Source organism: Humulus lupulus, chromosome 7 (assembly GCF_963169125.1).
Source record: "Humulus lupulus chromosome 7, drHumLupu1.1, whole genome shotgun sequence".
Lineage (NCBI taxonomy): Eukaryota > Viridiplantae > Streptophyta > Magnoliopsida > Rosales > Cannabaceae > Humulus > Humulus lupulus.
In genome coordinates this window covers 9,398,189-9,542,367 of record NC_084799.1, presented here as the reverse complement: position 1 = coordinate 9,542,367, position 144,179 = coordinate 9,398,189, and the positions used below count along the sequence as shown (strand labels likewise).

The following is a 144,179-nucleotide window of genomic DNA, read 5'->3' as shown; positions in this document are numbered from 1 at the left end:
GTGGACAGCTTTACTCCAGCTCGAGTGTTCACCTTGACGCAGGTGAAGGCTGAGGCTAGTCCATCGGTAGTGATAGGTCAGCTTTCTAGCGTTGGCTCTCATTTTACTGTATTGATTGACTCTGGTGCTACACATTCTTTTGTTTCTAGTAAGGTGATTGATATACTATGTAGACCTAGTGAGTATTGTACTTTAGGGTTTGGGACTATTTTGCCTACAAGAGAACTGATAGTGTCTAGGAGGTGGATTAGAGCACTGCCAGTGATAGTTGGAGCTACTATTGACTGCAGGAAGAAGATGGTGACCTTTGAGCCGGAAGGAGATGAACCCTTTGTGTTTTGTGGGAGCGGTGCATGGACCTCGCGTACCCAGGATATCGACGCTGAGAGCCAGGGATCTATTACAAGGAGGGTGTATAGGTTTTCTGGCAAGTGTGGTGGAAACCACCAGGCTTTTGCCAACAAGACCGGAGGAGCCCAGATTGGTTTGCGAGTTCTTGGATGTGTTTCCAAAGGATTTACCTGGGTTTCCGCCGCGTAGGGAAATTCAGTTTGTCATTGAGTTGGCGCCAGGGACAGAGCCGGTGTCAAGGGCACCATATAGGATTGCACCGACAGAACTGAAAGAATTGAAGATACAGTTGCAGGAGCTTCTGGATTTGGGGTTCATCAGGCCTAGTTACTCACCATGTGAAAAAGAATGATGGGCACTATGAGTTTCTGGTCATGTCATTTGGTTTGACCAATGCCCCAACAGCCTTTATGGACTTAATGAATAGGGTGTTCAAGGACATTTTGGATCAGTTCGTTATTGTCTTCATCGACGACATCTTAGTGTACTTCAGTTCAGAGGCAGAGTACGAGCTTCATCTTCGACAGGTTCTGCAGAGATTGAGGGAGCATCACTTGTATGCCAAGTATAAGAAATGTGAATTTTGGTTACTAGAAGTGACATTCCTTGGACATATTGTGGGGGCAGATGGGATTAAGGTGAATCCATCTAAGGTAGAGGTAGTCAGGGATTGGCCGAGGCCAAGGAACGCCTCGGAGGTGCGGAGTTTTCTCGGTCTAGCGGGTTACTATAGACGGTTTTTCCAAGGCTTCTCGAAGATAGCGGCACTGATGACATAATTGACACGAAATAATTTGAAGTTTATTTTGTCAGAAAAATGTGAGAACAGTTTCCAAGAGTTGAAGGGACGACTTATTTCCGCACCTGTGTTGAGTCTTCCTTCGAGGGAAGGGAAGTTTTTTTTCTACTGCGATGCATCGAGGTTGGGTTTAGGCTGTGTGCTGATGCAGAATGAAAAGGTTATAGCTTATGCATCGCAATAGCTGTAGGAGTATGAGCAAAGGTATTCTACCCTTGACTTGGAGCTAGCAGCGGTGGTATTCGCACTAAAGGTTTGGCGACATTATTTGTATGGGGAGAAGTGCGAGATATACACCGACCAAAAGAGTCTGAAGTATTTCTTTACACAGAAGGACTTGAACATGAGATAAAGGCATTGGCTAGAGTTGGTAAAAGATTATGATTATGATTATGATATTCTTTACCATCCGGGGAAAGCCAATGTAGTGGCGGATGCATTGAGACGGAGAGGCCCAAGTCAGTTATATAGCTCCACCCAGATCTCGAGAGAGTTAGCTGATGAGATGGTCAGAGCGGGGATTGAATTGGTGGTAGGCTGATTAGCCAATATTACTCTACAGTAGACCCTGCTAGAGTGGATTAGAGATGGGAAATTGGTATACGCTTAACTACAAGAGGTTAGAGAGAATGTCTTAGTGGGAGTAGCTAAGGACTATTCTATCTTTGAGGTTGGTTTGCTTCGTATCAAGGATAGATTTGTATTCCGAATGATGAGGGGATCAGACGAGAGATATTGGATGAGTCTCAGACGACGTCGTACTCACTTCATCTGGGTACCACGAAGATGTACTAGGATCTACGGGCGTTATATTGGTGGCCCGGGATGAAGAAGGATGTGGTGGAGTACGTAGCCAGATGTTTAACCTGTCAGCAGGTGAAAGCTGAACATCAACGACTAGCAGGGTTGCTTTAGCCTTTGGGTATTCCCAAGTGGAAATGGGAAGATGTTGCGGTGGATTTTGTGGGAGGTTTACCCAGAACCATAGGGCTTCATGACTCGGTGTGGGTGATAGTGGACAGATACACCAAGTTAGCCCATTTTCTTCCAGTGAGGTAGACATATACTGTGGATCAGTATGCAGAGTTGTATGTGAGGGAGATCGTACGTCTCCATGGGTTTCCTAAGTCTATAGTGTCAGATAGGGATCCTATCTTTACCTCCAAGTTTTGAGGTGGTTTGTAGAAGGCTATGGGGACTCAGTTGAAGTTCAGCACAGCCTTTCATCCTCAGAATGATGGACAGTCTGAGAGGACGATTCAGGTATTGGAGGATATGCTTAGAGCGTGTGTGTTCGACTTTGAGGCATCATGGAGTAAGTATCTCCTGTTGATTGAATTTTCGTATAACAATAGTTACCAATCAACGATTGGGGTGGCTCCCTGCGAGATGTTATATGGAAAGAAGTGTAGATCACCCATTCATTGGGATGAGATGGGTGAGAGGAAGTATTTGGGGCCAGATATGGTTCAGAGGACAAGTGAAGCTATAGAGAAGATCCGAGCTAGGATGCTCGCCTCACAGAGTAGACAAAAAAGCTACCCTGATCCCAAGCGTAGGGACATGGAGTTCCAGGTTGGGGACCACGTGTTTCTCCGAGTTTCACCGTTGTGAGGGGTGAGGAGATTCGGAAAGAAGGGCAAGCTAAGCCCTAGGTTCATCGGACCTTTTGAGATCCTAGAAAGGATCGGTCATGTGGCTTACAGGTTAGCCTTGCCACCATCATTGTCAGGAGTCCATGACGTGTTCCATGTTTCTATGCTCCGGAAGTACATCTCAGATGCGACACATGTGTTGAGGTTTGAAGACTTGGAATTGCAGACGGATCTAGCCTATGAGGAGCAACCGGTTCAGATTTTGGATCGGAAAGATAAAGTACTACAGAATAAGATGATTCCTCTTGTTAAGGTATTATGGATGAATAGTAGGTTCGAGGAGGCGACTTGGGAGCTTGAGACAGCAATGCGGGATCAGTATCCCGAATTATTCAGGTAAATTTCAAGGACGAAATTCTCATTAGGAGGGGATAGTTGTAACGACCCAAATTTACTAATAAGGCTTAAGGGCCTTGATTAGTGTGCTGGGAGGGCATAACTGGATTATATGTGATTTAAAGATTAAAAGCACGTTATAAGATTATTTCAATATCTGTGATGCATGACTATGTATATTAGTATGCATGTAGGCCCTGATTAGGTTAGAAGGGCATATTCGTAATTTTAGCCGTTGAGCGCATAAATGTAAATAATTGTAATAAATTGTTGAGACCACATTATTATGTGGATATATTTGTAATCTGTGACTCGAGGCGATCCTAGTGAGCGGTTCAGCGAAAAATTCATGGCGGGGATTTATACCCAGCTCGAGTCAAGCTTGGGGGTATTTCTAGGAATTTAGAGAATATATTGGAGTTTATTTTGATATTGAGGAATATAATTGGGGCTTCCCGAGGGCTTGGGATTGGTCCCGAGGCTAGGTTTTAAATTGAAGTTTGGAGTTGGTTCTAACTTGTTTCCGTGACTAGGTGTACGATAGGGCTCAGACAAGATCGTGCTTGAGGATCAAATTGAACAAAGCTAGAGAAATCTAAAGGTAAGAAAACTGCACACGGTTATGTGATTGTGTTGGGGCTAAGTGCTCCCTATATTTGTGTAATGTCATAGATGGTATTATGCCATGGTACATGTGATAAACAGCCTAAGAGTGTTGTAATCAATATTTGTACACAGGGCGCGGCTCGGCCACTGGTACCTGAGGACAACTTAATATTCATTGAGCTCGGTTTAATCGGGCCGGAGTCAGTGGGATAAATAGAGGGTGCATCCTAAAGGCGTTAACCCTGGTTATCATATGTTAATTGTTTATTGATATGAAATGATATACTTGGTATGATGAATACTTGAATAACATGAATGCTTAGACTGTTGAGTACATGTTTATGCTGTATGGGTTATCTGGTTGTTTGCTTGGTGATTATGCTCTGTTATTGTATTTTCTTGTTGGGCCTTGGCTCACGGGTGCTACGTGGTACAGGTAAAGGCAAGGTCAAGTTGGACCAGTCCTGAGATGGAGAGCTTCAGGGATGAATGTACATAAACAGTTGATCGGCCACCACGTCCGAGGTGTTATACAGGACGAGAAAAGCCAAACTGTCTGTTTTGCCTTAGAATGGCTAGTAACTTTACTTTGATCCTGAGGCTTTGTAAATTGTCTTTTAACTTTACTACTTTTGGGATCCAATGTAAAAATGTTTGATTATAAGAAATGAAACTTTTGAGACCAAAACTTTTAATGCCCCACGTCACTATGACCGCTTCTTGGAATGACGACTGGCCCTGCAAACCTACATGAGTGTTTCCAACGTGCTTTGTCCTCACTAGCACGCTTCTTGGGAAAACTTCCTAGGAGGTCACCCATCATAAGATTACTCTAGGTCAAGCAATCTTAACTTTGGAGTTCTCAAGTGATGGGCTACCGAAAAGAAGATGCATCTTGTTGATATGTGTAGTACCCATCAATCCATTTAAGTCCTCTTCAACTGTGTAGTCCCATAACTATATAGTCTTAGAATCATCACACTTGACCTTCCCCAGACAATGTGGGATTGCAAAACTTTGCCTGGTCTTTCCCCCTACGGATCACGGGATACTGACTGTCACACGGTGCATCTTCATTACGATCAAGCTGATTAAATTTTGTTTCAACACCTTTGTAATACATTGAACAAAATGTCAAAGCCTCATCTGCAACATATCCTTCAGGATGAACTTTATTCCTGACATAATTTTTTAAGTTTTTCATGTATCTTTCAAAATGATACATCCACCTCATAAATACGGGTCCTCCCAATATAGCTTCATCAGGCTAGTGCAAAACCAGATGGATCATTATGTCAAAGAATGTTGGAGGGAAAATAAACTCCATCTTGTATAAAATAATAATCAAGTCATCTTTATCTTTCCATATCAGAAACGTTCAGTGTCCTAGAGCACAATTGTTTGAAGAAATTACACAATTCAGTAGTGGTAGTGGCTATAGATTCTGATAAAAACTTGCGAACACCTTTGGCACTAGAAAGCTTAGCTAAGGCATTAGCATTGGCATTTTGCTCCCTCGAGACTTGTATAATTGAGTATTTCTTGAACTGCGCCAACAAGTCCTTCACCTTGTTCAGGTATTGCACCATCCTAAGTTCCTTGGCTTGATACTCCCCCAGTACCTGGTATACCACTAGCTGAGAATTGCTTAATATCTCCAGGGATTGTGCATGCACATCCCAAGACAAGCGTAATTTTGCTAATAATGCCTCATACTCAACATCATTGTTTGAAGCGTTGAATCCAAATCTGAGAGCGCAATGGATTCAGTGATTCTCTAGAGTGATCAGTATGATTCCTGTGCTTGAGTTTTGTTCATTGGATGCTCCATAAACATATAACTTCCATATAGGAGTATCTCTTTCCTTCTCGGTATCTCTATTCTCCGATTGGTAAGAAGGGTCTTCAAGGTTGGTGCCTTCGACTATGAAGTCTGCCAATGCTTGTCCTTTTATCGCCGTCCTCGAACAATAAGTGTTATCAAACTGTCCTAGTTCTACTGCCCATTTGAGTAATCATCCCGAGGCCTCCGGTTTTTGAAGAACTTGTCTCAGCGGTTGATCAGTCAGGACTTGGATCGAGTGAGCTTGGAAATATGGACGTAGCTTTCGAGAGGCGATTACTAAATAGTAGGCTAGCTTTTCAAGAGGGGGATACCTAGACTCCTGACTTACTAGCCTTTTACTGATATAGTACACAAAGTGTTGTACCCTGTTCTCTTCTGTTACCAAAGCAGCGCTGATTGCATGCTCGATGATTGCCAAATAGATGAATAGTACTTCACCATATATTTGCTTCTCTAGGAAGGGAGGTTGAGCGAGATGCTCCTTCAAGGCTTGGAAAGTTTCTTCACATTCCTCGGTCCATTGGATTTTCTTGTTGCCCCTCAGTTAGTTAAAGAAAGGGACACACTTGTCCGTAGACTTTGATATGAACCTACTGAGGGAAGCTACTCTCCTGGTTAAGCTTTGCACTTCTTTGATTGTGGTAGGTGACTTCATGTCGATCAATGCTTTGATCTTCTTGGGATTAGCCTCGATTCCACGTGAATTGACTATGTATCCGAGAAACTTACTAGAACCAACTCCAAACGAGCACTTAAGAGGGTTCATCTTCATGTTATACTTTCTAAGTATTGCAAAGCATTCTTCCAAGTCTCAAACATACCCTCTAGCTTCTTTGGACTTGACCAACATGTCATCGACATATACCTCCATATTTTTGCTGATCAAGTCTCAAAACATGTCATTCACTTAACGCTGGTAGGTGGCTCTTGCATTCTTCAAGCCGAATGGCATCACCTTATAACAGTATAATCTCTTGTCTGTCCGGAAGCTGGTATGCTCCTCATCGGGAAGGTGCATACTTATTTGATTATACCCAAAATACGCATCCATGAATGAGATTATTTCATGTCCTGCAGTTGCATCGACCAGTTGGTCTATTCTGGGTAGTGGGAAGCAGTCTTTGGGGCAGGCCTTGTTCAGATCTATGAAGTCCACGCAGGTTCTCCACTTCCCATTTTGATTTGGGATTAGCACGGGGTTCGATACCCAATTTGGGTAGTAGGCCTTCCTTATAAAACTGTTTTCCTTTAGCAGCTCGACCTCCTCCTTCAGGGCTTGAGATCGGTCTTTGTTAAGCAGTCTCCTCTTTTGTTGCATTGGTGGGTAGTTCTTGTCCATATTGAGGACATGGCTTATCACGGATGGAGAAATTCCAACCATGTCCTTATGTGACTAGGCAAAGACATCCTGGTTCTTCTTCAAAAATTCTACCAATCGTGCTTTAATATACTCATCCAACTCGCCCTCCTTTCTCCTCTCCCTCATGATCGTGGCTTTCTCATTCCCCTTGCCCATCATACATACCCAAATGCCATATTTTCTTTAAACTTGATCACACCGCTACTGCTTGCTACCATAGAACCAATCTTCAATTTCAACCAAAACCTTCACCACCACAAGCACGTCCCTTCAATGCCTTCCTCACTCATCACAGCCCCTCACCTTCTCTGCTACATGCACCAACCACATCCACAAGTGTAACTGGCCCAGTCTTGTATATGGATGCAGGGGCCTCTCATCACTTCACTTCGGATCTCAACTTGCTGGAATCTTCTCAACAATTTCATGGTGGTGATAAGATCACTATGGGCAATGGTAAGTAAATTTCTATTTCTCATGTTGGCTATGAATCATTACCTACTCTTACCTCTACTCTTAAACTTTGTCAAGTTTACCACTCTCCCTTTTTGTCCAAAAATCTGCTTAGTGTGTCCAAATTATGCCAAGATAATCATTCTTATGTTGAGTTTCACCCTTCCTTTTTCTTTGTCAAGCACCAGGACAACCATCACATTCTCCTTAGTGTCCTACTTAATAAGGGCATCTATTGAGTCTTTGCTCCATCCTCCTCATCATTCGTTGTCTTCTCGCCGCCTCAACTGTTGTTGTCCACAAAATCATATGTTGATCTCTGGCATTCCCGTTTAGGTCACCCGTCTCGTGATATTGTGTCCATTGTTGTTTCTCTTTGTAATATTTCTTTTTCCAAGAATGAATGTATTTCTTTTTGCTCATCCTGTCAACTTGGAAAGTCACATAGATTGGCTTTTCCGAACTCTATATCCCGGGCCTCACAACCCTTTGAATTAATACATTATGATCTTTGGGGCGCTTCCCTCGTTACCAACATTATTGATGTTCGTTATTTTGCTTTGTTCATTGATGGTTATTCTCGTTTTACTTGGCTGTATTTACTCATAACTAAAGATGAAATTTGCCAAGCTTTTCTCACCTTTAAAATGATGGTTTCTACTTAATTTAATTCTCACATCAAAACTGTTTGCTCTGATTGGAGTGGAAAATTACGCTCTCTTTCCACCTTTTTCAAACAAAATGGAATTCTCCATGAGCTCTATTGTCCTCTCACACCTCAGCAAAATGGTCGGGTTGAACGTAAAAATCATCATGTCGTTGAAACAGGTCTCACCCTTTTAGCACATGCTCATATGCCACTTCATTTATGGCATTATGCTTTCTCCATGACTGTCTATTTGATTAATCGTCTTCCCACTTGTGTCTTACAATCTCGTAGCCCTTACCAATTGTTGTATAATAAAACCTCCAATTACTCTATCTTCTGTGTCTTTGGTTGTGAATGTTTTCCTTTCCTTTGCCCTTATAATGCTCATAAATTGGAATTTCGATCTTCTTCTTGTGTGTTTCTCGGCTATAGCAGCCAATATAAAGGGTATCTTTGCCTACAACCCACCTCGGGTCGTGTTTATGTCACTCGCCATGTTGTCCCTTTCTCCACGCTCCTCCCGCTTCCACCTCCATCACAGCCCTGCATACTATTATAAACTCTCTTCCCTTTCCACAGCTATTGTTTCTCCTCCTTCTACTACACCTATACCGCCCTCTTCCCCACCTCAACGTCCCCCTTCTCTTTCGACACCTGGTTCGTCCTCTCCTATTTATTCATCTTCTTCACCTTGTTCTTCCTCTACCACACCTATGGGTTCTGCCTATTCTTCTCAACTTTCTCCACCCACAATTCCCTTAGTAGTTGATTTGCATGGTCCTCATAAGCATACTATTGCCAGAGACGATTTAGGAATTTAAACAAAAAATGGAAAAATCAGCTCACAATGTTGAGGAGCTGTTCATTTCATTAAATAGCAAACAGAGGGATTACAATAGCCAAAACAATGTTGACACGTATAAAGTAAATGCATAACAGAATTTGGTTACAACGGTATGATTCAATACTATCTTTCTTGGGATTCTCTCATTCTTCCGTACACTGACTCTGCCAGCTCATATGTTGCAATTAACCTTCTAATTCCATTTCTCTAACACCACCCCTCAAACGATATGGTGACTGCTTCACATTGAGTTTGTTAATGAGGAAATGGAAGCGTGTTGGAGTGAGCTCCTTGGTTAAGCAGTCTGCAACTTGGTTTGGTTGTGAGATGGCCCATACTTGATTTCAAGTTTCTTTTCCAAGACTTTATCTCTTACGAAGTGAACATCGATTTCGATGTGTTTTGTTCTTGCGTGATACATGGGATTGGACGCCAAGGAGCTGGCACTTAAGTTATCATACCATATGATAGGAATTGATGAGCATTTGACTCTTAATTCGTTCAACAGTTCTTGCAGCCCTGTCAGTTCGGCTGCCAAGTGAGCCAAGGCTCTGTATTCGGACTCTGTACTAAAGCGTGACACTACACTTTGCTTCTGTGATGCCCAGGAGATCAAAGAGTCACCCAAGAAAACACAGTACCTTGCTATTGATTTCCTATCATCTGGGCAACACGCCCAATCCGCATCAGAGAAACCTATTAGTGTCAAATTGGTGCTTGGAGTTATGTGTAACCTGTGATACATTGTACCCTTTAAATACCTGAGTATTCTCTTAGCAGCTCCCCAGTGAACATCAGTAGGCTGTTTGAAAAATTGACTCAATTTGTTGACAACAAACGATATGTCAGGTCTTGTGTGACTATGATATTGAAGAGCTCCAATAATGCTTCTGTACATACTGGGTTGATTCAATGGTTGTCCATCTATTATGGACAAAGGTTTCCCAGCAGTCATTGGGGTGACACTCGGTTTTGTATTTTCCATTTGTACCTTTTGTAAGAGTTCAACAACGTATTTGCCTTGTGACAAGTAAATCCATGTATTGTCTCTGAACACCTCTATTCCCAGGAAGTAGTGGAGTTGTCCCAGATCTTTAAGTGAGAATGAAGTGTTCATTTTTGTAATGAACAAGTTGAGCTCCATGGAGTTATTTCCTGTTACAATAATATCGTCTACATAGATTAGAACCATCAAAACAAACTTGGTCTGCTTGAGCATAAAAAATCATGAATTTGCCTTTGAATTTTCGAAGCCCCAGAGAATTAAGGTTGCACAAAGTTAGTCATACCAGGCCCTGGGGGCCTGTTTAAGTCCATAAAGAGACTTATGTAGCTTGCATACATGATGAGGTCTATGAGGATCTTCAAAGCCAGGTGGTTGTATCATGAAAACATCTTCATCAATGACTCCATTAAGGAATGAATTGTTGATATCGATTTGACGAACTTCCCAGTCATATGTTACAGCCAATGTTAAAACAACTCGAATTGTAGCTGTCTTCACAACCGGACTAAAGGTCTCACCAAAGTCTAAGCCGGGTCTTTGGTGAAAGCCTTTGGCAACCAAGCGAGCCTTGTATCGTTAAAAGCTACCATCTGCATTATACTTGATTTTAAAGACCCATTTGCACCCTACAACATTGAAGCATAGGAAATAGGCACAAATGTCTAGGTTCGATTTTGAGTAAGAGCATTGATTTCTTCCTTCATAGCTAATGTCCACCCCTCATGCTGAAGGGAAATGTCCACTGAAGAAGGAATACGATCGAGTGGAGAAAAGGCAGCTTATCCAAGAAAGGTGCGAGGTTTAAAAATGTCAGCTTTGCCTCGAGTAATCATTGGATGAGATGGTTGAGCAGGACTTGGAGGAAGAGGAGTAGCGGTAGTACTAATAGCAGGGGAAGCAAAGGTATCAATAAGATCATCAATATCGGCAGTGGCAAAAGGAATAGGTGAGTCGACAACAGGGTGAGGATCACTTACAGATGATTGAGAAGCTGAAGCTGGAGTAACAGGAGAAGTGGATGCTGCAAGAACACTTGCTGAAGTAGGTGCAGGGTCATGAACTAGGGAGGTAGTAACTGTTGGAAGTGTGAACCAAGAGTGAGGGTTCTGCAATGTGACAAACTGTTCTGGTTGACGAGTGTTAAAGAAACCAGAGGCACATGGAAATTCAGATTCATTAAAAATCACATTGCGAGTGATATAGATGCGACCATGTGGGCTGAGGCATTTATACCCCTTGTGGACTTCACTGTAACCTAGATTAATGCATTTAAGAGAATGAAATTCAAGCTTGTGGCTCTGGTATGGCCAAATACATGGAAAGCAGGAGGCACCAAAGACTTTAAGGAATTTATAATCTGGAGTTTTGGAGTATAGAACTTCAAATGGAGACTTTCCTTTAAGGACATGGGTGGGAAGTCGATTGATCAGATACATTGTAGTTTGAAATGCATCTGACCAATACTTGAGGGGCATGTGAGCTTGTGCAAGGAGTGTGAGGCATGTCTTGACAGTGTGTCGATGTTTACATTCAGCCCTACCATTCTGTTCCGAAGTATGAGGGCAAAAGTGATGAAAGAATATGCCATTTTCATTAACTAATTGGCTGAAAGCTTGGAACTCTCCACCCCAATCTGTTCTAAGTTGTTTGATTTTTCTATCAAATTGATTTTCAACAAGTCTTTTGAATTGTATAAAGGCAGCCAAAGCATCTGATTTCTGTTTTAAAGGGAACAACCAAGTGAATCTAGTGTGATCATCTAAGAAGTGAATGTAATATCTGAAATTAGTATGAGATGCAATTGGGGAAGGTCCCCACAAATCAGTATGTATTAAATCTAAAACATGAGAGGCATGACTATCTGATTTTTTAAATGGAAGTGAGTGAGCTTTGCCAAACTGGCAAGCATCACAGAAACTTTGATTTTCATTGATATTAATTTTTACATGAGATAGTTTCAAGACTTAATTCAAAACATGACTGGAGGGATGACCAAGATGTCTATGCCAGGTATCCTTTAGGGAATTCAAAGATGATACACTAGATTTTGTAGAGGACTGAGTTGAGACACGAGAAAAGAGAGTTGTTGTGACTGTTGGACTATGATTATGAGCTGGAATGGGACCAAGTTGGTAGAGACCTTCTTTAATTGTTCCGTGCAGCACTTCCTTCCCTGTTATTAGTTCCTTCACACAACAAAAGTCAGGAAAGAATTCAATAGAGACATTATTGTCACTTGTTAGCTTTGAGACACTAATAAGATTCTTTGCAATGGAAGGTACATGTAATAGCTCACTTAGCATTAAAGGATCAGCACCTAAAGTTTGCACAACACCAGTACCAACATGTTTAATAGAAAGTTTTCTTCCATCACCAACGACCATTTATTCCTTACCATTATATTCCACCTTGTTGTTTACTTTGTCTGCTATAGGGGTAAGATGATTCACTACAAGAAAATGGGGTCTTTAACTACCAATTGTAAGTGTAGGTAAAACTAGTCTAATGGTGGGTAATATGGTTTACCTACCAATATTGAATTGGTAGAGATTGGTAGGTAAAGGTTAGTGGGGAAAGAGTCTTTACCTACACTTATTAATACTGGTAGGTAAAAGAATCAGTGGACCCCACTAAGTTATATATCAATTGATGAGTCAGCAGATGACGTGTTTGATGATGTGGCATCCTACATGTCTGCTGACATGGTGTCCATAGTTTATTGTCTGATGACGAGGCATACATCAAAACTGCCACTTGGCATCTTGTGGTTGCTCCACGTGTCAGACAATAATTTGTCCACGTGCTACGAGAAATTCAAATGATTGTGTTACTTATCCCCTTTTTATCGGTTATGTGGCACTAAATGATTGGTCCACGTGACATGTTGTAGGATACTTATTTTTACCTACACTTATTTATTTGTGAGTAAATATAATATTTCTATGTAGGTAATTTTAATTATATATAAATTTTATTTAATATAAATAATAAATGAAAGTAATTAATTTGAAAAATATTTAACATTATTAATCAAATAAATTATTTAACTTTAATAAAAAAAATAAGCAAACATATATTATACAATATTCATTGTTTATTAAGAAGCACATTTCATAAAAAAAAATATCTATACATTATTTTTAGGTCATTGAAAACTCAGTAATGTCATTTTTCTTGACATTCTTCCTATTCTTCACTTTGGGATCATTGCATGAGAGCATCCTTTTCTCTGACTGAACTTATTGTGAATGTCGATGATGACTTTGGGAGGTGGACACCGACAATGGCCGGAGGTGGGGTTCAAATTGGCGCTAGTGAGAAGGACTTTATAATTAATTTCAGCAAAATAAATATCCCTAATTTAATGTGAACTGGCTAAAAACTATTCCTTTTGCATAACCATCCTTCTCAATCATGAATCTGATTTCTTCCCTCTGGATCAACATACTTAACTTAGTAACAGGTAAATATTACAAGAACAGCGTGCATACAAGAGATAACAGAAGAAGATAAAGGCCTTCTAGTCATAGTTCTCCAGTAACATCAAATGAATAAAAAACAGACTAGTACACGTAATGCCTGTTATCAGCAAAAAGATTGCTCACTAAATTTTTTACACAAGATGGTGTACGCTAACAATTTTTCCACTGTAATCATGTCACCAACTTTGTCTCTAAACATATTCCAAAAATAAATGATGATAAAACCACGTTATCTGAAAACAATTAAAATCGTAAAGCGATTACAAGTAATGAAATGCAATTAACACCAGCCAAACGGCTAAAGTCGATAATTGGAAACTATCTGTGTTCCTCTCTATATTCATTTAAATAAATATATACATCTAATTTCATTGTCAGTATCAAATATGACAAGTTTTTTTCTAAAAAAAGAAACCAAATATTTTAATCTTTTACTTTTTTTTTTCTTTTTCTTCTTTTTTATACAATGGGAATTTGATCCCCTCCCCTTCCCATACAAATATTTTGGGCAGCATCATAACTAAATTAACAGGATGACAAAAACTATGGCAAGTATTTTTAAAAGAGACTATATACATGAATACTTGTCAAATCACGTAGCAGCATGCCTATTAGGTATACATAGAACATGGTCACATGAACTAAAGAATTCAAAGACAATACATGATTTATTAAAATTATACATACCAAAGCCTCAATTTTTGTGCTTGTTTGAAAATTGTCAAGTTGAACTCTATTTAGAATACTTGATGCCCTGAAGCCCTTTATTATAGTCTTACTGGTCTGATTCCCATTATCTGCAATTGTTGTCAAATCAACAGTAAGCAGTGTCGAGCAAGAAGGGCATGAGACTTGTCCCAAGGAAGCAGCATAATTAATCAAACAAGCTTTGCAAAAAGCATGTTCACAAGAGGTAACCTGAAAAGAGAGGAAAATCCAAGCAAAACTCAGTAAAACTAAAAAGCAAACATTTAAAAGAAAAATATACACTACTCCAGGACTTATGAAAGAAATCAACAAATAAACATTTAATTTATTTTCAGAAAATAATCTGTTACAACCATTCCTTGGTTGCCAAAGCACTTTAACATTTCAAACCAAAAAACAGAGATTTCAGCTAAAATTAACCATAAAAATGAATCGAGATCCATACGTACCCCAATCTTTATCTCAATCCATGGGGATACCCATAGAAATTATCTTTGAATTAATCTAAATTATCCTTTATCCAGACAGAAAATGTCTCTGTGAGAGTCTATGCCATCTATATATGTTTTTGCCTCGTCCATTTCTACTCCAAAGAAGAAGGTTTAGTTCTTTGACTTCTTTCAACCTAAAATGTAACTTAACTACTGTTAATTTCAACTTTAAAAGCCATAGCTATGCATCACTTAGCATCGTACTTGATCGGACACAGTGATTGGAAAATGTTTAGTCTCATATCTAGAGTTGAATATTTGAAAATTGAAACAGTAAACAAAAGGGAGGATTTGTTGTAAATAGAAAACAAGGAACTGACCACATGATTTTCTGCTGGCTAATGACAAATGCCACATATGCGCTCTTCATTATCGATTTCCACCTTGTTTGTGTTTCTCATTGCTGAAGTTGTAGAATATACCACAAGGTAAGGATGGTCAACTGCCTGCAATAAACAAAGAGAGTAATTAGAACCAACAATATGAATGATAAACGGCAAAATGCAGAATGCAGACAAGGATGATATAAGAGTTCTTTTTGCTTTGCACATACGATACAAAATCATACTTAAAAAATGTGAAGTTTGAAACATGGCAACCAGATCTTTTACTAATACAATCATTATTTTAACTGCTCACCTGACGCAAACGTGTGAGAAGGTCAAAAATGTGACCATAGTTATGCATAATTGTTCCTGCTTCAACATATCTGGAAGTAATAAAACATATTAAATAACCATAAAAAGATTCGTGCACTATATTTTAGTATTACTGAGAAGCAACCACAAGAAATGAATTTTACAGAACAAGTTGCAAGTTCCAATCTCTAGCAAATTCTATTACAGAGAATTAAAGAAAACACTTATATTTAGCGCATTAAAAGAAAACAAAGAAGGGATAGATCATATACATGTTAAACTGTGCCTGACTCTCATTGTACAATGACTCGTAATAATCCTGCTCCCTGATATCCAGTACGTCCCTCCTCAATGATACCTGTGGTAGAATCAAGATAAGCATTAGAACATTAAGAAAATTTAACACATCATCAAGTGCAACAGGCAACATAAGCCATAATTCTAGAACTTACAATTCGTGGAGGAAGACCAAGATCAGCAGCCCACCCTCTTTTAGTTCTTCTCAGCACTACCTTCTTTAAAATTTTGTGTTTTAGCAACATCATCGCCCTTTTCCCAGGGTCTTGATTCGCATATGTTTGTATAGGTGTAGCAATAAACTTGCAAGAGTAAGATCTCACATTAGCACATAAGAATACCTTGCCACAAAAACAACTGTGAGATAATAGAAGAATATAAATTGGATACTCACTTTATTCCACCAACAAAAATGTCTAACAGATTTATGAGGGCAATTTGGACATTGTGATGAGGAACTGCAGAAAAGAATTGGAGTAGAGAAAACACACACATATATAAATCGTGAAATATGATACCAAGTTATTGAAATTTTTTTCATCTTTAAAGGCATGCACAACGTAAATGACTATATCCTCTTAAATCATACCTATGATCAAGAGCTCTGCAATCACAGTCCTTACAGAAGTAATAGGAATATGGAACAATTTGTAGAAAGCGTAGCTGTTCATAATAACTAATATAAGTGAGAAAAAAGGAAGGCCACTAAGCTTAACCAACATTTGTAAACATAGAGTAAACTTACCAAAGAGTAAAGTTCTCCAACACGTTTTTGAAGAGGAGTACCACTTAAAGCCCATTTGTATGAGGACTCTAAAGAAAGAATAGCTCTGGCGGTACTACATCGTCTAGATTTAATATAATGAGCCTACGATTGAAAGACAAGGTCCGCATAGTTACAAAAGTATTTATATTTTTAGCAGGTGGTAGACAAATTTTATCATCTGAGATTTGAAACTAAATGAAATCATCTGTAAGAAAAAAAAAAGTACTATAAATACAAGCAATGATGCAAACAGAGGTTAGAGAAGGAGCCCATGAAAAAGCAAGCATAGAAAAATTTCACTTATTTAACTCAAAACCACTACACTGTAATTGCATTATGCCAAATCACCTCATCCAAAATAATGCTTGAATAACTAAAAGCTCTGAAAATGAAACGAGATAGAAAGCAAACCTTGCGATTTGACGTCTTCAGATTTAAGAGCTTTCATAATTACCCAGATTCTTTGTTGGCTTTTCATCCTCTTGGTGTCCGGAGCACAACCATTCCCTTGGAATCTAGTTTGGACGACGGTGGAGGTCCGAAAAAGCTTCGAAACCCACAACTGCGGTGCAACTTCCGAGCTCCTCCTGCGGTGATCTCTGGTGCGTCAGGTGGCGGGGTCACAGGGAGAGAGGTTTCAACAAACTCTGAAGCCGTTCGTGTTGTTCGCCGAGCATGAGGGAGAGGGAGTTGAGAGAGTGAGTGTTGCGGCTGAGAAGTGAGAAAGATAGAGAGATAGGGTTTAGGGGAAAAGAAAAAAACGTGGGTAGGTAGAATTTTTAATTTTAATTTTAATTTTAAATACAAATTTATTATAAATATATTTTATTTATATTTTTTCCAACTATGTACACATGTGGCATGCCACATGTTATACAATGTGTACACATCATATTATTTACTACACATAAGCTTCCAAATAAGCATTTATAATAATAAAATAATATAATGAAAATAAAAAATGGGGAGAAAATTGAGCGAGAATGGTTAAAAAATTTCCCTCCATAATATACGTAGGTAAATATCATTACCTACTGATATTATTGGTAGGTAAATCTATGTTCTGAAATATAATATAATGGACTAGCATTTACCTACTGATATTATCTACCAATAAATATTGGTAGGCAAAACATTACTTTCCCTACCAATATATATTGGTAGGTAAAATATTGGTAGGTAAAGATCAGATTTCTTGTAGTGATTGGTTGCTCCACTATCGGCATACCAGCTGTCATCGTTTAAGGTCTGTGGAGTTGCAACCATAGCTGTCATCTGTCATTGCTTCTCAGTATGCTGCTGATGATCATTTGGAGGTGGTTGTCCCATGTAACCCTCATTGTATCTGTTATAATAGATAGTAGCAGAATGCCCTTATTTCCCACATACTTGACAGGTGGGTCTCGAGTTGTCTCTACCATATCTTCCTCTTCCTCTATTGTTGTTTCCACCCTTGGATTGATTTCCTTAATATCCTCCTGCATTGTTGTTGTAGCTTCGACCAAAGTTGTTGCTAAACCCAATGCCTCAGCCTGAATACCCTCCTCTCGAGTTTGGGTTAAAAAGCTTCTGAGGCATATTAGCAGAAGGGTTACTCAGAGTCTTGCTAGTGGGAGAGACGGCTCCAAGTCTCTCAAGCTTGTTGTCGAAGCTGAGGAGAGACCCTTGTAGTTCTTTCCATGAAAGATCTGTTCTCTGCTAAAGCAGAAGAACGATTGAGAGATATTCCATGTCTAAACCAGACAAAACATTGGCTATAAGGTGTCTCTCTGGATAGGGATCTCCAGCCAAAGCCAAAAATTATGCCCATATTCTCTTCATCTTGAGATACTCTATCATGGATTGAGCTCCTTTGCGAACCATTTGAAGTTTGGTGCGGAGATCATCCATGTTGGCATTCGAGTGTGCTCCATACAACTCCTCCAAAGTTGTCCAAAGAGCTGATGCAGATCTGCATCCCATTACCTCTGAGGCAATGTTTTCTGACATTGAACCATATAGCCAGTCCATTAATAGCTGGTCATGAACAATCCAAGCTTCGTATTCTGGATTCATTTGTAGCTTAGTAACAACATCTTCGTTTTCATCTGTCTTCTCCACTGAAATAAATTCAGGTGGACATGGTCTTTGACCATTGAGGTAACCTTCCAATCTATGGCCCCTGATTATTGTGATAACCATGGTTTTCCACAAAGGAAAATTGTTTCTGTCGAGCTTGGTTGAGAATGGCTGACTCAAAGTATTGCTGAAAGGAGTTGCCAACGTGATTGGGGTAGCAGCCATTGATGAACTCGACTGTACCATGGAGCTTCCTTGTGAGTTTCCTGCACCAGGTTTTTTTGGTGATGTTTGAGTGGCTCGACTTTGTTCGGTCGACATCGGCGGCGGTAGGAACCTGGCTCTGATACCAAGAGACGATTTAGGAATTTAGACAAAAATGGAAAACTCATCTCACAATGCTGATGAGCTGTTCATTTCATTAAATAACAAATGGAGGGATTACAATAGCCAAAACAATGTTGACTCGTATAAAGTAAATGCATAGAAAGTAATGCATAATAGAATTTGGTTACAACGGTATGATTCAATACTGTCTTTCTTGGGATTCTCTCATTCTTCCGTACACTGACTCTGCCAGCTCATATGCTGCAATTAACATTCTAATTCCATTTCTCTAACATTGCCCCTTTGAACTTGCACCCCATGGTTACTCGTGCTAAAGCTGGTATACACAAGCCGCGACTGTTCTATTATATGTTACTACTGGTACTCCGGTGGAACCCTCCTCTTTTAAGGAGGCTAGTTTTTGTGTGGAATGGAAAGCGGCCATGCAAAAGGAATTTGATGCCCTTCAATCTCAACACACTTGGAATCTTGTCCCTCCACCTCCTCAAGCACAAATCATTGGCTGCAAATGGGTTTTTCGCATTAAGCTTAATGCAAATGGCTCAATGGATAGATACAAAGCCCATCTCATTGCTAAAGGGTATCATTAAACCCCTAGTCTTAATTTCCATGAGACATTCAACTCGGTTATTAAGCCCAACACCAATCGGCTGGTCTTAGCTCTTGCTATCTCTTCTACTTGACCTATCACTCAGCTAGACATTCAAAATGTCTTTCTCCATGGTGACTTGACCGAAACTGTTTATATGTCACAACCCCAAGGTTTTGTTGATCCTTCCTCCCCACATCATATTTGTAAGCTCTCGAAGTCTCCTTATGGCCTCAAACAATCACCTCGTTCTTGGTTTCTTAAGCTTATCCATGCTCTTCTTGACTGAGATTTTGTCGCTTCGGAAGCTGATTGTTCCATGTTCACTTATTGGTCTACCACAACCTTGATTATCTTGTTTGTTTATGTTGACGAGATCATTGTTATAGGCTCTTGTGCTACTACTATTGCTGCTCTTCTTCGACACTTAAACACTAAATTTGCGGTCAAATATTTGTGCCCCCATTACTTTTTCCATGGCACTTAGGTACTTCGTACTCCCTCCGATCTTCATCTTTCTCAAACGAACTATATTCGCGATTTACTCACTAATATTGGTCTCTTAGACTCCAAAATGGTCACTACGCCCCTTGCTCTTGTTCCACTTTATCTTTATGATGGAGATCTTTTATCTGATGCTACGAAGTATCGATGTTTGGTGGGTGCCTTTCAGTATTGCACCTTCACTCAGCCTGACATCTCATTTTCTGTCAACAAGTTGTGTCAGTTTATGCATGCTCCCACTTCCGTTCATCTTCAGGCAGCTAAGCATGTCTTACGCTATCTTTTAGGTACTGCTAATCTTGGTCTCTTTATTCAACCGTACAACTCTTTTCAATTACATTACTTTACTGATGCTGATTGGGCTTCGTGTCTGGATGATCATCGAAGTACTAGAGTTTATTGTATTTTCCTTGGTCTCAACCTCATTTTGTGGTCTTCCTCCAAGCAAAAAGTTGTCTCTCGCTCTAGTACCGAATCTGAGTATCGCGCTCTTGCTAACGGAGCTTCTGAAATCTCTTGGCTTGTGTCTCTTATTAGGGTACTTGGTTTTCGCTTCCAAGCAGCCCCCAATATGCACTGTGATAATATAAGCACTCTTCATCTTGCTTCCAACCCGATTCTTCATGCTCGCACTAAACATGTTGAGATCGATTATCATTTTTTTCGTGAACATGTCAATCGTCATACCTTGTCTCTCTCATATACTCCTTCAGCAGATCAAGTTGCTGACTGCCTCACTAAGCCGCTGGTTGCCTCTCGCTTTCAAGAGCTCCGCACCAAACTCACCGTTCTTCCTTGCCCACGGAGTTTGAGGGGAAATGTTAAACAATAATTAAATATACTATTACTTTTCCTTATTTTGTGGCTTTACTCGATGTGTATTGGACAACTGTCAATATATTGCTTTTTCCTCCTTTTGGGTATAAAGCTTGTACCGTGTATTACACAAATCAGAGAGAATATTACATTGAAGGGATTCCTCTGACATATAGTGAGTAGGGTGAAAGAGCTTGGAGGCTATGTTTCGGCAATTGGAAAATACATTTGAGTGTGGCACGTGTTAGAATTTTATATGGACTAATATAATTACAAACATAATTCTATTATCACAATCATTTTCTAGAGTGCCTACGAATAGTTAAAGACCATAATGGGATGGTTAATATTAATCTAATTGCAATTGAGGCATATGGTAGCACCCTAAAGACTATAGGTTGGCCCATTAAATCATAGTCCACCATATCTGATAATATAAGTCCAATAGGCCCAATATACCCCTTAGGGTAAGAAGGCATATGATACATATATATTGAACATATATGTTGTTGGGAAAAACACCATGGCATATGGTTTTGTAAGGGTTGCTCTCCATAAGATCTCTCTTGTATTGTTTTTTTAATATTGTCTTGTGTAGATCGTGAGAGATTCAAGGATGAACATTGGAGACTCAATGTCAGGTATGTTTCATCTCTATATATTCAATTCAATGCTCTAAATAAAAAGTATTCCTGGATTATTGTATGAGCATGCTATGTTGATTTGAATCTGATTTATGAATTTATGCTCATAATATAATTTATATTTAACAATTGGTATCAAGAGCCAGGTCTTTTGATTTTAGAGCTTATTGTCAAATACCCCAATTTTTTGTCAGTTTTTTTTTACAATGAAATTTTGAATTAGGCTATGAAGAAAATTAGTATATTAATCATCAATGGGTTCAGACAATTTTTTTTTTACAAAATTTTGGGGAAATTTTTTGAGTGTTTTCGGCCATGGATACCAATTTTTTCCAAAAATTTTCATAGATAAAAGTATATATAATTGTTGATTTTGAGAGTTTTTTAACCCAAATGGAGGCCGGAAATTGATAGAGGATGAGATGTGGAGCAAAACCCCTAAAAAAGAGTCGGATTTGGTGGCCGGAGATGGTCTATACGACCGGGTCACGAACCGGGTCGCGTAGACCCGAGATGCAGACCCACGGGTCAAAACTGGGTGACAGGGACGATAAAAACGACATGTCGTTTTGCCTCTGTCAGGCAAAAACGACATGTCGTTCGTACGGAAACGACACGTCGTTTGACGTCTGAGGGGTCGAATTTTTTATTAAAAACGACACGTCGTTTTGAGGTGTGAAGGTCGATTCTTATAGTGACAAACGACAAGTCGTTTTTGGTAAACTACAAGTCGTTTTTGGTAAACTACATGTCGTTTTTGTTAAACTACATGTCGTTTTTTGAAAAAAAAAATTTAAAAATAAAAAATAAATAAAAAATTTTGGGGCGCGTGAGGTGTCCTTTTTTGGCCAAATTTTTACCATTTCACTCCTATTCTTACACCCTATTTTATATATGTTTATGCACAAGATTAACCCATGAATTCTATTCATAATTGTATTTGTATTTAATCTTTTGTGGCATAAATCTTATTATATATTGTCAACAATTATTGTTTATTTTCTTGCCTGTCATAAGAATAAGCATGTGAATTGTTTGGTAATGAGGAACATTTAAATATTAATTTATTTAAATTTTGTATCATCCTCCAAATTTGCATTAAGATCCATACAAGTAATTACTTATCCTATCGATAATAATTGCTTGCTAAGGATGCTTAATATGGTGAAGAAAATTTATTAAATATTATGAATCACAATTTATCTATCATTTCGATAGTAAATTAATGTATTTGATTATAATGTTTAATAGATTGTCCGTGTATGAGTTCTATTTTGTGTGTTTGTCTAAGAACTCTAGCATACATAATGATCATTTGTTATTTTGCGATCATATATTGATGAGAAAAGAGCACAAATGACATGGTTTATCATAACATGTATTTAATAGTTATTGCTCTTGTTTCTCATTCAGCTGTAAGCATTCCTAGATCTCCTGCCGTCTTGACGCTGAATGCAACCAACCACAAGCAGTGGATTGAAAATATCACGATGAACTTGACCTTCATGAAAGTGGACTTGGCCTTGAGAATTGATGCACCATCTAAGCCTGCTGATGATGCTACTGAGAAGGATAAGAAATCTTACGAGAACTGGGAACACTCCAATCGTTGTTGCTTGATGCTCATGAGATATCACATGGACGAATCCATTCGTGATAGTATTCCCAAGTCTGAGAATGCAAAGGATTTTCTTGCTGCCATTAAGGAAAAGTATAAGAAATTCTCAAAGAATGAGAAGAATGAACACTTGAACATGCTGCATCACACTGTTTACGATGGTTCGGGTGACATCAGGGCTCACATTGACAAGCTCATGGGCCACTATCATAAACTTAAGGCCATGGATATGGACCTTGGTGAGGATTACATGGTGTGGTTAGTGATGGAGAATATTCCATCTCAGTTTGATTCAATCAGATCAAGCTACAATGCTCAGAAGGAGCAATGGACTGTTGGGGAGATGTCTGCTATTCTTGCCAAGGAAGAGGAGGACATGAGAAAAGGTAGGGCAAGAAGTATCTCCATGGTGACGAACCCAAACAATCCTCACAAGAGAAAGTTCACTTCCAACAACTCTAGTGACCAAAAGCATCCTAAGAAGAAAGCCAACCATCCTAAGGGAAATGGGCAAGCTAGCTCATCTTCAACTGGTCATAAGAATGAGTTTTTCAAAGGGAAGTGCAACTTTTGTCAATGCTTTGGGCATAAGAAAGCTGATTGTCGAAAGCTCAAAGCTCACTTAGAGAAGAAAGGTAATTGTCTTGTGATGGTTTGTTTAGATTCCAATATTATTGATGTGCCCTCAAACACTTGGTGGTTAGATACTGGAGCTACAATTCATGTTACTAATTCCTTGCAGGCAGTGACAAACCGAAGAAGACCGAGTAGGTTGGAGGAGCATGTATACATGGGAGACGATACTAAAGTCAGAGTTGAATTTTTTGGGACTGTCAGACTGCAGCTAAATACTGGGCATTTTTTGGAGTTGCATGATGTTGCTTATTTACCCTCTATTAGGAGGAATTTGATTTCTGTATCTATTTTGGATAGACTAGGTTATAGTCTTCATTTTGGATCTGGAAAACTGACTTTGTATTGTGACTCTATGTTGGTTGGAAATGGAACTTTATGTGGAAACTTATATAAGCTTGATTTACATGATGTTGTTCCCGTTACTTCTACTTCTTCTTGTTCTTCTTCTCTTAATGCTATTGTTGGGTCAAAACGTGCAAGATCGGATTTGAAATCTTCTATGCTTTGGCATAAACGTTTAGGCCATATTTCTAGAGATAGAATGGAGAGATTGGTGAAGGATGGTGTACTTCAGGATCTTGATTTCTCTGATTTCACTGCCTGTGTTGATTGTATAAAAGGAAAGTTGACTGCCAAGGTTAGAAAGAGCAAGTCAGACAGGTGCACAGATGTATTGGACACTATTCATACTGATATTTGTGGGCCTTTTGTTCCACCTGCTATGGGTGGTTATAGATACTTTATCACCTTCATTGATGATTTTTCCCGGTATGGTCATGTTGAGCTCATTCGTGAAAAATCTGAATCTTTGGATGCTTTTAAGATTTTCAAGACGAATGTTGAGCTTCAAAAGGGAAAGAAGATTAAAATTTTCAACTCTGATAGAGGTGGAGAGTATTATGGAAGTTATGATGAAACTGGAAGGAACCCCGGGCCTTTTTCCAAATACTTGCAGGAATGTGGTATTAATGCAAGATATACAATGCCAGGGACACCCCAACAGAATGGAATTGCTGAAAGGAGAAATCGCATTCTTCTTGACGTGGTGCGATGTATGTTGATTCATTCTAGCTTGCCAGATTTTTTATGGGGTGAGGCATTAAAAACTGCAGCTTATATCTTGAATCAAGTGCCTAGCAAGTCTGTCCCAAAGACGCCTTATGAGCTATGGTCAAGTAAGAAACCAAGCTTGCGTCATTTTCATGTTTGGGGTTGCAAAGCAGAAGTGAGGCCCTATAATCCACAATCGAAGAAACTTAATCTGAAGACCATTAGTGGATATTTTGTGGGCTACACCATTGGATCAAGGGGTTCCAGATTTTATTGCCCATCTCACACCACCAGGGTTATAGAATCAGATAGGGCTGTCTATTTTGAGGATGAATTTGGTTCAAGTCAAGGGTCAAGAGAAATTGTTTTCAGGGAAGAACGTATTTTTGTCCCTATACCTGTCGCTTCCGCTCCTATTGATGACCCTGTGATTGAACAGATTCCGGCAGAAACTCATGATGAACCTCAAAATCAAGAACAAGGTGAAAATCTTGATATTGGGGATGATGAAGCTATGATGAGAATATCACAGAGAACCCGCAGGTCTGCTATTCCTAATGACTACCTTGTCTATTTACAGGAACATGAGTTTGATGTCGGAGACACTTTTGAGCCAGTCACCTATCAAGAAGCTATGAATAGTCCTCAATCTGTGTTGTGGATGGATGCAATGAAAGATGAGTTGAATTCTATGTCACAAAATGAAGTTTGGGAGTTGGTTGAATTACCCAAAGGTTGCAGACCCATTGGATGCAAATGGGTGTATAAGATCAAACGTGACTCCAATGGGCAAGTGGAAAGGTATAAGGCTAGACTTGTGGCTAAGGGCTATAGCCAGAGAGAAGGTATTGATTTCAAAGAAACATTTTCACCTGTTTCCACCAAAGATTCGTTGCGAATCATTATGGCTATAGTTGCTTATTTTGATCTAGAACTCAATCAAATGGATGTGAGGACTGCCTTCTTGAATGGAGATTTATTTGAAGATGTTTACATGACTCAACCTATTGGTTTTGAGAAGTCTGGCAAAGAACACATGGTTTGCAAGCTCAAAAAGTCTATCTATGGGCTTAAACAAGCATCAAGGCAGTGGTATCTCAAGTTCGATATGATTGTCTCTGCAAATGGCTTCAAGGAGAATGTAGTAGATCAATGTATATACATGAAGGTCAGTGGGAGCAGCTATATTTTTCTAGTATTGTATGTTGATGACATCCTGCTTGCATCTAATAATTCTGATCTGTTGTCTGAGACAAAACAACTTTTGTCTAGCCATTTTGATATGAAGGATCTTGGCGAGGCTTCCTATGTGCTTGGGATTCAGATTCTTCGAGATAGGGCTAATGGTATTCTTCGTTTGTCTCAGAAGACTTACATTGATCGGATCTTGAAAAGATTCAATATGCATACATGTTCTCCTGGGAAGGCACCGATAGTGAAGGGTGATAAGTTCTCAAAGGCCCAATGTCCACAAAATGATAAAGAGAGAGATGAAATGAAAGTCATTCCTTATGCGTCATTGGTTGGTAGCTTGATGTATGCTCAAGTATGCACACGCCCTGATATTGCTTTTGTTGTCAGCGTGTTGGGTAGATACTTGAGTGATCCTGGTCTTAGCCATTGGAAAGCGGCTAAGAAAGTCATGAGGTATCTTCAGGGTACAAAGGATCATATGTTGACTTATCGGCGAGCTGACACTCTTGATATAGTTGGGTTCAGTGACGCCGATTATGCAGGATGCGTGGATGATAAAAAGTCCACTTCAGGCTACATTTATATGATGGTAGGAGGAGCTGTTTCATGGAAAAGTGTCAAGCAGACACTCACAGCTTCTTCTACGATGGAGGCAGAATATATGGCGTGTTATGAGGCTACTTGCAAGCAATATGGCTGCGGAATTTCATTTCAGCTTTGAATGTTGTAGACTCTATTTCGAGGCCGCTGAAATTGTATTGTGACAACTCCGCAGCAGTAGCTTTCTCTAAGAACACTAGGAGTACTTCTCGCTCAAAGCATATTGATATAAAGTAATATTTTGTTAAAGAGAAAGTCGCTGAGTCCCTCATTTCTATTGAGTACACGCCTACCACTAGCATGTTGGCAGACCCACTAACGAAAGGCTTACCCATATGTGTATTTCTGGAGCATGTTGCTCGGATGGGATTGTTAGGAGCCTAGCTTGTTGAGCTCAGTGGGAGTTTTGTTATTATGTATCAAACATGCTAGTATTTTGTATGGATTGCTTATAGCTTGCGTTTTGTTATGAACATGCATAATGATAATTGAAGTCACTTCTTATTGTTGCTGTTACGTATATATGTTTATATAAGTATATACTATTGTTCACCGAAGTGACAGGTACAAAAGGAGATGAATGCGCATAGTCTCAAATTAATGTACCACATGCATGTTTGGTTTAATGATTGTTATTGTTTTTTAATGTCCTCAAGACCGAATCATAAATAATATATGTATCCTATCGATATGATATTATATATGATTTATTAGACTGTCTTTTGTGATGGACAACATTATGGTGGTTTGATTATATTGTCCAAGTGGGAGAATGTTAAAATTTTATATGGACTAATATAATTACAAACATAATTCTATTATCACAATCATTTTCTAGAGTGCCTACGAATAGTTAAAGACCATAATGGGATGGTTAATATTAATCTAATTGCAATTGAGGCACATGGTAGCACCCTAAAGACTACAGGTTGGCCCATTAAATCATAGTCCACCATGTCTGATAATATAAGTCCAATAGGCCCAATATACCCCTTAGGATAAGAAGGCATATGATACATATATATTGAACATATATGTTGTTGGGAAAAACACCGTGGCATATGGTTTTGTAAGGGTTGCTCTCCATAAGATCTCTCTTGTATTGTTTTTTTAATATTGTCTTGTGTAGATCGTGAGAGATTCAAGGATGAACATTGGAGACTCAATGTCAGGTATGTTTCATCTCTATATATTCAATTCAATGCTCTAAATAAAAAGTATTCCTGGATTATTGTATGAGCATGCTATGTTGATTTGAATCTGATTTGTGAATTTATGCTCATAATATAATTTATATTTAACAGCACGCGCATATGTCGACATTGGCAATGGTTGGTGGTGCTCAACCATTGTGGAAAAACTTAAGAAGAAGAAGAAGAAGAAGAAACAAAGTGTTGTGTGAAAGAGAAAAGAAAAAGAAGAGGGAAGAAGGAAACCCGAAAATATTTTACAAACAAAATAGTTAAAAAAAAATTAAAATCATTTTGGGGTCGGTTTTGTATATTTTCCATCAAACTATCCAAATGGTTAATATATTTTTAATTGCTTTTTGAACATAATTAATTCTATTTTGTTCCTAAAATTTAGTGTCTCAAACTTGGCTCTGAATTATATGTTCCTGTATTAAAATCTCAATTAATTATTACGTTAACATATTGTGTTTTTTACAAATATATTGTCACCGATCCCTAATTTATATAGTAGATATGGTACAATTAGAAAGTAAGGGATCAAAATGAAATGTATATCAATTGTTAGACCCCCTAGAATAATCTCAAACGATGAAGTAAAGTGTTGGGGGGTTTGGAGACTCTTCTAAAGCCAATTTGATTTTAGTAAATGTAGATTTACCAATAAACAAAAGTCACAAATACAGTAAAGAGAAAAATTGCATAAATAAAAAAGCACAAAGAAAGATTATACGAAGTTCGACCTACATAAACAAATTTACTCCTTAATATACTCTCCCTCGAATATTTTTACTACCCATTTTGATCAAAATATAATACTATGATAGATAGTAACACAATAAACCTCGGCCTTTAAAAAAATTGCATTGAAAAAAAAAAAGCACAAAGAAAAATACACATATGAAGTTGGACCACCATAAACAATTTGTAATTCCACATTGACCCATAATATGAAAATAGAATCGGCAAGGACAGATAAATTAACCTTATCTATATTTCATTTCTCAACCATATATAGTTAATGAATATAAAACTGTCAATTAATTGGTGCATTAATTATTCTATGATATATCAAGTAGTAATTTGAAGGGTATACGTACTTAAGTTGAATAGCTATCTAATGTTATTATTATAAATTTCCCATCAAAGACGACCATAAATTGGTTTTCATTTGGAAATATCAGGACTTGAATAATATTTCTGATTATTATTATTTAACTACACAACGGGAAGATTAAAAAAAAGATATTAATGATGACGTTTTCGATTTAGACAATTTCCTTAATTATGCATACAATATTTTATTAACAAGAGTATGATTAATTCAAAATTTACCAAGTCTCTTTCTATAAGCAAATAACAAAAAAATAAAAAAACCGAGTCATTTGTCAGCCACTACATATCTTGTATTATGTGATGGACTAATAATTCAGACTACTACATCTATATAAATGTGTAATCTAGAGCAAAATCCACAACCCTTATACTCAAATACCATACAAAAGATCATTTGAAGAGATAATTAACATATATTTATATATAGCGCAGTACTATTTATAAAGCATATTCATAGAAATGAAAGGTGTCTGTTTCCTTCTCACTCTTGTTGTTTTGGCTTTGGCAACTTCCATTGCCACTGCTTATGATCCAAGCCCTCTCCAAGACTTTTGTGTGGCTGTTGATGAACCCCACAAAGCTTGTAAGTTCATATTTTTCTTACTTTTATTTGGATCTTTATTAGTATGTACTTGATAATTGACACTAGCAAAACTTATTTTGGATCATCAGTGTTTGTGAATGGGAAGTTTTGCAAGGATCCCAAACTTGTCAAGGCTGATGATTTCTTCTTTTCTGGCCTCAACACTCCAAGAGACACAAACAACCCAGTTGGATCTAATGTAACACAATTTAATGTGGACAAGATTCCTGGACTCAACACTCTTGGAATATCATTGGCTCGCATTGACTATGCACCGTATGGCCAAAACCCACCTCACATTCACCCTCGTGGCACTGAAATCCTAATGGTCGTCAAAGGAACTCTCTATGTGGGTTTTGTGTCATCCAACCAAGATGGAAACCGTCTGTTTACAAAAATTCTGAAAGAGGGAGATGTGTTTGTATTCCCAATAGGTATGATTCACTTCCAGTTTAATCCAGAACACACTCCAGCAGTTGCCTTTGCCAGTCTCAGTAGCCAAAATGTAGGAGCGATCACCATTGCAAACACTGTGTTTGGATCAAATCCCGCCATCAACCCTGATATCCTGGCTAGAGCCTTCCAAGTGGACAAGAATGTTATCAACTATCTCCAGAAACCACACTACAAAAAAACTTGACTTTTAGTCATAAAAAAAGTTGTGACTAAAGGTTTAAAATGTTGTGACTAAAAGTTTTAGTCACTAAAAATTATTATCACCACGTTATTACTAAAAATTTCATGGCTAAAAGTTTTAGCCACGCTAAAAATATCGTTGTGACTAAAAGTCATTTTTAGTGACAATAATTATTTGTAACTAATAGTCATCACAATTAAAATTATCACTAATATTTCTTTAGTGACAACAAAAAAATATCACTAATACTTTTTTAGTGATAATTTGTTGTTGTCACTAATAGCCCTTTAATCACAAAAATAATTCATGAATATATTTAATTAAAATGGATAAAATGATGACCAATCAATGCAATCTTTTACACAACTAGAGAAAAAACCTGAATATAATAGCAAGTAGCTACATTCATTTGCATCAGGAAAGTTACCATATTGATATACCACTAATATCTAAAGTATAACAGTCAAATCAAGTATGAGACTAGTTGAGAAAAGCTAGCAAACAAGCTGAGAAAATCTAGCCAACAAGCTGAGAGTTCAACCAAAGATAATGTCTTTTACTGGGAACCAAAAAAATATTAAAATCCACAAACATCAAAGCCCATTAATAAAAAGAAAAACAGAATCCATTGGACTAGTCATCCTTCTCTTGAGCTTCCTCTCATCTTCATCACCCTTCTTCTTTAACTGCAACATCCTAGTATTGTTATACTTAGAAACAAAATAGTTCATATTACATTTTGCCTGCAATAATTCATGATTGATTATCAATGAACAACATTTGCAGGCACAGAAATAAAGAATACAGGCGTATATACACATATATGCACAAAAACGTGCACAAAAACAATCCCTAAATAAGTAAAAATATAGAGATATGCCTACGTTGAGAGATATGCCTACGTTGAGAGACTCTAACGAGTTGAGTGCATATATGTAAGGCTTGGTAAGAAACAATGCTCAATGATTCTAAAAACTCACTATCTTGGTATGCAGAAGCTCTTAGATTGATCCATGTGTCACAAAAACAGAGATACAAACACAAAAACATATATCAGTGAATTGCTAAACATCAAATACAAGAACAGAGGAAACACTAATCCCAAAATTATTTAAGGAATAGTTTCAATTCAAATCTACCCTGAATGTCATCATATTGCTCCCTATTTGACAGGGATATATATATATAGATATTTAATTAGTACAAAATATATGGTCTTACATTTTACTTATATTCCATCCAATTTAATGATGGATAAGTCTTAGAAACCTTAATCAAATACCATCCAGTTTCCATATATCTAATGTAATCCAATACTAATTTTCTTTGTTGTCACTTTCATTATTTAGTAAGAACTTCCAAGATATATGTTTCAATTAGTTCCTTTTCTTGTACATACAAAAATGCATACACATTTAAATTAGTACAATATATATCATATATGGCCTTAATGAGCAATTTTGGCAAACATCTTGCTTTCTTCCTTAACACAAAACTTTTTCATAATAAGTCTAGCAAAATTAGTTTTCCCATTTATTTTTGTTTCTTTCCTTAAATCCAAAGCTCAATGTAAATTCCTTCATATTCTTTACTAACTACTTGAGATTAATCTAGTGAGTAGATGAGAAATACAATAATGCTATGATACTAAAAATATACACTAAAATGATGACATCTCTTTTACTCCTAAAGATAGTGACAACAGTCAGCAAGAAAAATGATGCGTGGTGTCATTATATTTAAAAAAACACGTATGGGATGAGAATAAAGAAAGAATGAGTTACAGAAGTGAGCACTATGAATAACCCTTTTTCATGCTTCTTTTCATGAACCCAACAAAATTGGTAAGGAGAGATCTCAATGTTTATATTGACCAAATTCCAATGGGGAAAATGAGAGGGTGAAGTAAAGCGTAAATTGAATTCAAACTTTCAAATCCAAATTAGGAGATATACACATGGTACTAATCCCAAACAGCATTAATTAAATTAGAAACGCTTAGATCAGAAATTGAAAATAGCAACCATGATGACTCAGGTGGGGTTTTTAGAACAAAATAAAAATAAAAATGAGGCTGGTGGGGTTATTTTCTTCAGAAGAAAAAAAGGGCTCAAGTGGGGTTAAAGAGTGACCATGCCCTGCTTCATTTGTCCCCAACCCATATCAATGCAAATGCCTATAATTAAATTTCTAAATGGGGTTCCAGTCAATGTTGGAACATATCTAAGAACCGCTGATTTTTACCTTGTTAGATGGGTAGACTTTTTCCTTGTACCAAGCAGGCCTGTCTTGCAGATCAAGGGGAACCAGTTCTATCTTTTCCTGCAATCCCTGTACCCAAAAATGGATTGAGGAACAATGTGTGTGAGATTTCTGTCCCACAGCAACCTTCATTGATACAACAAAATACAACAAACATATCAGAGTTGAGACAAAAATAATGATAGTAACACAAAATCTTGAAAATGATATAGAAAAACAGTCATAGAGAATTGGAATCCTACAATAACTCAATAGTGTAAACTCTTGACAAGTAAGAGTTGGAAAATCAAATTACGAACCCTAATTTGAACACCCAAACAAAAATATATTGAAGGTGAGACAAAAAATTAGGTTATATAAAAGAAAACAAACCTTTAGAAGCGGCTGAAATAGGCCAAGTGATGATGATCTTAGAAGCAACTTCGGTCATTGTTCGTAATCCTTGCGAAAGCCTCTGTTGATGGGAAAACACAAAAGATAGAAGACAAAAATCTGTGTTGTAACTGAGATTGAAGAGAGATTTGATCAGAAAGAGATTTGATCGGCAATGAATTCAGCCAACAAGAAGATTTTGAGAGTCGGAAAGATCGAATATGGAGTTGACAAAGCGCGAAGGAGAGAGAGAGAGCGAGAAGGAGAGAAGACGATAAAGAGTATTCTGTGCGTACTGTTTTAATTAATAATTTAGAAATAGTTTTTAAATTTTAGTTTTGGATATTATTTTAGTCACAGATAAAGTTATAGTTGGCACTAAAAATCAATTATTAGTGACAACAAATTATGGTTATAACTAAATATGAATTAGTGACATATTTTAGTCATAAACGTTTATTAGTTGTCACTAAATCACTATTAGTTTCAATAGTTTATCGTGGCCTTCTAAAATTTATAAAATTAAAAACTTAAATATTGTCACAAAAAATTTGTTGTCACTAAAATATTTTTTGCCACAAATTATGACCAAAAAATACATTTAGTCACATATCATTTTTGTTGTCACTAAATGGTTGTGTCTAAAAATTAAGTTTGTTGTAGTGAACAATTCTGGTATGATAACAACTAATAATAGCAAAGAATCCATCAATAATAGGTAGCCTATTTTATTTTAACATTAATGTATTCTTTTTTAATAAATAGAAATGGTTATGTAGTGAATGTACCGTTTCTCGATTAATTCTTTGTAATTCTGGTTATGCTGAATTATTAATAAAAAATTGATATGCACTCTCAATCTTGCTCAAACTCCTAAATAATTAGCTCTAAGGAATAAATCGAACGTTTAGCGTTTTTCCATTTTTTTTTATTTTTCATATTATACATTCAATTCCTCAACTGGTTTAAAGAAATCATCAAACATGGAAAAGTCTCCATTAAACGACTACTATAAATATATATTACCCTAATTTTAAAAGTCTCTCAATTTACATGCGTTTCATTTTAATTACTGTCTTTGAAACATATAGGTACGTAGTATTAATTAAAAGAAGTCTGGCGTCCAAATATAATATTTTTCACCATATTTATATACCATATTGTTGGACCCAAAATGTTCGGCCCGAAAACACTTGCCTCATTTATCAAATATTCAAAACGGAGCGTTTTGACAAAGAGAGATTCCGAAGGCAGAAGCTGTGGGTCAGAGGCAATCCGCGCCTCTGACCCCTAAGCGAGACATTTTTAAAGTCGGTATTTTTGGAGGGAAATTTAGTTATTCTCCTTCCCCTTTTCAGGGTTCACTTGAACCAACTAACTCCTTTGGATATTTCATCCTATAAATATGAGATTTTGAGAAGAGAGAGGGATCGAACTTTGAACTGACTTAAGCATCGGAGTGTCTTTCTTGCAGGTGATCCCGACGAGTCAAAGACAGATTTCATCACCGGAGTAGAAGCAAGTTATTGTTCACCGTTGGGTTTCTACTTCCCGATACAGAAAGACAAATTGTTGCCCCAACAATTGGCGCCGTCTGTGGGAACGACAAACATATCGACCTTAGCCACGTTGTCGAACCAAGAAATCAAGATCCACTATAAACCCAGAAATCATGCCACCAAAAGGCAATGGAGTTTTGGCCCCAGTTGCACAGAGCGTCCCTCCGACGGACATGAGCGACCAGATCGAAAGGATGTGTCGTCTATTGGAGGCGAGCCAACAGCGGTCCGACGAAGCAATCAAGACGTTGACCGAAGCCCAAGCTAGGCTCGAAGCGGAGATTGCTGAGCTGCGCAGGTCCGCTGACACGACTCGCAACGCCCAAGCCCACGAGAATCTTGATTCTAGCAGATCTGACATTCTAATCGACCGCATTAATTCCCCACATCAAAACATGAACCCAGGTAACGGGCAATCCCAAGGCATCCCGCCATCCTCCGGGGCCGACGAGCGACAAGCCCCAACCTCTGACACGCATGGGCGGGCAAAAGCAGAACCCACTGGACCCGCTCAGCCAGCAGCCAAAGTCCGGCCTCAACGCACCACACCTCAAGTCGCACACGATTCTCCCTCTGAAGGTCGCGTTCCCTCGATCTGTTTCTTGGACAGCTGGAAAGAAGACATGATGAGGGAAATGATGCAGAAGTTCTCAGATGGGTGATCCACCTACGCCACCGAACATTTGGATCTAGTATCAAGAACCATTGAGAAATCGCCTTTATCAGAATGGATTCAGAATGAACCAAATCCTCGGGACTTCTTCATCCCTTCCCTGCCTGCGTTCAATGGAAAGGGAGACCCTCTAAACCACCTATTTCAATTTCAACAAAAGATGGCATTAGAAACTAATAACGAAGCCATACAATGCAAAGTCTTTTCCACAACTTTCTCCGGGCCAGCTCTGTTATGGTTCCGACAATTAAAGCCCGGGTCACTCAACAGTTTTAGTGATCTCCGACGGTCCTTCTTACAGCAGTACAGCGCGAACCGAGAGGCGCCCAGAACAATGGCCGATCTCTATCGGATTGAACAGGGGGAGAATGAACATCCAAAATCATACTTACAGCATTTCATTGACCTCGTACATCAAATCCACGACGTCGATCCACTCACCGCAGCAAATCTCTTCGTCAAAAGCTTGAAGGTGGGGTCACTCTTGCATGAGAATCTCACTATGACACCACCATACGACATGGCAGACGTGCAGACCCGAGCCGAGGGCGTCTTCAGGGTATTAGAATTTCGAGAGCGCGCACAGAAGAAGACTGCACTCATCTCTGCTCCCCCAACAAATAATCCACCACCACCTGCCAGGGATGACAAGAGGAAACGGAACCAAACAGATCATACGAAGGAAGGAAAAAGGCCAAGACAGGATCGACAGCCATCACGATACCCATCCTTCGAATACACCGTCCCGCAAGAAGTCATTTATGAAGAAAATAAAGATAGACCTATCTGGCGAGAGCCCTACAAAATTACCACTCCATCTGACAGAAGGGATAAAAGCAGGTACTGTCTCTTCCACAAAGATCACGGTCATACGATCGCTGAATGCCACAATTTGAACAATCAGATCCAACCTCTCATGAGGAGTGGGCGGCTTACCCAATACATCAAGGAGACAGGCAAACCAGGCGCCTCGCAGCAGAACCCAGCTTCTGCCCCCGCTCCGCAGGCGTCAGACCCCGTGCACACAGCCTCTGACAGCACCCTGGAGCCTCTTAAGCAAGTCCCTATGATCCACGGGATCGTGGAGCCCACTGATAATCAAGAGCATGCAACTAAAATCCATAAAAGGATGGAAGAACGAGTGAAGCGATACAAATCATTAGGCCACATGGTCAATCTCGTCACTTCAGAAGACAGAAGCTACCCAGCCTCTGCTATCACCTTCACTGGTGATGACCTGAAGGGCGTCCACCTGCCTCATGATGATCCACTCGTCATTTCCCTACAAGTTGACCACTGCCAGCTGGGCAGAGTTCTGATCGACAGGGGCAGTGGGGTCGACATCCTCTTCTGGGAAGCCTTCCAGAAGATGGGGCTGGAGGAGAATCAGATCTGACCCTCCACCATGCCCATTTTGGCATTCAATAGCCAAAGAGTCTATCCAAAGGGCGTCGTTCGGTTAACTGTGGTAGCTGCAGAACGCGCCATGCCAGTAGACTTCCTCATTATAGACTCCATCACAAGCTACAACGCCATCATGGGGAGAAGTTGGATCCACCGGATGCAGGGGGTAGTCTCAACTCTACATCAGGTGATGCGGTGTCAATCACTCAACGGGCAATACATCGTCAACATCAAAGGTTGCCAGAAGCAGGCCAAAAAGTGCTTCCTTACCTTAAAAGAAATAAATAGCTCTGCCTCTACCTCCCATGACAACTCTCTTGACAAATAGTAATTACATCAGGAACTACCAGCGTGCCTAAAAGGAATCAATCTGGAAGAAGACCAAGAAAAACCCCAAGTTACACTAGATACCTTAGAACAAGTGGGTCTAGACGACGCAGAGCCTTCTAAAACGGTCCTGGTAAGTACCAAGCTCTCTGAAGATGAGAGGCAGACCCTCGTACGATTTCTCAAAACCAGAATGAGAACTTTTGCCTGGACTCCACATGACATGCCCGGAATAGACCCTTCTGTCATGAGTCACAGTCTAAATATCTCCAACAACTTCCCACCCGTCAAACAAAAGCAGAGGAGGTTCGCTCCAGAGGTGAATCAAGTCATACAAGAGGAAGTCCAACGACTCCTGAGCACAGGGGCAATCGAAGAATGCTTATACCCCAGTTGGCTTGCCAACCCCGTCATGGTCCCAAAGAAGAATGGGAAAAAGAGAGTATGCATAGACTACACAAATCTAAACAAAGCGTGTCCCAAGGATAGCTACCCTCTACCAAAGATCGATCAGATGATAGACGCCACGGCAGGATATGAAAGGATGAGCTTCCTTGATGCCTACTCTGGATACAATCAGATCCCCATGAAATCAGAGGATCAGATTCATACGGCTTTCATAACAGAAGGTGGTTTATATTGCTACAAAGTTATGCCCTTCGGTCTAAAGAATGCAGACGCAACATACCAGAGGCTGATGCACAAGCTGTTTTCCTCATTACTTGGGAGAAATATGGAGGTTTATATTGACGATATGGTCATCAAGTCCAAACAAAGCTCTTCGCATATAAACGACTTGACCGAATGTTTCGACATCCTTGATGCTTATAAAATGAAATTAAACCCCTCAAAATGTGTCTTTGGGGTGTCCTCTGGACAGTTCTTAGACTACGTCGTCAGTCAAAGGGGCATCGAGGCGAATCCAACACAGATTGCATCCCTCTCAGAAGTTAAAGAGCCCCGAACCATCCGTGACATACAGGCTCTGACCGGCAAGATAGTAGCGTTAAATCGATTCATATCACGAATGTCTGACCGTTGCCAACCCTTCTTACAAAGCATAAAGAAATCTGCCAACACCACCTGGGGACCAGAACAGAGAAAAGCATTGGAAGAGCTGAAGACTTATTTGAGCTCTCCTCCTATATTGAGCTCTCCCATTGCTAATGAAGATTTATTCTTATATTTGTCTGTCTCACAATTCGCTGTAAGTTCTGTTTTCTTTCGAGAAGAAGCCAATCGTCAGAGGCCAGTGTTCTACTGTAGCAAGATGTTGTTAGACGCTGAAACCCGATACAGTATGATGGAAAAATTGGCACTCGCACTCCTCACGGCCAAGAAGAAGTTACGACAATACTTTGAAAGCCACACCATCGTCGTATATACGGACTATCCATTAAAGTAAGTATTGAGTAAGCCCGACCTTTCTGGAAGGTTATCTAAATGGGCCATTGAACTGGGGACGTACGATATTCAGTTTTCGCCACGAAAAGCTAAAAAAGGACAGGTACTCGCCGACTTCCTGGTTGAAATTCAGTCGTTCACCCCTGACGCTCTGCCATAATTGTTAGAATCAGAAGATCAATGGCTATGGACGATGTACACTGACGGAGCATCCAATTCCCAAGGGGCTGGTATTGGTGTCATATTAGAAGCTCCCTCGGGCCTCAAAATCGAAGAAGCCATTCGTTTAGAGCAATCCACGACGAACAATGAAGCAGAATATGAGGCACTAATCTATGGTTTAGAACTCGCACGAGAAATAGGCATCCAACGTCTGAATGTCAGAGGCGACTCGCAGCTTATGATAGAGCAAGTGGCTGGAAATTTTGATACCAAAGCACCCCATCTGGCTAGCCTTCTACAAAAGGTAACTAACTTACGATCACATTTTTGCCAGTTCGAACTCATACAAGTACCTAGGGAGCAAAATCAGAAGGCCGATGCCCTTGCCAAATTAGCTTCTGTGGGAGGATGCACACGCCAGTCCTCCATATCTATAAGTCGATCAAGCAGAGACATGGAAGTCTATTCAACCTCATCAGAACCTGAATGCTGGATAGATCCGATCATACAATACTTGACCACCTCCGAGCTCCCACCTAATTCGAAAGATGCAAAGCTTCTGCGCCTTCGGGCACAACGCTATTCCATGATTAATGGGACGTTGTACCGAAAATCCTTCAACGGCCTATACCTACGGTGTTTGCGTCCATCAGAAGCTAAAAAATTATTAGAGGAAATACATGAGGGGACATGTGGAAATCACACAGGGGGACGGAGCTTGGCACACAAGCAGGGTATTACTGACCATACATGATGACAGAAGCGCGGGATTATGCCAAAAAATGCGAAAAATGCCAACGATTTGCACCCACCATCCATCAACCTGCTCAAACCCTACACTTCATCGTTGCACCTTGGCCTTTTGCAAAATGGGGTATGGATGTAGTAGGTGAACTACCTAAGGCTGCTGGTGGAAGACGGTATGCTCTTGTAGCCACTGATTACTTCACAAAATGGGTTGCGGCAGAGGCGTACGTCACGGTCAGCAAAACAGACACTATGTCCTTCACCTGGAAGCATATTATATGTCAATTTGGAATACCCTGGGAGATAGTCGTGGACAATGGAACTCTATTCCAAAATGCAAAGGTACAAGAACTATGCGACATGTACAAGACCAAGCTAAGCTTCGCCTCTGTCAATTACCCACAGGGCAATGGTCAAGCAGAGGCTTCCAACAAAGTCATCTTTGCCAACATTAAGAAGAATTTGGAAGACAAAAAAGGAGCGTGGGTAGAAGAATTACTGAAAGTATTATGGGCTTATAGGACAACAAAAAGATCCTCCACGGGGGAATCTCCCTACGCCATGGTATATGGAATAGAGGCCGTCATCCCAACAGAAGTCGGTCTACCTACACTTCGGACAGAGATCGCATCTGACCCAACTACAAACAACATTCAATTGCTGCACAACCTGGACCTTCTAGAAGAAGCACGTACAATGGCACAATTGCGACTAGAGAATTGTCAAAAGGTCGCAGAACGCTACTACAACAAAAGGGTCCACTCACGCACATTTCGAGAAGGTGATTGGGTTTTGCGTAAGGTCACAGGCAACAAGAAGAAGCTAGAGCCTAACTGGGAAGGGCCTTTCCAAATCATTAAAGTACTGGGCAGAGGGTCTTACGCTCTAAAGAATGTACGAAGTGGGAAAATTTTACCCCGTACTTGGAATTCAATGTCTTTGAAGCAATATTATTGCTAATAGTTGTACTGTGCAATTCAAAAGAAATTCAACAACTTTCCATTTTTTCACATTCTTTTAAATTTCTCTTGTATATTCAATTCCTTGGCATTATTATCAACCATATTTCACCAAGTCAGACACGTGACAATTAACTTTTCACTCAAAAGGGTTCCTTAATTATATCCTAACCTAACTTTGTAACATTATTCACGTGTACTCAAAAACCACCTACCACAATGGCTATAAATAAACAATTGTCTAATGCTTGAAGTTGCCAACATCCCCTAGCAATACACCGTATGTCTTTAATCTCAAAACATACACCTACACTTCAATAAACAAAGAGCAATGATAAAATATAGCGAGGTTCACACCCCGCACGTTGGAACTAGGCTGAATCTCAACAGTTCGTGGCAACAAGGCCACTACACACAATCTGCGTACACGATCCTACTGCTTCTGCATGCACGTTTCACTGGATTTTATACCGCATTCTAATCTGACTTGACTAAGCTCACAGGGAGCTACGGCCAGCCATTTTGCAGTCTAATCTGCCCTGACTACGCTGATCTGGCCGTCCAACGGAGGTGCACTGCAAACCCTACCCTCTTACCCGCATAAGAGGAGCACCTCCTGCTGTCTAATCTGCCTTGACTATCACAGCAAAACCATCTGCTGTCGTGCTTTGGATTCCTCTCCAATGTACACCAACTGGTTTGGTAATCCGAGGCTAGGAGGAACTTTTCCCGCAGTCGCACCCATATCCTGCACAATGGGTGCCTCTGACAGGATACGCGACAGCCCAAACGACCCCTCCCAACAATACACGGTATGGGTGCATTGGAAAGATACCTGCCTCATAATCTTGACCTCTTTGCATCTGCTTCGATGCCCTACTTTACGCTTTGTCCTCCGCGTTTGGTCTGGATCACATCAACCCCTCTGACCTAATGGGAAAGTTTCCATCCCCAGGGGCCGGACCAGTCCCGAACAAGACCACTACAACAACTCCATATGCGCAAGAAGGTCTGCCACCCTGCAATAATGGCGACATCGCAGGAGTATGACACACTTATCGCTACAACTTAAATTGAAAGATGCTAAGTATGGGCACACATATTTGCTCAATTCCTTTCTCAATAAACAAAAACGAATATTTGTATAGTAACTTAAATTGACAGATGCTAAGCATGGAATAAGAAGGCGGTATATACTCAAAAATAGCAATAAATCAGAAGTTGTTATTTATAAGTTATATTACATTAACGACAATATTCACTCCTGATTTCATAATTGATCTATTTTCTTGCCCATAATTAATCCCACTCAATACGACGCATGTACTCTGCCATCGCACTCTCTAGCTTCGGATAGCCTAACCCATAGCGTTCACACGATATATAGTACGGGATGCCACTTCTGATAAGTTCTTCCATAGCCCACGTTGAGTAAAGCCACTGTGGGTTGTCAAAGATTCTCCTCAAAAAGGGAACCTTCGTCCACTCACGGTGCTCACCTGCAACGACAATGTTGTCAGCTCTAACCCATCACCAAAACACAAAGATGGATCACTCACACAACACTTAACTGGGCATCCTCTCCCACCATCTGTATAATCTTTCGCTGTATTTCGCACGCAAAGGCCTAAAGGGTCTATGAAGCTTCTGATCCGAGTACACCATACGACCTACACCTGTCATCACCCTTCAATTAAGTCCTAAACAACAACAAACCCATACCGCGCACACACCAAGACAACCAACAGGAAACAAAGTTCTACTTGTATTGATAATTTTCTCTATTACAATCAACTACGTACTGGCGGCCTGAAGAGCCCAAAGAATGTATATACAAAAGTTAATTCAAAAGCAAAACATGACAAAAGTTAACAAAACAATAGTGTGTCGTTCATTCTACGACACCTCTTTCACCCTCTGGCTTGCCCTCTGCTACAGACGCGGATCCTGATGCCTTCTGGTCAGAAGCCACATTGGCAACAATATCTTCAACAGCTTCCCCGTTGGCATTATACATCGACCCCAGCGCATCGCCCCTCAGCTTCAACTTCTCTAGATGACACGGCGGATAAGAAATCTGCAAATCCCCAAGCTCATTCAAATACTTGTCGACTTCATACTCTCCTATTTTTACATCAACGCTCTTACAGTACATCTTCAGTTTTGCCCATTTCTCCTCTGGGGTCTGCTTCTTATTACGCAATGCCAGATCCAGGTACTTCGCAGTATCTACCTCAGCCACCCTCACAAGCTTGCGTTCGGTGATCTCCCGATCTCGAATACGCTGCCTAGTGGCTTCAAGCGCTGCTTCTGCTGCCCAATGCAAAAGCAAAAACATTACGGAATCAACACACGTGTTCTATGTGTCAATTTATTTTCTTATGCACCAGTAACAAAAGAAGAGTCGCATACCTCTGCCATCTCCTCCAACTGCTTTTTGGCTTCGGTTACCGCCTCTTCTGCTTCCTTCAACTTCTTCCCCAAAAGAAGTTCAGCTTCCAGCTTTTGCTTCTTGGCGTCCTCTGCGCTGGCCTCAAGACTGTTTGCCCTTCGCTCCAGCTCTGTCTTCTCTTTGTCCAAGATCTCCTTATCAGTTTGCAACGACACAATATCTTCTTCAAGGTCGTTCATCATACTGCTAAGCTTCTTCATGCTGAACGCAGAATTGACTTTTTTCCATCCACTTATTGGTCATATCAACCAAGTCAGCCTTCAGCTTGTCTCGCTCTACTTCGAGTCCGACAGTACTAACCAACTTCTCCTCTGTGGCAGTCACCCTCTTTTTTGCCTCTGCCAGTTCTGCTTCTAACTTCTTGATGGCCTCCACAAGCACGTCCCGATTTGCCTCAGCCATCATTCTCCCCGATCGCTCCTCTTCTAACTTCACCGTCTGCTCCACTAGTTTAGAGCCATTTTGTATAGCCGCTGCGTATTCCCGCCTTGCAGCAGATGCGCATACATAGCTATGTGAAAAAGCAATTACACCAATTAAAAATAACATCTTGTACATATCAAGAGGTATAAACAATCCCCGATTCTCGAACCAACTTACCATCCAGATGTGGTCTGATACTTGTTGCAGCAAATCACCCTGCCCGCTCAAAGATCCAATCGCTTCTGTCGGTAGATGGGGTCTACTTATACGTAGCATTTCATCCATAACTTCAGCAGACGCAGAAGACCCATATTCTGACACAACTCTGGCTCTGTCACTTGCTTCTCCACCTGCAAGCGCAGCTGCAGAAGCAACGGGGGCAGCTGACATCCCACCTTCTGCTAACATTGACACCATAATGCTATCAGACGCTAGCGCAACTGTCCCCGCGCCAAAAGAATGCGTCTTCGAAGGGCGTATAAATTTGCTATCATCTTCGCCCAAATCACTGGGGAGGTACACCGGTGTATGCACGACAGAAGATGTTAGCTGCTCCAAGAAAGCGCTGGGAGATTCAAAAGTGTTAGTACCCTTCGGGGACACAGCAATAACATCTCCTGGATGAGATTCAGAAGCGATAGGCGGTAATGAAGAAACGACAACACCAAGAGTGTCAACACCTGTTACTTTGACAGCCCCTGATTCCTGGCACCCAGGGATAGTTTCAAACTCAACGACCTTACTTGCCTCAACTGGCAGAGGAGTGGTATCCGCAGCCTCAAAACCATCTCCGAAGGCATCCTCTAGAAGCTTGTTTTTACGAGAGGCAGAGGAAGGGCGTCTCCCCTCTGAGCCATGTTTATGGCCAACGGCAGACCCTTCAGCCAAATCAGAAGCAGAGGTCAATGCCTCTGACGGCTTCGCACAAACAGCAGGCGACTTCACCTCCAACGGTAAGCCACCCTGCACTCCATCTCTAGTCGCCACTCCTGATAATTTGGACGGAGAAGAGGAAACGCCCTCTACATGAGCCACCCCTTCTGAGCCTGTTGCCAAGGAAGACCCAATTACAGGTGAAGCAGAAGATGCCCCAGGTAAGTGCCCAACAAGGGCAAATCCCCGTGGCTTGTTGCACAACGAGAGGGCCTGACCTGTTGGTAATTTTCCTGGGGAAAGTTTGGGGATTGCGAAAGCAGATCCTTGAGTAGTGGGGGCAGAACCTTTTGGGATCTGAAGCTTCGATGAAATGCACTTCCCATCGTCTGAATCTTCGGAAGAGGACTCCTCACGCTCCTTTCTTTTTCCTAAGGTGTCTGTAGGCAAAGGCGCTTGCTGAAGAGGCTGAATTTGCAGAGCGTCAGAAGGCGTGGACGGCCGCCCTTGGATGCGAGAAGACCTGCGCGATAGGCCGGACTTGTCAGGGGAAGACTCTGCAGCCAGGCCATAACCCTCCTTCTTTTTACCCTCTGGGACCCCTTGACGCTTGGCATACGCAGCGAAGGCTTCAGAACACGCCCTTTCGAACTCAGCCTTCGTCAGCGACAAAGTTGAAGGAGTAGAAGGGGATTTCTTCAGGAAAGCTCCCAGCTGCTTCGCGCATGCTGCGGTAATCTTGCTTAGAGTCATGTCACCCTTCTGCGATCTAACTCGCACAGCTCCAGGGTCGACTCGATCCATGAAACAAAGCCGAGTCATAATCTGCATACAGTAGGGATTCAATACACCCCTGATACTAATGTCATTCTCCTTAGATTCATGAAGAAGCCCCTTCTTTGTCAGCTTGCTCTGTCGCTCAGAACTCATGCTGACCTGAGGCCAAGAAAAATCTAATACAAAGAACCAAAACAGTAGTGCATGAAGTTAAACTAGTAGACAATCATCCAGATATGATTAATTCACATTGAAATCAATAAGAACAGAATGAAAATGTGACTCACCTTTTATAAATACCCTGGCCAGAGGGAAAATTTCCTGAGGCAGGAACTCAGGATACCATGCTCCTCCAACAGCGAAGAAGTATTTATCCTAATTTCGATGGGAGCTATCGAAATCGGTGAAGATTGTCCGATCCTTTTTGGGAGAGAGGTAGAAAGTTTTCCAAGGCTTTCCCTCTATCACCTTGTTCGTAGACTTGGTGAAGCACGCGTAAATGTTGTCCGATTGAATATTGACATTCCTGAGGCTCCCTATCATCTGAGCCCCGACTATCGACTGAATAACATTTGGGAGAAATTACGAAATGTGAGCCCCGGAGTTTGAAATTATCTGAACAAGCAGAGCCGAGAGAGGGAAGTTGAGCCATTCGATGTGTCTCAAACTCATGACTATCTCAGTAGGCTTCACTACGTCCTTAAATCACCATTCTCGAAGCTTGGCCTCCGAGAGCATCCTCACCGTGACATTGTCTGGAATGTCGAACGATTTACGCATGCGTTCGAACGCATTTTTGTATCCATCATGATCCATAGGGTCGGGAGATGAACAAGAAGACATTATCACACCGAATGAGACGATTGTCGAAGGTTTGAGTTGAAGGAAATCTCTAGGGTTTCTTCGAAGCTTCTCTCTGGAAGTTAGAACAAAGTTTGAAAATTCGAATGAAAATTATTTTGAAACAAAAACTACTTAAATGAAAGGTAAAATTTTGAACCGAACGTTTTACTCGATAACTGTGTTTGCATTAAGTGTAACTTGTCAGGTAATCAAATAATCATGTACCTATGGATTACCTAGGTTTACGGAGAATGACGGCTCTAGGCGAACCTTTTGGTGTTGAAGAGTCGGCCCAAGATTCTAACAGATTAACATTTCACGCCTGTCCGAAGCTTGGGCCAAGGGGCATCTGTTGGGCCCAAAATGTTCGGCCCGAAAAAACTTGCCTCATTTATCAAATATTCAAAACGGAGCATTTTGACAAAGAGAGGTTCCGAAGGCAGAAGCTGTGGGTCAGAGGCAATCCGCTCCTCTGACCCCTAAGCGAGACATTTTTAAAGTCGGTATTTTTGGAGGGAAATTTAGTTATTCTCCTTCCCCCTTTTCAGGGTTCACTTGAACCAACTAACTCCTTTGGATATTTCATCCTATAAATATGAGATTTTGAGACAAGAGAGGGATCGAACTTTGAACTGACTTAAGCATCAGAGTGTCTTTCTTGCAGGTGATCCCGATGAGTCAAAGACAGATTTCATCACCGGAGTAGAAGCAAGTTATCGTTCATCGTTGGGTTTCTACTTCCCGATATAGAAAGATAAATTGTTGCCCCAACACATATGTAGAAATTAGAATACAGACTCTCAACTATATAAATATATATATATTCCAATTTCATTCTTGAAAAAAATGATAATGCAACTTGAGAAGCGAACAAGATTCTCTTATATATATGTTTGTCTCAAAACATGCAAGATATAGAGCTTTGTATATGTTAGCTCATGAAGTACTACGAAGAGAGTTTACTGAGCATGAAGAGACTTATGATTCATGTCAAATTTTGATCTCAAGTGTTTGGATATCTATATCCACTACAAAAAAATGCACTATTTGCACTGGCAAAAGACACTTAGTCTTTACCGACGCGCTTTTGCGTTGGCAAAAAGTGACAGCGTATATCCATCGATAATGCGACTTTTACTGACGCAAAATAAACTGTGTCGGCAATTGTTTCTTTTAGTGACGAAAACATGTGCTGGGAAAAATAAGGATGCGCCGACGAAAAAATTTGTCACAGGATCGTTGAAAACACTTTTAGCTGCACAAATTTTCGCCGACAAATATATTTCTTTTAGTGGCGCAATATTGCGCCGGCAAAAGAAGTTTTTAGTAGCACATTTTTGTGCCGGTAAAAGTTGAGACTTTTACTGACGTAATTTTTTGTCGGTAAAAATATTTTTTAAATAAGTTATTTTGATAATATTACTAATTTTATTTTCAATATATTAATATTAATTAATAAATTTCAATTTTAATATATTAATAATTATTTAATTTTTTAGTAATATTATTTAATTAGAAATAATATAAAAATTAAGATTTTATAAATAAATAAAAAAAATTATAACTATTAATGTTTATTGTCTCTACCAAACATGAAAATATAAAAATAGTTTAGTAAATTAAATCTGTAATCAATTAAAGTTTAAATAAATAAAAAAGTTATACAAATGCGTATTGCCCTCCTCATCATCCCCGCCCTCGTGAGCATCACCGTCCTCGTCCGGATCCTTTTCTGGTAAGTCGACAGTAAAACTAGGAGCTAATACACCAACCTTCTTCAACAAAGCACTCAGCAGGACATCTTGACGCCGTTGGCGACTCTCAAGTTTAGTCGTATACTTCTTTAGGTTCTGATTTTCCTGCATAATGTCTTGAGTTTGCTGCAAAATGGTGTCCACTTTAGGTGGCAATTGCCCAGACATTTGAGAAGTTGATGAAGATGCTGCTCTCTTTGCGCCAATTGCTCTCAACCTGGGCAACCCCCCAAACCCTTTCTTATAATGTGAGCGGGGCCCAAGGACGTCTATGACAATATCCATATCAGGCAGGAACTGACCGTCGAAATTGTCACTGACACAAGAAGCAGCAGATGATATAGGGGCCGTACTCTGCGATGCTCGACGCTCGGTCATCTCAGTCTACATAATTTCTCGAATTGTAATATAACATTATTTGAAAACCTAACTTAGAAATTTTAAATATAACTTTATTATCTATATGCCAACATCTTATCATTAATGATTGCAGACCAGTGATTGAAAAAGAATGTAATTAATTTTGTTCCTGTATCAGGGAGCAAGTGGGCTAAAGTTAATTTGGTCATGAAAATCCATATCTAAATCACAATAATGAAGATATTGTCGATATATACAGTAAGAGTAGTTAATTCCATTAATGGGGAATTTACGTCTCTAAACATATACATCAACAATATTTGCATGTTTGTGATTTAGATATGGATTTTCATGAACAAACTAACTTATCCCACAAGCTCCCTGATACGGGGACAACATTAGTTACCTTTTTTTTTTTTTTTTTATCTTAGTCCACAATCATTAATCATAAAAATATTGGCACATAGATTATAATGATTTAATTGTTAAAAATTTAACTAATAATTAATAAATAATTACTAATTGACACTAACCAATTAATAATTAATATTTATTAATCATTTACTAAACTTATTTAAAGTTAAATGATCATAAATTAGTTAAGGTTAGACAACTTACATGTTTTGTCGCCGCTTCATGGCTAATCCACTTATCCTTCTGTTTGTGGAGGTGCTCGAATGTGTCGATCATGCTCGGAAGCTGGCCAGTAGACGGGTCCATCTAAAAAAGCAAATTATTTAAACATTGTTACATTTATAATATTTTCGTAAATATAAAGATATATGTTATTATAATTTACGTGATCATAAATATGGACAATGATGGATTTGGAACCGTGTCCTCCTGGTATGGTCATATTTGCTCGAGCTGCTTCATTTCTCTTCGATATATTCTTCAAACAGAAAATAATACTCATTAATCTAGATTGTAATTTTATAATTAAACATTAATGTAAAAACTAAGGCATACTTGCTGAGAGTCAGAAGCCAAAAAATCGCATAGACCCTACTACAAAATACCCTTTATGGGACACACACCTAAATGCAAGTCCTTAAAAATATCTATGGAGTTTTTAGGACACTCATTGAGAGTCCTGGAAAAACACAATTTAGGACCCGCAATGAGTGTCCTAAAAAAATATGCGAGTCCTAAAAAAACTTAGGGAGAAAATTAAGAATGGTGACTTTTAAGGACTCGCTTTATGAGTCCTAAAAGAGTACTAAGGACTCCCAAAGTAAGTCCTAAAAATTGTTAAGTAAAAGAGACTCAAAACTATAGACTAGTTTTTTCAAATTGGGGGGTTCATCACGATTTGGGCTGCACATCCTATTTTTTTTTTTTTTTAAATCAAAACAATTTGGGGCTTCAGCCCATTTTCATCTAACCCTACTCCTCCCCCTTTCTCTTAGGCGTTCACCCTCTCTCACACTACTCGATCTCTCTCCGCCTCTCTCACTAGATCTCTTTTTTCTATTTTTTTGCCTTTCTTTGTCTGGTTCGTGACTGATGATAGTAATAGAACTAGATATAATGTATAATCTTCATTTAATAAAATTCTTGTTTGGAATGATGAAAGGATTATGTAGTGGATATTATGATTTTATGATTTTTTTGCCTATGCAGTTTATTGGAAATAATAGCTTTTAGAGTCATTATTCTTCATTTTATTTAGTTACTTTTCATGCCCAGTTATACCACTTTAGAAAGAATCTAATATAAACACTACAAATGGAAGATTAATTGGGTATGAAATTGATTGCATCACACCAGCATATACAGTGCACCACCAAACCAAAACGTGATGCACCATGAGAGGAACAATTGCTTTAGTTTTCCCTTATATGTTTTTCTTTTTCTTTTATCGCAATATTGATTTTTTTATTTAGATAAAGTTTTTGTCCACTTCAATTTGATATTTCAAGCTGAGTCACTTTTTCAAGCATATGCTATTATATATGATGTTTCCAATAGCAGAATACAATAAATGACAAAAAATTTGTTTGTATGTGTTGTGATTGGTGAAATTTCACCTTTAGTTTACAAGTTTTGCAATTGAATACATACATGTTTAATAGGACATGTATAGTCTAGTTGAGTGGATCATGTTGTTAGAGTTTTAAGTGAGTGTTTTTTGTTTTTTTTTTTAATTTGACAGATGTATTATATAGATTTAATTTATATTAAATGTATAAGTATAATCCACAACTGACTAGTTATGATTTTTAATTTTGTAGAGTTAATTTTTCATGCGTGGACCTATTGATTTATATATTGAAATTAGTTTCTGTAACGCCCCAACTCCTGGGACCGTTACGGTGTGCCTTCTAAACAGTGCTAAACTCACTAATCGAGTCATTTGGCCAAAACGTGATCTAAGTATGATTAGCGGTTTAGGGTTTAAACATTTTGGTTATAATGTAACGTTTCACTAGAACATTTAATGTATACATTGGGATCCCGAAAATATAGATTTCAGAGTTTATTACAGAAAATATTTACAACAGGCTGTTCTAAGCGGCAAAACAGGGTTCAGCCCTAGTTCCACTTTAAACCTCGGCCGTGGCGGTCGAGCAGCTGCATATGTACACGTCATCACCTAAGCTCTCCAACTCAAGGATGGTCCAGCTTCCTCTTGCCTTTACCTGCACCACATAGCACCCGTGAGCCGAAGCCCAGCAAGAAAACATAACACTATACATAAGCATTATCAAATGATTATCGTTATAATCAAACGGAGCATAAAGCTTCCAAACCAATGAGTAAACATCACATAATTCTAGCGGGAGAGTGGCTGTTAAGTAAGCCACCAGCCTCCAAGCTCTCTTTTCTAGCGGGAGAGTGGCTGTTAGGTAAGCCACTAGCCTCCAAGCTCTGTTTTCATTCATCGACCCTCAGGGTCGGTCAGACATTAATGCTCCTTGAGTCATTCAATGCTAGAAGTCGATTAGATCTAATCTCCGTTGGCTTGCGTCAACCACGCTAAGACCATTCTGACTAATCAGTCAGCGCTATGTGACCAGTGTCCAGTATCACTGCCGAACTTGACTAATCAGTCACAGCTTCACAGCTGGTACTAACACCTTTGCCAATTCTGGGTGACCAGTGTCCAGTATCACTGCCGAACTTGACTATTCAGTCACAGCTTCACAGCTGATACTAACACCTTTGCCAATTCTGTCTGACGATTCAGTGCAACGTGACCAGTGCCCAGTACCACTGCCGAACCTGACTAGTGAGTCACGACTTCACAGTTGATACTAGCACCTTTGCCAAATCTGACTAATTAGTCAGTGCCATGCACAAGTAAGCAATGCTATTAATATGTATCATATGCCAATTATCCAAGAATAGGGCATTTAGCATGCTTACTAAACAGTTGCTTGCATAATCATGATCATGCACAAACTCAGAGACTCAAGCTCTAGCCAATCTCATATTCATCATTCATGGCATGCCCTAATCACATGTTTCTCGTGCATCACATGCATCACACTTAATCACCCAGCATGCCTCATTAATAATCATATGCAAATGGGCAAGATCGCCAAGCATTCATTATGCTATCAATGTTTACATTTAAACATCCAACATGCATCAATCATAGCCATGCATGTCACATACGGGGTGTAGTTTTCTTACCTCGGGTTCGAGCGAGAATTAATAAAAGAAATGACCTTTGAGAACGATCAGCTTTTCATCCTTTAGCGGTCACCTAGTCATAACCAAACATATGGGATACCATTAATAAAATGAATAATAAAATGTTCCCAAACCAAAACCTAACCTCCGGGACCTCAAACACTACTCAACCGGGTAGTAGGTTCAACCTCGAGGCCTAAAGCTTGAATCCCCAAGCTAAAAACCCCATTCTGGCAAAAATGACCTTAAGGGTCGCGGCCCTCCTTGGCCATGCCGCGGCCCGCCCCCCAGACAGAGGCGCCCAAACCCTGTTTACACCAAGGGCCGCGGCTCTCCCTGGCCATGCCGCGGCGCAACCCCTATTTCAGCCAAAATGACAACTCGCACACCAGAATGTCCCCTGCATTTTCCCTTAGAACTAGTCCCTTAAACCATCTCTAAGCCTCCTCCAAACATATAATTAAACCCCCAAATAACACCCTTAACTCACCCTCATCAAACCCCAATCAAAACAACACAAAACCCCCCTTTGATTCACACTTCCCACATCAAAAACCATGAATTAAAAACTAAAACGAAAACAGAGCAACACCTGAAACCAAAGGCTAAAACTCACCTTGAACCTGGTCTTGAACCTCCCTTACAAGCTAAACCCAGTCTCCAACCCAGCCTTTAAGTTTCCCTAGCTTGAAGCTCCACCAAGAACTCAAAACCCTCAAAGGAGAAGTGAAGAAGGTGATGTACGGGAAAGGAAGAAGCAAACCTCTGTTTTTGCTCTGTCCTTCTACAGCCCTCCTATGTTATATATATCCAAAACCCAAAATGACCAAAATACCCTTAAGCTAACAAAAGCCTCTAAACCATTTCAAGGGTAAAATTGTCCTTTCCCACCTATCTCGTTAATTATAATTAATGCTCTCAAATTCCCACTATTCTCAATATTCCCAAATACCAATAAATCATATCCCATTACCCTTTAATTCCCGGTAATGCTCTAATCTTTAAATTCACCCCGAGACTCACCCCGAGCCCCGAATTTAAACCCATTATGACTAGACCGAACACTTACATCTCATGATCGTCTCATGTCGAAAAGCTCGAACCAATCCACCCTATAATGTGGCTATATTAATTAATCTCAACCATGCACCCAAAATATACAATTACGCTCACTGTGGCCAAATTACCAAAATGCCCTTGCACTTAAAATATGAGCCCATATGCATGCATTCACCATCATATAATAATATAATTAACATAAACATGCATATAATCACTAAATATCATAATAAATCAATTATGGCCCTCCCGGCCTCCTAATCAAGGTCCTAAACCTTATTAGGAAATTTGGGGCATTACAACTATCCCCTCCTTACAGAAATTTCATCCTCGAAATTTATCTGAACAGCCCGGAATAAGAATTCCGCGCAACTGATTTCAGTTTCCCAGGTCATTCTCTTGACCTCACTGTTTCTGCAACATACCTTAAATCAAGGTATACTTGGTTCCTCAGAACCCCACAACTCAACTCATGAGTTCTTTCAACCCATGTCCACTACATGGAGATACATAACACAATGTACAACTATCAAAACCAAAACCATGGTCCAACAAACGATAATCTGATCAGTCCTATCTAGGACTCAAACTGTCATACCAATCTAGGCTCAACTTGCCTTTACTCATCACCTCTTTCCATGGTGATTCTTTAGGAAGACACAATTTCCTACCTGGAACTCCATGTTCCTGCTTTTCAATTTAGTATCACTTTCCATTTAATCTGAGAAGTGAGCATCCTTGCTCCAACCTCTAATAACCTCTATGGTTCCCTGAACTATCTCATGATCCAGATGTAACATCTCACCCATCACATTCCAATGTACAGGTGATGAACATGTTCTACCATACCTTATCTCATAAGGTACCCTTTCAACACTGAACAGTTCTCCCTCTGATTATGTTCAGCCCGAGAACAATGATCTATACAAAATTCTATCTATATATTCATCGCCTTCTCTCACCCTTCCATAACCTGGAAATAACAATAGAGTCTTCATCTAGAAGATAGACCTTGAGTTCACGAAGGCTCTCTATCCTTCTCACAAGGAGACTCAAATACAAATCAACTGTACTATTCACCTGTCCTTACTGATACATTAAACTCACTTGGACTACCAGTCCACAATAACTTAATGCCAAATCATTTCGATCCATCAACCTATGAATCCCACCGCGAAACCCATCAAGATGCTCACTCATTCCCCACTATGAAATACCCAAAGGCTGTAATGGCCTTGCTGTTTCCCGATACACTGTCTCGACCTGCTAATAGGTAAGAGCTTTACACACGCCTCGATACACGCCTCTTTGTCTCAGGCCATCACTATAAGATTCCATGTCATGTTCCCCTTTCACGATGCCTGAATGAAACGAACAAAAGGATAGCATGAGATTCATCCAGAATCTCTCAGTTAATCTCAATGTCCATCGGATCCCAAGTCCGATCTTTATATCACCATTAGTTTATGTCTGTCACTGTACAAACACTATCCTCATGCTAGTCAACCTAATGCAACAATTCAAGTCACAAATATAATTACATAATTAAACAAATAAGAAAACAAGGTTGTACGCATAACGTACACCCTGTGCGCAGATGTCCACTCTTCTTACCTTAAACAGTGCATTTTCCGCTGACATGTCTCGAACCACTCGCTGCGTCACCTCGATGACCGCTAGCTCCTCCATAAATACCCAGATCGGGTTCGCCGGAGCCTCGCCGAAATCTTCTTCTTCTCCGTCGCCGGCGAGATTCTAACTCCTCTTTCCACTTGTTTTTGACACTCCTAACCGGTTGGAATTTGTTCCCAAAGATCCCAGCACCTCAAATAACCCTTGAAGCTCAAGAAAACGACCCATGATGGCCGGATCATGGTTGTCTTCCTCGTTGCCGGTGTACCGCCAAAAATGGTGGTCAAAATACAAGATTTTGTTTCAGAGCTTTTTGATCCATTTCTTCACGTCCAAAACATCTCTTAGGGTCCCTTAAAGCTTTCTAAACACTTCAAACAAACCCGGAACCTCCCATGTTCTCTTAGATCCGAAATTATTCAAGAACATCTACATTAATGGTGAAAACTTGTGATTTTTTAAAACGACCCTTCTAGCCCCTTTTGTCACGTCAAAAACGTTCTTTAGATCATAGGAAATATATTTCAAACACTCAAAACCACCCAGAAATTTCCTAGAGCTCTCAAAATCGAATTCTCCCTTTCTCTCTCTAGAAAATTCAAGAACGTCTATTTTCTTCCACTAGTGCGACTCTCCCTCTCTTCCCACGATTTTTTTTGAACTGTTGAGAGGCCCTCTAAATCGTGCTTAAACAAAAAGAAATGAAGGCTTAACCACTTGGTTGTTGTTGACCGATTCTAACCCTATGCTCAAGGAATTTCTTGTATTTCTTTTAAAATAAAATAAAATAAATTGTGATATTATTATAACTGATTTAAATTTCGAATTTAATCAGTTAATCGCATTTGAAATCATATTCTAATGTCATTTAAATGCCTTTCAACTAAATTCAAACACATGGACATTATGGTCATTTCATAATTACATGCAATTACTATGATTTAATCAATTTAAATAATAATGCAATAAACCGTATAATAAAATAAAATGAATTCATATCATGTTATTAATATTATTATGCTCATAATAATAATAACATTCACAACATAAATAAATAATTAAATTAACCCACGTAATTAATTATTTCTTAGGCATTATGCACATGCCGAGATTTGAATCTCATTCTAGTTTCTCAAACATAAGAACTCGAGAATCTTTGTTATCATTGGAATCCATACATATTTAAACCCATAAATATGTAAAATGAAAAAATACTCTCAGTGGGAAAACTACAAAATGACTCTTTCGAGAAAACGGATATTACAGCGGTGATAACGGAATGTAGAAAACTTACATGTCTTAGTGAAGTAGGTTTTGAGAATTTGTGTGCTGCGGTGATATATGGATGAAAACATGTGTTGTTTGATTTGTTTGAATTGTTTGTGTTGATTGTGACAGTTTGCTAGGCTAATAAATTAGGAGATATGTTGTTTGATTTTGTTAATTGAACCCCTCATGGATTTAAGAACTCTTTGACCTTACTAATCTTAAGGTTGCTTAGCAGATTTAATTGTTTTTTAGGTATTTACTGGGTTCTTTTCTTGTAATGCAAACCACGTGTTAGTGAAAATGCCTCAATGGACTAATATTGTTAAGTTTAGTGAGTGATACTTCTATAGGATGATGTGGGTGTTAGTGAAAATGCCTCAATGGACTAATCATGCATGTATTTCTTGAACATTTCAAGTTACAAGTATTTCTTAGAATGAACTGAAAAAGAATAACATGCTAGTTCAAAATAATTTTAGGAATTGAATTTTTTTGGATATATATTTATTTATCAATCGCTGGAAAACCTGATGTGAAAGTGGAAAAGCTGGAAAACCATAACAATATATGGCAGCATATGATGGTATGTTAGTCTATTTGAACCTAAGCATATTAACCATAACATATCAAAATTTCTATATTTTTTTACCATATATGAAAATATCATTTTTCATTATCAAGGAAAAATATAATCACATTTAGTGTAGATTTGGATTGAAACCAAACCAAGATACGAGTCCTCTAATAATTTTGGATTAGTGTTTCCTCTATTTTTTTATGAATCTTGAGTGCCATGTTTAGGAGTTCCTTATCCAGAGATATGTTTTTGTGTTTCTAAGGCTCCATGATCATGCCAGCCTTTGCTTATTACGTTAAGTAGGCTTTGGAAGTAATGATATGTTGATTTAGTCATTTACGACCACCATACTAAAGGCCTTCTTAAGTAAGATGAAATTATTGACTCTATATTCCTCGCAATTATTGTACAAACTGAATTCTTTCAAACAATACCTTTCTGATTCATCTAAAACACTAGTGCTTAGTGTTAATTTTTTTATTCCTGCCAAACAATGACTCTTGGAGATTGCTACGGCAGTTTCATAAGATTATATTTCCTTTTTCCTCTTATTTATTATGCTAAACTAATCAGCCTATCTTTTTGGTGTATTTTGTGACTTGATTTTGTTGTATTTTATGACAGGATTTTGGTGTGTTTATGGTATATTTTGCTGCTTCTTTAATGGCTACTACTTTGTATTTTGCTACTATTTTTTGGTATATTTATTGACTGGATTTTGGTGTATTTTGCAACCGGTTTGAATGGATTAATATGATTGATTTATGGTGTATTTTGCTTATGCTTTTGGTGTAGATCTCTAAATTAATTGGATATACATTATCCATAGATCTAGAGATGTACACTGATCAATTATGTGTGGACCTCTCTTGTTTTTTTATTTCTAGTGGTCAACATTTTAAGAACTTTTTATTTCCCGTGGAGAAACTTTTTATTAATTAAAGAAATTTTTTATAATGTGCAAGTCTATATTGAGATGCATTTCTTTGGCGCAGTACTAGCCGACATTGGCAGTTGAAGTTTTTGGAATAAAAAGTATATTTCACTAACATTGTATACATTTCTTGTTTAATATTTTGTGATGATAGAATTTGATTGTAGTATAAACTATTATGTAATATGATTTTGTAAGTCGAGTAGACTAAATATTAAAATTATATTTTTGAGTAATTAATAAAAAATTATTTTGTTGTATTTTCTTTTGAAATTTTAGAAATCTAACATGCATAATACATTTTGGATACTCAAAGGGATATATATTTTTTTAAAATCAAAATGAAAATAGTAGCTGCATTTTTTAAAAAAAAAAGAATTACTTTTAAGGGCATGCAAAGAGAGTCCTAAAAAATTACTTAAAGGCACTCAATCCGATTTTTTAGGACTCGCAACCAGATTTTTAGGACTCGCAGCGTGAGTCCTAAAAACTTAATTAAAGGTACTCAACCAGATTTTTTAGGACTAGTGTTGCGAGTCCTAAAAACATTCTTTAAGGACTCGCGTTGCCAGTCCTAAAAACAATTTTTGCGAGTCCTAAAAAACCTCACTTTTTAAAGCTCTCAAATAGAGGACTCGTGCCCCACGAGTCCTAAAAAATTTTTTAGGACTCGCAATGCTAGTCCTAAAAAACCCTTTTTGTGGTAGTGAGAATTGCCAAATCAGAAGAAGAAATCGACCCAAAAGGTTTCGACTTCGCTCTCTCATTGTCCACCTCTCCTCCAACCTGTACCCAGTGTTTCTTCATCGTGTGGTGCAATCACTCAGATGCTTTTGGATTTGTCTTATCATGGCATCGTTGATTACTAGATTTTCTTGTGGATAACTGAATTTGTCCTAAAATCACAATTAAATTTGGAGTTTGTTAAAATATTACGAAGATAGACAAAATCTTTAATAATGAGTTATTAAAGATTTAAAAAAAGCTTACAGATAACCTGTAATGCCCTGGGCAGCCAAGACCGTTGCACTGTGTATTTATAAAGGTGCGGGACTTGCTAATCAAGTCATTTAGTTAAAACCGTGTCACTAACATCACTAATGAACTAGGGTTAAAAGGTTTTGGTCATAAAATATTCATTCCATATAATTAAACGTTTTACACAAGGGATCCCAAGAGAAACAGTGTTTGAAAGTCAGTTTACAAAATTTCCAGAGTACAATCCACAGCTAGCCACTCTAAGGGCATAATAGACATCTTTGGTCCTCCCGTTCCCGGTTCTTCCTCAACCGTGGCGACTGAGTAGTTGATCATGTACATTCTGCTCTCAGAGCTCTCCGATTCAGGGCTGATCAAGCTTGCCCTTGCCTTTACCTGCACCACGTAGCACCTGTGAGCCAAGGTCCAGCAAGAAAAATATAATGTTACAGCACAAACAATGATAACAATTGAATAACCCTTAGCGTAGGTTCATAAATTTAGCATACCATATCAATTACACAGTCCAAAGACATAACCAGAGGATCAACAAACCAACTCTCAGCTATCTAATATAACAAATTCATCAATTAATAATAATAATAATCAAATCACATGATAATCAGGGTCGACGCCCTTAGGTCGCACCCTCTATTTACCCCACTGACTTCGATCCGCTTAAATCGAGCTTAGTGAATAATAAGCTGTCCTCAGCTACCAGTGGCTGAGCCGCACCCTATGCGCCAATATAAACTCCAGCACCCTTAGGCCGTTTGTTCATTATTCACATGGCTTAATACCATCCTTCATAAAGCATACAAAACAGGGAACTCTTAGTCCCATTATAAATTCACAACCGGGTGCAGTTTTCTTACCTATGTCCAAAGCTTCTCGAGCACCGAAATCCCGAGCGCGGTCCTCTAACCCGAGCCTCATTGAATACCTAGTCACAACCCATACATTGCACTCTCATTACTAACCAATTCATAATCATCTCCCGGAACCAATCCCGTGCTCTCAGGACCTCCTGTTTCCCAGCACAAGGTAGCGGAAGCGTCCCCCGAGCCCCCTGAACCAAAACCCTAAAAACTCAAATTTCCCTTGTCCGGAAATTAGCCTAGCGCCGCAGCACAACCCTATAAGGGCCGCGACGCCAAGAGGGGTCCCCATCTCCTGATTCAACCTAGCGCCGCGACACGGAAGAGCAGGGCCGCGACGCTCATACGTGAACACAGAAAACTTGGTTTTTCCTAGCATTTTTCCCGAGCCAAAACTCTTCCAAATCAATCCAAAGGTACACCAAGTCCCAAATCAACCTAAAACCCTAGATAAACAGTATGGCAACTCAGAAATCGCAGCAACAAACCCAATCACACAATCAAACTCAAGAATCACCTAGTGGCTCAAAATTCACAAAAACTTAAACCATACTTTATAAAACTTAAACCACCCTTTCAAAAACTTAAACCACACCAGATTATAAACCTCAGAAACACATGAAATTATCACCTCAAGCAGAGATTCGAATTTGAGCTTCTTTCAAGTCCAACTCCAAGCTAATTCCCCTTGATTTCCAAGCCGAATTCTTCACTCCAATAACCCACAAGCAAATAACTCAGTTTCAGCTTACTAACCTAACATCACCAGCATAATTTCGACTAGGAAGAGAGTTAAAACTTACCTTTGCACCCTTGAATTCTTGGCCTAGAGTCTCCCTTAGTTCACCCGTGAGTTCCTTCCTTGACCCCAAATAAGATAGCTCTTCTTCTTCTTCCTTCTAGTTCCTTTGGTTCCCTCTAGATTTCAGCAAGATGTTCAGTTTAATGCCTAAATGAAAAATAATGTATTTGAATTCTCCTCAGCCAGAGTTATCCCTTCCTAAGACCCAATTACCATTTTGCCCTTTCCCATAATAAAAAGTCTTTTACAACCTCAAGGAAAATTCTGTCATTTCACCTAAATCCCACAAAATCCTCAAATATTCCTATAGATCCACATTTAATCCCAACATGTCTAAACCATTACTAAATTACCAACCACTACCCAATAATTCCCGAACACTTTATAATATTCCCAAAATACCCCTAAGCTCCTCCCGAGCTGGGTATTCGACCCCATTGTGACTTACTAGCTAAACGACTCCCTAGGACCGGCTCGAGTCGCGCATCACAATTATATCCCCATTATCACGTGGTAACAATCACAAAATAGATACAAATATCACATTTATACCCTCAACGGGCTAAAATTACAAATATGCCCTAATATTCTACACAGAGCCTACATGCATACTAATTCTCATAATCATGCATCTCATTTATTCATATAATCACATAAGCATGCTTATCACAGAATCATGCATTGAGCTAATAAATTCACACATAAACCAATCGTACTCCCGACACACTAATCAAGACCCTTAAGCCTTATTAGTGATTTTGGGTCGTTACCTGTCCCCTCCTACTGAGAATTTCATCCTCAAAATTTACCTGAATAGCTTGGGATACTGCTCTCGCATTATCGTCTCAAGCTCCCAGGTCGCTTATTTGACCTTGTTATTCGTCCACAATACTTTAACTAGTGGAATCATCTTATTTCGTAGAACCTTGTCCTTCTGATCTAAAATCTGAACCGGTCGTTCCCCATAGGACAAATCTGTCTGCAACTCCAAGTCCTCATACTTTAGCACATGCGTCGTATCTGAGACATACTTCCGCAACATAGAAACATGGAACACATCATGAACTCTCGATAACGTCGGTGGCAATGCCAACCTATAAGCCACCTGTCCAATCCTTTATAGAATCTCAAAAGGTCCAACAAATCGTGGGCTCAGCTTGCCCTTTACTCAAAATCTTCTCACCCCTCGTAGTGGTGAAACTCGTAGAAACACGTGGTCCGAAACCTGAAACTCCACATCTCTACGCTTAGGATCAGCGTAGCTTTTCTGTCTACTCTGCGAAGCAAGCATTCTAGCTCGGATCTTCTCAATAGCTTCATTTGTCTTCTGAACCATGTTTGACCCCAAATATTTCTTCTCACCCATCCCATCCCAATGAATGAGCGACCTTCAGTTCCTTCCATACAACATCTCATGAGGAGCCACTCCAATCGTGGACTGATAACTATTGTTATATGAAAACTCAATCAATGGGAGATACTTACTCCAAGATCCCTCGAAGTCAATCACACATGCCCTAAGCATATCATCCAACACCTGAATCGTCGTCTCAGACTGTCCATCAGTCTGAGGATGAAGGGCTGTGCTAAACTTCAATTGAGTCACCATGGCTTTCTGCAGAACTCCCCGGAACTTGGAGGTAAATATAGGGTCTCGATCGGATACAATAGACTTAGGAACTGTAATGACCCAACTACTCTAGACTTTGGACCATTAACGACAACTATACATAGACACTAATCTTTAATAAAACTTACAAGTGAAATAATCATAACTTTATTAAAAACTTGTAAAAACAAATGTTAAACTACATAATGATTTAAAGTAGGATATGGGATCCCAGTGTTTTAAAAGAAAAACATAACATAATTGTAGATATAATTGATTACATAATAAAGTGCGGAAAAATACATATAAAACCATAAGTAAAGAAACTTCATCCTCGAATCGAACTCTCGGCCCTTCGATTCCATTCCGCCTCAACACACATCCCCAAGCTTCCAAGAACCTTTCCCGCCACTAAAGCTATTTTCCTGCACATATAAACAAAAAGGAGTGAGCCTAATGCCCAGCAAGGAAAATCTAACACATAAATCATATACATAATATTCATATTAACATATACTAAAACATATCATAACATACGTCACATATACTATAATGGCCATTATTACTTGGGGTCCCATAAACTAAACAAGTCATATGCCCATTAGATTAGTGGGGCTTGCTAGCTAAGCAAGTCATATGCCCATAATTTATTGGGGCTTGTTAGTTGTACGGGTCATATGCCCAAGTCTACAATCATACATATTATAGCATGTTACATAACACATAATCATAAGATAACATTTATCATAACATATAAATCATATAACATAACACATAAATCCTATCCTATTTTCCTTACCAAAAGTACCGAGATATGAGAACAGATTTGGGACTTTGGAACACTCCTAAAAACCATGAATGGAATGGTGAGTATACTAAAGAGAATGAGATGAAAAGAATGGACGAACTATACCATCAAGAATATACTTACCAAAAAAAAAAAAAAAAACCTTATGTTCAAGATCTTAGATTTCCTATCCAAGAATAAATAATAAAGTTAGGATGTTGAGTAGAAACTATAAGAACTTAAAGAAAAATAATACCAAAATGAACTAGAGTTTGGAATACCTTGAATGATTTTATGACCAATCTAAACCTTGAACCAAAATGTGCTATAAACCTTACTTCCCAAGTGTTTGGTAAGCTTATAATGATTAAGCTTATAATCCCCAACTCAAGTGTTTACACTCTCAATAATAACCTAGCAACTTGCAGCCTCTGAACTTAGCTTAATGAATGAATAAATGGCTGGGTACTAGGTCCTATTTATAGAGTTCAAGGATGAAAAGATCTTCATTTAACTTGAATAAAAATAATGGCTTTTTAACTGAAAAATATTTGAATTATCGTTCAGCAGAGGCTGAAGACTCGGTCAGAAAGATGCTGGACTTATCAAGAGGTTAAAGATTAAAATGGGAACGTTTTAAAAAATATTCAAAAGTACACTAAAGGAGCCGATATATCGCCCCTTGTAGGCGATATATCGCCTGGGCCAGCATGCCTGAGGCTCGTCGAGGTGCTCGTGTGAAGTTACGTGTTTTTCGTATCCCCGTACTGCGATATATTGCCCTCTATAGCTGCGATATATCGGCATACGCTGAATATTTAAACATGAAATTGCACATTTTAAGCTTAATTTGAATTGAGTAAACAACCTTGACTAAGTCCTCTAACGTTTTCAAAGCTGCTGACAGACCCTAGGATATTCAAATATTACTCCTAATAAACTTATTCCTCAAAAATACTTAATTACCATTAAACATACACATGACAAGTGTTACTTTCTTATTGGGTCTATCTAAACCTTATAATATAATAAATATCATCATCAATATCAGTCATATTAATCAAACCTTAGGTTAAAATTAATATTCTTAAACTATAGGTTAAACTTAGAAAATCTACAAGTGTTACTACGAGTGTCCAATTAAATCCCAATCTGAACCAAAAATCCACAGTCATAACAATAATACTACTATTACTATTATACTACTATCTAACTAGCTAAGTAAAGTTCTTGGACTCTACAAGAACCCCATGGATACGAACTATCTCCCTCACATACAACTTTGCATACTGTTCCACTGTGTAAGTCGACTTTACTGGCAGAACATGAGCTGACTTGGTATATTTGTCCACTATCACCCATACAAAGTCATAAAGCCCACTGTCCTGGGTAGACCTCCAATGAAATCCATGGTAATGTCCTCCCACTTCCACTCGGGGACACCCAAAGGCTGAAGCAACCCCGCTGGTTGCTGATGCTCAGCCTTTACTTGTTGACATGTCAAACATCTGGCCACATACTCCACCACATCCTTCTTCATCCTGGGCCACCAATATAATGTCCTTAGATCCATACATCTTCGTGGTACATGGATGAAGCGAGTACGGCATAGTGTGAGACTCATCTAGTATCTCTCGTCTGATCCCTTCACCTGTCGGAACACAAATTCGTCCCTGATATCGAAGTATACCAGCCTCTGAAATGGAATAATCCTTAGCCACCCTCGCTAAGACATTCTGTCGAACTTCTTGTAACTGCACATCCACCAATTGACCCTCCTTGATTCATTATAGTAGGGTCGACTGCAAGGTAACATTGGCCAATTGGCCCACCACCAACTCTATCCTTGCCCTGGTCATCTCATCTGCTAACTCTCTAGAGATCTGAACATAACTAAATAACTGCCCCGAGCCCCTCCGGCTCAATGCATCTTCCACAACATTGGCGTTCCCTGGGTGGTAAAGAATATCACAATCATAATCCTTAACCAACTCCAACCAACGCATTTGCCTCATGTTCAGATCCTTCTGGGTAAAGAAATAATTCAAGCTCTTATGGTCAGTGTATATCTCGCACTTCTCCCCATACAGATAATGTCTCCACACCTTCAGTGCGAATACCACTGCCGCCAGTTCCAGATCATGGGCAGGATACCGTTGTTCATACTCTTTCAACTGCCGTGATGCATAAGCTATAACCTTCTCGTTCTGCATCAGCACATAGCCTAAACCCAACCTTGATGCATCACAGTATACCACAAACTTTCCTTCCTCCGAAGGAAGACTTAGTACAGGTGCAGTAATAAGTCGTCGCTTCAACTCTTGGAAACTGTTTTCACACTTCTCTGACCAAACAAACTTCTGATTCTTTTTTGTCAACTCTGACATTAGTGTAGCAATCTTAGAGAATCCTTCTACTAACCACCTGTAGTAACCCGCTAACCCGAGGAAACTCTGAACCTTTGAGGCATTCTTTGGCCTCGGCCAATCTCTCACTGCCTCCACCTTGGACGGATCCACCTTAATCCCCTCTGCGCTAACTATATCCCAAGAAAAGTCACCTCTGGCAACCAAAACTCACACCTCTTAAACATGGCATATAACTAATGCTCCCTTAACCTCTGCAAGACCTGTCAAAGATGTTGCTCGTGCTGTGCCTCAGAACTAGAGTATACTTGAATGTCATCGATGAAGACAATGACAAATTGATCTAAGAAATCTTTGAACACCCTGTTCATTAGATCCATGAAACCTGCCGGGGCATTGGTCAAACCAAAAGACATGACCAAGAACTCATAGTGCCCATACCGCATTCAGAAGGCCGTCTTCGGTATGTCCTTGTCCTTGATCCTCAGCTGGTGTTAACCAGATCGAAGATTAATCTTTGAGAACACCGTCTTTCCCTGCAATTGATAGAATAAGTCATCGATCCTTGGTAGAGGGTACTTATTCTTGATAGTCAACTTGTTCAACTCTATGTAGTCTATACAAATCCTCAGAGTCCCGTCCTTCTTCTTAACAAATAAAATTGGAGCGCCCCATGGAGAATAGCTAGGCCTGATGAATCCCAAATTCAGAAGTTCCTGCAGCTGTATCTTCAATTCCTTCAACTCTACTGGTGCCATCCTATATGGTGCTCTTGATACTGGTTCTGTCCCCGGTGCTAACTCGATAATAAACTTAATCTCCCTATGTGGCGACAATCCCGGTAGCTCCTCTGGAAATACATCCAAAAACTCACAAACCACCCTGCGTATCTTCTGGCCCCGCCGGCAACACTCTGGTAGTGTCCACCACACTAGCCAGAAAACCTATACATCTTCCCTGTAACAAGTCCTTGGCTCTTAGTGCCGATATCATAGGTACGCGAGGTCCACATACTGCACCAACGAAAATGAAAGGACCTCTCCCTCAGGCTCAAAAGTCGCCATTTTCTTCCTAGAGTCAATAGTAGCCCCATACCTGACCAACCAATCCATCCCTAAGATCATGTATAACTCAATCAAGTCAACTAAAAGCTCCCTACTATCAACCATCACTGGCAGTGTCCTGATCCATCTCCTAGAAACTACCCCCAGTAGGCAATAAAGTCCCAAATCCCATAGTCCGATACTCACTAGGTCTACACAACCTATCAATCACTTTACTAGAAACAAATGAATGTGTAGCACTAGAGTCAATCAATACAATAAAAGGAGAGCCATCGCTAGAAAGCTAACCTGTCACTACCGAGGGACTAGCCTCGGCCTCTGCCTGTGTCAAGGTGAACACTTGAGCTAGAGTCAAGCTGTCCACCTTTTCCCTTTCTTCACTGTAGGGCAGTCGTTCTTAAGGTGCCCCACTGTTATGCACACATATCAGGCCTTGACTCAACATTCACCTTGATGGCGTCTTCTGCACCTTGGGCACTCCGGATAACTCCTCCATGCCTCGCTACCGCCCTGACGGCCACCCAGACATCTCCTATCAGGACCAGCAACGGTCTAAGTGTTAGGGGTCTTCCTCTTCGCATCACTGAGGCCTCCGCCCCTACCAGATCTAGAATGAGGAGGTACCACTTTGTGACCCTCGCGCCTTGCCGCACTTTCCTATATGCATAAATAGATATGTGATCTAATGCTAAATCCTCAACTCTAGCTTACTCAAATAACAAACTAAAGAACATTTAGTACACTACTCAAGCATATTCATCAAACATGAAAGTTGTCTATTTTCTTCTCCCACTAGCTGTTTTGGCTTTGGAAACTTCCATTGCCACTGCCTCTGACCCAAGCCCTCTCCAGGACTTTTGTGTGGCTGTTGATGAACCCCACAAATCTTGTATGTTCATATTTTTCTTAGTATTTTTAATTATTTGGATCTTTATTATTATGTATGCTTGAGTTGAGTTGGCACTAACAAAATTCACTTTTATCATCAGTATTTGTGAATGGAAAGTTTTGCAAGGATCCCAAACTTGTAAAGGCTAAAGATTTCTTCTTTTCTGGCCTCAACACTCTAAGAGACATAAACAACCCAGTTGGATCTAATGTGACACAAATGAACATGGATAAGATTCCAGGACTCAACACTCTTGTAATATCATTGGCTCGCATTGACTATGATCCATATGGCCAAAAACCACATCACATTCACCCTCGCGGCTCTGAAATCCTAGTGGTCGTTAAGGGAACTCTCTACGTGGGTTCTGTGTCCTCCAACCAAGATGGAAACCGTCTGTTTACAAAGGTTCTAAAAGAGGGAGAAGTGTTCGTATTCCTAATAGGTATGATTCACTTCCAGTTCAATCCAGAACACACCCCAGCAGTCGCATTTGCCGGTCTTAGTAGCCAAAACGCAGGAGTGATCATCATTGCAAACACTGTATTTGGATCAAATCCTTCCATCAAACCTAATATTCTTGCTAGAGCCTTCCAAGTGGACAAGAATGTTATCAACTATCTCCATAAGCAATTCTGGTATGACAACAACTAATAACAATGTAATAGCGAATAAGCTACACGATCAACTAATTATAGGCTATTTGTTTCAACAGTATTTTATATAATTTGTTTTCAACATGTAATAAATAGAATGGTCATACATTTTTACCATTATTTCATTGAATTATTTGCGATATACAATGCTACTACATTAAAAAAAATTACATTTATTTCTCATTCTCAGAAATAGTCCAATAAATTATATGCGGTGAATTGTTTTTAGTTCCATGAATTAACTAACTTCGACTACCAAAACCAACTTAAAAATGTACAAAATTATATACTTCTGTGATTATGATCACCTCTACATTTTTAACACTGAATTTCTCTAGCATATAGATATATTTATACATATGTGGTTTGTAGTATCATAATTAATTTACTTAAAACATTAATTACAAAATCTGACATTAAATTCTAAGAGCGGCAATTATTTCGAAAAAGGACAATCCATTGGACAAACGACACTAAATATTAAAGAAACGACATGAATGGATAAGCGACAAAACATTACAAATGACATGAAATAGCAACAAAACATTAAATTGAAAAGAAAAAATCGACCATAAATAAGAAGCATGACAACTGTCACATCAAATTAAAAGAAATAAATTAGGAAAATTTACAAAAATATATGCAATTCATAAAAATAGAAAAATATGGCTGCAAAATATAATTTAAGCATAATATCTTATCTTCTTCATCGATGGCGATCAATATAGTGTTAAACAGTAATTAAATATACTATTACTTTTCCTTATTTTTTTGCTTTACTCCGTGTGTATTGGACAGCTATCCATATATTGATTTTTCCTCCTTTTGGGTATAAGCCCTGTACCGTGTATTACACAAATCATAGAGAATAGTACATTGAAGGGATTCTTCTGGCATGGTATCATGCCACAAATGGCTCCTTCATTATGGCCTCTGAGGTGAGCATCCCCATCACCAGTGGAGAAACAAACACCAAACCCTACTACGGCCGAGAAACCCCAAAACCCAGATGAACTAAAGACCATACAACTGCCTCTCACATCACCCCTTCCACCTTCATCTTCTTCCATAGTCGGCTCTCTCTCGTCCAATTTTCCGTCGGTAAACCAGAACATCACCGTCAAGCTCGTTGATTCAAACTATCTGATATGGAGGATGCAAATACAAAATATTATTATAGCCAACGATCTTGAAGGTTACATAGATGGATCTATTGCTTGTCCTCCTCAGTTCTCTATCACTTCTCCATCTCAGATCGATCCAGCCTTTATATCTTGGCATCGGTATAATAGGCTGATAATGAGTTGGCTACATGCATCCTTTTCCAACAACATGCTCGACCAGATTGTGAACTTCACCACAGCCTCAGAAATTTGGGTTTCCTTAGAACAAAATACACGGTCGCCTCTTTTGCTCGCATCTCTGAGGTTAGAGCATCTCTATAAAATTTAATGAAGGACGACATGCTAGCCTTAGCCAATTTGCAGAAGTTGAAATCATATTGCAATGTTCTTGCCTCTATTTGAGACCCTGTGTCTCATCAAGATCATCTCATTTATTTGTTTAATGGCCTGGGTCCGGAATACAATGCGTTTGTTAAACCACTCGAAGCACGTCCTACCACACCTTCCATTGAAGAGGTTTATTACTTACTTCTCAGCTTTGATGCTTGCCTGGACAGACAGAATGCCGCTGCCTCCATTATCTCCATTCAAGCCAATTTCACTAACCTCCAACTTCCAAAACCCACCCCACAATTTCCCCAAACAAATTTTCCTTCTCAGTTTCAATCTACTCATCCAACTCGTGCTCCTTTCTCCTCTCCCTCATGACCATGGATTTCTCATTCCCCTCGCCCATCATACATACCCAAATGCCATATTTGCTTTAAACTCGGTCACACTGCTACTGCTTGCTACCATAGAGCCAATCTTCAGTTTCAACCAAAACCTTCACCACCACAAACACGTCCCTTCAATGCCTTCCTCACTCATCACAGCCCCTCACCTCCGCTGCTACATGCACCAACCACATCCACAAGTGTAACTGACCCAACCTTGTATATGGATTCAGGAGCCTCTCATGACTTCACTCCAGATCTCAACTTGCTGGAATCTCACTACACCAAACACCCCTTTCCACAACACATCATTATAACAATATTTAAAAAGTATTATAATTAAAATAAGAGAAAGTGCCAAAGTAAAAAAAATGTTGAAAGAAATATAACAATATTTGTAGAGTACTCTCTCCGCTGTAAATTCCACTCAAATGTTTTCTCTTCCCAGCTAAACCCTCTCCATCAATTTTTCTCCCCATTGGAAGCCCTCTCTACTGCTCTCTTCCTTGGGGATGCCCTCTCACGTGATTTCTCTTGGAAATGAAGCATCTACAAGAACAAAGGTAAGAGCACATGTGTAATCATAACTCTTCTATGCACCTTTTTTAAATTTAGATTTTTATGTAAAATTAAAATCTCAAGATATATCCGGCTCAAGCCCCTCCTCCTTCTTCTTTTCCTTGTTCGTGTTTTGCAGATCGGAGAATAACTTCCTCATATAGATCGAAGAGCACCTCTGCAGATCGAGCTCATTGCTCACCGCTGGTTTAGATCACTATTCAACCACACCTCTCTTCTTCTTCGGTTCAGATCTAGCAAAGCTTCAGTGGTTACCAGAGGGGTTTCTACGTTACCAGAGATATGGGGTGGTACATTTTCTCCTACTCAAATGTGGGCTCAGCTTCCGTTTCCGGGTCTCCCTGTAAGTATTTCTATATAAATATATAGATATATATATTTACAAGAATTAAATTGACTGTAGAATCATTGTACTAATCTTGGACACGCTTTGGGCACAGATCTCCAATTTGTACAAGATTGCATTTTGTTTGAGTGTAAATCTTTTGTGATTGTGTACTTTTGTTTTATTGGGTAATTATTTGTTTTATTGTGATGGCTGAGGTATTTTTATATGAATGATGATGATTTATTTACCCAATAATCTGTTGTTTTTTTGATTGATTATTACTCCTAAGTTTTGATTGATTTTGTGAACATTTAAGCTTGATTTTTGGGCATTTTAGCATTTCAGCTAGAATTTTGGGCATTTTGTTGCGTTTCATTTGCAAATTAGTCAATTGATAACTACTATTTTCTTGTTTTTTTGGGCTCCTTCAAAAGGTGATATGAGAGACTTTGTGGATTTGGTGGTGACTTGGAAGAGCATTATATTTGGACTCCTTTAAGAGATATATTGTCTTAATTTTTCTGTTTAATTCAATTGTATATTTATGTGATTGTATATATGTGTTTTGTTCATAAATTAAATAAATCTTGTTTGATATTGTGTTTGTTTCCCCATATTGGTTTAAGAATTAATAAATAGCACCTGTAATGTTTTATTTTGGTGTAGAATATCTAAATTTCTTCAGTAAAAAATGGATGATATAGTGTTCAAAATTATCGATACATAAAAGAGAGAGGATCTCTTATGTTGAAATGCTATGTTCATTAATAATTAGATATGCTTGGTGCATTCGATGTAGTTTCAATTGTGGATTTGATATTCAAGTTTGTGTTTTGTTAAGGATGATAGATTTTGGCTGTAATTATTCTTTTAATTTGAATGCATATGGTTATACTTTTAAAGATTACGGTTATTCGTTTTAATTTTTTGTTACAAAAAGGATAAAGATATTTTAAGTGTAGAAAAGGAAACAACATTAAATTTGCTTCTAGTTGCTCTTGGTTTTGGGTTTTGAAGAATTGAGATTTAAATATGATGTTGATCAATATATTTTCAGTTTTTTTTTGTATGCAAATATTGATGATTATTTATTTTATTAATTTTTATGTTGATACTTAAATGGTAGTCTCGTATTGTAAAACTTGTAGCTATTTAAATTCTCTTCAATTCTATTCTCATAATTATACATATTTGTATATAAATATAATGAAAGAGAGAAAGTTGAGCAAGAGCTAGCTAGTTTTAAGCATGTGTATATGCAAAGCCGAAAAAAGTGTTTACTTCTTTATAAAGTGTTCTCTTTTCTTTTGTATTTCAATCAACTTTGTGTTTGGTATCCAACTTTTCTTGTAATGGTAAATGCATTTTTGTCTCTGTCAGGGTATTGTTCTTTTTGTGTGTATGGTACTGTTCACTGGATCTGTATTTGCTCTTAGTGGAATTGTCTCAGCAAAGCCTTTAGATGATTTGTCATACAAGGGGTTGACTGGTGAGCAGAAAGGATTTAGCTCTCTGTATGCATCATCTGTTTATATTGGCTGGGCTATGGCTTCCGTAATTATTTTGGTGGTTACCGGTGTACTGCCAATTGTTTGGTGGTTTGCAACATACAGATTTTCCTTGTCTTCTGCAGTGTGTGTTGGAATATTCACAAGTAAATATATAATTTGATGTCATATCAATTCATTTCCTTTAAAATAAAATATGCTATAAGCCAAGTTCTTGAGGCTTCTATATATATTTATTTTTAATTGCATTTTTGAAGTATGCTATTAACTTTCGATTTTGTTGTACTTGTACTCGTGGCATTTTCTGGTGTATTATATTTGGAGGTTATAAAGTCTAGATATGATGAAGTTCCAACAAGTCTTCTAGTTTTAAAGATACTGAAAATTTTATTATATAAAGAGAACAGTTCTTAAATAAAGAAAATCCAAATGCTCTGAAGTTTTTTTTTGGGAAAAACTGAGGAGCACCATGCTCTGAAGTCATGATTTTTGAAGTTTCTTTTTCTTTCTTTCTTATTAATTCTTGCGTTGTAATTTATATCACATAAAAATGGAGTTTTGATTAGTTTTCATTTCCTTCTGACAGTTCCAGCCTTGTAAGTGCAAGTAAAGTTGAGAAAAAAGGAAAATGTCAGTGACAGGTTCAAATTCTGAGCAACCACAGTCCATTGCCAGCGCTGGAAATCGAAGCTTTTCATCTAATGCCCCACTGATTGAGAACTCTGATGCTCAGATTGTTGTTCCAGATATGAGTCTTTTTCCTTTTTCTTTTTGCTTTGTATAAATGTAGTTTATTCATTAATTTGGTGCTTATCATGAATGGATACAAAATATTAGATTAAACCCTGAAACTGTTTGTAATAAGTCTTTAAAGAGAATTAGATGAACTAACTTTTTTCCTTCTTTCTTCTTTACATTCTTTTATGATAAAGGATTATTTTATTTTTGTTTTTTTAGTGGTATCTTTGGGGAAATATATTTTGTTAACCTGTGGGTGAATATAATTATCAAACTTATTTACCTGGTAAACGGAGGTTATCAACTTCTTTTTCCCAACTCACCTGTTCAGTGAAATAAGATCAAGTTGAAAAAGTCATGTGCCCAGGTGTCATAACTTTGCTTTCCATTTTTCATCCCAATTCATGTGTTTAAGATTTGTAAGAAGAAAGTTACATGTTAGAGATAAGCATGATGACGCACCTGCTCCTAGTCTTCATTTTAGTTAAAACTTTGATCTAAGATTTTTATTTAATGAATTTAGTCATTTATATTATGTTCAAAGACTTAGGACATATCGAGAGGTTTTGAGTGTTAGTTATAGAGTTTGATATTATTATTACTTGACTTGGTTAGGCCATGCCCTTTTAATATAAATATCTTGGTATATTTGTTGTTTTCAAATATTTGACTATATAGTTTCCTGAGTATATTTTTGGATTTGACATTTGATCTTGTTTGTGATTATGTTTTATGGGTTTGAGATTATTTTAGTTTCAGTTTTTTTATCCTATTTTTGGATTTAAAATTTCGGTGTGCTGAGGTTGTTTTGGTTCTGTATTTGATTTTCTTGTGACTAATTTTTGTTTATGAGTAAAGGTTACATTAGATCTTTGACTTTTTTTCGTATAAGTTTTTTGTGTTTGGAGAATGGTTTTGGTTATGAACTTTTATTTAGTTCTAAGTTTCTTATGTATTCATTTTAATTATAGAGCTATGTTTCCTTGATATTGTGGTTCCTCATTGTTCAATGTTTACTTTTGTTGTTCCATTTGAAAATGAAATCTAGGACTACTTCTCCTATAGAAAACTTGTTTAGGTTTCTTCTATTACTTCTCCTATAGAAAACTTACATCTCTAATCATCCCAAGCAGACCTTAGATTTCTTATTTAGAGAGCTAAGATACTCTGTTTTAGAGTTCCTCTTCAAGCTTGGTGTTCTTCAGGAAATTTTGAGCTTTTAACTAATTTTAAATTTTGGTGTTGTTATTGTGGATGGGAACTGGTTTGCAAGGTACTATAGACCTGGAACTGAGGTTGAGACTCTTGATTTTGGCTTGGGATCGTAGATTTGGGGAAAGTTTCCAAGCTCAAAATCAAAGTTGTGATTTTAGCTTCATGTATGTCTTTGGGTGTTTTGAGGAGGTAATAGTTGTTCTGGGCATTTGGGTAACCTATATTGGGGCCAAATTACTTTGAAATTGTGTTCAAAAACTTTGTTTGATGACTTTTGAAGGTAATGGGTTAGTTTTTGGAAAATGGGGGTTGAAGAAATCGCAGAAAACAGAACCTTGAAATCTGGTTTCATGTCGTAGTGCCCCGTGCTAATTTCAATTTCTATATCTTGTAAGGTTTCTGTTTGTATAGTAGTTTTAGTTTCTTATTCCAGATTTTGTTTCTTAATACTTGAGTTGTTTAAAATATGGTTTGAGTTGCTCCTTTTTGGGCAAGTGTTTTTTCTCATTAGTTTTTGTTTTAGTGTGTTTTTGTCTCATCCCATTACACTCAGTTTAGCTCTTTTTTCTCTGTCCTGGACTGGTTACATTTCTTGAGTTCATGCAAAAAAAATTCAAATTTCACAGCTGCAACTATTCAGTGAAAAAGTGATTGTTTGTTAATCAAATCCAAAATGTATTGTTATGCTCAATATTTTTGTTTTTGAAACAGAGGTTTAACTAGTGGCTGAAATATACTTTATATGATAAAAATATTGCCAAGGAAGCCTAGATTTAAGATGCTTGTAAGTTGAAAGTGCTTTTTTTTTCTTCAAACAAAACAAAGCTCTAATATATCTTAGCATCTTGAATGTGGCTTTGGCTGACCTCCAGCTTTGGGCTTTTGTTTTGCTTGTTTCTTAGTTTTTGCTCGCAGAGTTGGAAATTGTGATAATCAAGCCGTGACCCAATTTTTGTTTAAATCCTTTGATGCTTTCCTCATATTAATCTATATTCTATTTGTGGTGATATTCCTTATGTTTGGAGGCCTTTGAGCTTTGACTACATTTAAGTTTGCCACTAAAATACTCTAGGGAAGCTATATATTTTTAATTGGCTATTCTTACTACCAATATTTTTTTAATATTAAAATATACTCCTCTTATGAAATAGACCCGTTTTGAGTTATCATTTTCAATTTTTGTAGGAAAAAAAAAGTCTTCGCTAGTTCACTCAATTAGGTAAGGTTAGTTCACTAGATTTTAGGATTCTCATCTTTAATAGCTGAACTTTTTTTTTTTTTTTGGCAAAAGTGACATGTTTTATGTTATATTTTGGGGCATGTTATTGTTCAGTTGAAGGTAAAAGGGTTTGAAATACAAAGAGAATTCCCATTACTAATGGAATAATAGTCTGATTTGTAATTAAGGCCTTTATATTGCTTCATAATTTACTGTCATATGGGAATTGTGTTGTTCTCTTTATAGGGTGAGAAAGTCTTTGGAGAAACTAAAACCTCCCTCGGCAACTGACCTTTTGTTGTCAAATGACGGCAATCGGCTTCTTGAAGGAAGTGTAACTAATTTCTTTGTTGTCTGTCGCAAGGTGAGTGATCAAGACATAAGATTTTCTAGTTGTGTTATGCTTCAATGAACTTCGATTTATAATATAATGGAAGAACTTTATTAGAGGCTGAAATCAGACACAAGATGATCTGAACCTCATTTGATAAACTAAAGTTAATACATGATTTTTCTGCTTCTTTGGCACAATTATAGAACCATTTTATTGTTTTTTCCAATTCGAAATGTTGACTTTATAGATAATAAAATTGAATCTTAGGGTGACTTGTGATCAAAAAGTTGCTTGAAACTGATTTACAAGAGCTGCTGTTGTTCTTTTACTTTTAGTTGTTGCTCTTCTTTTGTGTACGAACTTTGTGCTGTTTATTTTGCAGCTAGTTTAGCAATTGCCTTAGTAATTAACCTGCTCTTTATATGTAGAATGGTGTTTAATGGTACATGCAGTTCTCTTGTCTGGAGTTTTGGTCATTTGTTTCTATGTTTTCTGCTTTTGCAGTAGCAATTGAATCTTGCTGTTCTATGCTTTTTATGCGTTGATAATTGAGTAACACTTTTATTTTCTGAACAATTCAGTACGTCAGACCTGTCTTTCTACATTTATGTTTCGTACTTCCTAGAAATTTCATGATCTTCCTATGCATGTAGGTTCTGAGTTTTTCTCTGTTTGTGGCTTCCTAGGATTGGATCTTTAAATTAATGCTCCTATATAAAACACCTAGTTTTTCTCTGTTTGTGGCTCTAGAGAATAAATAAACTTGCTTGAACTTTGTCTAAACTAAGCCTATCTAGGACTTCTTGTAGACTTTTTAATTCAACTTCTCTCACCTCTAAAGCAGTATGGATTAAATATGGTTCTGTGTCCTCAAGTTGCAGATGTATATTAGCAAGATCAAGTTCCCTTATTTATTTTGATTGTACATAAAAATAAAAAGAAGACGAAGAAAAGAAAATTAGACCAAAAGTACTAGCTATATAGACATTATAAGAAAATATGATTGGCGATTTAAAGTGCTCACTTGTATGTCTAGTGTTTTTGTAATCTGAACTTCAAGATGGTTAAGCTCTTAGATTAGTTTTTCTGCCTTTGCTCTTTTGAATTCTGATTCTGGCTCTTTTCTAATTCTGATTCGATTTTGAATTATTTTGAATAAAATAAATAAGAAAGAGTGAGTTAGGGTGGGGAGCAGCAAGGATATGTTTGAAAGAAAAAAATGCTGAACTTAAGGCCACTGATCTGCCACTCCAAAGGGCCACAACCATAATAATATTAAAGGTTTCTTTAAAGTTGAGCAACTCTTGGAAGTTGTGCAAGCAAAAGTAGAATATGGTAATGATAACTACTACTATTACTCTATGACTCACTCATGTCTTAACTTTGAATTTCAAAGAACTAAATCAGACTTAGTTTATCAATTTAACATTGAATGTTGTTGTATTATGTTGCATTGCAGTCTGCGATGAAGACACAGAGTGTGTTGGTTTTGCTAGAATTGGAAGTGAAGATCAAATCATTGTGGTTCGTACAATGAAGAAACTTCAATTGCATGTTTTTTTCCTATCAAATAGTACTGTAGGAGTGTGCAACTACTCAAATTTTGACGTGTTATTATGTAAAAAATTAAACTCTTCAATATTTTGTGCTGAAAGTAGTAACTTTTCAATATGTTAAATATTAAAGACTACTTGAACACTTAAAGAACATTTTGTTGTTGATGATAGTGTTGAATGCTTTAAACTAATTTGTGGATTGTTAATACAATGTTGAATGTTTTTACTTTTTGTTATTTGAAAATCAAGTTCATTTGATGGTGCTAGTATATATTAGAAAGCTAATTTTAATTATATAAAAAAATTAAAATATAATAGACTAAATTAGTGTTATATAAATGAATATATAATGATAATTTAAACTTATCTAAATATTAAAATAATACGAAAATGTGTTATAATATCTATTACAATAACACTTTTTATGTAAAGAATTTTGTTATCCAAACTTCATTATATAACACAAATAATGTGTTATACTAAAGTGTAGTATAACACAAAAAAATGTGTTATACTAAAGTGTAGCATAACACAAATTTATTAGTATTGAAATGTGTTATATAATTGACTATAAATAATATAATTAAACATTTATCTATTTATTAAAATAACACCAAAAAATGTGTTATTGTTGACAATATAATAACACATCTGTATAACAATGATAAAGTGTTATGTAAAGTACCCTGACCTACGATAACATAGTCGGTCTTAACACATCAAAAAGTGTTATGGTATGTTTTGATAACACATTTTTGGTGTTATTAAAATCATTTTTCTTGTAGTGTCTCCTCAACAGTTTCATGGTGGTGATAAGATCACTATGGGCAATGGTAAGTAAATTTCTATTTCTCATGTTGGCTATGAATCATTACCTACTCCTACCTCTACTCTTAAACTCTGTCAAGTTTACCACTCTCCCTTTTGTCCAAAAATCTGCTTAGTCTGTCCAAATTATGCCAAGATAATCATGCTTATGTTGAGTTTCACCCTTCCTTTTTCTTTGTCAAGCACCGGGACAGCCATCACATTCTACTTATCGGCCTACTTGACAAGGGCATCTATCGAGTCTCTGCTCCATCCTCCACATCATTCGTTGTCTCCTCGTCGCCTCAACTATTGTTGTCCACAAAATCATCTGTTGATCTCTGACATTCCCGTTTAGGTCACCGGTCTCATGATATTGTGTCCATTGTTGTTTCTCTTTGTAATCTTTCTTTTTCCAAGATTGAATGTATTTCTTTTTGCTCTTCCTGTCAACTTGGAAAGTCACATAGATTTCCTTTTCCGAACTCTATATCATGGGCTTCACAACCCTTTGAATTAATACATTCTGATCTTTGGGGCGCTTCCCTCGTTACTGCCATTACTGGTGTTCGTTATTTTGCTTTATTCATTGATGGTTATTCTTGTTTTACTTGGATGTATTTACTCATAACTAAAGATGGAATTTTTCCTAGCTTTTCTCACCTTTAAAATGATGGTTTCTACTCAATTTAATTCTCACATCAAAACTGTTCGCTCTGATTGGAGTGGAAAATTCCACTCTCTTTCCATCTTTTTCAAACAAAATGGCATTCTCCATGAGCTCTATTTCCCTCTCACACCTCGGCAAAATGGTTGGGTTGAACGTAAAAATTGTCATGTCGTTGAAACAGGTCTCACCCTTTTAGCACATGCTCATATGGCACTTCATTTCTGGCATTATGCTTTCTCCATGACTGTCTATTTGATTAATTGTCTTCCCACTCATGTCTTAAAATCTCGCAGCCCTTACCAACTGTTGCATAATAAAACCCCCAATTACTCTCTCTTCCGTATCTTTGGTTGTGAATGTTTTCCTTTCCATCGCCCTTATAATGCTCATAAATTGGAATTTCGATCTTCTTCTTGTGTGTTTCTCAGCTATAGCAGCCAACATAAAGGGTATCTTTGCCTACAACCCACCTCAGGTTGTTTTTATGGCCATGTTGTCTTTAATGAAGATCATTTTCCCTTTCTCCATGCTCCTCCCGCTTCCACCCCATCACAGCCCCGCATACTATTATAAACTCTCTTCCCTTTCCACACCTATTGTTTCTCCTCCTTCTACTACTCTGTAGAGTCCAAAGAACTTTACTTATCTAGTTAGATAGTAGTATAATAGTAATAGTAGTATTATTGTTATGACTGTGGATTTTTGGTTTAGACCGGGATTTATTTGGACACTCATAGTAACACTTGTAGATTTTCTAAGTTTAACCTATAGTGTAGGAATATTAATTTTAACCTAAGGTTTGATTAATATGACTGATATTGAGGGTAATATTTATTATATTATAAGGTTTAGATAAGACCCAATAAGATAATAGCACATGTCATGTGTATGTTTAATAATGATTAAGTATTTTGAGGATTAAATTTATTAAGGTTAAAATTTGAATATTCTAGGGTCAGTCAGCAGCTTTGAAAACGTTAGAGGGCTTAGTCAAGGCTGTTTACTCAATTCAAATTAAGCTAAAAATGTGTAATTTTGTGTTTAAATATTCAGCGTATGCCGATATATCGCAGTTATATTGGGCGATATATTGCAGCACGAAAAAAAAAACGTCGCACGATTGCCTCGGGCATACTGGCCCAGGCAATATATCGCCTTCTTCAGGGCATTTTGAAACATTTTGAAAATTTTCTCCATTCAAATCTTCAACCTCTTGATAAGTCCAGCATCTTTCTGAACGAGTCTTCAGCCTCTGCTGAACGGTAATTCAAATATTTTTCACTTAAAAAGCCATTATTTTTATTCAAGTTAAATGAAGATCTTTTCATTCCTAAACTCTATAAATAGGACCTAGTACCCAGCCATTTATTCATCTATTACTCTAAGTTCAGAGGCTGCAAGTTGCTAGGTTATTATAATGAGAGTGTAAACACTTGGGTTGGGAATCATAAGCTTGATCATTATAAGCTTACCAAACACTTGGGAAGTAAGGTTTATAGCATTTCGGTTCAAGGTTTAGATTGTCTATAGAAGCATTCAAGGTATTTCACACTCTAGTTCATTTGGTATTATTTTCTTTTAGTTCTTATAGTCTTCTACTCAACATTCTAACCTTATTCTTTATTCTTGGTTAGGAAACCTAAGGTCTTGAACATAAGTTTTTGGTAAGTATATTCTCAATGGTATAGTTCTTCCATTCTTTTCATCTCATTCTCTTTAGTATACTCACTCTCCCATTTATGGTTTTTAGGAGTGTTCCAAAGTCCCAAAATCTGTTCTCATATCCCGATAATTTGGTAAGGAAAATAGGATAGGATTTATGTTATATGATTTTATATGTTATCTTATGATTATGTGTTATGTAATATGCTATGTTAAGTATGTTTGTAGACTTGGGCATATGACCCGTACAACTAACAAGCCCCAAATAGATTATGGGCATATGACTTGCTTAGCTAGCAAGCCCCACTAATCTAATGGGCATATGACTTGTTTAGTCTATGGGACCCCAAGTAATAATGGCCATTATAGTATGTATGTGACATAAGTGTTATGATATGTTTTATGTTACATTATGAATTTTATGTATATGGTTATATGTTAGATTTTCCTTGCTGGGCATTAGGCTCACTCCTTTTTGTTTATATGTGCAGGAAAATACCTTTAGTGGTGGGAAAGGTTCTTCGAAGCTTGGGGAATGTGTATTGAGGCGGAATGGATTCAAAGAGCCGAGAGTTTCGATTTGAGGATGAAGTCTTTACTTATGGTTTTATGTATATTTTTCCGCACTTATTTATGTAATCTCTTTTAATTACAAGTATGTTATGTTTTGATTTTAAAACAGTGGGATCCCATATCCTACTTTGAGTTTTATGTAAGTTTAACATTTCTTTTTTTACAAGTTTTAATAAAGTTATGATCTTTTCACTTGTAAGTTCTATTAAGGATTAGGGTCTATGTGTAGTTTTCATTAATGGTCCAAAGTCTAGAGTAGTTGGGTCATTACATACTCCTATAACGCCCTCTTCCCCACCTCAACGTCCCCCTTCTCTTTCCACACCTGGTTCATCCTCTCATATTCATTCATCTTCTTCACCTTGTTCCTCCTATACCACACCTACAGGTTCTGCCTATTCTTCTCCACTTTCTCCACCCACAATTCCCTTAATATTTTATTTGCATGGTCCTCATAAGCATAATATTGCCCCTTTGAACTTGTACCCCATGGTTACTCATGCTAAAGCTGGTATACACAAGCCACGATTGTTCTATTATGCTACTATTGGTACTCCGGTGGAACCCTCCTCATTTAAGGAGGCTAATTTTTGTGTGGAATGGAAAGCGGCCATGCAAAAGGAATTTGATGCCCTACAATCTCAACACACTTGGAATCTTGTCCCTCCACCTCCTCAAGCAAAAATCATTGGTTGCAAATGGGTTTTTCGCATTAAGCTTAATGCAGATGGCTCGGTGGATAGATACTATGCCCGTCTCATTGCTAAAGGGTATCATCAAACCCCTGGTCTTGATTTCCATGAGACATTCAACTCGGTTATTTAGCCCAACACCATTCGGCTGGTCTCAGCTCTTGCTATCTCTTCTACTTGGCCTATCACTCAGCTGGACATTCAAAATGTCTTTCTCTATGATGACTTGAACGAAATTTTTTATATGTCACAACCCCAAGGTTTTGTTGATCCTTCCTCCCCACGTCATATTTGTAAGCTGGCCTCAAACAATCACCTCATGCTTGGTTTCTTAAGCTCAGCCATAATCTTCTTGACTAAGGTTTTGTCGCTTCGAAAGTCGATTGTTCCATGTTCACTTATCGGTCTGCCACAACCTTGATTATCTTATTTGTTTATGTTGACAAAATCATTGTTACAAGCTCTTGTGCCACTACTATTGCTGTTCTTCTTCGACACTTAAACAATAAATTTGCGGTCAAAGATTTGGGCCCCCTTTACTTTTTCCATGGCATTTAGGTACTTTGTACACCCTCCGATCTTCATCTTTCTCAAACGAACTATATTCCTGATTTACTCACTAAGATCGGTCTCTTAGACTCAAAATGTAACGACCCAAATTCACTAATCCGGCTTAAGGGCCTTGATTAGCGTGCCTGGAAGGCATAATGGAAGTATGCGTGAATTTAATGATTGAGATGCATGATTGTGATTTTAAGCATGTTATATGACTATTTGAGTATTTGAGATGCATGACTATGTGTATTATGATATGTGATAATTCTAGCCCGTTGAGGGCATAAGTGTGATAATTATGTGATGTGATTTATACCACGTGGGTGTGGTGATATCAATGCGATGCACGTGCCGAGACGGTCCTAGAGAGCTAGATAACTCAAAAGTCACAACGGGGATTCTATACTCGGCTCGGGAGGAGTCTTGGGGTATTTTGGGGATTTTGTAAGTTAGCTCTTGTGAGATAATGGTAACTGGTAATTTGGTAACTTGTATAACTGCTAGTAACCATAGAGAGTAACAAGATTGATTAAAGAAGTGGTAGAATTGTAAGGAGGTGGGAATGACAAGAAGGGCCTTGAGGTTTAGTTGGAATGGGAGTTAGATGGAAGGGTAAAATGGTCATTAGGTAAGGATTAGGATTACTTCAGCTGTAGGAAAAGGGAATACGTATTATACTTTGTGATATTTTGGTTTATGCTGAAATTGAAAGAAAGGGCTAGAAAGAAAAGGGAAATGAAGAAGGGGCTGAACTTGGGACCTAGGAGGAGACTCAAAGGGAGTTTGAGGCAATCAAAACCAGGTTTAAGCTAGGACTTCTCAAAGGTAAGAATTGTGCTCTGTTTAAGTTGAATTTAAGTCTGAATTTTCAGAGATTAAGTGAGAAAACTTAAAGGGAATATGGCTGGTTCTACTTTGAAACTCAATTAGGGTAATCAAGAGCAAAGAGGTTGGGAGCTGGGAATTGGGAGGAGTTCAAGCTGAGTTTGATTGAGGTAAGAATCTTTAGCATGTTTAATTTCGTAATTGGTGTGGCTTAAGACTTTTGAAGCATGATTTGTAGTTTTGGAAGCCATGGTTAAAGTTTTAGGAATTTGAAACTCAAGACAGGATTTTGGGGTGTGTTTGTGTGATTGGGGTTGATTGTGATGTTTATAGGTTGTTAAAGGGGTTCATTTGGGGTTCTGAATTGATTTTGAGGCTTAGGTATAAGTTTGGGGTGATTTGGAGTGTTTTGGGTTCGGGAAAACGCAGGGGAAAAACCCAGAATTCTGGGCTCGCGAAGGAGCGCCGCGGCGCAAGGCTGTTTCAGGGAAGGGGCGAGCTCTCTGTCTTGCTGGGCGCCGCGGCCCTATAGGGCAGCGCCACGGCGCTAGGCCATTTTCAGAATGTGATATTTTGCAATTTTGAGCCTTTGCTCCGGGGATTCGGGGGATGTCTTCGGTACATTGTTTTAGGGATTTGGAGCATTCCGAGAGTGTGGGATTGGTTTCGGGAAGTAGTTTTGGATTGGTTAATGATAAAGGATGTTTCGTTTGTGTTGTGACTAGGTCTTTGGTGAGGCTCGGGTTAGAGGACCGTGCTCGTGGCTTTGGGGCATCGGAAGCTCGGGATACAGGTAAGAAAGCTGCACCTGAGTATGTGGATAGGTTGGGACTAAGTGTTCCCTATGTTTGTATGCATTGTTTTGTGAATGTGATTAACCATGTGGTCACGATGGGACTAAGAGTTCCCAATATTTGTATATCATGTCATGAGATGGTGTTATTACACCATGGGACATGCGATTACCGGCCTAAGGGTGTCAGAATCATTATTTGCGCACTGGGGCGCGGCTCAGCCACTGGGAGCTGAGGCAGCTTATTTATCACTGAGCTCGGTTAAGCTGGCCGGAGTCAGTGAGTATTACACTGGGGGCGGCCCTATTGAGCCGAGGACAGTGTGTTAAATAGAGGGTGCGACTAAGGGCGCCAACCCTGAATGTTATTTGATGGATATGACAATCTATTAGTTATGAACGTGGATATTGTGCTATGAATATAGTTGATTGACTGTCTGGATGACAAATGTTATCATTACGTGGATAGGTGTTATGAACTGATGAATTTCTGATTATGCACTGTGGAATATTTGATTATTGATGTTAATCTTGCTATGTTATTATGCTTTCTTGCTGGGCCTTGGCTCACGGGTGCTACGTGGTGCAGGTAAAGGCAAGAGTAGGCTGAATCAACCATGAGTTGGAGAGCTCTGGGGGCGAGGTGTACATTGTCAGCTGCTCGGCCGCCACGGTCAACACATTGTATAGGACGGAAACCTAAAATGTGTATTTTGCCATTAGAGTGGCTTGAACTATTTGTAACTTCTAGAATTTGTTGTAATTAAGACATCTAAACCCTATTTCGAGTCTCCATGTATTAAATCGTCATTTTTAATGAAAATAGCCTGTTTGTAACCAAAATCTTTTTATTCCTACTCAGATAATGGTATAGAGTTTACACTTTGTCTGAATGACTTGATTAGCAAGTCTTGCACTATTTTAAACACACAGTGTAACGGTCTTGGTTATCCAGGGCGTTACACCAAACCGGTCACTACGCCCCTTGCTCTTGTTCCACTTTATCTTCATGATGGAGATCTTTTATCTGATGCTACGGAGTATCGATGTTTGGTGGGTGCCCTTCAGTATTACACCTTCACTCAGCCTGACATCTCATTTTCTGTCAACAAGTTGTGCCAATTTATGCATGCTCCTACTTCCGTTCATCTTCAGGCAGCTAAGCGTGTCTTACGCTATCTTTTAGGTACTGTTCATCTTGGTCTCTTTATTCAACCGTACAACTCTTTTCAATTACATTGCTTTACTGATGATGATTGGGCTTCGTGTCTGGATGATCGTCGAAGTACTAGTGCTTATTGTATTTTCTTTGGTCTCAACCTCATTTCGTGGTCTTCCTCCAAGCAAAAAGTTGTCTCTCGCTCCAGTACCGAATCTGAGTATCGTGCTCTTGCTAACAGAGCTTTTGAAATATCTTGGCTTGAGTCTCTTATTGGGGTACTTGGTTTTCACTTCCAAGTAGCCCCCACTATGCACTGTGATAATATAAGCACTCATCATCTCGCTTCCAACCCAGTTCTTCATGCTCGCACTAAACATGTTTAGATCGATTATCATTTTGTTCGTGAACGTGTCAACTGCCGTACCTTGTCTCTCTCATATACTCCTTCAGCAGATCAAGTTGTTGAATGCCTCACTAAGTTGCTGGTTGCCTCTCGCTTTCAAGAGGTCCGCACCACACTCACCATTCTTCCTTGCCCGCTGAGTTTGAGGGGGGATGTTAAATAATAATTAAATATACTATTACTTTTCCTTATTTTGTGGCTTTACTCGGTGTGTATTGGACAATTGTCAATATATTACTTTTTACTCCTTTTGGGTATAAAGCCTGTACCGTGTAATATTACACAAATAAGAGAGAATAGTACATTGAAGGGATTCCTCTGACATATAGTGAGTAGGGTGAAAGAGCTTGGAGGCTAGGTTTCGGCAATTGGAAAATACATTTGAGTGTGGCGCGTGCATATGTCGACATTGGCAATGGTTGGTGGTGGTCAACCATTGTGGAAAAACTTGAGAAGAAGAAGAAGAAACAGAGTGTTGTGTGAAAGAGAAAATAAGAAGAAGAAGAGGGAAGAAGGAAACCCGAAAATATTTTACAAACAGAATATTTTAAAAAAAATTAAAATCATTTTGGGGTCGGTTTTGTATATTTTCCATCATACTATCAAAATGGTTAATATATGTTTAATTGCTTTGTCACCACAAGAAAAAAGATTTTTAGCTACTAAAAAATTGGTAGCAAATGATTTATATTTGGTAGCTCATACAATTTTAGCTACCAAATTTTTTAGTAGCGACCTCGTAGCTAAAACCCCGTCGCTAAAAGTATTTTGCTACCAAATTTTTTTGTAGCTAATAGTTTTAATTTGCTACTAAATTTTTAGTAGCAAACAATGTTAAATCTAGTAGCAAAATAATTACTTTTTGTGACTACTAAAATTTTTTTGCTACTACAATTTAGTTGCAAATTTCTTTTAAATTGGTAGCAAAAAAAATGACATTAAAATTTTAAAATCCAACAAAAATGATCTAACTACCAAATTTTAGTAGCAAATAATGCCTAAATACTTTAAAAATATAGTAATTTTGCTACTAAAACTTGGTAGCAAAATTAATATAAATTAAATTATGCTTTTTAATCTAATGTATTATTATTTTAATTTTTTTTGTTAATTTATTATTATAGCATTTCTAATAATAAATACAATGTAACTGTGCATTATGATCAATTTCTATCAGAGTAACATACAATGTAACAAAGTACATTTAATATCATCATTAGACAAAATGCTCTCTGTAAATGATCAATTTCTATCAGAGTGACATACAATGTAACAAAGTACATTTAATATCATCATTAGACAAAAAGCTCTCTGTAAAGACAATTGTTAGTTCCTTCACTTTATTAGGAGGACCTGGCCTAGTAGTAGCTGCAGCACTGCCAAATCCAAACTTTGGCTTCTTATCAGCTGGTTTTAAAATCAAGAAAGAACACATTAAGCTCTCATCAACACTCATCATGGCACCAACATTAAGTTCATATGTAACTATTAGGATAACAATTAAATAATCACTTAACCTCAAAATTATAGAAGATCATCAGCAATGATCAAAAGAGCATGATTGATCAGAAAACTAAAAAAAAACAGAAAATGAAAATGAAAATAAAAAGAAAAGAGAACAATTAATGTTTTCAACTAAAGTAACAAAACCAAATTATTTATCAATAGTACAAACTCTGGTAGGCTTAGTATAAAATTACACAAAATATATATATAATAACAATGCTAGAGATATGAGATATATAAGATTACGTAGTAGCTGTATAGATTGTTGCTAAAAATGGAAAAACCTATTCAATAAAATGAAGACATAAATCAAAACAAAGCATAAAAGCTTACAGTGTCATTTTCGCTTCAGCAAAAGATCTACCAAAAAACATATATGCTCCAAATATTGTATGATATACAGAACATATAATGTACTTTAATCATGTTCCATAAGTTGTTTTCAAACTCGCTATAGTAGTTAGGTGCTGAGAATAGCGTCACACGTTTTCGGTTAGCAAAGAACTCATATCCATCTTCCACAACCTGCAAAATCACCATATATTTAGGCTCTAAAGGGCTGTCATAACATAACATCATCACTAGTTTTTGAGCTTAAGAAGATCCCAAACCTGATGAGCTCTGCAGATCAGACCTTGAATGTCTTTGCTAGGATCAGACCATAGAGGATCACACAACAAGCCATGTTCTGGTACATCAGTAGGCCTTTGTATCATTCTTATCTGGTTCAAGTTGTTCAAATCAGGAGAAAGCCCTCCATGCAAAATTGAGGAAGTGAATCCATGCTCAAATGCCTCATGACATGGAAAATATCAAGAGAGTCATATTTTACTACAGGGAAAAAGAAAAGGAAGAGCGTCAAAGATTTGAGTAAGTACCAACTGTAGGCCTTGGCGTAGTCCTTATCTTCAATATCTCAGGACGAGGAGTAATGGATCCTGATGCACGGCCTCTGGATACTCTTACTTTGGTTCCATCTTCAAGATACTTAATCCCAATTTTACAAGGCTTCCTACAAAGAAACCACTAATCTCCACTTACAAACATGGAAGAGAAAAAACTGAAGGATTCTTCAAACAGAATTGAAGGCAGTCACATACCCTGTGACTGGATCAATAACTTGAACATTTGAAACATGAAGAGGGGCTTTAATTGTAAAGATCCCACCTTCATGACCTTGGCCTTTCTTAATATGCTTCTTAACCTGCAGCCAAGAAAAGTTCATTACATCATCAAACACTGGAGTCTTATCCACAAACTTCACTCAGACAACATCACCACATAGATCAAATAACCACAAACAAGCATTACGTATTAAAAATTAACATTTCATATTATGCAGCATCATCTTCAACCAAGGAATGTAATTTGCATTATTTTATAAATTCCTACAACACATTATAAAGAATTTCATAGTAAAGTCAAATATAAACTGAATGGTAGCTCACTTTAAAGTTCCAAGTACTTTGTTCGACCAAGTTTCAACAAAGTACACATAAACCATAACAGAACACCCAAAAGTAAATTCAAGAATATCACATAATAGAACAAATTTCTAATTAACTTGATCATGAGATAAACATATGAACATGAAAAATTAAAGAATACCAAGAAGAGAATTTCACATGTAAACAAGTAAAAGTAGTAGTTAATGTACCACAAAGTTTAACAGGTGCTTATCGTCTCCTTTCCATTTTCTTGGAGGTGTCAACATTGAACTTAAGAAATTGGGATGGGCTTAACCTATTAGAAACATAGGCAGAGGATAAATACATAAACCACAGGCAATTATAAAGTAAAAATTAATCATAGGGCACTTTCATATGTATATCAAGTTTTGGTAAATGTTTAAAATATTTGAGAAAGCCTCCTGAGAAAAGTGTATCACAAAGAAAATACAGAATTCCAATTGGGCTGTAACTCATGTCTCAACAAATTGCATAATACCAATTGGGCAAGCTGATATTCATACTTGTTGCCTTTGTTAGTTGCAGAAGCATTTCTAGAAATAAGGCATTAATGTAACAAAACTATGTAACATGGAGTAATAAAAGTATATTTAAACAAAATTAAATTAAATATTTTGAACATGAATAACATCATGTCAAAGTGTAGTGGGAAAGTCTGTCAAAAACAATTAGTAGGAGAGCAAGTGAGATAACTATTAATTGTGAAGGACTTACATACACTTACATACTCAAAAAACTAAGAGGAATCTAGTTTCTAAAAATTATTAATGTAGTGATAATTTTAACAATATTATACACCTTAAATGTTATAAAATGATAAGAAAAGATAATAGGGTGAAAAACTAGCATTCAATTCCATATTCTAAAAGAAAATGGATGAAGATGTATATTATATAGCCAACTTCCCAAAGAAAGAACATCACTGGTATGCGAAATAGAATCAGTCCCATAATCACCAAATATATATAGTAACATCATACCCTTAAAAGGCCATTTCAACAAAGAAAATGTTCAAAACAGTTTGAAATCTCGTAGTAAAAGACAAAAAAATCAGCAATAACCACTCAACAACATTTCAATATATATGATGTCAAATATAATTATCCTTTCCATTTAAAAAAAATTATATTGTATCTTAAATTAATTCAAAGTTATAAGAAAAAATAAAGTATAAATTAATTCAAAAATATAAAATTATTATAAGAATATTCATTCAATAAATATATAATCAAATTTTACATGGCATCAGAAAATGCGAATGAATATGCACAAATCCTTAAGTGTTTTAATATTAAACTAGAAAATCTCATGCATGACATTGTCAATGTGTTTAGGAAAGCAATATTCACATGCACACATAAGGGAATTATAGCCGAAACATAGCTGCTCATTATAAATCTGAGCTAATTGTTGAACAACTACTTTAGATGTTAGCAAAACCCAATAAATTATATAATGCTATACAAGTAATCAAATACTGACCTAAGGGAAGTTTAGATATTCACAATGACAGCCATCACTCAATAAGACTATAAATAAAAGAATGGATAGCTACTCTGTTAAATTTAAAACTCTCTCCATAGTTATGATCTCTGTCCGTCACATGTAACTTTTAATTCTAAGATTCAATGATAGACTTCTTAAATCAAATCAAGAAATGGATAAAAAAAATCAAATTTTCTACATTTTGATCGAAAATGCCAGTCTTAGAAATACACACAAAAAAATGTTCAAATCCAACGTTGAAACAAATTGGTGATATAAATCACTAGAACTATGAGATATAAATTAAAGTTTCTATAGAGAATAAAAGCATTGGATAACATATAGACTGAAGTAGTACAAGAAGAGTAGGAGTGTTAAACTCACTCACTTGCTCCAATAGCTAAAAGAAAAGCAACAGAATAGCAACTTACGATATGTATTAAATCAATACTAAAATAAATGAATAACTTACAAAAGGATATCAAACACATTCATAATAAATTTACTTGAAAGGAAGCTTAAGAACACTTCTTTCATCAAGTTCACTTTGAACAAACCCAGTGGAATTGTTGATGAGCTTTCGCCAAGTCATGGTCATTAACAAGTCAAATATCACCCAATAAAACCATAACAAATTTTGGAAAATACTCAGTTTTTTTATTCAACAAATCATAGATAAATATTATCCTAGATTTTTTAGCAAATAGCATCATTAAAAAAAGCCAAAGTTCTCATCAAGTAAAGGATTATTTTAAAAACAATGGCAGTAAGAAATCTTGATGAGCATAGTTGGAAATTCTTCTGCGCGGGAAATTCTCTCTCGGCATGTTGCTGGTGCCATGGCAAAGACGAGGGTTCAGGCGCAGGGGAAGACTCGAATATCTGCGAAGAAACATAAGAAAAGAGGTCCTACGTCTACGGTGGATGTCCAGAAGACAAAGTTGATGGCTGCTGTTCTTAGAATTGCGCATCTAGATGTTCCAGAAGAAATCAAGGTTCCTTCGGAATCTGTTTTTATTCACGATTCAGTAATTGGATTAGACGATGGAGAAGAAGAAGCTATGGAGGGTTGTTCTGCAGGTTATTCCCCTAAATCTTCCTTGAGGATTTTGCAACAACAAGAAGAAATCGGGAAGGATATTTCGAACTTTCTCATGGCTACTCAGAAATGTTCTAAGGAGATAGCTAGAGGTATGATACCTTCCCCGCCAATCTTATGTTCTGGAAATATTTCTCAAAATCTGAATATTAAATTTGATAACTCTGGATCTGAGGGTGAGCAAATTAGGAAGGGAGTTAGAATCAGTATGGAGGATATTGAGGATGAGGTTTCTTTTTGGAATTCCTCTATTGTATGCTATGTGTTGGGAGCAAATCCTCCAATTTCAGTGATGGATGGTTTTGCTCGTCGTATTTGGAAATCAAAGGGAATTGATAAAATTGGAACCATTTCTCATGGAGTCTTTATTATACGATTTCAATATGTTGAAGATAGAGATGCAGTGTTGAATGGAGGATATGTTTTCTTTGATAGGAAACCCCTTATTTTGAAGTCGTGGGATGCAATGACTGATTTCAAGAAGGAGGATGTTAGGGTGGTTCCAACTTGGACTCATTTGGATAATTTGGAGCTCAAATACTGGGGGGGAAAGATCTCTATTCAAGATCATTGGATAGGTGGGGAAGCCATTAATGGTTGATCAAGTGACAAAATATAGAGAGAAATTGAACTTCCCTCGTGTTCTAGTTGAACTCTCTTTGGCACAAGAATTTCCTGATGTTATCTCCTTTGTGAATGAGTTGGATCAGGAGATATCAGTTGTTGTCTCTTATGAGTGGAAGCCAGTGTTTTGTGGAACTTGTAAGGGCTTGGGGCATCTGTCAAAAGAATGTAAAAAGCAAAGTTCTCAGAGGAAGGAATGGGTGGTTAAAGTAGTTGATTCAAGTCAAGATTTGGGATCCAAACAGAAACAAGGTCCTGATGGAGAAGGTTTTTTGACAGTTACCAAAGGGTGGAAACCGAAAGAAAAAGGAAAAGGTAGCCTTGGGAGCACTGTTATTGCTAATACTTTTCAACCTTTATGAGCTTAAACAGAGGAGACTTTGAAGGATGCACCTGAACAAGATAATACAGGGGGAAAGGGAGAGCCTCCTAATCCTAATGGATAAAATTTTGAGTTGGAATGTCAAGGGGATCAATAGCCAAAATAAAAAGCATGAGGTTAAGAATTTGATCTCAACTCAGAAGGTTGGTTTAATTGGTCTCCTTGAAACTCGGGTTAAGACTCATAGGTTGGGAGTCTTATATAATAGTATGTTCTCTGGTTGGTGTTTTACATCGAACAATACGTGGCGTGAGGGAGGGCGCATTGTGATAAGTTGGAATCCTTTGATGTTCAAGGTGAATATCCTTAAGTGCACTAATCAATTGATTCACTTGTTTGCCTGTGCTGTTAATAATAAGGAGCAGTTTTATACTACATTTGTTTATGATTTTAATGATGAAAATGGTAGAACCAGTTTATGGAGGGATTTACATGAGTTAATGGTAGTTCAGCCTTGGTTAGTTTTGGGTGATTTTAATGATATTTTGGCAAAGGAAGATAAAATTGGCAAGCAGGTTAAGCACAGTAAATCTCAGATGTTTCAGCAATGTATTGCAACTTGTCAATTGGAGGATGTCAAATTTAGAGGAAATTATTATACTTGGACTAATAAGCAGCACAGAGATGATAGGATTTATTCCAAAATTGATAGAGTCATGCCTAATCAATCTTGGCTAAATCATTTTACAACTGCTGAAGTGAGTTTTCTTAATGCGGGGTTATTTGATCATTCCCCTGCCTTACTCTCGGTTTATCTTGATTATACTAGTGGCAAAAAACCATTCAAATATTTTTGAATGTGGAATTTTTATCCAAATTTTCATGATCAGATTTGTATGGATTGGAGTAGGCTTATTAGTGGAACTAAGATGTACATAGTTGTTCAGAAACTTCGAAGACTTAAGGGCCTTTTGAAAGAGATTAATAAGGGTGGTTTTAATGATATTCATGCAGCTGATCTGAATGCCTCTAGAGTTTTAACAGACTACCAGGAGCGATTATTGAGAGATCCTCTTAATGCTGATGTGATTAAGTTGGAAGGGGATGCCAGAGAAAAGTATGCTGAAGTCCACAAGTCTTACTGCTCCTTTTTGCATCAAAAAGCTAAAGTTCACTGGCTTAAAGAAGGGGATGAAAATAAAGCATTTTTTCATGCTAGCATTCGAGATAGAAGAAGTCAAAATAGAATTTATTCCATCACAACTGATTCTAGTGAGTGGATTGATCAGCCAGAAATGGTAGCAGATGTTTTTATCAGTTATTATAAGAAGTTGTTGGGTAGCTGCATGACAGATAGGAAGAGGGTCATTACAAGATTAGTTACTCAAGGTCCCATTCTTTCTAGAGAGAAATCTGAGCTATTGTTGATACCTTTCACTAGAGAGGATATTAAGTGTGCTCTTTTTGATATTCCTGGCAACAAAGCGCTTGGTCCTGATGGGTTCAACAACTATTTTTTTTCAAGATCATTGGGATATTGTTGGGAATTAAGTGAGTGATGCAATTCTATCTTTTTTGCATTCGGGTCAGATTTTGAAAGAGATTAATGCCACTGATTTAACCCTTATTCCGAAATGCAAGTGCCCTACTAGTGTCATTGACTATCGTCCAATTGCTTGTTGTAATGTGCTTTACAAGACTGCCATTAAGCTTATTTGCACTAGATTACGGTCTATCTTATCTGAGATAATTGCTCAAAATCAAGGAGGGTTTGTTAATGGGAGATCTATTGCTCACAATATCATGATTTACTAGGATCTTGTTCGGCATTATGGGAGGAAATCTGGTAAAGCTAAATGTCTCATCAAATTGGATTTGCGGAAAGCATATGATACTCTTGAATGGGATTTTATTGAAGAAATGCTTGAAGCCTTTAATTTCCCTTCCAAGTTCATTTATCTTGTAATGCAGTGTGTGAGAACTCCTAGATTCTCTCTCATGTTTAATGGATCTTTGCATGGTTTTTTTGAGTCTAAACGAGGGTTAAGGTAGGGAGATCCTATGTCTCCGCTCCTTTTTGTTCCGAGCATGGAATATTTAACTAGGATCATGCAAATGATTGGTCAGAAAGATGACTTCAAGTTTCATGAGCATTGTGAGAGACTTCAGCTTAATCACCTTATTTTTGCGGATGATGTTCTGCTCTTCTGTTGAGGTGAGTACAAATCCATCTATTATATGTTACAAGGTCTTAAGCTGTTTTTTTATTCTTCTGGTCTCATTCCGAATGATTCAAAGTCTGCCATCTACTGTTGTGGTATGAATGACTATGAGATTCAGCAAGTCTTGGATGCTTCGGGGTTCTGTAGGAGTTTCTTGCTTTTTAAATATCTGGGAATGCCCATATGTTCCAAGCGAATATTAGTGAAGGAATGTGATATTTTAATAGATAAAATGACTGCTCGAATTAGGTGCTGGAGTTCTAGAAATATTTCATTTGCTGGGTGTGTGACCTTAATCAATTCTGTTCTGCTGTCGATTCACTCTTACTGGAATCAGCTTATGATTTTCCCTAAGAAAGTCTTGGCTAAAATCTCAGCCATTTGCAGAGCTTTTCTCTGGAAAGGTTAAGTTATTTCTATGGGTTCTGGTAGCATTGCCTAGGACCATGTTTGCAAACCAAAAAAAAGCAAGAGGGCTTGGTTTCAAGGATTGTTATGTCTGGAATATTGCTACTATTGGCAAGTATATTTGGGCTGTTGCAGAAAAGAAAGACAACTTATGGGTTAAGTGGGTGCATGATGTTTATATCAGAGACAAGGATTGGTGGGATTATGTTGCCCCTGTTCAGAGTAGTTGGTATTGGAAAAAAATTGTTAAAGTCAAAGATCAGTTTAAAAATTTGAGATCTTTACAGCAGATAAGCACTACTGGGTACCAAATTAGAAAGGTTTATCAATTACTTTATCCTATAACTGAGCATGTTCATTGGTGCAAGGAGGTGTGGGGGAGATTAAATATCCCCAAGCATAGCTTTATTCTTTGGCTTGCTGTTCAGAATCGGTTAAAGACTAAAGAGAGGCTTCAGAGATTCAATATTATTAGTAACTCAAATTGCTTGCTCTGTAATAGTCATACTGAAACTGCTGTCCATTTGTCTTTTGGTTGTAACATAAGTATGATTTGTCTTAGGCAGGTTCAACATTGGCTGGGCTGGAATGCAAATGCATCTTCTCTGGTGGATGTATTGCGTTGGATTGAGAGAGCTAAAATTAGTAAGTTCAGGAAGCTCATGTACTCTGCTGCAGTTGCATCCGTGACTTATCAGATTTGGAGAGGGCGTAATGAGGTTTTGTGGTTGAATAAAAAATTTCATACTGATGTAGTTGTACAGTTGGTTCAAGATAATGTAAAAAATAGAGTCTATTATAGAAGGCCTAAGAAAGTGAGTCACAAAGATTTAGATTGGTTTGAGGGTTTATAATGGGTTTGTTGTACAGGTTGGTTCAAGGCCTTGATTAAGGTGCTTTAATTTGTATATGTTTGTTGGAGTAATGAATTCTTACTGATTTACCAAAAAGAAAAAAACAATGGCAGTAAGACTCACCTCAACCATCGTGTAATGGATGTGACCTCAATGCCAAATGATATAGACTAGGCATCGAAATAACTTAAACGCAATATACAAACTTACAAATATATAAATAAATTTATTATATGATATTCAATTGAAATTTGAAAATATATAAGAGAATGGGCTGTCTCAAAAATGATTCCTATGTATGGGTCAATAATACAAATATCTTTGACATAATTTAAAAAACTAACCTATTATATATATGCATATTCAGTTTTTTAATAATTAAAAAATATCTTACTTAACTATAACCACATATTTAGGAAACAACAATCAGTAATTATAAAATGTAAATTTAGATTAAATTTTTCATAACCGTGTAAAGTGGGAAATATAATAAAAATTAATTATAAAAAACAATTTAATATTTTAAATTTTTTATTTCATAAAATATACATATCTCTATATAAGTATAATCAAGCACAAATATAGGAAATAAAAGTATTAATTAAAAAACTTACAAAAAACTAGTTTGAAATTTAAATTTTAGTTTTTCAAGGAGGATACTATCTAAGAAAATTAATATATATAGTAAGTATCTCTTTTTTTTTTCACTAGTTCATCGACATTTTGTTGAGGTATGTATGCCATATACTGATTAAATATCATGGCTATATTGGTTAGATTGTTTAATGAAATTTTTTTCTGTAGGTGCTTCAACTGGGTGTAAGGAGAAGGTACTGACAAACAGGTTTTTATTCTCTCTACCATATTTCACTAAAACAATATGCATTGAAATTAACTTGGAAATAAAAACATTGATCATAGACATATACATCTCTTTTTTCTTATGAATGTTGTTATACTTTCATGAAATTCATTAGGTGTTTTCTGACATTTTGATCACACAAATCAAACACTCTTTGATGGAAATCTATAATCAAAGAAAAAAAATACAAAGAACAAGTAACTAGTTCTTAAATCTGTCCGTGCAGAGCTTATATGTTTATAAATATATATATAATAAAATGTCAATTATTACTGCAATATAGAGACACTTCTATGGGTTTCTTAATTCTCTATGATTAGAACAGATCAGAAAAAAAAAATTAGAACCAAATCCAAGCCTACCCAAGAACAGAACAAGAAAAAAAAACCAAATTCATACCCAAGTATTGACTTAGTTCTCTATGATTAGAACAGATTAGAAAAAAAAAATTAAAACCAAATTCAAGCCTACCCAAGAACAAATACAAGAAAAAAAAACCAAATTCATACCCAAGTATTGACTAGCACTAGTGCTAGATAATTCATTGACTGCCATCACCTGTGGTTAAAATGCAGACAAAATATCATTTGAATTCAAAACTCTCAAGACTTGCTCTTAGCAAGCTTTTTAAGCATGGATTTTTCTGGTGATCCTACAGAAGGAGGGTAGGAAAAGAATTTAGAAACTTTATCAGGTAATTGATTTTAAGAGATAAAGTTATGCATTTGTCGATGATGAATCATGTTCATTAGTTTCAGTGTATACTTCAGAAATAGATGATATATACCAGCAAGCAAGCAAAATATACCATTTCCCAAGTCAAATGTCTAAAGATTTTACCGTGGGAATTGTTACAATAACAAATTCTGTTGAATCAGTGTCCTGAAAAAGCTCCCGCACTTTGATCATCCTCTCCCTTAGTCGCTCCAGTTTGTCAGTCTGCATCATAGATAACCTCAGATAGTCGATAAACTCGTGTAAAAGAAAACATAACGGCAGCTAGAACGACAACCGGCTTACCGCATCCTGCTTGGGCTGTTCTTGGCCGAAAACAGATTTGATGGCTGAGGTGGCTGAAGCAATCTTTTGTTTAAGCTGTAATAGACCATATGAAAATAAAGGATTAAAGTTAGTGAAATTTCAAGATGTTCTTTTGCATTGGTAAAACAAAAGAACCTTTGTAAAAGGTCCAGAGCAAAAGACAATGAGAAAAGGGGGAAATATATAATATCATGAAGAAAAATAAACAAGAGAGGCAGAGAGAAGTGGACATTCAAACCCTCAATAGCTTGCCTATTGATCGATCTAAGAAATCTGGCAAGGGCAGAAGTCGCAACGTGTGACCCTATTTAAAACAAGCCATCAAATTAAGAAGATGAAAGTTCAAGCAACAAAGACAGTTCGTGATAAAATACTCACAGTAGGCGCAGTATCTAAGCTAGCTATGTAGAGACACTTCTATGGCTTTCTTAGTTCTCTATGATTAGAATAGATCAGAAAAAAAAAATTAAAACCAAATTCAAGCCTACCCAAGAACAGAACAAGAAAAAAAAAACCAAGCTTTACCTGTGTACTGGTTCGTGAGGACATTGCTGGACCCAATCTTCCCATCTTGCGAACCTCCACCACCACCTTTCTTGGAATCACTACCTTTCGGCTAGATGATTCTGAGTTCCTTCGGTTAGAAGTTGGTATGTGAACTTTGAATAAGAGAGACAGAGAGAGCTAGAGTGAGAGGGAGACAGGAATACGAGAGAGGGGGGAAGAATAATGGGGTCTGGGGTTTGATTTCAACTGAGAGATAGAGAGATTAGAGTGAGAGAGAGCTAGGGATTTGAGAGTGTATAGGGGAATATGAAGAAGAAAATGAAATGGGGCTTTTCTTTTTAGCTTTATTGGGTATGGAAGCTGTGCGAAAGGGTGAGAGAGAGAGGGATTACGGAGAAGAAAGAAGGTGAGAGAGAGAGGGATTACGGAGAAGAAAGAAACTTAGAATCAGAGACAAAGAGAGCTAGAGTGAGAGGGAGACAGGAATACGAGAGAGAGAGAGGGGAAGAATAATGGGTTCTAGGGTTTGATTTCAACTGAGAGTTAGAGAGATTAGAGTGAGATGGAGCTAGGGATTTGTGAGTGAGATAGAGCTAGGGATATGAAGAAGAAAATGAAATGGGCTTTTCGGATGAGGTGTATTGGCTGAAGCCCTTTATTTTAATTTAGAAATAAAATTAAAACGAAAAATAAAATACTTAGAGAAAGGAAAATGACCACTTACTAATTTAATATTAATTTAATAAAATTACTTATTTGCCTAGATAACATAACACACTTTATATTCCATTGATAGAAATACCCCATTTGAATTCATAAAATTTCAAAGTTAATTATGTGGTGGTACATTTTTTCGATAGTGGAATGAGCTTCTTTATTATTAATTTTTCTAAAAAAGTATTTTATATTGTGTACAAACTTTATCAACTTTACTATTGTGAGACATTCTATTAATTTTTCCTTTCTTTTTGAAATTGTTTTTAATTAAAGTTGGAATTTAAGAAATCTTCTAGTGTTTGTAAAAAAAAATTGCAATGAAATTACCCAATATTTTTTTATTATTTTAAGTATTCAAGATTTTTTTTCGTTGAAACCACTCATGCATCCAAAAACTGAGATAGTAGTCACTCATTCTGGAATTGAGATAGATTTAATACTTATTGACTGATTTTTTTGTCAATTACAAATAAACCAATAAAGCATAAAAAAAAAATCAAACACGTACGGGATTTAGGTTATTAATTAGTCCTAGTGCACAAGTTAATTGTATTGAGAAATAAGAACTTGCAAAAATTAAGTTCTTTAGAGATTTATTAGGTCGCATTTTTGCATGCACTAAACAAGTGATACTCTAACCTTATTTATAGGCAGTTGAGAGGATTAAGCTCATTAGTGTCTGATTAGAATAAAATTCCGTTAATGGGTTTAAGCTTATTATTTTGGTTTTAGTATCATTGAACCTTATAATTCTATATATTTAATTATTTTAAATTTGAATTTATAGTAGGATTTTCTAAAGTTTTTTTGGTTTTTTTATTTTTATTTTACTTTAGTAATCAAATTTGTTTCATGAATAATAATTTTAGTATTTATTCCTTAAAAAAGAAAATTTTAAAATTTTTGTTAAATGATTTTTAATTTTTTTATTAGATTTTAAATAAATTTTTAATATTTGAATGAATTTTTTAAATAAAAAAATAAAAAATAATGGCATGTACCAATTAAAAACTTACACATATGTGTCTATTTGGCACTTAAATTAAACACATTTATATAAAAAAAAAATGCATGTAATAGAGTAGGATAAGAAACACTTATACTAATATCCTAACCTATACGTGCATCGAATACATGTTTTTTGTACCATAACTCTATCATACCCTATAACTACAATTCACGGGCTAATTAAGTATTTTATTTTTCTCAATGTAGTATAATCCATCGTCTACTTGTTTGAAAGATAATAGAGAAATGATGGATAAAAGTTGGATTTTCCAAAAGAATATATTATTAGTGGAGTATTTTGATGGATTTAAGAGTTTTATTAAGTTATCAACTTTGCATTTAAATGGTGAAAATAAGATTTGATGTCCATGTGTTTCATGTATGAACTTATATTGTCATGACTTAGAGACAATTGAGCGTCATATATTGTAAAATGATTTTATACCAAATATCTTATGTGGGAGTTTCACGGGGAAGATATCACAGAAGTAAACGAAGATCAAGAAGAAGTAGAATCAAACAGTGAAGAAGACATACCATATGACAGTGATGATGATGAAGACAATGACGATATGAGACCAGCATTAGAAGATTTAGCTAGTCAATATCATAGGAAGAGTGATTTTGTGAACCTTGGAGATTCAAATGAGCACAATGATGAAAGGAATACATTGCCTGACTTATTGCAGAAGTAGAAAATGAGTTATACTTTGGATGTACAATGTTCTCAATCTTAACATTTATTGTTAATCTAATGCACATTAAAGTGATGTGTGGTTGGAGTAACAAATCATTTGATTTGTTGCTCGACTTACTTTCGAAAGCATTTCCCAAAGACAATAAAATTCCACGATCTTATTATGACACTAAGAAAATGTTGTGTGATCTTGGTTTAGGGTACGAAACTATTCATGTATGTGAGTATGATTGTGCTTTATTTTGGAAAGAGAATAAAAATACTGAAAAATGTCCTATATGTGGTCATGAACGATACAAATTCCAAGGAACTAAAGGCAAGAAAATCCCACACAAAAAGATGCAATATTTTCCTATAACTCCACGACTATAGAGACTTTTTATGTCACGCCATACATCATCTGATATGAGGTGGCATAAGGAAGAACGTGTTGATACAGAAGGTGTACTTAGACACCCGGCAGATGCAGAGGTTTGGAAGGATTTTGATAGACAATATCCAGATTTTGCAAAAGAATCTAGAAATAAAAGGCTTGGATTTGCAATAGATGGGTTCAATCCATTCGGTGATTTATCAAACTCGTACAGTATGTGGCCAGTGTTACTAATGCCATATAACATGCCGCCATGGAGATGCATGAAACGAGAATTCTTAATGATGGCATTATTGATTCCGGGACGTCGTGCTCCAGGAAAAGACATAGATGTCTATTTACAACCTCTGATCGATGAGCTGAAAGAACTATGGGAAAATGGTATACGTACTTTTGATATTATTGATAAAGAATATTTTACAATTGTGGACGATCCATGATTTTCCAGCATATGGTATTGTATCTGGGTATAGCACTCAAGGTTATAAAGCTTGTCCTGTTTGTGAAGATGACACATCTTCATTTCGAATAAGAGGAAAAACATGTTTCATGGGTCATCGTCGATATTTGTTTCCGAACCACCAATGGCGCAATGATATGGAGTATGATGGTACAATCGAACGACGTTCACCTCCAAGAATTTTAACAGGAGATGAAATCTTAGATAAATAAAAAGGTGTATGGAAATGTAGGGCAGGTAAAAATGATAAGATCATTAAGGATGATAAGCAACAAATGAAGGATGCATGTTATGAAAATAACACGAACTGGAGGCGAAAAAGTATTTTTTGGGAGTTAGAATATTGGCCTAAATTAAAACTAAGACATAATTTGGATGTGATGCATATTGAGAAAAATATATGTGATAGTGTAGTTGGTACAATATTTAGTATTGATGGGAAGTCTAAAGATACTGAAAAGGAAAGACTTGATTTACAAGATTTAAATATTCGTAAGCAGCTACACATGAAAAAGAAGTGGAACAAATGGTTCAAACTAGTAGCATGTTATACATTATCAGCGAAGGAACGACAAGAATTTTGTACGTTCATAAAGTCCGTAAAATTTCCTGATGGATATGCTGCAAATATTTCTCGGAATGTTAACATGAAAGATGGAAAGTTATTTGGGTTGAAAAGTCATAATTGTCATATTTTATTACAGAGGTTGTTACCTATTGGTTTAAGGCCATATTTGAAAAAGAATGTATGGATGCTATTGCTGAGTTATCGTTATTCTTCAAAAAGCTATGTGTGAGGACATTATATGTGAAAGACTTGGATGAATTGGAAAAGGGCGTTGTACTCACGCTGTGTAAATTAGAAAGTATCTTTCCTCCTACCTTCTTTGATGTGATGAATCATCTTATGGTTCACTTGCCATTAGAAGCTAAGTTAGGTGGTCCAGTAAAATGCGATGGATGTATTCAATCGAAAGGTAACAAAATCTATAACTTAAGTTTAAAAAATTAAATAATCATTGAATACATTTCTTTATTACTATATATTGAAAACATAATTAATTTAAGGGAATTAGGTCATTTGAAAAAATATGTGAAAAACAAAGCTCGACCTGAAGGTTCTATTGCAGAAGGATACATTATTACTGAGGCACTAAACTTTTGTTCAATGTATCTTCGTGGAATGGAAACACGCTTTAATCGTCCTGAGCGCAATCCTGATTACCTTGGAATTATAAAACAATCGACACTGTCAATATTCAACATGCCTACAAGACCATTTGGAAGACAATCATCCATCACACTAATTCAAGATCAATGAACCCAAGTTCAATGGTACATTTTGAATAATTGTCCTGAGTTGGAACCATATTTAACGTAAGTTTATAATTTTATTTTTTAAATTCTAACAACATTTAGGTTTTAGCATAAAAATAATCTTTCATAGTACTTATTGTGAACATAGAGAACATAGATTATTCTTACAATCTCAAGGAATTCTGGATATCAATCAAGTGCAAAAAAATGAATTTTCAACATGGTTTGAAAATAAAGTAAGTTTAAATATCATTGTTTGATATTCTAAATTTTTTATTTGTCTTGATCTTACATTTATAATTTTATCTGCCATAACAGATAAAAAAAATGAATGAAACAATATCTGATAAAGCACAGGAAGATTTGTATGCAATTGCAATGCAACCAAGTTTTTTGGCTTATACATATGCTGGTTGTACGGTTAATGGAGTTCGATACCATACAAAAAGTCGAGATGAAAGACTTTTAACTAAAAACTACGGTGTTCATGTTGAAGCAGAATATGATGGAAATATATGTGATTTTTATGGTGTCATCAATGAAATTTGGGAAGTACATTAGCTCTATTTGAATAAAGTTATATTGTTCAAATGCTCTTAGTACAATACCAATGGAAGTGATAGAATGTACTCTGAATATAACTTTACTAGTATCAACATCAACTCAGTTTGGTTTGAAGATGAACCATTTGTTCTTGCCAATCAAGTAAGTTTGGTTTTTTATTTGGATGACATTAAAAAAAGTAAAGATAATAAAGATTGGAAAGTGGTACAAAAAGTAAATCATCGTCACATCTGGGATATACCATCAAAGCCAATGGATGGTGAAGTTGATGATGAAGATCCAACTATCAACAGTTCTGAAGCATATCAAGAAGAATCTTCGAATGACATTGGTGTGAATTTTGATTCAACGACAAATGATACTAATCTTATTCGGGATGATATTGAAGATATAGAATGTGATCATCATCAATTGTTCAATGAACTTCAAATAAATCATAATGATCAAGTTCAAAGTGATATAAACAGTGACGATACCGATGAAGAAACTTTACTCGATGATTATGAAGATATAACTGTGAGTGATGTAGAGTCCAAAAAACTTTACTTAGCTAAGTTAGATAGTAGTATAATAGTAATAATAGCATTATCTTTATGACTGTGGATTTTTTGTTCAGACCGGGATTTATTTGGACACTCATAGTAGTACTTGTAGATTTTCTAAGTTTAACCTATAGTTTAGGAATATTAATTTTAACCTAAGGTTTGATTAATATGACTGATATTGAGGATAATATTTATTATACTATAAGGTTTAGATAAGAACCAATAAGATAATAGCACATGTCATGTATAGGTTTATTAATGATTAAGTATTTTGAGGATTAAATGTATTAAGGTTAAAATTTGAATACCCTAAGGTCAGTCAGCACCTTTGAAAACGTTAGAGAGCTTAGTCAAAGCTGTTTACTCAATTCAAATTAAGCTAAAAATGTGTAATTTCATGTTTAAATATTCAGCGTATGCCGATATATCGCAGCTATAGGGGGCGATATATCGCAGTACGTAGATACGGAAAACACGAAACGTTGCATGATTGCCTCGGGCATAATGGCCTAGGCGGTATATCGCCTATAGGGGGCGATATATCGCCTCCTTCAGTGTGTTTTTGAAAGTTTTCAAAAACGTTCTCATTCAAATCCCTAACCTCTTGATAAGTCCAACACCTTTCTGAACGAGTCTTCAGCCTCTGCTGAACGATAATTCAAATTATTTTCACTTAAAAAGCCATTATTTTTATTCAAGTTAAATGAAGATCTTTTCATTCCTAAACTCTATAAATAGGACCTAGTACCCAACCATTTATTCATCTATTACTCTAAGGTCAGAGGCTGCAAGTTGCTAGGTTAGTGTGAGAGTGTAAACACTTGGGTTGGGAATTATAAGCTTGATCACTATAAGCTTACCAAACACTTGGGAAGTAAGGTTCTATTCACATTTCGGTTCAAGGTTTAGATTGATCATAGAAGTACTCAAGGTATCCCAAACTCTAGTCCATTTCTATATTATATTCTTTAAAGTTCTCATAGTCTTCTACTCATTCTAACCTTATTCTTATTCTTGGTTAGGAAATCCAAGTTCTTAAGCACAAGGTTTTTGGTAAGTATATTTTGATAGTATAGTTCCTTCTTCACTTTCATCCCTTTTCATCAATATACTCATCATATTATAAATGGTTTTTAGGAGTGTTCCAAGGTCCCAAATCAGTTCTCATATCCCGGTTATTATGGTAAGGAAAATAGGATAGGATTTAGGTGTTATATGATTTTTATATGTTATCTTATGAATATGTGTTATGAAAAATGCTATGTTAAGTATGTTTGTAGACTTGGGCATATGACCTATACAACTAACAAGCCCCAAATAGATTATGGGCATATAACTTGCTTAGCTAGCAAGACCCCACTAATCTAATGGGCATATGACTTGTTTATTTTATGGGACCCCAAGTAATAATGGCCATTATAGTATGTATGTGACATAAGTCTTATAGTATGTTTTTATGTTGCATTATGAATTTTTATGTATATGGCTATATGTTAGATTTTCCTTGCTGGGCATTAGGCTCATTCCTTTTATGTTTATATGTGCAGGAAATTAGCTATAGTGGTGGGAAAGGTTCGTGGATGCTTGGGGAATGTGTATTGAGGCGGAATGGATTCAAGGAGTCAAGAGTTTCGATTTTCGAGGATGAAGTCTTTATTTATGGTTTATGTGTATTTTTCCGCACCTATTTATGTAATCTCTTTTTATTACAATTAAGTATGTTTTTCCTTTTTAAAACAATGGGATCCCATATCCTACTTTGAGTTTTATGTAAGTTTAACATTTCTTTTTTACAAGTTTTAATAAAGTTATGATCTTTTCACTTGTAAGTTCTATTAAGGATTACGGTCTATGTGTAGTTTTCATTAATGGTCCATAGTCTAGAGTAGTTGGGTCATTACAAGTGATGAAATTGATTAAGTATAAAGTGTGTTATTATTTTTATTTTTTGTAAAGTTTTGAATATGCAAATTTATTATATGCTAATAAAAAATTTATATATTTTAGACTTTTAATCATGACAAATGAGAAGTCTCTCGATCCACCAATAACTACTAGAAGGGTGTTTGGCCGTAAGAGGACACATATTAACTCTTCATCATCTACACAGTCTCCTCCTCGTTTGCCATGTTCTTCCAATGATGATTCAATAACACCATTAAATGATGAAACACACAAGTCCTTAGAAGGTATAAATGGTTTATGTACAACTTATGATAATATGATAATATATACATTAAAAATTTATGAAAATAGTTATGATTATAAGTAATATAACAATTATTTGACAGAATCAAGGAATAGAACTCGTGGCCCTACTCGTGGGGATGGTGTTAGACGCTTATTAAAGGATGATGCAAGTAAGTTAAAGATTTCCTATAAAAAAAGGTGAACTTCGAGTTCATGGGACGCATGCCACTGCATTTGCGAACATTGTTGGTGTAAATGTACGCCATCATGCTCCACTTCAGTATAGTGGATGGGCTAAAGTTCCTCCAGAAGATAAGAAAGTCGTATATGCTCGTATCATGGTATGTTTATGTTACCATACTTATTTTATAATATTTTTTGCATGACAATTTATTTTTTGAAATTCTTTTTGCAGGATGTATTCGAGATGGATTTTAAAAAAGATCCATATCTTGAAACTATTTGCAATCACTATTGTTCAAAGCGCTATAAAGATTATCGTAATAATTGTCACAGAGAGTACAAGAATATCATCAAAGAAGGTAAGAATCCATTAGAAAATCGGCCTGTGAAATTGGTGCTAAGAGATGAAGATTGGCAATGGATGTGCAATAAATGTTTCTCTAACGAATAATGCAAGGTATCCTACATTTCTTCAATTATTTGTACACATTTCATAATTTTTAATTCTTAAAACTCACATGAAAAGTATTTTGTAAAAAAAGTCAATTGCAGGGTCAAAAAATAGATCAAGTGTTTCTTTTATGCATTCTGGTGGAACTAAGTCATTTATTCATTATTTACATGAGGAGGTAAACATATATTTGGCATAATATCATTGTAATTTTATTATATTTAATGTTATTAATTATTTAAATGCATTACAGAAATTAAAACAAATAATGGATAACAAAGTACAACAAGAAACAATGAAGTTTGGAGATATTGAAATGTTTCGAAAAACTCATTGTACAATTAAGAATGAGTGGACCCACAGAATAACCGAGGACAAATATGTATGTTCGAATTTTTAAAAATTATGAATTTTTACCTTCTAAATTTTGTAAAACTATTACACTATTATTTTGTTGTTATTGTAGAAGGAAATGGTAGAGTTACGAAAAGAGAAACTCATTCAATTTGAAGATGGATTGTTACTAGTAGTGGATGAGGCTGCTATATACAGGCAAGTTTTAGGCGAAGAAAAATATGGTTGGTTACGAGGTTTTGGTCCTATACCCAGAAAGAAGATGTCAACCCAGTTATCATCCAAACGTGAAGAGATTGAAGATGAACGTTTGAAGAAATTAGAGAAAATCATTGAAGATCTTAAAAACGAACAAAATAACAACATTGCAAGAATTGTTCAAGAGAATATGGAGAAGTTCTACGAATCATAACAAAGTCGATTATTAGAACAAAGAGCATTAGAGTCACAAATCGCACCTCCTCCATCAATGGTTTCATTAAATTTTAAATCCAATATTACATATAATTTATGATGTTTTTTTCTAATCAATTATTAATTTTATATTTTGTTTTAGAATAAACAACATAGTCTTTCACCGGAACTGGAGCCATGCAAAGGAAAAGATCAACCTTCTTCTTCACAAACTCTCAGTACATCCTCCACAAGTTTAAAGGAAGTGCAAAAATCTCCAATCCAATTTGAGATGCCCAAGGATGCTCCAAAGAGTGTAAAAGTTGTATTACTAGCTGTTCGACTTTATGAACCTTCACACACATTTCGTATTGCCATGGACTCAGAAATTTTGGATAGTGATCAATACTTATTTATTTCAGCTGAAGATGTTATTCACCTTGGCACCATGACAGAGATTGGAGCTCCTTGTATAACATTTTGGATCAGGTAAAAAAGAAATACCTTTCACATAATTCTCATGCACAAAATAATATTATTTGTCTTACAAATTCAATTGTAATATTTAGGATCTTACATCAAAAGTTGGAAAAAGCAAATCAAGCACAATATTTTCGTTTCTTTCATCCAACTTTGGCTTTGGATTTGTGTCAAACACAAAATGCAATATCAATGGAAAATCGCTTGGAAGACACAAAAACAGGACAATTTTGGTTGCTTCCTATTCATATTGGGTAAGATTTATTTATTTATTTAACTAATTACATTATCAATATCTTAATTTATATACAATATCGTATTTTATGATCAGCAGATATCATTGGATGCTAGTAATAATTGATCCATTGCATGATACATGTTATTGGCTTGATCCAATTAGACTACCCCCACGAAACGAAATTAAAAGTCTAATGGCAATGTAAGTTAAATAGTGATATGGATTAGTCTTATTTAATTTTTACTTTAAATTTATTATTAAATATTTTATTTGTTTATTAGGGCTTTTGATTACTACAATACCTCCAAAAATAGGCAACCAAAAGAGATTACATGGAAATTTATAAAGGTAAGTTATAAAATAATATCACATAATATATATTACATTTGATAGTTACTTTAAAATATTACAATATAATATTGTATTGAAAATTTAAATTATCAATATCGTTTAATCTTGTCATTTACATTTTATGAATTTGTGCAGTGTCCTCAACAACCATCGAATATTGAGTGTGGATATTATGTAATGACATATATGCGTGACTTTTGCATGAATTCTAGACCTATCAATTGGTTAACTACTCATGTAAGATGTATATAAATACTATTGAAATAGAATATTTTGTTATTATATTATACAATTGACTAATATTCATTATTACTTACATTTATTTATTACAGTGCAAAGAGAAGATGAAAGATTACACAAAACAAAATATTGATCAAATTCAAGTGGAGTGGGCAAACGAATTCATAGAATTGGTTGACTAATTCCAATGAGCAATACTGTAGTTCCTTCTCCAATTTTCATTTTCAAAAGTTGTATCCAAAGAGTTTTGTGGTTCTAGTTTTTTATTTATTTTGAATAGTTTTATAGTCACTATGCTCTTTTTTCCCCCAAGAGGCTTTTTCCCATTGGATTTTCCATTTTGCATTTTTAAATGAGGCTTGCCATAGGTTCAATGCAATATTTTTGTTTTAGGAAAATTATATGCATCCCTATACATGGCTTATGTAGTTTGTTACTTTTATTTTCTTTCAAGTTTGTTATTGTACTCACTACAATAAAAATGCTATTTACCGGCGGAACAATTATCGGCGGAGATAGTCCGCCGGTAATAATACGATCTTTACCGGCGGAAAACGAATTCCGCCGGTATTAATCTTACTTTTATTTTTTAAATTTTTTTTAATTAATACCGGCGGGAAATTTATTATTATCGGCGGACAACCCGCCGGTAATAAGTAGAATTCATTACCGCGGCAAATTTACCGCCCAATTATTATTTTCATTATTACAGGTGGATTATTACCGGCGGGCTCCGCCGGTAATAATATTTCGATTATTACCGGTGGATTATTGCCGGCGGGTTCCGCCGGTAATAATAAATAAAATATAACCGTTATTGTGCTATTGCCGGCGGAGTTATTATTGTCGGCGGACCTCCGCCGGCAATAATAATCTATATATGCGGACCATCCATCTTCTTCGCGTCTGTTCGCCCAAGCCTCCCAAAAAAAAACCCAGACGATTTTCTTCTCTGCAGATTTTCTTTGACGAGCTTTTCTTCTTCCGCCTTCAGATTTGCAGCGCTTTTCTTCTCCGCAGATTTTCTTGGACGAGCTTTTCTTCTTCTGCCTTCAGATTTGCAGGTAACTTAATTTTCTCAATATATTTACAGTTTGTTGTGGTTTATGGAATTTGAAGTGGTATCTATATATGAATCCTTAAGCTTTATATTATTATAGTTCATTATTCAAGATACAGCCATAAACAATTGCATAGTATTTTTCATTTAGTCTTTACTGCATAATAACTCTCTTTTGATCAACCCAGAGCCAATTATTGGCTTCCTTATTGGCATGGTTAGGTGTTGGTAAATTTTGATGTGGCTTGTGGAAAAGACAACTTGATGCTCGGGGTTATTACCTATTTATAAGTTTAAATTTTTGGTGAAGATTTTTATGTTATTTTCTTTAGTTATATTAAATATTTGATTAAAATTTCAAATAAATAAAATTTAATTATTCCATTAATTTATATCTAATATATATATGTATATATTTCAGGGCTTCATTGGGAGTACTGCATCTTGCATCTTGCTATTGTTGTACTGCAGGTAATTAATTTTCTATTTCATACATTTTTATTTTGTTCATTTAGTTTTAAAGAATATTAAAATATTGTTAGATATTATTAATGGATAATTTTTTATTATTGTTAAATTGTTATTATATTGTTAGAATGTTGTAATGTATTTTTGTTATAGTTTAATTAAAATTATTTTAATATTGTGAAGTTTAGATTTTAATAAATTTGTTATTAATTATTAAAAAAATAGTTTAATGGTAGAGAAATAAAATATTAATAAACAATAAAATAAATTTTAAATTAAAGAAAAAAGTTATTTTAATAACTTAGATAGTAATTGATATGAGAATAATAAAAATTAAATAATTAAAATTTTATTTATTAAAAAGTAAGTATTAAATAATATATATAAATAATTATTAAGTAATTATATAAAAGAGTAATTATAGGATTAATTAAATAAAAATAATTTCAATTAATTACATATTAATTATTAAGTTTTTAGAATAGTTATAATTAAATATGTTAAATAACTAAATAAATAATTTATTAATTAATTAAGTAATTAATTTATTATTAATTAATAATTAATTAAATAATTAGGAAAGATTTGAATTAATAATATGATAAATAAATAATTAAGTATGAATATTAAATAAATAAATAATTAAGTATGAATTAAATAATTAATTTTTTAGTAAAGGAATAATTAGATAATGGATAATTAATTAATTAAATAATTAAATAAATAAATAATTAATTAAGTATAAATTAAATAATTAGTAAACATTAGATAATAATAATTTATTTAAATAAAGGAAAAATTAGATAATAATTAACTAATTAATTAAATAATAAGTAAACATTTTAATTAATAATATGATTAATAAATTGATAAATTAATAAATAAATAAATAATGAAGTATTAATTAAATAATTATTTTTTTAGTAAAGGAAAAATTAGATAATAGATAACTATTTAAATAAATAAATAATTAAATAATTAGTAAACATTAGATAATAATAATTTATTTAAATAAAGGAAAAATTAGATAATAATTAACTAATTAATTAAATAATAAGTAAACATTTAAATTAATAATATGATTAATAATTAAATAAATAAATAAACAATTAAGTATTGATTAAATAATTAGTAAAAATTAGATAATAATAATTTATTTAAATAAAGGAAAAATTAGATAATAATTAACTAATTAATTAAATAATAAGTAAACATTTAAATTAATAATATGATTAATAAATTGATAAATAAATAAATAATGAAGTATTAATTAAATAATTATTTTTTTAGTAAAGGAAAAATTAGATAATAGATAACTAATTAAATAAATAAATAAATAAATAATTAGTAAACATTAGATAATAATAATTTATTTAAATAAAGGAAAAATTAGATAATAATTAACTAATTAATTAAATAATAAGTAAACATTTAAATTAATAATATGATTAATAATTAAATAAATAAATAAACAATTAAGTATTAATTAAATAATTAATTTTTTAGTAAAGGAAAAATTAGATGATAGATAACTAATTAATTATTTACTAATTAATTAAATAAATAAATAATTTTAGGATAAAATAACATAAAATATTATGATAAAACATAAAATAGCATAAAATCATTAAATGTGTTATAATATAATATAAAATTATTAAATGTTTTATAATATAATATAACAATTATATTATAAAAGTGTTATACCCAGATTTCGAGCCATGGTAAATATGACCTCGAAAGTTGGATTCGCAACAAATGGTATCGTAAGGATTCAAGTATGCTCCAGGGTTGTATATCGAGCCTGCAAAGTACGATATATGACTTCGAATATATGAGCTCGAAATGGTCTCGATCTCGAAAGGTAGCTCCGAGAACACACTCATCTTCGGGGACGACTTCGGATCGGGGGTCTCGAGCTAGATGTACGTACGATCTCGAAAGACACGTGATCTCGGGAGATGCCATTAGCTCGAACAATGACGTGAGACCTGGGATGCTAAAGCCTTAGAGATATGCGATAATCACCTTGAATATCTACAAGTATTATAAATATGAGATGTAATCCTCATTTATTAATGTAAATCCCCAAGAATCGTGGGATATTATTTGGTCAGTTATGCGTTTCCTGGTCTTCAGGGACGTTTCCTTTTATATCTGATTATAGGCATTTAAAGCCATTTATTTTATTCACAAAAGAGTAACTACCCAAAATATGTGGGATAGTATTCTGCGTCCTTCTCTATAAATAGAGAAGCCATGCATCATTGTAAAGGACCGAAATTATGATCCTTGAGAGAAAACTCTGGAGAATTCATGCTAAAGAGTTTTTCAAAGATAATCTTAAGATTAATAACGGAGACTCGTGGACTAGGCAGATTTAACTGCTGAACCACGTAAAAAACCGTGTGTTTGATTTGTTTGTTTCGTTTGGCCATTGTCATTCATTGTTTTTGTGCTCTTCTTTTATCTGTTGACGAAAAACGGCGTCAACAGTTTGGTGCTTTCGTTGAGAGCCTTAAGCATTCATCCCTGAGAGATTCATGGCTACAAACAATCAGAACACCCCTGATGAAAGCTACCCAAGGCATCCTGGAAAACAACCAATGGAGAATCCGGAGTCTGAGGAGAGAAGTGGGTCCTCCGATTCCCGGGGACCACCGCCTCCACCGAGGGATGAGGATATGTACTAAAATCCTGAGCGTTACGTTCCTATTGTAGAACTCGAAAACCAGCAGTTGAAACAGCTGTTGGCAGAAGCCAATAAACGGAATGAGGAGTTGACTAGGATGGCCGCAGAGGCGCAGGTGGCTCATCCCCCGCTTCCGCGCGAAAACCAAGTCCCTCCTCCAAGGGACGTGCATGTTCCTCCCCGGAGGCCCCGTGGACGACCACGAAAAGATGCTGCCACGAGGAGGCCGACTCAACCTCCGGCACCAGCAGAACCATCTGCTCCTCCTAGGCCCCAGAGGAGTACCCGAGCTCGGGTCCCGCCTAATCCACCTGTGGAAGTGCCTGCAGGAACTGAGAATAACCAAGCTCCTACCGAGGCTCAGACTCAGGTTCCTGGTAGCGCACCGAACGCGACTGACCCATTTCGGGCAAATTCTGGACCCTCTAGGCCGAGGCAAGGGAGGCAGCCACCGTCGCCTATACGGTTCTCTCCGTCTCCCATAAGATATCCTTCACCTCCCCGCAGAAACGCTCAACCTGTTCGGGATCAGGATCAAGGGCGTACGGGGGATAGACAAGGACACAGGGAGACTTTCCAGGAGCGGAGAGGCGCACAATCTGAGAAAATTCAGACGTCCCAGTCTCGCACTGCGGAAACGAGGCGACATGGGAAGAACCCATCGCGAAATGACCGATCAATGAGTTTCACCAGTGACGAGTCCGGAGAGACTAGGTCCGTCAGTAAACGCGACCGAGGTCGTAAAAATACTGGAAGTCGCAAGAATCGTTCTGACCTGCGAAATCATCTAAATTAGAGCAGGGGGAAGGGAGATCAGACAAATCCGGACCTAAGGAATCACCTAAATGGGCGTAGAGATCCCTCACGGAGACGCGAGCCTGGGATTATGATCAATGACTATCAATTCCAGACACCACCTAAGGACCCAATCCAAGAAAGGATTGATTAGCTCGAAAAAGCCTTTAGGCTTTTAAAGAATGAACGAGGGAACGGTCGATATGAGGACTCTGACGAGGAGCTCGAGCCATGTGCTCCAAATATTTCTAACACTCAATTCCCTCAAGGGTTCCGGATTCCTCACGTCCCAGCGTTTGAAGGAAAAACCGACCCATGCAGTCACCTGAGTACATTCAACACTATTATGAGAGTTAGTAACGTGGGTTACGAGCTCAGGTGTATGTTGTTTCCAACATCATTGGCTGGACCTGCTAAGAGTTGGTTCAAAAAGTACAAGAGGCACTCGATAACTTCATGGGATCAGTTGTCTAGAGACTTCAAGAAGCAGTTCTGAGCTATGATGGGAGTCAGACCAGAGGCATCCACTTTGACTAACGTCCGACAACAGCCGGATGAAACACTGAAAAGCTATCTGACAAGATTTAATCTAGAGGTAGCCCGAGCTCGAGATGTGGATGACAGTGGGCACCTGATGGCTATCCGAGCTGGTGTTTTACCCGGAAGTGCCCTTTGGGATGACATGCAAGGGAAACCGGTGAGGTCAATATCCGAATTTAACAGACGGGCGCAGAGAATTGTCAATGTAGAGGAGGCGAGGTCAACGCTGAAGGCGACCTCACAGACCGAAACTACAACGATAAACATTAACTCCGCCTCAACCTCGGCTGACCAAGCAGCTCCACAGCCTGCCTCGGAGAATCCCTCCAAGAGGAAAAAGAGCGAGGGAAATAACCCTGAGGCTGAAGGAGGAAAGAAAAATAAAGGAGAAATGTATTTCTCCGTATATAAAGTACACACCGAACTCAACGAGTCTCGGGAAAACATATACCTGGCTAATGAAAACCAGGTCCCCTTCAGGCGTCCAGACCTAATGAGAAATCAAAAGTCCAAAAGGGATTCCAGTAAGTATTGCCGGTTCCTTAGAGACACCGGACACACCACTGATGAATGTCGACAACTGAAGGACGAGATCGAAGGGTTGATCTCAAGAGGTTATTTCCGGCAGTACGTCAAAAACTAGAGTACTGGACAGACTACTGCGAGCCAGAGAGTAGCCGCGCCTTCGACGGCACAAAATAATAACTCCCGATCTCGGGAAGAAGACAGGCCCCCGCCAATAGATGGAGAGGACGTAATAACCATCTCGGGAGGGCCTCATCTCGCGGGAGGGGGCAGAAATGCTCAAAAGCGATATGTTAACGAGTTGAAGACAGGGGACGGGTCTCCTTATGAACCCGAACCTAGGGAACCAAAAAGCCAAAGGGTTGAAACGCAACCGATAACCTTCACTGAGGAGGACGCATCTCATGTTCAGTTCCCTCATCATGATCCATTGGTTATTACTCTTCAGCTTGGCAACAAGAGAGTCCGCCGAGTTCTCATAGACAATGGGAGCTCAGTCAACATTCTTTATAAAGCGACCCTCGAGAAAATGGGACTCTCCCTTCGTGACCTGAAGGCATGTGCAACTACTTTGTACGACTTTTCAGGAGAAGGGACTGCTTGTATGGGATCCATTGAACTCCCTGTGACCTTGGGAGACTATCCAGTCTCGGTGACCAAGATAATGGAGTTCGTAGTGGTAGATTTACCATCTGCCTACAATGTACTGCTCGGGAGACTCGCCCTGGTCGGGCTGTGGGCAGTGTCATCTGTGAGGCACCTGGCCCTTAAGTTCCCAACCCCAAGTGGGGTCGGGACATTAAAAGGAGATCAATTGGCAGGAAGGGAGTGCTATAGCATTTCTTTGAGGGGAAAGAAACAAACGAGCACTCAGGCACTCGTTATCATACAAAATAAAGATGGAATGGTTTTAGAAATTGACGAGGAAATCGATCCAAGGATTTAGCTTCATTAGGGATGCTTTTTACCCTAACTGGGTAGCCAATCCAGTGTTGGTCCCAAAGCCCAATGGGACGTGGAGAACCTGTATTGACTACTCGGATCTCAACAAGGCTTGCCCAAAAGACTATTTTCCGCTGCCAAGAATTGATTAGCTAGTGGATGCCACAGCGAGGCATGGCTTGATGTCATTCATGGATGCATATTCTGGATATAACCAGATTCCCATGCATGCCCCCGACCAAGAACATACGAGCTTCATTACAGATAAAGGGCTATACTGTTATAATGTTATGCCGTTTGGGCTCAAGAACGCTGGAGCTACATATCAGCGGCTCGTTAACATGATGTTTTCAGAACAAATAGGGAACAACATGGAAGTTTATGTTGATGACATGCTTGTAAAGTCTCAACTTAACAAGAACCATGTTGATGACCTCGAAGAGTGCTTTGGCGTGCTCAGAAAATACAACATGAAGCTAAATCCTCAGAAGTGCACTTTTGGGGTATCTTCGGGAAAATTTCTGGGTTTCATTGTCAACTCTTGTGGAATCGAGGCTAATCCTGACAAAATAAAGGCCCTGATTGATATGCCTTCACCTCAGAAGCATAAAGATGTCCAAAGCTTGACTGGAAGGATGGCTGCCCTGGGCAGATTCATCTCGAAGTCAACGGATCGTGGCCTTCCATTCTTCAACTTATTAAAAGGAAGTAAGAAATTTGAATGGACAGAAGAGTGCGAGCTAGCCTTTCAGGAGCTCAAAAGACACCTCGCTGAACCACCCATCCTGTCAAAACCCGAAACGGGAGAAGTATTGTACCTATACCTCTCAACCACCGAACACGCGATAAGCGCGGTGCTCATTCGAGAGGAAGAGAGGGTGCAGAAACCCGTCTATTACATCAGTAAGAGATTACTGGGGGCAGAGTCAAGATATCCATTGATGGAGAAACTCGCCTTCAGTTTAATCCACTCATCTCGCAAGCTTCGCCCCTACTTTCAGGCACATCCCATCCATGTACTGACAGATCAACCACTTAGGCAAGTCCTATCTAAACCAGAGGCGTCAGGTCGACTCCTTAAATGGGCTGTTGAGCTCGAACAGTTCGAGATCACTTACCATCCAAGAACGACCATTAAGGCACAAGCCTTGGCAGACTTCATAGTGGAGTGCACTGGTATAGCCGACGACGAGGTAATAACCACGGCCCACGAGCTGTGGAAACTTTACGTCGACGGCTCGTCGAATGAAAATGGAGCGGGGGCAGGAGTTGTTCTGATCACTCCTGCAGGGAGCAAATTTCACTCTGCTTTAAGATTTGGCTTTAAAGCATCTAATAATGAAGCTGAGTACGAGGCTCTACTCGCAGGACTGCGAATAGCAAAAGAGCTCAAGGCCAAAGCTATACATTGCTACAACGATTCCCAGCTCGTGGTTAATCAAATCTTGGGAGAGTACCAGGCTCGTGGCACAAGAATGGCAGCATATCTGGAGAAGGCAAAATCCGCATTGGAGTATTTCGAGTTTTATGCAATCGAACAGGTTCCTCGAGAACAAAACTCAAATGCAGATGCCTTAGCTCGACTCGTCACTTCCGCCGAAAATGAAGAGCTGAATGTTGTACCCGTAGAACACCTATCAGCACCCAGCATTACTGAGCCAGACGAGGAAGATGTATGTATGATTGAAACAGAACCGACCTGGATGAGTCCAATAGTTGATTATCTCGAAAATGGAATTCTTCCAAAAGATCGGAACATGGCTCGAAAATTGATGTATCAACTTCCTCGTTACACCATTTTGGATGGAAAGCTATACAGAAGAGGATATTCCATGCTGCTGCTTAGGTGTGTAACCCCTCCCAAAGCAAAGAAGATCATTGATGAAATTCATGAAGGGTTCTGCGGAGACCACGCCGGGGGGCATAGTCTGTCCAAGAAGATCATACGTCAAGGATATTTCTGGTCAACCATTAGAACAGACTCTTTTGAGTATGTGAAGAAATGCGAAAAATGCCAGAGATTCGCCATGATACCCCGATCTCCACCATCCGAACTGACCATGTTGACATCCCCATGGCCTTTCCCAGTAAGGGGCATCGACCTCATAGGCTCTCTCCCAACTGGAAAAGGCGGAGTGAAATATGCGGTAGTCGCCGTTGATTACTTCACAAAATGGACGGAGGCTGAACCATTGGCAACTATAACTTCGAAAAAGATCCTTGATTTCGTGGTAAAGAACATCGTATGCCGATACGGAGTACCGAGAAAGATTGTATCCGATAACGGAACCCAGTTCGATTGCGACTTATTCACCAACTTTTGCGAAAAGAACGGCATAATAAAGAGTTTTTCATCAGTGGCTCACCCTCAAGCGAATGGTCAGGTCGAAGCCGTTAACAAAACTCTCAAGAGCTCTCTAAAGAAAAAGTTGGAAGAGGCAAAGGGATGATGGCCCGAAGAATTGCCTCAAGTCCTTTGGGGATATAGGACTACAGCTCGGACATCAACAGGACATACCCCGTTCTCTCTAGCGTACGGCTGCGAGGCAATGTTGCCCATCGAGGTCGAAATCCCGACGATCCGAACTCAAATTTACGATCAGGATTCAAATCATACTCGGCTCGAAGAAACCCTAGACTTGATCGAAGAAAAAAGAGAAGAGGCTTAGCTGAGAAATGCTGCTTACCAGCATCGAACCACAAGATATTTCAATAAGAGGGTTCGAGATCGAAAGTTCGGAGTGGGAGACCTGATTTTGAGACGCGTATTCTTAGCCACCCGAGATCCAGCAGTTGGAGTGCTCGGGCCGAACTGGGAAGGACCATACCAGATAGAGTCAGTCATCCGACCTGGCGTATACAAACTTGCGAGATTAGATGGGAGCCTGATACCGCGAGCATGGAATGGCGAACACCTTAGACCTTACTATCAATAGTGTAGGAAGTGTTGCCTGTAACCATGAATTTGTTTGTTTGTTTGTTTGTTTTTGAATTTCATCAAATAAAAGGTCTATTTTGTTCCATATGTAATTTCTTTTTATTTTTGCAATCTTTCTTAATTTAATAACCTATGGTCACACTCATAGGATATTAAGGGGGCATCATTGGTATATATACCGCCAGATTAAAAAATAAAAAATATATATTTATATGAAGTATTTGGAGATGTAGAGTCCAAGAACTTTACTTAGCTAATTGTTTAGTAGTATTATAGTATGTTTAGTGTTATCTTTGTTACTATGGATTTTTGGTTCAGACCGGGAATTATTTGGACACTCATAGTAGTACTTATAGATTTTCTAAGTTTAACCTATAGTTTAAGAATATTAAGTATAACCTAAGGTTTGATTAATGTGACTGATATTAAGGATTATATTTACTATATTATAAGGTTTAGACATCAACCAATAGGATTTTAAGCACATGTTATGAATGGTGATTAAGGATTAAAGATTTTTGAGGATTAAATATAATAAGGAGTAAAGTTTGAATGTTATAGGGTCAGTCAGCAGCTTTGAGTACGTTGAGGGCTTAGTCAAGGCTGTTTACTCCATTCAAACTTAGCTAAAAATGTGTAATTTCGTGTTTAAATATTCAGCGTGTGCCGATATATCGCAGCTATAGGGGGCGATATATCGCAGCACGTAAATACGGAAAACACGAGACGATGCACGGTCGCCTCGGGCATACTGGCCCAGGCGATATATCGCCTACAGGGGGCGATATATCGCCTCCTTCAGCATGGATTCAAACTCTTTTGAATTCATTTCCTTTCAGCCATTCAAACTCCTTCAACAGTCCAGCATCTTTTGAACGAGTCTTCAGCCTCTGCTGAACGATTATTCAAATGATTTTCACATAAAAAGCCATTATTTTTATTCAAGTAAAATCAAGATATTTTCATTCCCAAACTCTATAAATAGGACCTAGTACCCAGCCATTATTCACCATTTGCTCTAAGTTCAGAAGCTGCTAGTGTTAAGTGAGTGTGAGAGTGTAAACACCTGGTTTGGGGAAAAACTATAAGCTTAAACATCATAAGCTTATCAAACACTTTGGGAAGTGAGTTCTATAGTATTTCGGTGGAGGTTAGATTGATCTTGCAAATCTTTGAGGTAACCAAAACTCTAGTTCCTTTCTGTATTATGTTTCCTTTCTCTTAGTCTTCTACTCAATTTCCTAACCTCATTCTTATTTTGGTTAGGGAATCCAAGTTCTTAAGCACTTAAGTTGTGGTAAGCATATTTTATTTTAATGGTTTAGTCTTCCTATTCTCTTTCATTTCATCTCCTTTCTTTAAGACTCACTCTTGTTCATTATGGTTTTAGGAGTGTTCCAAAAAGTCCCAACTCAGTCCATTTTTATCCCGGTAACTTTGGTAAGGAAAATAGGCTAGAATCTATATGTTTATGTTTATGCTATTTTATGTGTTATGTTTTCATATGTTATGAATATGTTATTGATGTGTATGTTGTAGGCTTCGGCATATGCCCTATTTGACTAACAAGACCCCAAAAAGATTGTGGGCATAAGCCTATTTAGCTGGTAGGACCCCACAAATCTCATGGGCATAAGCTTGTTTAGTCTATGGGACCCCAAGTAATAATGGCCATTATAATAAGTGAATTATGTGTTATGATATGTCTTTACGTTTATTATGAAGTTTATGTTTATGACTATGTGTTCGATTTTCCTTGCTGGGCATTAGGCTCATTCCTTTCTGTTTTATGTGCAGGAAAATAAGCTTTAGAGGCGGTAAGATTCGTGACGCTTAGAGGATGTGTATCGATGGTGAATGGAGTCAAGGGGCCGAGCGTTATTCGATTCGAGGATGTAGTCTCCTTTTAAATTTTTATGATTTTATGTGTATTTTCCGCACCAAATATGTAATGTCTTTTATTTTTAAATCATCTTTTGTTTTAAAAACAATGGGATCCCATAATCCTTCTTAGTATTCTGTTTGTTTGTAAATAACTCTCATTTTGCAAGTTACTCAATAAATTATGGTATTTTCGTAAAAATGTAAGTTTTATGTATAGTTTCGTTAATGGTCCAAATAGTCTAGAGTAGTGGGTCATTACAGTTGGTATCAGAGAAAACGGTTCCTTCGCATGAAGTTCTCCTCGATACACATGCTCAAAGCTCCGAATCGGACCGCCAAGTAAGTGTTTAAGTTACAAGTTACAAGTTACTTTGACTATGTGTATAGCTAACAACTTTAGTGTTTATGTTTCAGTTAAAAATGAATGGAGCTTTAACCTACCAAGATATCCGAGCCATTAAGGCCTTAAAAAGAATAAGGGAGCCTAGAAACACCGTAGGAGCCCTAGAAAGGATTACTCGAAGGTTGTTTTTGTTTCACCAAGCGATAGGTGGCCTTCAAGTGGATAAACAAATAATGCTAAGATCAACGGAACAATATGTATTAGTGATTAGGTTGTTTAAAGATTTCCATCCTGTAATAGCAGCCTTAGAAGAAATATGGGAAGAAATGCGTGAGGAGGATGAACTACCCTTAGCAATGAGATACTACTTCCTCTTAGTTAGGTTTACTGCAAAAATTGAATTTCAGTTCACCAATGAGCAAAAGAATAGGATTCTCACCAACCTACCTATAGGACGTTTCGATGCTCATGATAATGATGATTATGAGCAAATAGATGATGATATGCTAGATGACGGATCGGATGTAGAAGATCCCGATTTTTAGATTAGTAGTTTTTATTTGTTTTATTTACTTTTGATTGTAATAAGTGAAATTGTTTTTTTCCAAATGAATAAACATGCTATTTGAATATCATGTGTGAGTTTGATTTTTTTTTTTCACAATCATAATAAATACTAAATAAAATGAATAATGACTGAGTTCGGTGAGGGTGGATACGAATCAATGAACCTGGTTTCCTTATTGAGAGTTAGGGGGCCTTAGTAGTGGGAACAATTTTACTGATCCCAGCCCTCCCTCAATATGGTTAACTTTGGAACAAAGATAAGTTTCGAGCCTGAGAATTAAGTCATATAGGATGATTAGAAACACACTTAGAAAATAAAGATGACTTGTTTTTCTAAGTATAGAAACCCACTCTAATAATAAATAAAGACCTATATAATTTTTCATAAGAAGTCATAATAAAGAGGTCCGAGATATGTTTGTTTTAGAATAAGTTTTTGCCTTAGAGCCTATTAGGAAAAGTTCTAACATGTTTCTTTCAACTGTTAGAACTCTGCTACGATGTCTCTCCGAAGATCCGCACGCACCAACGGAAACACCTCCAACGATGTTCCAGTGACCAATGCGGTCCCTACCGTTCACCGAAGGAGAGTGCGTGTTACTGCTCGCCGCAACGCACCGGCACAGCCAGCTGACAACACTGTAGAGATTGCCAGAATGCGACAGCAAGTCGAGGAACTTCTGCAGCAACAACGCCAACAGGCTCAATCTCAGCCTCAGCCTCCGCCACAGCCACAGCCGCAGCCGCAGCCGCAGCCACAGCCAATGGCCCCAGCACCCCAACAAGTTGGTCCATATGGGGGATGGCCTATGACGAACTATGCTCCATATCCTGTACAGCACATGGAGCCAGTGTACGAGAGGTTCCGCAAGCAGCACGCTCCGAACTTCGAAGGGACTACGGACCCCTTTGAAGCAGAAGAATGGCTAAGGAATGTGGAGCCGATCCTAGCCCACATGAACCTCAGTAATGCTGACCGCATATCCTGCGTCTCGTCTTTACTCAAGAAAGATGCCAGGATATGGTGGGATTTGGTCCAGGAATCCCACGATGCTACCACTATGACGTGGACCCGATTTGTGGAGCTCTTCCACAAGAAGTACTACAATTCAGCGGTACTTGCTACGAGAGTTGAGGAGTTCGCCAATCTGAAGCAAGGGAATTTAACAGTGGCGGAATATGCTCGTCAGTTTGATCGCTTAGCCAAGTTCGCGGCAGAGTTAGTTCCGACCGATTATCTGAGGGTGAACAAATTCGTGAGAGGACTCCGACCAAAGATCGAGATGGGGGTGAAGTTAGCAAACCCGGGAAACACTTCATATGCCGACGTTCTTGAGATGGCAATCGAAGTAGAAAGGCTGCAGGCCAATATAAGCAAAGAAGAAGCCAGCAAGCCAGAACCTAGACAGCAGAGCCAACCTCAGGTCAGTCGGAACAACAATCAGTCCAGCAACAGTCAGTCCAACAACAACGGTAACAGACAGAAGAGAAGGCATCCTGACAACAAGCAAGCTGACAACAATAAAAGGGCACGACCAAATAATGGGGGAAACAAGTCGGGCTACGTGGAATACCCGCCATGTGCCAAATGTCAGAAGAAGCACCCCGGAGAATGCCGTGCCAACACCAAGGAGTGTTTCAATTGTGGTCAAGAGGGGCATCGCAAGAAAGATTGTCCTCAGCAAAAGCCGGAAGGAAAGAAGGACGAAAAGATGGTTCCTGCTCGGGTTTTTGCTTTAACCCAAGGAGAGGCGGATGCTAGCAACAAGGTGGTCACAGGTCAGGTTTCCATCCTCAATAATTTATGTCATGTATTATTTGATTCGGGAGCCACTCATTCGTATATTTCGTTAGGAATGATAGATAAACTAGACAAACCTAGTGAAACATTTAGAACTAGGTTTGTAACCGAATTGCCTTCGGGCAAAGTAGTTCTATCATCACGAATTGTACGAGGCGTACCAATCAAGATTGAGGACAAGGAACTAGAAGGAGACCTGATAGAGCTGGTGATCAAAGATTTCGACGTAATCCTAGGCATGGATTGGCTAGCACGGCATGGCGCAACAATCGACTGCAAATGCAAGAAGGTGGTGTTCGAGACTCCTGACGGCCAGAAACTTTGCTTCATGGGACAAGCTTCAGGACTACGCACACCGTTAGTATCATCTCTCAAAGCTCAGAAAATGATGGAGAAAGGATGCCAAGCGTTCTTAGCCAGCATCACGAATATGGAGAAGGAGACATCACTTAAAGTTGGAGATGTTCAGATTATACAAGATTTTCCAGAAGTTTTCCCCGATGACTTGCCAGGATTGCCGTCAACTAGAGAAATAGACTTCACGATAGAATTAGTACCCGGCACCGAGCCTATCTCTAAGGCACCATACCGGATGGCACCTACGGAACTCAAGGAGTTAAAGACGCAGCTACAAGAACTCCTAGACTTGGGTTTCATTAGGCCAAGCCATTCACCATGGGGAGCTCCGGTACTATTCGTGAAGAAGAAGGACGGAAGCATGCGCATGTGCATAGACTACCGTGAGCTGAATAAAGTAACGATTAAGAACAAGTACCCGCTACCTCGGATTGACAATTTGTTCGATCAACTCCGAGGCGCGACTGTATTTTCTAAGATCGATCTACGGTCCGGGTATCATCAGCTCAAGGTAAAGGGAGAAGATATCCCTAAGACAGCCTTTAGGACTCGTTATGGACATTACGAGTTCTTAGTTATGTCTTTTGGTCTTACTAACGCGCCAGCCGCGTTTATGGACTTAATGAATAGGGTCTTCAAAGACTACTTGGATAAATTTGTCGTTGTGTTCATCGACGACATTTTAATTTACTCCAAGGATGAAGTGGAGCACAAGGAACACTTGAGGATGATTTTGACGCGATTGAAGGAGCACCAACTCTACGCGAAGTTCAAGAAATGCGAGTTTTGGCTCTCACAAGTGGCGTTCCTCAGGCACATCATATCGAAAGACGGAGTTGCAGTAGATCCATCGAAGGTAGAGGCCGTGAAGGATTGGCCTAGACCAAAGAACGCGTCGGAAGTAAGAAGCTTCTTAGGGCTAGCAGGTTACTATAGAAAGTTTGTAGAGGGCTTTTCTAAGATAGCCACTCCACTCACCAACCTGACCCGGAAGCAACAAAAGTTTAACTAGAATGATAAGTGTGAGGAAAGCTTCCAGTTGCTTAAGGATAAGCTTTGCTCAACACCAGTACTTAGTGTCCCAACACCCAACGACAAGTTCGTTGTCTACTGTGATGCATCAAAGTTAGGATTGGGATGCGTACTGATGCAGAATGACAAGGTGATAGCCTACGCCTCACGTCAGTTAAAGGAGTATGAACAACGCTATCCAACTCACGATATGGAGTTGGCAGCGGTGGTCTTTGCGTTAAAAATCTGGCGCCATTATCTTTACGGAGAACGGTGCGAGATTTATACGGACCACAAAAGTTTAAAATACTTCTTTACTCAGAAGGAGCTTAACATGAGGCAGCGCCGGTGGTTGGAATTAGTAAAGGATTAGGACTGCGAAATCCTATACCACCCGGGGAAGGAAAACGTAGTTGCCGATTCACTTAGCCGAAAAAGTTATGAGAACTTAGCAGCCTTATCCGGAATAGAAAAGCCGCTTCAGCGGGAGCTGATTAGTGCCGAAATCGAAATGGTTGTAGGCAAGCTGGCTAACTTGTCTATCCAATCAAATCTGCTAGAAGACATACGGAATGGTCAGAGACATGATGGCACACTAGCAACACACATGGATGCAGTAAGAGACGGCAAGACTACAGATTTCTCAATATCCAGTCAAGGTTTATTGAGGTATAAGGATCGGGTATGCGTGCCAGACGATCAAAGTATTAAGAAGATGATCCTAGAAGAAGCGCACAACACCCCGTACTCAGTTCATCCAGGGTCTACCAAGATGACTCATGACATCAAGGTAGTCTATTGGTGGCCTGGGATGAAGAAAGACATAGCGAAGTATGTATCCAAGTGTCTGGTATGCCAGCAAGTGAAAGCAGAGCATCAGCGGCCTGCTGGATTATTGCAACCGCTTAGCATACCGGAATGAAAGTGGGACGATATAGCCATGGACTTCGTGACGGGTCTGCCAAAGACGAATAAGCAACATGATTCTGCTTGGATAGTCATAGATAGACTAACCAAGTCGGCTCATTTTCTGCCTGTTAAGACTTCTTATACGGCAGACCAATATGCAGACATCTACATCCAAGAGATTGTACGATTGCATGGAATCCCCAAGACGATAGTATCAGATAGAGGATCAGTGTTTACATCAAGATTTTGGAGAAGCTTACAGCAAGCCATGGGTACTAAGTTAAGTCTTAGTACAGCTTTCCATCCTCAGACAGATGGGCAGTCCGAGCGTACAATTCAGATTTTAGAGGATATGCTACGCGCTTGTGTACTTGATTTCGGAGGATCGTGGAACAAGTACTTACCGCTGATCGAGTTCTCGTACAACAACAGCTACCAGTCGACGATCGAGATGGCACCTTATGAGTTGCTATATGGAAGAAGGTGCCGATCACCGTTGCACTGGGACGAGGTAGGAGAAAGGCAGCTTCTAGGGCCCAAAGCTGTTAGACAAGCACAAGAAGCAGTAACGCTTATTAGACAGCGTATGCTTGCTGCTCAAAGCCGACAGAAAAGCTATGCGGATACCAAGCGACGCGATGTGGAGTTCCAAGTTGGAGATCAAGTCTACCTGAAGATATCTCCTATGAAGGGTGTCAAGCAGTTCGGGAAGAAAGGCAAGCTCAGTCCCCGCTTCATAGGTCCTACCGCCAGCACTAGCCCTACCGCCAGCACTAGCCGATAGTCACAACGTCTTCCACATCTCGATGTTACGCAAGTATGTGTCAGACCCATCTCACGTCCTCAAGTACGATACCATAGCGCTCCAGAAAGACTTAAGTTACGAGGAACGACCGGTTAGCATCCTAGATAGGGGGATGAAGCAGTTACGGTCCAAGAGCTTTCCTATAGTTAAAGTCCTATGGAGCAATAGTTCTGAACGCGAGGCAACGTGGGAGTTGGAAGAGGACATGCAAGGCCGGTATCCGGAGTTATTTGGTAAGTAAATTTTGAGGACGAAATTCTTTTTAGTAGGGGAGAATTGTAGAGTCCAAGAACTTTACTTAGCTAATTGTTTAGTAGTATTATAGTATGTTTAGTGTTATCTTTGTTACTATGGATTTTTGGTTCAGACCGGGAATTATTTGGACACTCATAGTAGTACTTATAAATTTTCTAAGTTTAACCTATAGTTTAAGAATATTAAGTATAACCTAAGGTTTGATTAATTTGACTGATATTAAGGATTATATTTACTATATTATAAGGTTTAGACATCAACCAATAGGATTTTAAGCACATGTTATGAATGGTGATTAAGGATTAAAGATTTTTGAGGATTAAATATAATAAGGAGTAAAGTTTGAATGTTATAGGGTCAGTCAGCAGCTTTGAGTACGTTGAGGGCTTAGTCAAGGCTGTTTACTCCATTCAAACTTAGCTAAAAATGTGTAATTTCGTGTTTAAATATTCAGCGTGTGCCGATATATCGCAGCTATAGGGGGCGATATATCGCAGCACGTAGATACGGAAAACACGAGACGATGCACGGTCGCCTCGGGCATACTGGCCCAGGCGATATATCGCCTACAGGGGGCGATATATCGCCTCCTTCAGCATGGATTCAAACTCTTTTGAATTCATTTCCTTTCAGCCATTCAAACTCCTTCAACAGTCTAGCATCTTTTGAACGAGTCTTCAGCCTCTGCTGAACGATTATTCAAATGATTTTCACCTAAAAAGCCATTATTTTTATTCAAGTAAAATCAAGATATTTTCATTCCCAAACTCTATAAATAGGACCTAGTACCCAGCCATTATTCACCATTTGCTCTAAGTTCAGAAGCTGCTAGTGTTAAGTGAGTGTGAGAGTGTAAACACCTGGTTTGGGGAAAAACTATAAGCTTAAACATCATAAGCTTATCAAACACTTTGGGAAGTGAGTTCTATAGTATTTCGGTGGAGGTTAGATTGATCTTGCAAATCTTTGAGGTAACCAAAACTCTAGTTCCTTTCTGTATTATGTTTCCTTTCTCTTAGTCTTCTACTCAATTTCCTAACCTCATTCTTATTTTGGTTAGGGAATCCAAGTTCTTAAGCACTTAAGTTGTGGTAAGCATATTTTATTTTAATGGTTTAGTCTTCCTATTCTCTTTCATTTCATCTCCTTTCTTTAAGACTCACTCTTGTTCATTATGGTTTTAGGAGTGTTCCAAAAAGTCCCAACTCAGTCCATTTTTATCCCGGTAACTTTGGTAAGGAAAATAGGCTAGAATCTATATGTTTATGTTTATGCTATTTTATGTGTTATGTTTTCATATGTTATGAATATGTTATTGATGTGTATGTTGTAGGCTTCGGCATATGCCCTATTTGACTAACAAGACCCCAAAAAGATTGTGGGCATAAGCCTATTTAGCTGGTAGGACCCCACAAATCTCATGGGCATAAGCTTGTTTAGTCTATGGGACCCCAAGTAATAATGGCCATTATAATAAGTGAATTATGTGTTATGATATGTCTTTACGTTTATTATGAAGTTTATGTTTATGACTATGTGTTAGATTTTCCTTGCTGGGCATTAGGCTCATTCCTTTCTGTTTTATGTGCAGGAAAATAAGCTTTAGAGGCGGTAAGATTCGTGACGCTTAGAGGATGTGTATCGATGGTGAATGGAGTCAAGGGGCCGAGCGTTATTCAATTCGAGGATGTAGTCTCCTTTTAAATTTTTATGATTTTATATGTATTTTCCGCACCAAATATGTAATGTCTTTTATTTTTAAATCATCTTTTGTTTTAAAAACAATGGGATCCCATAATCCTTCTTAGTATTCTGTTTGTTTGTAAATAACTCTCATTTTGCAAGTTACTCAATAAATTATGGTATTTTCGTAAAAATGTAAGTTTTATGTATAGTTTCGTTAATGGTCCAAATAGTCTAGAGTAGTGGGTCATTACAGGAGATAACCAAGTACGCGAGCTTAGATAGTCCGGACATAACCGACTTATCAAAAAGATAAAAGTATTTGGAGATAACCAAGTACGCGAGCCTAGATAATTGAGATAAAAAACATGAAGTATTTGGATATAACCAAATACGCGAGCTTAGATAGTTCGGACAAAACCGAACTACCAAAATCCTAAAACGTTTGGAGTTAACCAGATGTGAAAACTTAACAGGTCTGGTATATAGTTCAGACAAAACTGAACTACCAAAATCCTAAAACGTTTGGAGTTAACCAGATGTGCAAACTTAACAGGTCTGGAACAAACCAGCCAAAAAATTGATCGATGATAAGTAGGAGCCTAAACCTATCACGAGACAAGTCAAGATCGAGGCTGGAATATCTAAGAGAAAAATAGTTTCAAACTCTTAACCTCGGAACAAAAACTGAGGATGAGGAAAAGTGACTAAACAAAAAAAAGATATAACCAGATGTTATACCCAAAAATTGGAAAATGCATCCTAGGAGGCTAAGGAGAATGCATTCTAGGAGAGCTAAGGGGAGTGGTCTTAGGAGACCCCAAGAAGAAAGTGGTCTTAGGAGACCCCAAGGAGGATGTGGTCCTAAGAGACCCCAAGGGTGTGTAGGAGGCAAGCCTCCCAAGGTTTCCTAAGTGTTGGCTCGAACGTGTCCAAGGTAAGTAGCTAAGGAGGAGGAGTCTCATGCAAGAGGATGGAGACTTAGATTTTGATAAGGAGAGCCTATACAATGTTCGATCGGACATGTTTGGGAGATGCTAAAGGAGGTTGCCTCAATGTTGTCCAAGGTGAGGTGCCAAGGAGGTTGCCTCAATGTTGTCCAAGGTGAGGTGCCAAGGAGGTTGCCTCGGACCACCTTGGTCCGAGGAGAGGCCAAGGAGGAACATGGCATACTAGAGGAGAGTGCCATGTTAGAGAAGAGAAGTGCATGTCCTACCACCATGCACGTTCAACCCACGAAAACATGTCCTACCACCATGCACGTCCGACCAACACTTGCATGAGTGGTCAGTAGGAGGTGGATCAACTAGCTAGAGGAGACTAAGTCAAGATTCCCAGAGACGGCTTCAACAACATACGCGGGAATCTCTCATTCTTCCCACAAATGGGGGGTTTGTTACATTTCGAATTTTGAATGTTTAAATGTAATAAATATAATAAAATATCCCTATCATAAAGGGATATCAGTTGAGGATCCCAGGCCTCTAAATAGAGAGCTTATGGGATGAGAGAGAGGTCTTTTGAGCTTTTTCTTTCTAGAGAGAGAAAATTGGGACTGTCTATTCTAGAGAGAGAAAGTGCTGAAATAAGAGAGAATTCTTGTATTTTTGCATTCTGTACTGAAGAAACTCAGTTGGCTCAGTCCATCTGATCTTGAGTACGGATCTATAAATCACAACTCTAAGTGGATTAGGCTATTACCGACAATCGGGGCTGAACCACTATAAAAATCTCTTGTGTTATTTACTTTTCTTGTTGATACCGTCTGTTGTCGTTTTTTCTCTTGAAGGCTTGTTGTTATTGACGTTCTCACGTCGTTGGCTAAAAACGCAGTCAACATCAGATCATTCACATTACATACCATATAAGTACTTTTGAGTTCATGGTTAAAGTAATATCCGACCTTGATAAGTAACGAGGTCGGAAGCGGATAATTCGAATAAACTATGCATGAATGCATCGAATTTCGAGCCCAAATCCAAACTATGTTTGTATGAATAAATAAACATAACCGGTTCATCAATATAAAAATATGCAAAATATTTCGAGCCAAGAAATGTAAAGCATATAAAAGAATGGTAAAAGAAATTGTATCAGCCTCGTGGGCATATATTAAAATAGTTACAGAAATAAGGGGACGCAGCCCCGATAACTGATCTCCCCGAGGTCAGATTCAAGGAAAATGAGTCTCCTTGGCCTTCTCAGCATCAGTGGCACCAGACCCCTCAGGACGAATAGCATGACTATCCTCCTGAGCTTCCTCCAAAACGGTGCCCGGAGCAGCCTTTTCCTTCTCAAGCTGCTCAACCTTCTCCTTCTCAAGCCGTTCAGCCTCTTCCTTCTCGAGCCGGGCATTCCATCGTTCAAGAAGCGGTGCCTCGTGGGGGACCTAAGAAGCTGATGTCCAGCTCTTCGTTATAAGCCCACATCCGGTACATGGCTGAGTCGACCGCCTTTTCCTTCTTTTCTTTGTACTCGGCAAGAAGGCGAGTTTTGGCGTCCTCTATGATGTCGAAGGTGGCGGCCTTGTCCTCTTCGAGCTTCGTATTGGTCTCCCGAAGCTGGGTGTTATCTTTCTTTTGCTCCTTGAGTTCAGCTCTCAGTTTTCCGAGCTCCTTGGCCATGTCTTCACGCTCCTTAACCACTGCCTCGAGCTTAGCATTCGCCGCCTTCAGATCGTCGTTCGCTCTAAGGTGGAGGTCCTTTGCCTCTTGAGCATGAGTCCTGCTCGAATGGATCTCGTTGTTCAGCTCGTAATTGAGCTGGGCAGTGAAGGCAAGAGCCTGAAAAAAGGAAGAAACCACCATTAGCTTCAGGTTAGTATGAATGTAAGCAAAAGGAATATAGAAGGATACTTACCATGGCAGTGTGCTCGATACTCTTCTCATAAAGGACAGTGCGGTCTCGGGTGCCAGTTAGGCACTGCCACTGAGGAGCTTCGAAACTGCCATAGCTCTGGCCGATCCGGGACATAACATCTGAGATCAGCGTAGATCCGTGAGGTCCAGCAGCATTATCCACCACATACGAGTCCATATGGGTGGAGATTGTTAGCTTCTGAACTCGAGAAGCAGAAGGCCTTCTGGAAAGCTGAGCTGAAGACGTTTCGCCCACCACAGGAGGTTGGGACTCAATGGCAGGGGCACCAACCAGAGAGGCCGGTGCGACCGCGGAGACGACGGCCTGCGAGGATGGCATTATCGTGGAGGCGCTAGCCTGGATAGTCAACGCATCAATAGAGCTCGAAACCGGCGGGGCAAGGGGAGGTGTCTTTTTGGACCTCTTGGAGCCTTTGCCCGGCTGACCGGTCTTCAGTGACCTCGCCCTAGGGCATTTTCTCCTCTTGGCACCTGCATTGTCGATAAGGGCGTCAAGGTCAGAGTCCATCTCGCCTGCACAAGTCACAACACAGTGAGTCAGTAAAAGAGAAATGTACATCAAGTAATTTCGGTATCAGACATATAGAGTGATGATAGAAAAAACCTAACTGGAACTCTCCCCCGAGCTCGAGCTTGGGGACCATGAAATTCCCCCGTCTTCAGAGGAGGCGGGGGGAGTGCCTTCCCTATAAGTAGGGGATAACCTCGAGAGGTCCCTATAATCATTGGTCCCGTACTGCACAGCTATCCCATTCCACACCTCGTCCGTGGTGTACATGGTATCATATTTCCCGAGCCCACTATCGAACCTATGGACACAGTCGTCTACCCAACTCCATATGTAGAAGTGGTATCTATCCTGTGGGCACGCGACTAACCTATTGGGCCTGTGTTCTAGTAGTGTGGGGGACCACATCCTCGAGGTAGGGAGGACTTTACCTTCATCTGATTTCGAGCTCGAGGCTTCATCATTGGCCTCATTCCCGGACCGCGGACTCCTCAGACGAACTGGGAATGATGGCCTCCTTTCTCTCCTCGGAGGAAGGGAACCTGTGGGCAGTGGCACCTCCTCCCAACGTTCATATTTTTTGCTGGACCAGTCAGAGGTTGACTGGCCCTCTCCCAACAACCCGCAGGCTCGGAGCTTGTCCTCGTGTAATAGATACGAGAGAGACCTCCTGCCATAAGGTAGTTGGAGCAAGGCCTCTCTGTGCCTCGTCATTGCTTCATTGGGGGTGGGACGCTTAAAATTAGCTGAAAAGCGAAACACATTTCATCTAAATATGGATTTAAGAACTAAAGTCTCGAGCTCAGGAATAAAAGTAACGAGAATACTTACAAATCCGCCTGAACGAGTAATGTCGAGATGGGGACAGATCGTTTGTCCAGAAGAAGGCCTTCTTGAAATCAGGCGAGTGATTGAGGAGATCCTCAAAAACCTTCGTCTCTTTGGGATAGCTCGAGAGATATTAAAAACCATCCCCTCCCCGAGCTCGGGAGGGGTTACTTTTCAAACAAAAGAGATATAAAATCTCTTGAGGTGAAGGTCCTTCCCACCTCAGCTCGTGGTACAAGGACCTCAGGGCAGACAGCACCCTGTACGAATTAGTGTTGAGTTGGAACGGTGCCAACCCAACGAAATCAGTAAAGTCTTTGAAAAAAGACTTCAAGGGCAGCAGTGCTCCCGCCCTCATATGTTCTTGGTTCCATGCCGCATATTTTACTGTGGCATCGCAGCCGCCAGGGGCGAAACAACTCCGTTCTTGACCAGTCGGAGCCCGACACGTCAAGGTGCCTGACAAATGGAGGCCATGGAAGGTCAGGATTTCAGATATTTGGCAGGTTGTGGTAACCGTGCTCCAGTAGAGCTCGGCCTCGAACATCTCCTTCCTCGGCTGCGAGGATGAAGTTTCCCCCATTAATGAAAACTGGAGTTCCCCTGGATGATACGCAACAGTGACTTTTAGCGTAGGGTCGAGGGGAATGGGCCTAGGTCCTGTATTGGGCTCCGGATAGAGGGCCTCCCGAAGAACTCTTCTCTTCTTTTCAATGACCTCGTCTATCTGGCGGCGATATTGAGCTCGAATGTCTTCTTTCTCGCGTGCAAGCTCGTATTCTCTTATCCGACGTTGGTTCCGGGCGAAGAGTGATTCTGGGCTCGGAGATTTCGGCTCATAAGGGACTGCCAGCAATGACCCCCACCATCTTTCCAGATTCTGTGACATCTAGCGAGAAAGAAAAAATGGTGAGGGCCATGCATGCAAGAGTCACAAGCTCGATGGAATGAGCTCGGAGATTTAGGAACGAGACTAAATACTAAGACCCTTATTGAAGAGTCAGGGGTGTGTATTCCACGAAAAAGAAAATGAGTGTGGATAATTTTTTGAAAATCCCGAAATTCAAGGGAAAGGAGAGTGGCGGTTAGCCAGGAAAAGCGTTTTTGGGTTTCGTGCATTTGTCATAGCCCATGTTTTTATCCGAAAGCTTAATGTACAAGAAACGCTGCCTAAGAATTTCAAAACCCAGAAAATGGGAACCACATTCAAATGTCAAAACTGGGTATAAACCAGAGACGAACATCCAGAGTGAAAATCCAGAAAGCATAAAAACCTATCGGTTCAAAACCTCCTATCGTATCATGCTAAGAACGTAAACTAGCACACACAGCAAGAACATTTTAAATGAAAAACAAAAACGGCATACTTACACAGTAATGGCGATTGCAGAGAGATCATCGATTGGAGAAGAGGTTGCAGGAAAGAACTCACTGATTCAAACAGACCAGGATTCCTTTGTTTCTTTGGTCGAGAAAACATGCACGGAACAGGAACTTTGCAAAGAGGTCTCTGGGCTTGTTTTTCTTCTTTTCTTGCTTATGGCGAATGAGGATTAAAGTGAAGAAGATGAAGAGGGGGGTCTTGTATATATAGGTGGGGAAAAGGAATTAATCAGGAGCGTCGAATGAAATCCTCACTAGATCGAACGGATGGGGATCAATGACAAGAAGGCGCCGAAAAGTTGTTAGACGAACGATCGTGGGCGTGTTTCCAAGGTACTCAAGTACCTAAAATGAGCAATACCCAGCTGACGCGTGTCCATTTTCAAAGGTGTAACGGTACAGTTCTCAAGGAAAGTAGTTCAAAAGTTTCCTTCTCTTAGGATTCGAACAAATACTTTTGAGGGGGCAAGATGTTATACCCAGATTTTGAGCCATGGTAAATATGACCTCAAAAGTTGGATTCGCAACAAATGGTCTCGTAAGGATTGAAGTATGCTCCAGGGTTGTATATCGAGCCTGCAAAGTACGATATATGACCTCGAATATATGAGCTCGGAATGGTCTCGATCTCGAAAGGTAGCTCCGAGAACACACTCATCTTCGGGGACGACTTCGGATCGGGGGTCTCGAGCTAGATGTACGTACGATCTCGAAAGACACGTGATCTCGGGAGATGCCATTAGCTCGAACAATGACGTGAGACCTGGGATGCTAAAGCCTTAGAGATATGCGATAATCACCTTGAATATCTACAAGTATTATAAATAAGAGATGTAATCCTCATTTATTAATGTAAATCCCCAAGAATCGTGGGATATTATTTGGTCAGTTATGCGTTTCCTGGTCTTCAGGGACGTTTCCTTTTATATCTGATTATAGGCATTTAAAGCCATTTATTTTATTCACAAAAGAGTAACTACCCAAAATATGTGGGATAGTATTCTGCATCCTTCTCTATAAATAGAGAAGCCATGCACCATTGTAAGGGACCAAAATTCTGATCCTTGAGAGAAAACTCTGAAGAATTCATGCTAAGGAATTTTCAGAGATAATCTTAAGATTAATAACGGAGACTCGTGGACTAGGCAGATTTAACTGCTGAACCACGTAAAAATCGCGTGTTTGATTTGTTTTTATTTCATTTAGCCATTGTCATTCATTGTTTACGTGCTCTTCTTTTACTGTTTGATGAGAAACGGCGTCAACAAAAAGCATTATAAAGTAGCATAAAACTATTAAATGTTTTATAATATAATATAACAACTATAATTGTTTATATTATAAAAAAATTTAAAGTAGTTTAAAACTATTAAATGTTTATAATAGACTATTATAAACATTTTATAACACTTTAAAATATAAGACAATTCGCATATCGTAAACTTATATATTTTTATAACACTTTAGATGGCGATCGACAAGACTTGGACGACATTGAGAAATCGTGCTTGTCGAGAATATTGGAACGGTCTACAAGCTTTTTTGACGATGGCGTCGGAATATAAGGATTCCTCTGGTAGAATTAGGTGTCCGTGTGTTAGATGCATAAATAATAGGCTTGAAATTATACCTATGGTGAAAGCACACGTATTCGATTGGGATTTTCATCGAGGTTACGAGAAGTGGATATATCACGGTGAAGCAGAAGCAGATGTAGCCAATGTGGTGGATGCCAATGACGATGATGTTGATGAGATGATTCCAATGGTCGAAGACTTCCTTCTACCTACAACCGAAGAAGTAGAAAATAACCCTGCGGCGGGACAATTTTATGACGATCTGTTTAACGAGATTGAGGCTGAGTTATATCCTGGTTGTAATTGGATATCTTCTCTTAACTTTTTAGCAAAATTATTGCATTTGAAAGTGAGAGGCAAGATTCCCAATAAAATCTTCGATGAATTATTGAAATTACTAAAGCTTGCATTTCCGAAGGGAAATAAAATTCCATCAACGTACTACGAGGCTAAAAAAAGATTACATAAATTAGGGTTAGGGTACGAGTCAATTCATGTATGTGAACATGATTGTTGTTTGTTTTACAAAGAGCATTCAACTAAAGAGACTTGTCCAATTTGCAGAAGTAGTAGATGGATTTCTCCTGAAAAAACTGATGGAAAAAAGGTACCACATAAGGTGATGCGTTACTTTCCATTAACTCCTCGATTAAAAAGACTGTACAGTTCAAGACTTATAGCGAAGCAAATGTTATGGCACTATACTGGGAAATCAAAAGACGATGGGATAATGAGACACCCAGTGGATGGGTTAGCGTGGAAGGATTTCGATGCCAAACATCCTGATTTTGCTAGTGAACCTCGGAATGTTCGTTTAGGTTTAGCTGCATATGGTTTCAATCCGTTTGGCAACATGAGTCAAGCATATAGTATGTGGCCTGTGGTGTTGGCTAACTACAATCTTCCACCTTGGATGTGTATGAAAGATAATAATTTCATATTATCCATTCTTATTCCTGGACCAAAATCACCGGGAAAGGACATGGATATATTCTTGAGACCATTGGTGGATGAGTTAAAGGAGTTGTGGGTTAATGGTGTCGATACAAGAGACAGTATAACCAACACTATGTTCAAGTTGCGTGCAGCCTTATTGTGGACAGTTAACGATTTTCCTGCTCATAGCTATTTATCTGGATGGAGTGGTCAGGGATACAAAGCTTGTCCGACGTGTAATGAAGACACAACTTCTGTTCGAGTAATCGGTAAGACATCCTACATTGGTCATAGAAGATTCCTTCCAAGTAACCATCGAATGAGAAAAGACACTAAGTTTGACGGACAAATCGAGAGAAGACGTCCACCAAGACGTTTTACTTGTGACGAAATATTAGAACAAGTAAACAAACTTGTACCACAAGTTCCTGGAAAACAAGAGATGTTTGGAGGTGTCAAACGTAGGCGTATTGCAGAAGATCAAAATTGGAGGAAGAAAAGCATATTTTATGAGCTTGATTATTGGTCTTCGAACACTTTAAAACACAACATTGATGTCATGCATGTGGAGAAGAATGTGTGTGATAGTTTGTTAGGCACTATCTTGGATAATGATAAATCCAAGGACACCACTAATGCAAGACATGATTTGAAAAAGTTTGGAGTAAGGGAATCGTTGTGGATATATGAAGATGACAGTGGAAAGTTAATGAAGCCTCATGCCCCTTATGTTCTCACATCTGATCAAAGAATGCAGTTTTGTAAATTTATTCGAGATGTGAAATTTCCAGATAATTTTTTTTCCAATTTAAAGAAGAAAGTAAATGCTGATTTAACAAATATCAGCAGTTTAAAGTCCCATGACAGTCATGTAATAATGCAACGATTACTATCAGTGGGTGTTCGTAAGTTTCTTTCAAAGAGTATATCGACTACCATTTCTGAGTTATGTAACTTCTTCAGGCAAATTTGTGTAAGAACTATAAAGGTTAGCGATATGGAGGAAGCACAAAAAGATCTTATTCTAATATTATGTAAAATGGAGGAAGCCGAGGGTTATGTTGCAGATGAGGCTTTGACATTTTGTTCGATGTATTTCAAAGGTGTTGAAACAAGATTTAATCGTCTTGATCGCAATGAAGATGAGGTGACACCAAGAAATCTTTTTGTATTTCAATCGCAATGTCGACCTATAACAAAAGAAACTCTAAAGCCTCTTGATCGTGTGACTCGTGAACAAGAAGAGTGGTACATATACAACAATTCACCTGAAATTCAGAAATATTTGGAGTAAGTTTCTTCCCAAAAGTTGCTTTTATTTCATTGAAAATGCTTTCAACTGATTCAAAATTTTTGTTCTTATTTATAGTGAACACTTAGAAGAAATCAAACACAAATATCAGGATGGAGATCATAACATTTTACATAAGAAATATTTTCAACGATGGTTTCACAAGAAGGTGAAAAAAAAAACCTACCCTATATTATTTCATCCTTTTAAGTATTTTTTTCAATTCTATAATAATTTTATTCATTCTTTTAGATATACGACTTACAAAAGCTTGGATCGTTAGATAATGGTGACGAGTTGCTAGCTTTAGCATCTGGATCAGATCATTTAGGAGCTTATTACGAAGGTTGTATAGTGAATGGTGTTCGATTTATGTCAACCAAACGAGATTTAAAGAGGAGCACTCAAAACAGTGGAGTATTTGTTGCTGGAACAGAAGATTTTAACTATTATGGAATACTTGAAGAAGTATTAAAGTTAACATTTACTGGCACATATTCTGTGACATTGTTCAAGTGTAAGTGGTTTAATACAGATCCAAGAAGGAAAAAATAATTATAGAGAATAATATTACTAGTATAAACACTAGCGGGGAATGGTACAAGGATGACCCATATATACTTGCAAATCAAGCGAAGCAAGTATTTTATCTCGATGATTTACTTAGAGGAAATCAATGGAAAGTTGTTGAGGGTGTAAACCATCGACAAATTTGGGACGTCGAGAACTGTGAAGCTAATTCAGACGTTGATGTGGTACATCATATTAGCTCATCAAATTGTGTGTTGACTGTGGATCTCGGCGAGTTGGTTATGCTACCTACTCGAAATTCGATTGACATTGGTACAGTACAAAATTTAAATGTTAGTCAAGAGGATCACGAGTTAGGCAATGAAGAAGCAGATGAAGAATTAGATGAAGAAGATGATTTATTAATTGATTTTTGTGAAGATGATGTTAATGCTAATTTAGTTAATGATGGAAGCGATAGTGATTATTAGTTTTATGTAATGATTACCTTTGTAACAAACACAAAAATTTGAATTTGATTTGTATTTTCCAATTTATGTTGATATTGATTTTGTTTAATTTTATTTCATTACTTAATTCAATTTGATGGTATTAAATCTTAAATTTGATTTCTATTCTTATTATTAAATCTTAAATATTTATGAATACAAGAGACATGTCAGCTGATATAGTATCCCATCACGGTGGAGATGGTGGTGGTCAAGACCCCACAGATCCTAGCAGGATACCCTCAACTTGCGAGTCAGGTTAATATCTAAATTTTAGTTATGTGATATATTATAATCGCAATATGTTTAAATGTTTAAGATTTACTAATATTTTTATTTTTATGTATTAAACAAATTAATAGATCGTCCTGCAAGAAGGAGGGGACGTGGCCCTGCCAGTAATGTTAATATTGAAAAACGAAGGCGGGATGCTGGCAAACCACTTGAATTGCAACTTGATCCGGCGACAGACAAAGTGGCTGGTACTGAGCACCAAGCTTTTGTTCGTCAATTGAGTACTGAAGTTACATTACTATTGCCGAGACATTATTTAGATTTTAAAGATGTTCCCCAGCAATATAAAGACCAGGTCGTTCAAAAGATGAAGGTAAAAAAATATATATAATTTTTTTATATTATACATTTTAGTCTATAAAAATTTAAACTAACAATTTTTTTTTTTAGTATTACTATAATATCGATGGGCATCCAGAACCTGAAAGAGTTATGGGAACTCTGTATACGGAGATGCGCAAAAGATATTCAGAGAGAAAGAATATTAGGCATTCTCATTTCCAAAAATATTATTCTGGAAATCCGAATGATTTGGATAGTGCTCTCAATGCTATTCCTGACTTGTGCTCGAAGGAGAGCTGGAAAGAAATCGTCGATTTGTTTCTGAGCCCAAAGTTTGTAGCACAATCCACGCAGAACAAGAAAAATAGAAAGGAAATGAAGTATTTGTCGATGCAAGGCTCTAAATCAATGGCAGCAATCCGTAACGAATATGTAAGTAAAATACTTAACTTTATTTGATATTATTATATTATTAATTAAACTAAAACTATTATTTTGTAGGATGAACCTGATGATCATGCTATTGATGCTTGGAGAGATACTCATATAAAAAAATCTACGAAGACTTGGGTTAGCGAAACTTGCAAAGAACTACATGTAAGTTCAAGTTTTTTCTTTCTTTGTTGATCTTAAATTATAGTAATATTGGTTTTTTAACATTTTCTTTTGGCAGGAACAAATGACCCAAGAGATGGAGAGGCAAAATATTCAAAGTAGTCAGTCAGGTTCGGAATCTGCTTCTAGTGAAGGTTCTACTACTAAATCAATACAGTATCAGGTTATGGATAAAGTCCTTGGCTCGAGGTCTGATTATCAAATAGGAGTGGGATACACGCCTAGAGGCAAAAGGAAGAAATCAGCATCTAGCACCACAAGTCAAAGTTCAAGCCAAACTCAGTCACAAGTTCCTACTAATGTGACTCCAGAGATGATGGGAGTTTTGGCTGAGATGTGGGTTAAGATGCGTGATAAGGTCGAGTCAGGAAATTTGCAGACTGATTCTTCCCTCCATGACCCACGCTATGAAAGTTTATTGCAGCAGTTCTTACCTTCTCAACAACAAGGTAGTACATCTAATCAAAGCCCGGGGACGTCGTCGATGCCACAGCAACCACAACAAAATTCTCCAAACATATCTGGTGGTTTCTCTCAGTCGCCACTTTTTAATTATATGTTTGGACTTTCTTCCCAGTTTCCTCAGACACAACCTATGGGAAGTCAGTTTGGAGGATTACCGCAGCAGCAGCAACAACAACAACAACCTATGTATGGTCAATTTGGGTCGTTCATGCAGCAGCAGCCGGTATATCCTCATTATGGAGGATCGACACAGCAGCCCGTTTATAATCAGCAGTACTACACTTCTCCGAATCAACAACAGCAGCAGTCTCCTTTGATTCGCCCACAACCTTGGCCATATTATCCTTCGCCACCAGCACCACAGTCTCATGAAGGTTTGAGTCGAAGCACGAATGTTGAAGATTTTCTAAATGAAACTTTTGATGAAGACAATAATAATTAGTTTAGGTTTTATTATTTATTATTAAATTTAAGTGTATGTTTTTTTATTTTGAAAAGACAATTTTAGTATTTTAAAGTTGTATTTTTAATTTGGATATTAATTAAAATAATATTGATTTTATTTCTAAATTTTTTTAATTATAAATTTAGTTATTTAATATTAATTATATTACAATTTATAAAAATTAATTATTATTTTTTTAAATATATTTTACAATTACCGGCGGAAACCGCCGGTAATAATGTGTCAGACGTGAATTCTGACCAAATTATTGCCGGCGGGATCCGCCGGTAATAATATTATTACCGGCGGGAGGCTAATTCCGCCGGTAATAACAGCTTTTACTGACCGGTTTTTACCAACAGATTTTTGCCGGCGGAGACCGCCGGTAAAAGTATTACCAGCGGTTTTCCTGACTATTGCCGGCGGTTTTCTCCGCCGGTAATAGCTTGTTTTCCTGTAGTGACTTATGATAGTTTTAATTTTATTTTTTTATTTTGTCCATATACATTTAGTTAGTTTTTTTTACCTTGATCTTATTTTTTAAAAAATAAAATTATTTTACGAATTAAAATATTATTAATTTGTTGAGAGTCCATAACACAAATCTAAATTTAATTACTTTATGTTTGGTATTCTTATATATTTTTTACATTATAATTTTTATTGTGTATTTTCTCTACCAATACTTTTGTAGCAAAAATACTACTACTAGAAATATTTTATTTGCTAGTGCCAAAATATGATATAATTTAGTAGCAATAAATTTATTTCTACTACCAAAGAATTGATCACTAAATGGGAAAAAAACAAAGATAAAATCATATAAAATGCATCAATTTTATATTTGGTGCTAATATTTAATTTTAGCTACCAAAAAATATTAGTAGCAAACAATATAAATATGCTACCAAATATTTTGGTAGCAGACGTATTTAGTATCATTTAATTATAATTTGCTACTAAATCATTTTGCTACCAAAATTTAGTAGCAAATTTATTCATTGGTGCCAATAATATTAGCTACAAAAGAACATTGGTAGCTGAAAATATAAATATGCTACCAAAATATTTGGTAGCAGTAACATCTGGTATTGTATAATTAGAATTTACTACTAAATCATTTTGCTACCAAAATTTAGTAGCAAATGGTAATTATCTGCTACCAAAAATATTTGGTAGCTAAAACTTTTGTAGCTAAAAACATGATTTCTTGTAGTGTGTGAACATAATTAATTCTATTTGGTTCCTAAAATTTAGTGTCTCAAACTTGGCTTTGAATTATATGTTCCTGTATTAAAATCTCAATTAATTATTACGTTAACATATTGTGTTTTTTACAAATAAATTGTCATCGATCCCTAATTTATATAGTAGATATGATACAATTAGAAAGTAAGGGATCAAAAAATGAAATGTATATTAATTGTTAGACCCCTAGAATAATCTCAAACGACGAAGTAAAGTGTTGGGAGGTTTGGAGAATCTTCTACAACCAATTTGATTTTAGTAAATGTCAGATTTACCAATAAACAAAAGTCACAAATACAGTAAAGAGCAAAATTGCATAAATAAAAAAGCACAAAGAAAGATTATACGAAGTTCAACCTACATAAACACACTACAAAAAAAAGGTTCTAGACCGAGAACATTATACCGACAACATGTTCTCGGTATAGACATTTCATATGCGCGGGACATTTTCGCGGTTGTGAATGGGTTAGTTCCTATACCCAGAACCTATACCGAGAACATGTTCTCAGTATAGGGTTTATAAATATGCCCAACAGCCGCGAAGCCCCTTATCCTTCCTCTCTAGTTTCCCTCTGGTTTCTCCGCGCCGTCCGCCTCTCTCCGCCGAAAACCTCCATTTTCTTCCCAAAAATCTCGGTTTTAAGCCCCAAAATTGCCAAAGGTGAAGGAGTTTCTCTCTATTTGTTAAAGGTAAGGTTTATTTATTCATTATATATATATATATATATTTATGAAATGATAATGATTTTTTGTAATTTTTGTTTGAAGGTTGGGTGCGGTTTTTGTTGGACTACAGAGATAGTTTGCAAGATATTGAATGTGTTGGTAAGTTGTTTTTAATTTTTCTGTTTTTTTTTAATTTTTTTCAATTTTTGAATAATTTATGTTTTTTATATAAATAAAATAATATTAATTTTAATAAAAATCTGAAATTATTATATTAGATAGAATGTATTTATTTTTAGGTTTTAAAAATATTTATTAGTAAAAATGATATTAGGAATTAGAAAATTGTTATATGATTAATTAGTATTTTTTTTTTATTAAAATGGATTCTAAGTTGTTTTGGTGAAATTTATGTGTATTAAACATATTAGTAAACATATTAAATATTTGAGTGTTAATTTGAAATTTTGGTGCTAATGTTAGTATGTTGTTGTTGTCAATTTTAATTTTTTTGGTTATGTTAGTAGTAAAAAATCAGATTTTATAAATATTGATGATTTGTTGTTGTTAATTTTTAGTAGAATTTTGATATTTTGCTTAGAAAATTGAATAATTAATAAAATCTAGACTAATAATTATAAATTATATAGTCGTTTAAAATGTATTTGTATTGCTCTCTGCATGATCTGGGTCTGGATATTTTTTATGTGTTATTTGCAGGATTTTAAATTTTGGGATAGATGAAAATATAGTCGTTATGCTGCCGAATTTTTTATAGAATTGTAAAATTTAGAGATATTGTGAATATTAGTAGAAGTACTCAATAAAATTTCTAATTTAATAAATAGTGAATTGATAAGTAAAATAATATATTTTAAAATTAAGATTAAAAAAATTAACATTAACATTATGAAACTAAATTTTAATAAAAATAAACATTAATTAAATAATTTAAGTAATAATTAAATCCTAAAGTAATTAAATAAAATTTAAAGAAATCTTAGAAATTTTGTTTAAATTAATAAAACTATTCAATAAAGCATGAGTAAAATATGTAATTTAATAAATACTAAATTAATATGTAAAAAAATAATATTTGTTAGTTCTGATTAAATAAAATTAACAAATATATTATTAGGAAACCAATTTTAAACATAATTTTAATCATTATTAAAATTAAAATTAAAAAAATATGTCAAATTTAAATAATTTTAATAATATTTACACTGAAATATATTATAATTAGATATCATAAAACAACATAATTAACTTCAAAGAGCATAAGACATTAAAAAAACATATTTAATTTTATTTGCTTTTTTCTTCAGTAATAAGAAATTATTACCAAAGATATGATAGTGTTATTATCACCTAGTTATAATATTATATTTTTTTAGTGTTCATCACAAGAAGCCTTAGACCCGTTCAGAGAGGGTGAGTCATTGAAGACCCTTACATTTGCCTCTCTCTGAATTAGGACACACACACAAATTGGTTGTAAGTTTGATGATTAGTGTTCCGTGCAGTGCTACATTCATACAATGTCGATCGACAAGAGCTGGATTAATTTGACAGATCGATTATCCGATGAGTATGAGGCTGGTGTGATGGATTTTCTCCAGAGAGCTCGGCAGTGCGTTGACTCAAGGGGATTGGTGAAATGTCCATGTAGGAGGTGTGTCAACGTTGAATTTCAGATGATTGATGTATTAGAAAATCATCTCTTTGTAAATGGTTTTCTACGGAAATATACCAATTGGCATTGGCATGGAGAGGATGAAATAATACCAATGAGGAAAGTGATAGATCAAAATGATGAAGATGAAATGATGGATGTTCTCAATGATCTTATGCAAAATGACAATGACGAATATGAAGAGAATGAGTGCGATCAAGAGATACCTACAACAGACTACAGGGGTGGGCAACATTATAACTATTTGTTTGCTGAGATCGAGCCTCCATTATTCCCCGGGTGTCAAAATTACACATCATTGAATTTCCTAGTGAAGTTAATGCATTTCAAAGTGTTGGGAAAAATTCTCAACAAAATATTTGATGGAATACTGGAGTTGTTACATGATGCATTTCCAGCCCTAAATAAGCTTCCAAAATCACTTTTTGCAACGAAAAGGTTGTTGCGGAAACTTGGATTGGGCTACGAGTCAATCCATGTCTGCAAGCATGATTGCGCACTGTTTTGGAAAGAACATGCTGGAAAAAGCAAATGTCCTATTTGTGGGGAGGATCGATGGGTGGACAAGAACACCAAGGGAAAGAAAGTGCCTCATAAAGTGATGTGTTATTTTCCTTTAACCCCTAGGTTAATGCAAAAATATGCATCGAGGCACATTTCTCAACATATGAGATGGCATCACGAGCAACGTATAAAAGAAGATGGTGTATTGTGTCATCCTGCTGATGGGAAAGCTTGGAATGACTTTGACCGAAATAATCCAACATTTGCAATGGAACCCAGGAATGTGCAGCTTGGATTGGCTGCAGATGGATTCAATCCCTTTGGTAATATGAGTCTTTCTTATAGTATGTGGCTGGTTATGTTGACGACATATAACTTGCCACCATGGTTGTGCATGAGAGAAACTAATTTCATGTTGAGCTTATTAATTCCGGGACCTCATTCTCCAGGAAAAGATTTTGATGTTTTCTTAAGACCATTAATTGATGAGTTAAAAGAATTATGGGTGACCGGTGTACAAACTCGAGATGCAGTCGATTGTAGTTTCTTCACTCTTCGGGCAGCTTTGATGTGGACTATAAATGATTACCCAGCAAGGAGTAGCATTTCTGGATGGACTGGCCAAGGTTATCATGCTTGCTCTACTTGCAATGTGGCAACACCATCTATTCGTTTACAAAAGAAGGTTGCTTTTTATGGTCATAGAAATTTTTTACCAATCAAACATGCCATTAGAAGGGACAAGAAGACATATGGTGTCGTTGAAAAAAGATTACCACCAAAGCCATTAACCATGCAAGAAATGTTCACACAAATGAGTTTTATACCTGATTCTCTTCCTGGTAAGCATGTCAGTTATGGCGGCCAAAAAAGAAAGCGTTCAAAAGAGCAAGTATATTTTTTGAGCTCCCATATTGGGCCAACATAATGTTGCGACACAATCTAGATGTTATGCATGTTGAGAAAAATGTGTGCGACAGTTTAGTAGGCACAATAGTTGGGCTGGAGAATAAGACCAAAGACACAGTTAGTGCCATAGTAGACTTGGAGAAGATGAAGATGAGACTAGAGTTACAGCTGAGGAAGTTGAATGGTCGGATACAAAAGCATGCGGCCAAATTCACTTTTACTATTGAAGATCGCCAAAAGTTTTGTCGATTTCTTAAATCAGTGAAGTTTCCAGATG

General features: G+C 37.6%; 5 protein-coding genes and 1 long non-coding RNA gene across 7 annotated transcripts; 4 read left to right on the top strand and 2 right to left on the bottom strand.

Moving 5' to 3' along the window:
- The first annotated feature begins 22,939 nt into the window (after nucleotides 1-22,939).
- On the top strand, nucleotides 22,940-23,911 carry LOC133789429 (uncharacterized). The gene is made up of 2 exons (XM_062227272.1): nucleotides 22,940-23,499; nucleotides 23,607-23,911. Exons 1-2 carry the CDS (start codon nucleotides 23,001-23,003, stop codon nucleotides 23,633-23,635), a joined length of 528 nt encoding a protein of 175 aa, XP_062083256.1. The 5' UTR covers nucleotides 22,940-23,000; the 3' UTR covers nucleotides 23,636-23,911.
- A 5,167-nt stretch (nucleotides 23,912-29,078) lies between these two features.
- Nucleotides 29,079-30,529, top strand: LOC133790623 (germin-like protein subfamily 1 member 20). Its single transcript, XM_062228319.1, has one exon. It carries the CDS (start codon nucleotides 29,277-29,279, stop codon nucleotides 29,871-29,873), a length of 597 nt encoding a protein of 198 aa, XP_062084303.1. The 5' UTR covers nucleotides 29,079-29,276; the 3' UTR covers nucleotides 29,874-30,529.
- Nucleotides 30,530-35,070: 4,541 nt separating this feature from the next.
- Nucleotides 35,071-36,132, top strand: LOC133791341 (uncharacterized). Its single transcript, XM_062229267.1, has one exon. It carries the CDS (start codon nucleotides 35,071-35,073, stop codon nucleotides 36,130-36,132), a length of 1,062 nt encoding a protein of 353 aa, XP_062085251.1.
- A 29,448-nt stretch (nucleotides 36,133-65,580) lies between these two features.
- On the top strand, nucleotides 65,581-66,358 carry LOC133789428 (germin-like protein subfamily 1 member 20). Its single transcript, XM_062227271.1, has 2 exons — nucleotides 65,581-65,704; nucleotides 65,805-66,358. The coding sequence occupies exons 1-2, from the start codon at nucleotides 65,581-65,583 to the stop codon at nucleotides 66,356-66,358; spliced, it is 678 nt and encodes a 225-aa protein (XP_062083255.1).
- Nucleotides 66,359-85,676: 19,318 nt separating this feature from the next.
- Nucleotides 85,677-86,485, bottom strand: LOC133789427 (uncharacterized). The gene is made up of 4 exons (XR_009873553.1): nucleotides 86,426-86,485; nucleotides 86,204-86,337; nucleotides 85,937-86,119; nucleotides 85,677-85,850 (listed from the first exon to the last, which is right to left on the bottom strand). It is a non-coding gene; the product is annotated as an uncharacterized LOC133789427 (long non-coding RNA).
- Nucleotides 86,486-86,986: 501 nt separating this feature from the next.
- On the bottom strand, nucleotides 86,987-96,715 carry LOC133789426 (ATPase GET3B-like). Of its 2 annotated transcripts, none has more exons than XM_062227270.1 (4): nucleotides 96,237-96,715; nucleotides 95,691-95,765; nucleotides 95,511-95,609; nucleotides 86,987-87,068 (listed from the first exon to the last, which is right to left on the bottom strand). In XM_062227270.1, exons 1-4 carry the CDS (start codon nucleotides 96,279-96,281, stop codon nucleotides 87,045-87,047), a joined length of 243 nt encoding a protein of 80 aa, XP_062083254.1. In that variant the 5' UTR covers nucleotides 96,282-96,715; the 3' UTR covers nucleotides 86,987-87,044. The 2 variants fall into 2 exon arrangements, with proteins under 2 accessions (XP_062083254.1, XP_062083253.1); XM_062227269.1 differs by lacking the exon at nucleotides 86,987-87,068 and adding an exon at nucleotides 95,235-95,322.
- Nucleotides 96,716-144,179: the final 47,464 nt, after the last annotated feature.

What these genes read in the sequence shown, in the direction of transcription:
- LOC133789429 (XM_062227272.1), top strand. Translation starts at nt 23,001, where the DNA reads ATGCTGCATCACACTGTTTACGATGGTTCGGGTGACATCAGGGCTCAC. An exon ending in AGCTCACTTAGAGAAGAAAG is followed by an intron (nt 23,500 to 23,606) that starts GTAATTGTCTTG and finishes AATTCCTTGCAG; the next exon opens with GCAGTGACAAACCGAAGAAG.
- LOC133790623 (XM_062228319.1), top strand. Translation starts at nt 29,277, where the DNA reads ATGTACTTGATAATTGACACTAGCAAAACTTATTTTGGATCATCAGTG.
- LOC133791341 (XM_062229267.1), top strand. Translation starts at nt 35,071, where the DNA reads ATGGCCGATCTCTATCGGATTGAACAGGGGGAGAATGAACATCCAAAA.
- LOC133789428 (XM_062227271.1), top strand. Translation starts at nt 65,581, where the DNA reads ATGAAAGTTGTCTATTTTCTTCTCCCACTAGCTGTTTTGGCTTTGGAA. An exon ending in TGATGAACCCCACAAATCTT is followed by an intron (nt 65,705 to 65,804) that starts GTATGTTCATAT and finishes TTTTATCATCAG; the next exon opens with TATTTGTGAATGGAAAGTTT.
- LOC133789426 (XM_062227269.1), bottom strand. Translation starts at nt 96,281, where the DNA reads ATGGGAAGATTGGGTCCAGCAATGTCCTCACGAACCAGTACACAG. An exon ending in CCTCACGAACCAGTACACAG is followed by an intron (nt 95,766 to 96,236) that starts GTAAAGCTTGGT and finishes GGTCTATTACAG; the next exon opens with CTTAAACAAAAGATTGCTTC. An exon ending in AACAGCCCAAGCAGGATGCG is followed by an intron (nt 95,610 to 95,690) that starts GTAAGCCGGTTG and finishes TCTATGATGCAG; the next exon opens with ACTGACAAACTGGAGCGACT.